Source organism: Enoplosus armatus, chromosome 6 (genome assembly GCF_043641665.1).
Source record: "Enoplosus armatus isolate fEnoArm2 chromosome 6, fEnoArm2.hap1, whole genome shotgun sequence".
Classification (NCBI taxonomy): Eukaryota; Metazoa; Chordata; class Actinopteri; order Centrarchiformes; family Enoplosidae; genus Enoplosus; species Enoplosus armatus.
In genome coordinates, this window is record NC_092185.1 from 17,421,403 (window position 1) to 17,523,173 (window position 101,771).

The following is a 101,771-nucleotide window of genomic DNA, read 5'->3' on the forward strand; positions in this document are numbered from 1 at the left end:
AAATCTCATTACCAAGTACATGAAGGAAGTGGTGCAGTAAGGGCCAACAAATTACCTAGGAGCCATTACACTTAATGACCTCCACTGTTGACTACACATTAGTTACAGTAGGTTTTTCAGAGGCCATTTGTAAAAGTAAGTATTGATGTCTGATCGCTTCATTATTAATAGCTTTAACTTGTTTGTGTTTTGTTAGAGGTCCCAGGGTTCTCACAGGGTCAGACCACGTGAAGGTGTCGGATTATGGAGCCATGTGGTTTTAATATGAAGGAATCTAATCATGGCATCACATTCATCCCATTTCTATGGTTACACAGTGGACACAGAATAAACACAGGCGACTTTTTTCAGTTAATGGTCTCACTCTATCATGGCCCGACCTGTCGTCTTCATTAGATGCGGTGGATGGAAACTAGGCCGCCTGCTTCACAGGTAAGACGGATGCCTGCAGCAGCTTTTTAGCGATGCTGGCGACAACTGTTGCCAGGAGCACAGTGTGCCATGACGAGGTGCAGTGTAGTAACTTAACAGTGCAGGACAGCGTCAAACTGGACGCCAAATATGCTCTCATTTAAGCACTGCACTCTAAAAAGAACACTCCACTTATGAAGACAGCTTGTTTTTATGAACTCTTTTAAGGTTAACGACTCTCTCTGCACAGCCACTGTGTTTATGTATAATTATCTGTCCCTAAAGAGGAGCAGGGCTCTCTCTGTCCTTTTACCTCTGCAGTCTTTATCTTTCATTACACACATGCAGTTAAGGAGGAGGAAACAAAAAGAGGTAAGATAGCTGATGATAATGTCGTGATATTAAGTGACACAAAAAGGCCAAATTAGCCTGAATACAGTGGAAGAAGATATACACATTTGAGTGTGCTTTAGGATATGTGCCTAGACTTACTGGCCCTGTTTATATGAAGCCCGTACCCCTGGATGCTTATAATGCTCATTTTGACATCTCATATATGCCTATAGGTATGTCATGCTAGATTAAGTCAGATACCGTGCCTCAAGAATTATATTTCACATTACTGCAGTTGCCAATCTGATTCCAGACACTTCAAAGCATTCTCAGTGCTTGAAATGCATATTTTATTCAAGTCATCTTGCCAGAAACTTCTAACATAATTTTGAGTCACATGTACCCACTCTTTGTTTTTAAGTCACAGAAGCAGTCACAAATCGTCGCTGCCTGGCTTTGATTTACCTCAATCCATAAGTCACATAAATCAAATACATTCACGCATTACTTTTTGTGAAGCTCTAAATCTGTCCTCCTGCGTCTCCACCCAGTGAAGCTACGCAGCTACGGCTGCCCTGGCTGGAAATGACAAAGACTTGGATTTCACATCCCATTACATGCTGTTAATCCCACAGCAGAAGGTCCATTTGCAGGAGATTGCAACAGCAGGGAACCACATTAAAGTAAAGATTATTATAGCACCCTCAAGGGCATCTATAGATAGGATGCTACAGATACGGCGCACATATCTGAGAATATGCACATGCATGTGTGACCTGGTGAGCTCCGCACCCATATAATATCCGACATGCAGCATGGATTCCATATGTACCTCCAGGAACATCCTGTACAGTCAAGTCAGTCTCTATTGCATGTAGTCATAGTTTGAGTTTAATGTAAGCCGTCTGACAACCTGTAATCAGGAACTTTAAAGTGAAATGTGGTCTTTTTCTCTAAATCAAAACATAGCTTATCCTTACAAGAAAAAAAGTTTTAATAGGAAACAACTTATTTTAATAGGAAACATCTTCATCCAAATTACAGCATATGTGAAATATCCGCAGACCCCAGCTTTCCATTCAGATCCATGCAAAGCCAACTGTAAAACCAGCAAACTTCAGAAAACATTATTACACACATTGATTTGATCTTTAACTGTTTAATCAAGATTTATAAGCTTGAACACAGAGAATTTAGTTAATTTATTAAATATTGTTCAATAAAACATGGGCTCTTCCCTTGAAAATAAATTGGAGACTGATTATGTTTCAACAACGTCACCTTCTCTTTCAATACTGTGAGTGGGATTTGTCTTAGAATAGTCTCACGCCATCATCCAAATGGCTCTCAACATCATAAATCTTGTCTAGCCCATCCAGGTTTATAGGGAGACCGTAGACTCCAGCTGTGAGGTCTAAAACAGGGTCTTATGAGCATAGCTACAAAACTCTGAAAATGAAATTGTCGAAGGGGGAAGAATGACTGGAGCTGGTAGCGGTAGCACGGGAAGCTCCTTGAGTAATTGCTGACTATGCTCCTTCCTTGGAAGACGGAACAACTCTGGGGTAAAAAAAAAATGTCGCTCTTATAATGGAAACCTCAGAAGGACATGGAAGGAGACACAGAGGGAAAGTATGGTATGCAGGAGGAAGGAGGAGAATTTCCATCTGCTGGGTTCCAACAGGGAGTCATGAGGTCTCCGACATGGGACACAGTGTCCTACAGACCTGCCTCTGCTTTTGTTTAGTGGACAATTCCATTTCCTTCCCTTGATCACTAAGTGACCCTTGTCATGTCATTGGTACTAAAGAATAGCCACGCGGGCAATGAACCAGACAACTGTCTCACACTGCAGAGTTTGTTTTGGTGTGCCATGGCAACTAGATTTCTGTTTTGGTTCTTTTTTTCATCCACTTCCTTTCACTGTATGCAGTGGAGCACCAAGGCTGTGCCATTGTGGTGGAAATAATTTGGTCAGAGATATATAGAGGACTTAGGAGAAAGAAAGAAAAAGTTGGGCCGAGTGAGGTCAGTGTGAGAGACCAGAATTGGAACCGCAAAGCTACTTTAAAGTGGAAAACATCCACCCAAAGCTCATTAAGAGAAACCCAACATTTTACAGCACATCACCTCGTTGCTCCAATTCTCCTACTCCTCTCCAACTCTGCTGCGTTGAGAGCAGTTTCTCCTCTCTGAGCTCCCTGTGTTTTGTTATTCGTTTCTATTGGTTATAGCTCTTGAGGAGTCTCCAGACAGGAGCCAGTGATCTCAACATGTTCTCAGTGACATAAGTGGCATTTTGTGTGAGGAACACTTGCCAGGAGGAATTTACGGCTTTATAGGACAGAGCCCCTTAATGAGGCTTCACATGGAAAACAAACATGAGAGAGATCATGCTCATTGTGCAGGATGTCATGATGCAGGGTGTGGACGTGGAGCTCCACCCTCTCGATACTTGATCAGTTGGGTGTATTTATAGTCACATTACTTTTGGATTTAGTTTGTGTGGGAGGGTTTGTTGCTGCGCAGCCATCATAATAACAGGGTGGTATGCTTTTCTGCCATGCCAAATATTAAGCCTGATCATGTAGCATGCCTTAGTGCAATTAAATAGGATATGGTACAGGAAAAAACTAGAATTACTGCCCTGCAGTTGCATGCCAGTCAAGTTGCAGTTTTTATCCATGTCTGTCCAGACTCATCTAATATATGTAGTGAGTACTTGGAAGGACTTCATTGTTGCATGACATTAAACATCTGTGTGAAATTTTGTTATAATTACCACATTAATTCTTGAGTTATGGCCAAAAACGTGTTGGTCAAGGTCATTTTGAGGTCACAGTGACCTTTGACCTTTGAGTCAAAAGTGTCACCAATTCATTGTCCGACCAACTGTGAAATATGGTCATCAATTCTTGAGTTATGGACAAAAACATGTTTTGTAAGGTCACAGTGACCTTGACCTTTGACCTTTGACAATTCATTTTAATCACTTCATCCTTGAGTCCAAGTGGACGTTTGTGCCAGATTTGAAGAAATTCCCCCCAAATTCCTGAGATATCGCATTCACGAGAATGTGATGGACGCATGGACAGACAACCCGAAAACATAATGTAAAAAAATAAATTGTCAAATATTGAGATCATGTGTGCTATATAAAGAATAACATGAAATGTGTATTAGTGAATGGACCTATATTATAACTATGGCATTAAAATCATAAATGATATGAGTATAAGTCATTAGAACTCAAATTTATTTAATTCTGCAATTATTTGCAAAGAAGGTTTTTTTGTAACTGAGCTGGCACATGTAAAAAAAAAAAAATACTTCTTAATATTCTCCATAAGCTCATGTCTTTATAACCATGGTAATGAGAAACTCAAATATACTGATGTCAGTCTAACACATACTGTAAAGTTACGTGTTGGTTTCATGTCCATGGGATCATGTTCAGATAATTAATTCAAACACAGAACGATGATGAAAGCTTGCTATAAAAGTCCATATAAGTGACCTTTTCAGCTGTTGCTGTTTCAGTAGCTGACCCAAAACTATGAAACTAACTTGACCAGCATATGCTAGCAATGTATAAGATCATATACAGTACAATGTGTGCGAAAAGACACATTCACTGTCAGTTTCTGTTGTTGTAGCGTATAGTTGTAGTTGTAGTTCTTTTTCTTCCCTCTTGCTTCCTTTGTCTGGCCCTTTATCATTGCTCAGACTAGAGCACAAACAGCAGACTACATAGAACCGCTCAAGTAGAGTGTTCTTTATGCCAAAGTTCTACAAGAGACATGATATGTGCACAGCAGCCTCTTGTGGCCAAAGTGGGCAAAGCTCCTGACCGCACAGCAAACCACATAGCCATGAATATGTCATGACAGTCTCAGCAAATAGGAGGTTTAAGGCACCCATGACCTCTTGGGTATATTGTGGCAATTTGCTTGTGGTGGAGAAGCAAAGTCTGTGTACAATCTATGTAATGTAACCAACTTCTTTTTTTTTTAGGCTGTTTCCCTCCTTCTGACCCTTGTAGATGTTACAGTAAGTAACACTGACATGTCATAAGATTTCATTATTTCTCAAAAGAGACATTAAGAGGCAGTTGTCAAGACAATTTGCATAGCAGTATGTATGAATTCAGTGTAAATCAAAATCTATATGTTTAAAAAATATTCCGTTCTGATAGATTGAAGAGCACCACATTTAGATGTAACATACAGTGTGTCCCTGTTCTGAAATAGGCGCATATAGAGTGTCCGGATTTGTAATAGAATTTAAATTATAGAAGGAAAGAGGCTCTGCATGTGTGTATGTGTGTATGTGACAGACAGAACAAGTGAGCAATTAATAAAACGCACACTCACTATCAACATTATAGGCTCTGCACTTGTAATTTTTGTTGGCATTGCACGACTTCCTCAAAGATAAAGTTTAAAAAACCCTTTGATCTTCTTCACAGATTCATGGGTCTCATTCCAAACCTTCCAGAGTAAAAGCCATGATGTTGAAAGGCCTGAACTAAATTAGTAGAATGTCAAAGGGAGGATCACATATCTAGGATCAATCCTCAAGTAACATAACCATAAACTTCAAAAAAATTTCTCTTGGATGAAAACATGTTATTCTAAGATACACCACTGAAGACATTAGCCGGAAATAGCACCATGATCTCAACTAACTGATAAATCCTCCTGATAGCTGAGGATGTGTTGCTGTCTCTAATAAATGTACAGAACTGTTACATCATGCATTGCTCATACTGATGTCTAACCCCAGACAACGTAGGCAGCTGAATCATCGACTGTGGTGTTACTGTGCAGACAATCAGTGTTCCTTTTTGCCACTAAGACTTTCTAAGCATGACCATTCCAGTTAAATGTTTGCTGTCTTAATCCTGCAAACTGAATCACAAATGTGAACATTGGTGTAAACTAGGAATTTAAAAGTATATATTTTAAGTGAGTGGGAGTGTTTATGGGAAGAGGTATGTTGTTGTTAATCATCTGTTCTTTATCCTTGCTACCCCTAGAGGGAGTCAGAGCTTACAAATCCATGACATGTCTTTCAACGGAGACAGATGAATATAAAGTAGCCATTGAAGACTTATAAACAGGCCTGATGTGGAAGAAATGATACGTCTTTTTTATGGAACTTCTGCAGATGAATCACAAAACCCTGTACAGACCAAAATGAAAAGAAAAAAAAAAACCCTATACTGCTGCACTTCACTTTCTAGGATTTCACATGAAGTACACCCCATGGTTCCCACTTCCATCTGTTATGGAACGTATTGATTTGCCATTGCAAGCAGCAAAGTGGAATCAAGATGTCCACAGCGAGAATCTCAGTGGGAGAGGAATGTAAGTAGTAGGCACCAGACTGGAACAGGGCACCACAACTAATCACTCTGATCTCATTTTATTATTTATATTCCCACAGCTGGGTGAGGGCTGGCTGTTTGATCAATTCCCCACTCCCTTCTTTTATCAGCAACGAGCCATTGCCACTACCCACTACCTTAAATTATTCAATTGGGCACGCTTTGTTGTTAATAGCAGTGATCATTCTTGCTTAAATGGCATAATGTATGCGCTGACAGCCAACAGTGATACAAACCTGTCCCGTGGGACACGAATCTATCAGTGGAATCTATCATCTGCCACATTAGCGATTCCAGGCACCAGTGAAGCATAGGCAAGTAAAATACACTCAACATCAAGGCCTATGGAAAAGGCTCGTTCCACAAGGCCAGGGCCATAAATGATCAAGCCTCCCCTCCCTATAGCCGACTTCCAGTAAAGTAAAGCCGATATCAAATGGCCAGAGTGTTGAGCCTGCGCTCTGGGAATTTTAATGACAAGCAGGATGTTGTTATTTATGCAGCACAGTTCAGAGAAATGAACAAAGATTAAAAGATAAGAGTAAGGGGATTATTCCTGATTTAGACACGCTGTGCCAAGAACACGAAAAGTTCCACAAAACTAGACAATTCTTTGAAGCAAGTTGCACTATTCTTATATCTAACAAGTCTCAGCTAACTCAAACAGTCTATATTGCATGCTAATTTGGAGTGAGAGACTGAGTGAGTACTGAGTAAGGTCTTTTTTTGTTTTACTTGCAGCGGTTGCCAGGATTTCTTCTCCATGTGGCTCGTTTGTTTACCCTTCCCCCACCAGGGTTCTGTCAACACTACTGGCCTCGTGGGTAGGAAAAGGTCAAAATGCCAAGGGGTCATTCTTGTGTCCGGTATTCTGGCTTCTTCCTTCCGTTAACCCTCCAACACCATTATTACTGCTGCTGAGGAGCTGGAAGAAGGGAGTGCCACTGGGAGGAAGAAATCTCAGGGTCAAAATAACAGAAACTTTTTCAGATGCTGCCAGGTGCACAATGTGTTTTATGTTACAATGGACTTAAAAGTCTAATCGCCTGTTTTAAATGTAACCAAGGTACTACATATGGGTATATCTACTTATTATAAGATATTTCAGTATCAATTGATCTGTAAAAACTGACAATTACCACTGCCTGAGCTGTCAAGCTGCTCTCTGCTGGCATATTGCATTTCTTTTTTCAACGAATGTCCAGCTTACATCTAAGCAGCATTTAAAGCTTTGAAGTGTCAGAACCAAACGAAAGCACAACGAAGAACTACAGTTTCTCATCAACTGGCATGTGCTTACAGTATACAGCATATGGAAAATACATATTAATACAGCACTGCACGGGTTGCTAATGTGGATTTGGACTGTAAATGAAACTGTGAAATTTGGACTTCATTCTCAATACTAGCTTTATGAACCACAGAGCAAAATGCCCCCAAGTCAATTGGCAGTTAACAACGCTGTATGACAGCGGAGCATGGTGCAGAAAGAAGAAAGAAAGTCTTATCTGAATATGCACATCTCCATACATTTGTTCAAAAGAATGAGTTCCCTCCACTCCCTGTGTAAGCTACTGCCATTGTGCTGAAAAGGCTACATGTTCTTCATTAGTTGTTGCTTAAACTGGTTGGAAATCTGGAGAGGGCGGGGAGGAGTTGAGAAAGACGATGCATGTAAACCACGGCACAGCACTCCCTCACACATACAGAAGATTCATTCCAATGTGATATGATGAGAGCAAGCACTTCACGCTGTTCGCCCATTAAATTTGAAGCTGCTAAATGTTTCGCTGAAACATTAGGAGGACATTCAACCACCATCTCTAATCTTAGCTGACCACGTTACCCTCCCGCAAGAGCTGGGGCAAAACCATATGACACGACGCGATTCATCTGAAAAAATGTTTAAAAAATACACCAAGGCTTTGAATGTCATGACTTTCCTAATAATGATCAGATGTTCTTAAGCTCTCCCTTTCGCCAATTTAAAGGCGAACCTCGCCACAAAGCACTGAGCACACTCGAGTCAATAAGCCAGTTAGCAGAGGGGAAAGTAAAAAGAATTCAATTCTTGGCTTATTTAATAGGGGATTTGGCGGGGCAGGTCAGGGGGTGTAATCCCAGAGATTGGACACTGATTCTTTAATCGAGTGGCTCCACAGTACATCTCCTTCCTCCCATCCCGATTTCACTCTTGTAAGAGGGTCTCCGTTGTGTAGCACTGAATTTCAATGGCACCCTCCTCTGCTGGTTCTTCCCTCCCTCCCCCCACCCGCACTTTAATTGCAGCTGCATGGAAACCAGATGGAGATAGGGAGTACAGTACATCAATAAGCCAAGCCTCCTGCTTGTCCTCCATGACTGAGAGAGTAATTCAGCATTCACAAACAATAACTCATTCATTAGCAAAAAGCAACTGACCAGTCAGTACTAAAAAAAACTTTAGCCTGTGTATCAGGAAACTGGCAAAGGCAGGCTAATGAAACTGCAGTGAATGGTGGAAAAAAAAGGCAGCAGTTTGGTGGCTGTGTGCCATGCTCAGGTCCCAGCGGTGCAGCAGATCTCTCAATGTAGCAACAGCTTTGGTTTGATTCTGCATAGGCTGCTTGTTTCTGCTCGCTCTGCCTCTGAGACCCCGGTTTCTGTCTAGATAAAGCCAGGAGGGAGGCTGCTGTTGCTTTTAAAAACTGCATCATCCTAGAAACACTGTGGTTGAGAATTAGACTGTGTAACCTCTCACATTCAACACCAGCAAAAGCAGCAGCTAAAAGAAGCCAAGAAAGTAGTATGCTGCTGACTATAAGGTCCATTTTGTGCAATTTGTGCACTATTCCAAAGTGTTACTTGAGATAAGTGCTGAAATAAGTGCTGACAATCGTGTCTCTGTCACCAGTACTTAAAAGAAATGTCTTATCTGTCTCGAGAGTATTTATTGTAATGGTGCACCACCCTCAACAGAAACTTTACCGCAGCCAAATTCTAGCGTTCTGAGAAGAGAGAAACACATGCTGAGCTTCTTGAACAGATGGCAATATCCCAGTTCATGGTATTGACAGTTCAGCGTGCATACGTACTCACCACTAGAATACTAAATCAAATCACCATACCTCATTCTTATTATCTGCTCCACTCACTTAGAATAAACACACATGAGCACACACATGACCAAACACACGTCCTTGCATCTTCATCGTAAACCAGGAGACGACGAATTCATCCCCATGGATCTGCCCCGCCCTGTTCCTGAATCCCTGAGCATGAGTAATTGTCAGGCCCTGTGAAATAATTGTAGCTTTCAACGTTAATGGAAGCCCTGCACATTAATTATTCAGTCCAGGAAACAGAGTGCTTCAAAGTGTCAAGGGACCTATGAGTTATTGCTCTGCGTGAACTAACCTTAGACTATGAGGGAAGTGACAGAAGCCCACTGCACTTTCTCCGCCTCTGTCCTCATCCCTTTATGTCTCCCTTGCCTCCCTCTGTCCATCTGCACAGGCAGACAGGCACCACACAGAGAACCCGAGATTGTATCACAGCTGTGGCGTGGTCAGGCGATGGGTGTGATGGGTGTGCTGTGTGGCTGCGGACAGAATGACAGACGGCCTGGGCTCTCTTGTGTCACTGCAGCGCTTGACCACGGACAGCCATGACTGGTAGAGAAGGCTTTCCCTGTGTTACGGCCCTCCTGGGACTGCTGCGGGATTTACGAGGAAAGCAGAGGGAGGAATGCAGCGGGGGGGGGGGGGGGGGGGGGGTGCGCCAAGGTTCGCTGACCTGCAGATAACACATGGCAAGAAACAGATAGGTTTGATATGAGAACATGCCCGCACTTGTGCTCGGGGGAAAGGGACACCTCGAGCCGTGCTGCCGCAGACTGAGCCAGTGAATACAGTTACTCCACACTCCTAAAAAGCAACACACATCAGACAGAATTCCAGCAATGCACTTAAGCCTTCTTAATTTCATATGTCTAGACCTTGAAAGTCTTGCTGTTACTTGGCTTTAAAGTGAAAGTGAAGGGAAGCAGCTAGACCAAGGTGAAGCAGGGTTTTTATATCAGGACTTCAGAACAAGCAGAGTGATAACATGCCATACTGATGTAAAGCACACATTAATTCAAACTTCACATACTTGATATCCTTTCTATATCTGTCTATACTTGTGTATAGAAAACCCATTTAGTTTCCATAACTATCTGCATTTCAGGGACACAGACACAGTGTTCAATTTGCAAATGCTAATTAGTTTTCAACTGCTTTTAACACCCAATGTAAAAAACCACACCTCCACAAGGACCCACTCTTTTGTCTACCACATCAGAAAAACATGCTCCGCCATGCACCACTACACAAACCATTTCTTTAGAACGTAGGACTTGTAAGTGCTTCTCTACTCGTGCACAACCTGGGGATTTTTTCGTTTCCTCTGCACCGCCGCCGCTGTCAATCTGCATTGCAGAATCAAACACAGGCTGGGAATTGGACAAATTATTTTGCTGATGGCAAAAAAACAAAACATCCAACTTGACAAAGCAGAAGTGAAGGCAACATGAACAATATGACCACATCAGAGTCATTTCACCGGCCTGTCTATGAGAAGTTGTTTGCTGTCTATTCCTGCATGTTGTTAGATTTTTAAAGATATACTAATGTAGATGGGTTTTGCGTAGTTCAGTATGTTCCTCTTCAAACTATTAAACAACACGAATATCAACATGAAGATAACAGTTTCAGAGTTCCAGGCGTTTAAAGCATGCATTAGTGGACCTCTAGTTGACTGGGTGTAATTGAGTATTCTTGTCTGCAGCTGTCTTTTGACTCAGGCAATTTAGCATGCCAGCATGTTGCTATAAAAATGACCCAATTAATTTGATTAGGAAACCAAGGTTCAAGATATAGAGTGGGAAAACATGAGGCGAATGTTAAAGAGTGTGGGGGGATGCTAATGAGGAATTATTTAATGAGGGAGATTTGTATGAAGGAATTAAATGTAACATGCACGCATGTTTAACAAAACCCTACAACAAAGATGAAACAAGCAGGAGTTGACTTCATTGTGCCCCGGGTGTTTGTAGGAAAATGATCAAATACTTAGAAGCAGAAATTGAAATAACAGTGGTCTTTATACAAAACAGGAGCGTGAACTGTTAGATACTGGAAAGAGGGTATTTATATCAAGTATGTCATAGTGAGCAAACTCCATCGGCTGCAGAAGATGGTTAAAAGCTCTGCAAAAAGCCAGTAAGTGGACTTTGTGTTAGATTTCCTGTCAGAGTTTCGTACTGTATAGGGTAATTTTGAATATAATTGGAGATGTATACAAGAAATAGAGGCAACTCTGAAGCTGCTTTACGGTGCTGTCTATAAGTTTTAGGACAGTCACATATTTTTGTTGTTTTGGCGCCGTACTCTGGCTCATTGGTTCTTAAAAGAAACAATGACAGTCAAATTAAAGTACCAACAATTAAATTTGAAGGCCTTTACTGCAGCTATCTTCATGTCTTGCTTGTCTCAGGAGTGTTTTGCCTTCAGTCTGGATATCAGCACTGAAACACATGATCAGCTGGATAGATGTCAGGTGACTAACTGGGCTAGTCAGAAACATTCCATTATTGGGGCATAAATGGTGGCCTTGTCTGTATGGTTGCCATCCTACTTTTGGATCATTGTCCTAAAATTGGGGGTGTAAAAATGGATAAGAGTCCAGCACTGTTAACCCAATAAGGATGTGAACACCCTCAAACAGCCTCGAAGCTGAAGGTCAGCTTTTTACCCCAGAGTTAAACTTCCATTTTCAAATCCAATGTGCTGGAGCAGAGCCAAAACAATGAAAAATGAAAATGCCTGATACTACTAAGTGCTTTCACATCACAATGACCTCATGGTCATCATACATTAGAAACAGAATCAAAAGGTGGGCGGATGTTTTGCACACATTTGGGCAAACTGGGTTCAGGCAGGCTCACCCTCCACTGCATCCCTGCCTGCCTTTGCCTCATTGACACGGATATCCCGCTTGGGCACGAAATATAATTTCTTTAAAATGGTGACATTATTTCCAAAGTATTTCTGCCCTAGGTATCAATTATAATAATGGCTGCATTTGCCAATACCACACAATCCTCTCTCATCGTACACACACACACACAAAACGCAGCGCGGTGCACTTGCTCCGCTCCTCTCTGAACCCTCCTTCCCACGATCCGCCCACCATCTCGGGACTGGAGTCACGTGTCTCACCGCCTAGTGTCTCTCTGCGAGCCGACACCACCACAAATCAAACACTCCCAGCGCCCGGTGGAGAGAGAGAGGGAGATGAGACACGGAGAGGTGCACACGGACAGAAAGCCCCTGCGACGCCCGTGGGCTATAATGGAGAACGTCCAATAGAGGACATCCGCGGTGGTGATCCGAAATGCTCCCTCTGCTTCCCGCAGAGGAGGGATAATGGCAAGGCATCCAAACAAGACGGGAGATGAGATTCATACTGTTTCGGAGACCCTCTCCTTCCTGTGATCTGACTGAACAGTCCGCCTGTGAGCCGCGGGGCTTGCGGGGTGTAGGCTACGGGACACGGGGCGCACAGCTCACAGCCGCTCCAGCTCAACCGTGGATTGAAGAAAACCGGTTCTTTCTGTGTCCTATTTAAACCAGCTGGAGCTCCGTGGGTCTCCGAAGGCAAGGGTGGTCTTCACCATGAGGGCTTTTTCAGCAAACTTATTCGCTCTTCTTTTCCTCTGCGCTCTCGCAAGTGTTTTCTACGTCTGGAGCGCACTGGAGAACCGTTTGGAGCGACACAAGCGGAGGTTCTCGGTACCGGGCGGAGGGTCTTTCCACCAAGGTCTCCCGGACCTCTCCGCCAAAACTTTCAGGGTACTGCTCGCTGTCCGGCGGCACAACGACCGCACTTGGGGGGCAGACTTGAGTCTCACAACCTCACTGATCAGACTGCCTCTGCAGGAAGCCGAGATTACCATGTGAATGGGGATAACAAGAGGTCAGCGCGGCGGGAGGGCCCGGTCAAGTTAGGCTCCCCGGTGGAGGATGGGATATTTTGGAGTGAATGGCTGGAAGATCTCCTGCCCGTGGGCTTTAAGGAGGAATATGCTCGGGCTTGGCGAGAGAGAGCCAGGACATACCGGATAATGAAGCTTGAGTCCGGATGCGGCAGGATATCTAACCAGCTCGCCACTTTTGCAGATGGGACCAAAGCGTGTGTGCGTTACGGGATAAACGCGGATCAGGTGCAAGGAGAAACTTTGACTTATTACCTTGCCAGTTTGCTAGGCATCACAAACCTGCCGCCTCTGACACTGTCCCAGCTGAGCGGTGACAGTGAACAATGGGCGGCTGTGAGGACTCGGATAGATGGCTTACAGTGGAGTGATCGAGCCGTGGTCTCTCTCACTGAGTGGGTCTCCAACCTGACCGGCGTGGTCACACCTGCGCCGCTCAGACAGGAGAGCGGCGGGCTGCATCCTGTGCTCGGGGGGCTCCGGAACAAGACGACCGCGGAGCTGCTGGAGTTAATGCAGTGGAGCGACCTCATCATGCTCGACTACCTGACTGCAAACTTCGACAGACTCGTCAGCAATCTGTTCAGCCTGCAGTGGGATTCGCGCGTAATGGAGAGGGACACCAACAACCTCCTCAAAACACCCCGTGGTGACCTTGTATTCATAGACAACGAGGCCGGACTCGTGCACGGCTTTCGGGTGTTAAACATGTGGGAGAAATATCACAACACAGTGTTGGACTCCGTGTGTGTGTTCAGAAAAAGGACCACGCAGCGCGTGGCCGAGCTGCACAGGCGCAGAGACTCCAGGAAAAGGCTGCTGGAGCTCTACAGAGACAGCGAGCCTTTGTCTCTGGAATTAGGATTTCTCTCAGATGAGCACGCCGGTGTTCTCCAGGACAGGATAGACAGATTATACAAACACATTTTGCATTGCAAAGGAAAGTACAGCCAGCTGTGATTCATCCAGCACGCACAGGTGATGGATTTGTTGCCTGCAAAGTACAATGAGCTCTGCAAACGCGACTGGCACACCTGTGCTAAACTGATGCGCATTACACAAAACTGTCTTGAATATCCAGCTGAACTACCTCTTGTGAATAGAATGTGTTGCCTACTTTATAAATAAGTACATTTGACACATGTTTATAAGCTCCCTGCTTAGATTTATGCATCACATAGAGGAACGATTAAGGCCAGTTTATCCTGTCTTATACTTCACCCCACTGATGCTCACCAGGATAGGATAACATGTAAAGAGTAGGCTATACTTGTGACTAGGGTATCATAAAGCAGTCCGTAATGTGTGTTTGGATTTTTGCCTTGTGTTCAATTATCCTAATGATACACTCCTAAGCCTTAACATAAGTTGATTCTTGAATACTGTATGTCTCTTGACACCTGGCTCGCTTTTTATAGAAAATTGTTTGCACAGTACATTGTCACAGCAGCACCTGCACTCTTGTAATTGTGTTTGGATTGCATATTCCGCCTTAAAGTCACAGGTGTATCATGTCCATAGTACATGTTGTAAGTAGGCTACGTTGTAAATATTGTCTGCCAACCTGTTCTGGAAATTTGATGCTCCTAATTTAAGTGCATTGTAACATTCCAAAATCTCTTGTCCTTTTTTTGATAAATACACTGTAATTTAATTGAACTGTTGTCAGACTATGTGTTTTGTATGCAGTTTGCACGTAACTGCCCCATTAGAGTGCATCAAATATTTACCTAGTTTGTGTGGAGCGCTGGGACTTTTCAAGCCTCTGTACTTGCCCATTACAGTGCTCTCATTGTGCTGTAGAAATATCTTGCACGGGCACACTGTTCCCCAGGAGCCATTCTGTCAGCCACAGGCACGCTACAACAGGAATCTCTAATCCCCTTTATAATCTCACCCAGAATGATGAACTGAAGGAGACAACTGACATCATTTGACATCCTTTGAAAGGGGCTTTACTGTTCCCTAACTATATCAAAATTTCCTTCTTTTCAGAACCAGAAGACAGATTACAGAATATTCGTCACTCACGCAGTAATATAAACGGTCAACCTGCGGCCAAGGCTGGATGGTTTATTGGTTCAATCTGTTCAGCTCAAAAGTAAGAAAACTCCCTTTGTGCATGAGTGTGTTGCTGAGAGGCCAAAGCCACAATTAATGAACGCTTTGCTCTCAGAGGACACCCTTGTTTACAGTTTCAAAGGTGGAATTTGAAACTGCGAAAGATATTAAATACAAAAAATACAGGTAGAGAATATAAAATGCGTTGAGGTCAGCTGTATTATTTTGCCTTCTACTGTATGCATTCACTTCACATAACCACGTCGGTCTTTAATCGGACTCTTTTGGAAGCATCCTTTCCTCATTAGTTCCACTGTGGGCCCAGCGCTGTCTGATTTCTGGTTCTAGACTTAAAAGGCACATCAGCGGGAAAGTCAGCGATCAAACTTTTGAAGGCCTAATTCTTTCCAGCCCACCATTCCGCACCTCATCTGGTTTCTTTTACAGCTTTTTTTAATATAAGGCCAACTCCAGGCTCTACACCACTACTGTTTGTACATCTCCACAGAGCGGGATGAGTGCATCTTGTTCAAATAGTGGCTCGATTTGTACTCCCACTTAATTTCAGGGCTTACAGCATGTGTGTCGGTATCAGTTTTCAGATTTATGCTTCTCCCTGCTAGGTCACTACATTGTGGCTGATAAGCAGCAAGAGGGTTAAGCAGGTGTAACCAGAGGCTTTTTGCAGACTGCCTGCTGCAGCTCTAATAGGGACTTAGGGATCAATATGTGCACTGGCTGTTGTATAGGGGAAAGCAGGTCATGTTAATGTGCTGGGTGTAGGGTTAGTATGTGAACATGTGTGTTGGGGGGGGGGGGGGGGGGGGAGGGTGCAGCTGGGCAGCTCTAAGCATGTCTGTTAATGGCGAACACTGCAAAGAGATTTACAACAGGCTGCAGACATTAGGGATAAAACACAAAGCTGAACTGAGGTCTGCACATCTAAACCAGACGCATAACCCTTCCTCCTTTCCTGCCTTGCACGATTTCCCCTCCCTCTGTATTTCACCCACATCTCGCCCTTCCTGCCGCGCATCTGTCTTCACTGTTAACATCACTGTCAACTTCATTTGTTAGCTAAATGGAAAATGAAAGTTTCATTTTCCTAATTAGGTTTTTTTTTGGGGGGGGGCATTCCTTCGCACAAGAAAAGCCATTTTTTAACTAGAGACCATGCCAGCTGTAATCACACTAATGGTGGATATCAAAGAGGTTGTTGAATCACCCTTTTAACTGTTCACATATGTTCCTCCCTCACTCCGCCTGGCTTATTTCACATCACCACACAAACTCCTTCAAGCACCCCCCTCTTTTAGCACAGAGGCAACAAAATCTTCATGCATATAACTTTGAGGCATGGTCTAATGAGTGCAACTAGCTCGTGGCACCAGTAGGCAGTAGGTTATCATGCAGTATATGGCAGTTATTGTCTAATAATGCCCTTATACATGCCAGTGGTGTGTGGTTCCTTCCAGATGTGCTTGTTTTCTGACTTGGTAGGGTGAATCACAGGCTCAGACATTCATACAGCCGGGGGCCCACAGCAGGCCCGAGCACAGACCCCAGGTAGTCAAGCTGATCTTCTTCGTCTTTGTGCACATTGCAAACATTCCAGAGGAGCTGAGGGAGGATCATCTCCATGGACACAGGAAAGCACACAGGCACGTCTCAGGCAGGCAAGTAGAAGGAGTCCCAGGTGTTTATATAAACCATTGTCATAGTTGGCTGACATCCTATTTCATATTTCATATTTAACTACTACTAATACAGTCAGGATTATTAGGTCATAGTGAAAGAAAGTCATTCATATTAATGCAACATTTTAAGGAACCAGTGCAACATTTTAGGACATGCTTATTACTGTGACTGTCTTGCTTAGAATTAGATGAGAAGATCAATACCATTCGTCCAATCAATTCAAGGCTACAGCCGGCAGCCATTAGCTTAGTTTAGTTTAAGATTGAAAACAGCTAGCCGGGCTCCGTCCGAAGGTAACATAATCCACCTACCAGCACATCTAAAGCTCACTAATAAGCACATTCTATGTTCTTTGTTCCTGAAGTGACTTCCAAGAAGTCTCTGCTAGTTGCCTGGCTATCTCATGGTGACGACCAGACCTCAGGAAGTCAGTGCTCCCGGCCAAGAAATAGTCTGGCACACAACCCACTGTAAAACTGCTTGTTGTTTTTACACTTGTTTTTTTTTTTAACATAAGTGTAAAAACAAGTAATGACATTGTCATTTGTTATGTTTGGACGGAGTCTGGCTTGCTGTTTCCTGGTTTCCAGTCTTTAAGCTAACCTAAGCTAAGCTAACAGGCTACTTGCTGTAGCTATTTTTGATCAGACAGACACAAGAGTGGTATCAGTCTTCTCAACTCTTGTCAAGAAAGAAAATAAGCATATTTCCTAAAATATCAAACTATTCCTCTAACACTAAAATCCAGATCTAACCAGAATATCATCATCATCATCATCATCATCATCATCATCATCAACAGAAAAAGCCTATAACATTTTAGATACTCTGTAAAAACACAAAACAGTTGTTCAAATTGCACCAAATTAATTTGCACAATTTAGGTGCTTTGGACAAAAAATGAAACTGGGAGTTTTGCCAGACACCAGGTGACTCACTGACTTCGACTGCCCCTTTCTCTGTGGGCCCACCATGTGTGAGTGGACGGACATAACTGGCATTCTTTCATAGCTACACAGTGCAAGCAACTTCCTGCACATGACTGAATGATTTCATTATGAAACACGGCACATACTAGGGGGAGAGTCACTTAGTCACAGCTGAGTGGATATGGGCCATGAAGGGTAAACTGGGGGGTCTGGGCAACGACTGGAGGGGCTTTTGGCAGTGTAAGGGCTGGACAGCCAGGCTGTGGTGTGCCTGGAGAGCTGGCACAGAGCCTGGCTTTGTTCAAACCAGGGGTGAAAGCATAGGGTCAGGACCTTTGGGCATTCTTTCTCAAGACAAAGTAGAAGGTAATGAGTAACAGAGACAGGCGAGAAAAGGGCTGCACATACCTCAGCTAATAAGAGGAGAAAAAAATGTGTTAAATGTAGTGACCTCCTCTGTTTCCATCTCAGCATGTGTGTCCAAATTAGTTTAATTCAAATCTAAAGACGTCTTCTTTGACTTTACCCATCATGTCGATGTTAAAATTGGCTAGTTTGTCCCAGTTGGTGACTATCCACATGTGTGAGTTTTGTATTTGCGGGATGTAGTCACATTTCATCACACGCTGCAAGTTTAACAAGTGTGTGCACCTGGAGACATCACAAGGGACACCCAGCTTTGTTCGTCTCTGCCATATGAATTTACTTTTGAAGTCAGCTGTGATAGCACACAAGTGTTTGAGAAATCAGTGGGGAGAAAAACGTAAAAAGTGAAGGTGAAGCGATGGGTAATGTGTCAGGGCAATGAGTCTCTGTGTGTGCGTGTATGACCATGTAAAACTCAGTGACAAGAGATTTCCCTAAACTCTGATGTCTTCAGCCAGTAAACTTGCATCCTTGAATAGGGAATTGTTTTTTGCAGGGCTCTGTCACAGTAAATCACACACAAGGGAGCAGACAAATATATCTGCTCAGCTGTTGTCCAGTCTCTCAGGGCTGACTGAGATTATGGAAAAGATCACATACTTCCATCGCAAAAGTCTGTAACTTTCATCACGCTGGATTAACTATTTATTGAGTCAGATCTTTGATGTAGTTCATATTGACGGAAATATGTATCAAATAACAGATATATGACATTCTTATATTCCTCATCATCATTTTATGTCATGATTAGATTTGGAGCAATAACATAGCCTACAGTATGTATACAAATAGACATAGATCTGCATATAATCCATTAAACTGTTTTTTGAAACAAGAACTGTTTAACCTCAATTTGCATTCCCTCTATTTTCCCTTAATACGATTTGCTTCATGCCAGTCATAGCATACATAAAAATAAATCCTGATTAATTTCCCCACTTAATTCCATCCTATTGGTTATGCTTCGTCCCTCAAGCTCTGTCTCAAAACTGTCAGACCATATTCTGCAGAATGTCATAAGCCTCATTTGATTTCATGTAGAATATTTGCATTTTAGAGCATAAAGAAAATAGGTCCACGGTCATATTTCAGAATGTAAAAAACTTGGTATATATATATATATATATAAAACAAGGTATATGCTGTGGTGCCATGACTGAAGTAAGCGTGCAATGACGGCTCTCCACACACCAACAGCACATTCAGATGACTTTACCGTAGCTTTAAGTAAAAGTGGCAAATGAAAATTTAGTAAAAGAAATAAATTCAGCATGTGCTTTATTCTGCCATTGTAGCGCGTCTTAAAAATTCAGTTTCGTTTATTAAATCGAGGATTACCCAGGCATGACATTAGCTCCCTTGTAAGGACCTTGTTGTGTTCAAATGTTTTGCCTTGCTTTTCCCCTCCTTACTGTCGGTGAAATGCACACAATTTGATTGACATGCTTGAAGGATTTTGATATTCCTCTGGGTGATGCCTGTTGATGCCTCAGTACAGCCAGGGGACCTGTTTCCAGTACATGTCGTTTCACTCATTTGCATCGGGATTCATCTCTATGTAAATGTAAATTAGTATTCTTACGGAAATGACTATTTTTTTCTGTCCTTTGCTGGAAAGAATAACTGATCGCATTCATGGGAGATAATCTATCATTTTGCTGTTGAATGCGTCTTTCTCATGGCCACCTACACCTAGCTGAGATTGTGGCCGTAATTAAGATATTTATATGCAAATGTTGTGAGGGGAAGTTATGAATCAGCCCCAATGCCAGACAAAGAGTTGATTGGTCCAAATTAGCTGGCTGGACATGTGGCTTTGTCTGCCTAACAAGAAGGGGATGACTTTTCTAATTCTGACAAGGTGTATGCAAATGCTGCAAAACTTAGTAAACATAAACTTTAATATCTGACACATCTTATTATTTACATTCTAAATTAGCATTAATAAAACATTACTTCTACTCGACAGCATGGAAATATCTGTTCATTTTCAGCATACTTGTTTGTCGGTGGAGTTGTTTGTTGGAGTGTGCTGTGACTGTGTCATAAGGGCTTTGTCCTCTCCATGCCTGAAGTGCAAAGAGAATCAATACAAAGAAGGGCAAGAGGACGTGTGATACTTGATGACAAAATACCTACAACCTGCTGAAACAGCACATTCCTTCCTGCTAGCTGACCACTTGTTCTCTGAATGTTAGTGTTGGCTGGAGGCTGTACCCTGTCGGAGTCCTGCGTGTGGTCACAGTAGTCGTTTTGAATTATTGCACCCATTGGCTGCGCTGTCGCTCAGTAATTTGGTCATTTCTATGTAAATTGCGCTTTGTGCCGCCATAGTCGACCGTTGTACCGCACAAATGCTCCGGCTTGCCTCGTTCCATAATGGTACACTGTTACACTGAAATGATTAAAGCTAACTGTGAGAAAATGTCATGACAGTCAATCAGTTAAGTAGATAGGTCGACAGGAGTATACGTAGAAGAGGAGGGCACTCAGGCATGCGGTGATGAAGACAAGCATAAGAGGCAGGCAGTCATTTTGGGTTGCATCCAGGTGCTGGCCTCTCTCTTTAGGGGGGGGGAGAGCTCACTAGAGACAAACATTAGGGGGTTTATGGCTGACTCTGCAGTACTATTGTCATTTGAACAAGATAGGACATCCCTGAGTGAAGGTGAGATAGGACTGCCTGGTATAGGATACAGCAGAATGGGGCAATGTATAAACAATAAGTTAATGAGCCTTATGTGATTTCATGGCTATCCTACTTCAGGATTGTATAAACCAAGGCTTGGATACAAATCTTGGCAGCATTGCAAGCCAGGCAATCTAAGCTCTCACAGACATTACTATCCCTTCTGTCCTTGACAACAATATCACTTGATGACGTTGCTACCTTGAATTATCCTAAGACAACCAGTTTCCCGTGTATTTGGACCAGCTGTTCTCAGAGAAATCTCTCATATTTGAAGTTTTAATCTAAAAAAGAAAGTGCAGTCTTGTCTGTAGTGTTTTTGGCTTTTTTTTGCTATCTTTGAAAATAACTTATTCAGTTCTGTCTGCACAACATTTTGCTTAAAGTAAATTATCTTTTCTACATTAAGTTGTCTCAACAATTTTTGCTGCTCAAATGGGCAAGAGAAGTACCCTGATAAGCCTGCCTCAAAACCTGACCATGACTTTCACCAGGCCTTACCAGAACTTATGCTTAGCATCCCATAGAAAACGTTGAATGTATTTATGAAGGTGTGAGAAACTTTTTAGTGGTTAAAAAGTTAAAAACAGAGGTTCAAAGGCATCTGGATAGCAAAGCACGAAAAGTGTAGTTAAATAGTTAAATGTACCCTGTAGTTTGTTTTTTTACCACGAGTAGCGCTATGACCAATGTCTCCATTTTGTTTGATGAGCATAACAACTTGCATGTGCATGCACGAGCACACAGGCAACGCATTACACATTCCTGGCACTGGTAACACACTATTCCACTGATTGACAGTTTCTTGCGGTAATGTGCAAAAAAAAGTCTAGCAATGCACGACAACAAAGGTAGTGAAGAAGACTGCGAGCTTGAAAAACAAGGAACACTCAAATGTTTTATGAGGAAGGAAATGCACTCAACACGTTTGTCAGGCCTCAAAAATAAATACTTTTTGGTGACAAACACTGAATGTATACAAGACAGCTCCACAATGCACCTTTCAATTCCTCAATTTTAGCCATTGAGTCAAATAAAAATTACAAAGTTCAGGAAGAGCCTTAACATATTATTTTCGTGCCATCCATTTATGTTTGTGGGGAGCCAGCTTAGCCAGAGAAGGACTCGAATGCCTGTCTGCTATGGGGGGCAAATTGAACAAGCTTTTTCAGCCAAGCAAATTTGTTCAAGTATCTCAGGGTATTGTTGATGAGTGAGGGTATAATGGAGCATTAGCTGGACAGGCATCAGCAGTAATGTTCTCAACCGTTGTGGTGAATATGGAAGGCAAAGCTTGCAATTTATCAATTGATCTATGTTCCAACCCTCACCTATGGTCACAAGCTTTGACTGTGACCGAAAGAATGAGATTGCGGATACATCGGGTGGCTGGGCTCACCCTTACGACATACGTTAAGGAGCTCAGACATCCGGAGGGAGCTCGGAGTAGAACTGTTGTTTCTTCGCGACAAAAGGGGTCAGTTGAGCTGGCCCGGGCATCTGATCAGGATGCCTCTTGGACGCCTTCCTTTGGAGCTTTTCCGGACACGTCCAAGAGGTAGGAGACCCCAGGGTAGACCCAGAACCCACTGGAGAGATTATATAACTCATCTGGCATGGGAATGCCTTGGGATCCCCCAGAAGGAGCTGGTAAATGTTGCTGAGGAGAGGGACTCCTGACTACCTTGCTTAGCCTGCTGCCACCGCGACTGGATGGATGGATGGATGGAACTCAGTATCCAGTTCTCTTTATACTTCTATGAACAGTGGAGACGCATTAGTCTTTCAATTACTAGAGACTAAAGACTATAGGAATCTGGAATTAGCAGTGACTAAACTGGGAAGAAAAAATGGACAAAAACAAAAGAGATAATAAAAAGTGCTGAGATGCCGTTTTCTTGTCTTTTATAATAGAATTTTAATGATATGTTATTATGTACTTTTTAAAGTTATTGCCTTTCTTTTCACACCTGTAACCTGACTCATCTCAAATAACAAGTCTGAGACATCCAGGCTTCCCACGCCAGCAGCCACAGCAATTATACTCTGACATGACTGCAGGATGAGGCTTAGTGTCTAGCACTTCATGACTCCTTTACATTACCTGAACCAAAGGGTAAACAATACAGGGTGTAGTGGTTCACTTCCTTCCACGTTGAGTGGCAATTCAAGAAGCAAACCTTTGTGTTTTTAACCTTATACTCTGCATAACACGCATCCTTTGGCAACAGAACTGAAATGTTGAATGTGGGAGGTTTCCATATCCGCTCAATGAAAAAAGAGCACTTACCAGACAAGGTGGGGTTACAGGCCATCTCATTTTGTGACTCAGCAAGGCTGAATTCAACAAAACAAAAAGGCTTTGATATAGTGATGTGGCTGCTGTCCTTGTCTTGGTTTTATAAGGTCTCCTCTCTTCTGTTTTTTTTCTCTCTCTTTTCTCTTTTCCCTTAATTCCCCTCCATTCTTTCTCATTCTTTTTCTTCACATCTATTTGGCCTGTGCAAACATTGCCATTGTGAGATCCTGTGAGCATTGATTGATTGTGGGTGGGGGCTAATCATCTGGGCTAGTTACAAAGACATCTTCCACAAAATCAATGCCACTGAAAGAGAGACTAAATCGTTTTAGGGTTCCGCAATCCTTCGTAATATAGCACTGTCTACCACAAGGGGAATATCTAGTATTTTCTCTCATTTTGTCATTTTTTCCAACCCCTCCATTGTTTGAACCACCTCATTTCTTGTATTCTGTATCATTTATCCTTTTAAAGACAAAAGAGGGGGGTTTATTGGACACTTGGGGTTTGAAATACATCATTGAGATCAGCTACTGTATATGACTCAATTTTAATAGCAAAATTGATGGCCTCCCATCAGGAAATGGAAAGGTATAAAGATTGGCCGTGAGATGCACTGAGACAGAAAACAGATATATCCAGAAAGGGCAAAGAGAGTGCAACAAAGTGATTTATTCATTCTTGTGTTGACTTTTATGTTCCTCCTGCTTTGCCTGTCATGTGTGGAGGCAAAAGGAAGCAATAGTCATGTCATCTTCATGGCTTCATTCCAGACCCTTAAACACACATAAAAAGACACACACTGAAACGTTTAGTTGATCGATTGACTTGTTGATCAACGGAAAATGAATTTACAACAATTTTGATAATGGATGAATCATGAAAGTCTGTTTTAAATCATTGCCAACAGAATATTTTTGGGATATGGGCTGCAACAAGCTATTTGAAAATGTCACCTTGGACTCTGGGAAATTGGCTGATCGCTAAACCCCTCCCCCCGAGCAGCCATTATCATAGCTTAGCAACTGTAACTAGGCACGGCAGGCCTGTCAAGCTTTGGATTTCTCCACATGTTGAAGTGGTGTGCATGAGACTGCAGTAACATAGATACTCAACATTTATGGTTAACGTGAGCTGCAATCATTAGCATTTCTGGTTTACTACCTATAGTAGTGACTAAGCATAAGCCTGGGAGATAAAACAATAGTGATATGTACTGGCGATAGAAACTTAGCAATAAGAAAATGTTTTGATAGAATGTTCGATAGTTTCACTTAAATGCATTAAATGCAAACCACCATGAAAGCATATAACAAATGCGCCCTGGCTCACAAGCAGCCTATCATATCCCTTGATAATGGAGCTGCTATGAGGGACACGCATACAGCCAATCATTTAACAGACAAACCCCAAGCGTGCTGCCTCCCTGGCTCATAAACAGCCTATCCTATCCCTTGATAATGGAGCTGCTATGTGTGACATGTAAACAGCCAATCATTTAACAGGTGTGTTGTTCAGCTGCACCATCGACATGAGAACAGAAACAGCGTAGAGTGAGAAATTGAGTGCAGACAGTGAGGAAATTGTTAATAAGAAAGGACAGGTCAGCTCATGAGTGTGGAAAATTCAAAGTAAGGTGGTTAAATTTAAAATAAAGTGGTTAAATTCAATCTTTTTTCTTCTGGTGTTTATTAAAAATAGGTAATTAAAAATGATCAGTAATTATCGAAATTGACTGCAATGAAACATTTTATCATGATAGCATTTTCAGCTATATCATTTACGTTGTGAGATTACAGGTTACGTTTATAAAAGCCCCATTCACGACTAACACACGTGTGTAGTATTTCCCCACTTTGTGTCCAGGATGCTATCAGAGTTTAGGCTAGAGTTAGCCGCTCTACCCTGCTCTTAAGTAGATTGGGGGAGTTTATATTTCAACTTTACGTCTATTGTAGCATACTGTCAAAACGAGTATGTAAGCTAAGCAGCCAAACAGGGAAAGAAAAGAAAGAATTTAGTGTTTTCAAACAATTCATGGATCTAAGAAAATTCAAGGTTGCCAGCTAGAAAGAAAAAATGTATATTTACAAGACTAAACAATTGATTGATTACCCAAAAATATGAATCAAACAATTAATCAATAATGACAAAAACAGATGCAGGTCGATACTCAACACACTCATACATATATGTGCAAAACATATCGCAATAGCCTGAGAGAGAGCCATACAAAACACCTGGTACACAGATTCAAACAAACATCTGCCCTCACTGACAGACACACAAATGGAGGACGATGTGGTGACTCTGCTGGGACAGGGACGGGCAGATGGGTGACTTTGAGCGTGCAGTCTTAAAGAATGTGAGCTTGCTGAACAACAGTCAGGCCATGACCCCAGCCATGTTCTGTTTTTATAACCCTCAGCCTTTTGAAAAACACCCCTCTCTCTGCCATTCCCAGAATTCTCTGCAATTTCTTTCCATCTGAAGTTGCCGCTGGACTGTGTAACATGCTCGTGTTCCCATCTGGTAAAAACAATAGGTGTGTGTGGATACGTGCATGCATTCAGCAGGCTTGTATTCCATGCGTATTACATGATTCAAAGGCATATTAGCCACACCTAAGATAGTTGACCACCAGAACTAATCCATCAGCCTTGTTGGCTGTCAACATGTTGCCCTTCATAGGTATAAGGATACCTAGACCCCCCTCCCCAGGTGTTCCCATAACTCACCAGGCCGCAAATCCCTCTCAGGCATTCCTGAACTTCAGAGGCACATCGGCAGATGAGAGCCTGGATTTATGGCTTGCTGATGGACAGTAAAAGGGGGAGCGGAGTGGGGAGTGGGAAGGTGATAGGGTCCACTTCAAAGAGGAGGAAGAGTTTGTTGTTGTTCTCTCCTACGCTCACTGGTGCACACATGTGCACTCTCTCCCCTTCTGTGCCTCTGACAGCTGGAGTGCACACTCGCTGGTATACACACAGTCACGCACACATTTATCTTAGCTTTGATTAGATTTTTCCTAACCTACATGACCACATACAGCTGGCAGTTTGTATCTTTGAGGTTTGCCTGTCTTACTCTCACACATCGACAGACACACTATTGCAGACGTGATTTAGCCATAATATCAAAGGTGACCCTTCAAAGATTGCCTCCAAGCCTTTTTATTGCACTTGCATAAAATATTCCTCTTGTTCTTAAATGCCACCTCCTTCCGAGCTATTAGAATTTTTTGTGTGACTTTGCATATAACATCATAGGTCAGGCAAATGTGTGCATGGACATGTACATCTATCTATATTTGTATTTATGTGTGTGTGTGTGTGTGTGTGTGTGTGTATTTGTGCGTGTGAGCGCACCCTCCGTTCCCAACCAGTTAGTGTTATATAGCAGGGGACCGCGGTGTGTGAGGTTGATGGATGTGTGGAGTGGTGTCATTTCTCTGAGCCGGATGTGTAATGAACCCTGCTTTGCTTCTGTAACATTTGGGCTGACTGATTACAAACAAAGGCCATTTAACATGCAGGGGTGCTGCCTCTTAACAATGCAACATAGCTTCACAGATGAGATTACACATATAGCGTGAGAGAAGACACCCTGCTTCTGTCAACAGTGGGCTTCTTGTTAAATTAAAGCTGCACTTTCCTTCGGCCCACGTGAGAGTAATCAAAGCCTCGTGATGACTCATGTACAATTTTCTCATCTTTATATTGTAGTGCTAGAAATGAACCAACCACTTGGAACTGTATTTGTTGCCGCAGCTTTAAATGTCCAAATTGTCTCTCTTTTATTTCCTTTTCTCATTCCCTCCACCCCTTCGTTTTCTATTGCAGCACTCACTAAGATTTTCCTCTTTGAGTTGCCCAGCTCTACTCATTGTTAAGGTGGAAAGCTGATGTAACTTGTGGCTGTTATTCCCAGTATCCGGGGCGATCCAAAAGGCTCCAGTCCTCCCGCTGCTTAATCAGACCACTGTTTGTTCACTCTCTCTTTTCTCATGGTCTGGCCTGCCAACTCAAACCAGCCAGGCATTAATGGAAAGCAAAATCTGCATCTTTATCTTCTCTCACATGCGGGTTTCAGAGGAACTTTGAAATGTAATTTTCAAGACTTCTACAGGCATACAATATTCATTCATATATATATTTATTTATACTGTAAACTGGGAACTATCCCTATCCATTTTGCCCTCACATTGTTTTCCATCTCCACCCCTTGCAGTGAGCCTCTCTAACCTGCCTCATTTTAGTCATTGCAGGAGAGCTGCAAAGGCCTGGTGCTAGATGTGTGTGTGTGTTGTGAGTGTTGTGTTGGCCCTGAAGTGACACAGTGAGGGTATAAATAGAGCAGGCCCACAGATCACTGTGCCAGACAGAATGTGGCATCTGCTGTGCTGGGAGTGCAAAGTGTTTGAGAGCCTCTAAACTCCTCTCCATTCCTCTTCCCTCCCCTTTCAGTCTCTCATCTTTCTTCCTCCTCTGTAGATTCCCTTCCTCTCTCTCTCCCTTTACCTTTATCATCTTTCCTCCTCCTACTATTCCCTTTCCTCTCTCTGTCTCTTTCCTTCAGTCTCTCCCTCCCTCTGTCTCATTTTCCTTTTTTCCCTGCCCCCTCTCACATACTGCCACACATCTGCTGCCATGTGTTGAGTGTTGTGGAGCAGTCCCATTTTCAATTTAGGCTATAAGATCCTATTTCTAAACACACAGACGGAACCAAAGAGGGGGTGAAGAGAGAGATAGAAACCAAGGAAGTGGGAAAAAGGCAGACAGTTGGCCCTGCAGTGGTTAACATCAAAGCCCTGATTTCATATTTACCATGGTTTACAAATTCCTCTACTGCGATGCTACACATGTTCCATGTAAAAACAATTTAATCCCATGGGATTACGGGGTGTACTTGCGAGGCAATCTTGAGCGGGACTCTGTAAGTGCAGGCGATAAAAGCAAAGTCATTGTGATTCTCTGCAGGTTATTTCCCACCCAGAGCCGATTATCAATCCTACTGATTTAGTGATTCATTTCCCTGCTCTCAGCAAAGCCATTACAAAATGACGGTAACCTCGCTGCCCCCTCTATGTCACATGACGCAATGTACTGTAGAATATTATATAGGAGTGCATATGCAAACTACACGACTCATTCATGCCTTACACCCACACCCCCCCATACATACAAACACTGCACGAAAGTTCAATTAAGAATTATTTCATTCTAACATCATTGTACTATATTCATTCATCTACCAGTTTTTTATTTATTTCCCAGAAGCACTTAATCTCATAATCTGCTTTTGCTGTGACTAGTGTTGTATTTCCTCAAAGACAGGGGACAAACAGACGGCACAAGCACGTGTGTGCGCACACACACACACACACACACACACACAGAGTCCCAGTGTCAGCCAAATTAATAAGCTGCTTAACTGTCATTAGATTTCCATTTTTAAAATTATTCATCCATTCTTTCTGCTTCCCTCCCCTTTTTCTTTTCATCTTAGATCCTTCTCTTCAGCTGCCTCCACGCTCTGTGACAGGTAGTCTCCCACGCTTGTTTGCTGACTCGGCGCTATGTCCACCCTCTGGCAGTCCAATAATTGTTTTAAGAGTTGATATTGGACACTGGCAATGGAAGACTTGCAGCAAGAGAGGGAGTTAGAGGGAGGGGCAGCCATCAGGAAGATGGGGAACTGTCCAACCATCAGTCAGAGAACAGCGGCAGGTCATCTTTTCATCCTTTTGTTTGCTCGCAGGCAGTGTTCTCGCCTGTGAAGACGAAATTCAATCTTCATCCTTTCACTCACTGTTTTTCTCTCCTCTCCACATTACCCCACCCTTTTGCAAAAACCATTCTCTGCTTCTATACTCCCTTTAACCCACTCTTCTTCTCTGTCTCTCTGTCTTCTTCTTTCTCACCACTCTTGTCAGTCACATCGGCAACACACACACAAAAGATTCTCCACATTTCGTTGGCCTCAGGCGTAGTTGTTTGAGTGAACATTGTGTGAATCTCTTTTGCCTTTAAATCTGTAATTACCTCAGCGATTGTGTCAAATGCAGTTCTATTTCATTCTTCCTGACCGCCAGAGATGGTATGAAAATACCTGGCTATGAATTGCATGCATGCACAGGAGGTTGAGACATTATACCAACAAAGTCACATGTGTGACCTGGCGACGCAAGCGATCTGATAAAGGGGCCTGGCACCCAGCAGTCGTCTCCTTTTCATCTTCTTGCCTCAACGTGCCATGTTGTTAGCATTAGCTAGTATCAGTGCTTTACCGCCTATGCCAGTGGCCTCGTAACCTATCGATTGAAGCTATGTGCTGTCCTCCAGAGGCTGCATAACCGGTGCTCATCTCCGCCAGGAGTTTTGCTGAAACTTCGACTACAAAGCGTTGGACTTTTCCAGGTATGTAGCCACCTTTATTTCCCTGGTGGGCGTGCCTTGCTATCCGCTTAGCGCCTCCGCTCATTGCAGGTGAATTACTACTGTGTGCTGTATTAGCTTGTGGCTTTTATACTGAACCGACCAGTCTTGCTGAGGTCTGCGTATACGACGGCTGCGTTATGAATGTAACTAAGGTTCTATGAATTCTGGGTTCATTGTCACTCAGAATCTCTATGAAGATTCTGCAGGAGACGACCGCTGGGTGCCAGGCCCCTTTATCAGGTTGCTTGCGTCACACAGGTCATCCCCATTTCCACTCTGTCGGGGAGAGGTATAAGGTTCCTGTTGCTACCTTTTGACTGACAGGTGTGGGGTTACCTTGAGATCAATGCTAGACACAAATGAAATGACTTAAAAGGTCGGCTTCAACATGAAAAGATAATGAGAGGTTTGTGATGTGAAAGGCTTTGCTTTAAAGACCGGTTGTCAGGTTTCTGTGGGAAATGTATTTCCTATTTCTTTTCCAAACAAGAAGTGTGTGGAAACCCTTAAATCATCATCAGCACACTCAGAATTGAAAAAGGCTGATTGGTTTGAAGTACTGTATTTCTTGCCCAGTTGGAACAGGCCAATATTTAACTATTCAAAGGTGTCTCTTTCATTTTCTCACATGCTCTGCCTATCTCACTAAACACACTCACCTTAGAGCTGTCTCTCTTTCAGCGTTTTGTAAGCTGAGCCCCAGAGGACACCATCGCTGGATTTGGAAGGTTCGAAGGCTTTTGGCACGGGTATTCATCCTGAGAATTTTCCAGGGCCACAGCAGTGCCAGGATGCCATACGTCAGGGGGCACAGAGGAGCATTGTGACCCGGCGCCCACGTTTAGGGGCCTGCTGAGAGGGACCACAGAGGAAAACACTGCATGTCATTGTTATATAGCACCAATGATCTGTGTCCTCCGCTATGATGTCATGGCAGACAGCGGTCCAGCTGTGGCCAAGCACGCATGAATGTTGAAAGAGGCAGTTAATCTCAGCATTGTGTGAACGCTTACTTTAGTATTCTTGCATGCAACTTAAATTTGATGTTAATTTCACTTTGCAGCCATATTTTTGTTTACACATTTTCCTCAGTTTCAAAGTTTTGCATGCTGGTGACCTAACCATGTAAGAGTTGTACTCTCTACTCTGTGACTAAGTGGCGGGTACACACTTGTTTGCTATTGATGAAGCACAGATGTAGCAGGAAAGTGAGCATGTCGTGAGTAAAGCCAAGACATAACAACCTCAGACAAACCTCCCATTGTGTTTGACTCACTTCCTCTGAGAAAAGAGTATCAATCTATATCCAACAGATCTCAACCAGATTAGGGCAGGTCCCAACATATTAGACTATCTATTTGAGAACATTCACATGTGACAAGTTTAGTTAGTTCTGATTTAGTTACTAACTAACCAAAGATTGAACATGACAACATGAAGATTTTTAATTTCATGCAGGGGCATTGCTCTAATGTGTAGCTTTGTGCTAACAAAGCAACGTTTCCTGAGGTGGAAAATGTTTTTCCCCTTGCCTCTGCCATGTGACACTTGGTTTGGTATTTTAATGACTCGCCATGCACAGTACAGTAAAAGCAGTGTCACTGGCAATCCAGAAGTGCACCACATCTTTGGTGTCAAGACTCACAATGTTTTGCATAGTCTGCCTGCTTACATTATACGTGCCTGTGCTCTGTACTATTTTGGTGACAGTCGGTGGAGGCCAAATAGTACATTATGATGCACAGAAAACCTGTCCAGCCGTGATAGCCATCAGAATAACACTCCAGAAACATGAATTCACTTAAAAGAGACATCACCTGACTGTGGCAGCTGATTTGACTGCTGTACTGCATATTCACACTTGCGACTCCTTGACAAGAACTCTTTCCTACTACACGCAGCTCTGTTCTCACAGTCCATTACCAAAATCTCTCTTTTGGGCATAAATCCAACAGTAAGTTCAAGAATGGCCACTTTCTAAAAGCTACAGTCTATACACAGATCACCTTTCCAAGCTTGTACACTTTTGCATCATCAGCCAACAGACCTCTCCCACACACTTCCACAATTCATTGTCTTGTAGAGTTGATGGCGGAAGAAATGCATACTCCCTAAAAACCACTATAAGAGGAAAAGATCTGTGTGTGCCCAGCACAGGTGTGCCACCATCTGGAAACTAGGTGTTACGCTTGTATTGCTGGCTGGAAACGACATTGCCTATTACTTTGTGTGAGACAATAGAAACTGAAATTCCTTATTTTGTCCGATTTTAGCATGATCTGAGCAAAGATATAATTAAGAGGATGAGAAAAAACATATTTTTATTCGAAGATTGTGAAATAATGACAAGGCAATTTTAGTTCCTCACCGTAAATCTATACTATTATATATATTATCTTTGCCATAAAGTAGAACTTTTACTTTCTTTTCATCTGGAAACGTGTGGTATGCAGCAATGCTTTACTTGAACAAGACGCTATATACAATTTCAATTGTATAAAACAAAGTTTAAAAAAAATCAAATAAAAGGAGAGGATAATAAGGTGCAGGTGTGTCTTATGTGGTTCTTTCCACTTCCCAACTTTCGCTCAAGCTAAGCTATATGTTCAATACTAAATTTAAAAAGTAATCCGTCTATACTGCCTGAAATTCTCTCCCATGTGTAACCAATGAATGAAAGGACTACTGATGTATGATACATTTCAGTTTGCTTCAGGAATACAAGACTAAGCTTAATTGCTTCCACACACTGAACTGTGCAGTGAGAATTCAAAGTCATCGTATTAGCTACGCAGGATGTTTGATTCTGAACAACGTTATTACCGCCGTCCCCTGACACCCTATTTCTGCAGCTCTGAGCAAAAGTGGACCGTGAACCCTGCAGGAAACTGCTAGTTGCACATCACTGCCCTACGACTAGTGGTGTAAGACAGTTACCGTGGTTACAGAGTGTGTGTAAGAGGCTGATAAGAGCAGTGTTTGGATCAAGCAGGGGTAGGCAAGGATACGGGACGGTGAGGGAGTGTATGCCAAGGCCGTGATGGTGGATTCACTGGTTCATCAGCTTTGTGTGTTCGGCTCCACTTAATGTCTGATTGTCCATCTGATATCATGCTTCAGTGTCTAAGGAAAGCCTTAAAAGTGAGTTTCACTCCATCAAGACTTGGAAAACACTGAAGTGCACAGGGGAGTCGTTGTTTATCATATGAGATATACTGTATATAAGGGCAGAGAAAAAAAGAGAATGAAGTGTTGCCTACTTACATGTCTGCAAAATCATTTTTTCTGAGATTTTAATAAAGCTACAAAAATAAGAGAAAAATGCATATCGTTCCTTATTGGTCATTCTGTAACTACTCATTCTGTCCATTTGCTTTAAGTAATCTAGTCCAAGGTAGAACCTGGGCTTATAAAACAGATGTGAGGCAGTACTCTCTGGGGATTATTGATTAAATGACTTATTGATGGAGGGCTGCAGCCCCAAAGCTGAATATTGATTCTGTGTTTCTAGGGAATGGAAGAGAGGGCCATAAAGAGATTTTGTAACTCATAATAGCCTTACAGACGTTAAGAGAAGATTGTGAATAATGTGGTAACATCATCTGTGACTGCTCATAATGTCAGAATCTTGGTAATGCATGCACAAACACATGCACTCACCTTTTTTATCCTTACGACAGACATTGACTCTATTAACACCCTGACAATGGACCCACAATTCCAACTGCTGTAGCCCCCTTGGAAATGAAAGGAATTCCCTCATTTCATAAAAAAATAACTGTCTTCATCCCTAAGGTGTTAATTTCAACACTAGAAGTGTGAAACCACGAGAGAGAGAGAGAGAGAGAGAGAGAGAGAGAGAGAGAGAGAGAGATTAGCCTAGATATCCCTTTGGCAGTAGACAGTAATGAGTTGGTGCTTTGTGTGATACATATGATAATGCATTCTGGACATGTTTATGATAGAGTCCATTTCAAAAAAACTGTGAAATAGAAGCTGCAGTTGCAATTTAAAAATGGATGACTTTAGTCCTGAGTCAGACCTTACATGTTTAAGTTAGCTGGAGGAGAGTAGAAATAGGAACTTTTGAACTCTGCTAAGGTGCTCAGAAAAAAAATCCAGTGTGCATGTATGCATGTATTCAGATGACCAACTGCACCCATTCACATTTTACACTGAGGTTGTCTGATGTGGTTTTACCATGTCAATATAAGCACATGTGGCTGTCATTGGTGAATGTATGCTGCATAATATAAAAAGTGTCTAATTCATGAAAGCTATGATCCGAACATCGACCAAGAGGACTGGAAAGCATGCTGGGATAGATTCCAGCCCTATTTCCCTGATTAGGAATTAGCAGGAGGTGGACAAGCAGGTACTTTATACAATTTGTATAAATGTAAACTTACATTTCATAACAATATAATAATATAATTTAAACAAGTATAATAATAATAATAATAATAATAATGTAACACAGCTTTCCTTTGCAGATTGGAGCAAGTTGAATGTGCTTTGAGTACATATTTATATTATTTGGAGAATATTATAAGATCTTGATTTTACAATGTCTTGGATGACATTTTTAGAAAATGCTGCTCTGCATCTCTGTCCTTACGTGCTCTCCTTGCACAAATGCTGTGCTTTTTCTTCTTCCCTCACCTGTATCTCACCGCTCACTGCCTCTGATCAGTCTTGACAGCTGTCCTTCCCCTCCCTTTCCCTTCAAACACACACACACACACACACACACACACACACACAAAGAAAGAAAACAAACATCACTGAGGAAGTGCAGCACCAGGGGCCTATCTCACAAAGCAGCATTATTAATTTAACTGCACCTGAGTAACACCCAATACATCTCTCTTTACTTCAGTCTATGTTCCAGATTGAGTTTCAAGGAGTTAAAGGTTTTATTCTGCAAAGTTTAGTTATCCTGCTTCATGGGACAAGCTTCAGGAATCCACAAACAACCTTGCAAAACAGCATTTTGATTCTGTTTTATGTTGCACAGCTATGACAGGTTGAGAGAGTTGTGGAGAAGAGCATCCAGAGAATGAACCAGGGGGCAAATGAGGAGGAGACAGAATGATATATCAACAATATCAACAGATAAAGGTGGAGAGAGAGAGAGAGGGGGAGAGAGAGAGAGAGAGAGAGAGAGAGAGAGAGAGAGAGAGAGATGCTAACTTACTCCAAGAAGTGCTCCTCTGACAGATCAGTGCTGTTGCACTGAAGGACATTTCATCTTGAGACCAACAACTGACTGACCTCGTGCCAATAAAACAATGTTAAAACTGAGGCATTAGGTAAGTGTTTTCTGTCTGCTCTGCTTGTCTGCCAAAGCTTCCCTCCTTCACTCTTGGCCGGCATTTCTGAGAGCTTGATGTTCGTTGAGTTGCCAACTTCCATGCACAGGCTATTCTGAGCCGTAGAAACACAATTTAGGTGTACAAATATAGCTCCTATTAAGTGTTTCACTATAATCTCTGGGTAGAGAAAGAACAAATCAAAGTTCCTATCAGTAGCCACATATTGTATTTATATTGAGTGCTTATTCTAATGAACTGCAAGTCAATGAGCCTTTTAATTGTTGTCAGTTTTATGCATTGTGCAAGATGATGCTGTCTCTTACTGTTCAGCAGAGTTTAATGCAGTGAAGGATTTTAAAATAAGTCAGGCGACCATTTAACTTGTGGTTCAATAGTATAAGATCATTTATGGTTGGAGGTGATCTTGCAAAACAATTTGTGCTCTCAATTCCAACGACAACTCTAATCAGTGTCATACATCTGTTACGATTACATGCCCTCTGGAAACACAGTTTCAGTTTTAATCGTTACATCAGTACGGCTTAAGCAAGTCTCATGCCAAGGCAAATGTGGTTTTCATTGAGTCATCCTCACTGTTCATAGTCTTATAATACATCTTTTCTGGTGGAAATCTTTCTAGAAGAGCAATCCTCTTCACAACAGCTCAAAGGCTTTGGCAAAAAACAGCATCATCATCCACATCGAGTGACAGCTGGAGGCTTACTTGGAACGTGGTTCATGGTTATTTATGGTGTGCCATTCAAATCAGAGGAACAGTCAACAATTATTTGCCAAATACTGCTTGTGTGAAGCCCAGCTCAATAGCCTCTTTAGATCTCTCTAAAGAGAACAGCTTGTTTTTCCTCATCTCTCTCTGTCTCTCTCTCCAGACCTCTAATCCTGCTCCATTGTCTCTCAGTGCTGGTTTATGGAGGGTTAGGACGTGAACAGAAGGGGAAAGCAGACATCATAATTAGAAACTCCCCATTAACACCAGTGTTAAAATTCACAATTTGTTTGCTCTTCCAGCCGAACCTTTTCCTGTATTCAGATAATAAATGCATCTTTGTTTCACCTTGTAGCTGTCACTCACTTTGCTGTAATTTCTTACAAATGAATGCATGACTAATAACATGCTCTTCTTTTAACACAATTTAAACGCTCACTGAGAAAATAGGATTGGATTTTGTGATATCAGCATGTATTGCCTTCGCTCACTTTGCTTAATCCCCCAAGGAAACCACAGGAGTTTCATCTCATCCCCAGATATTGCAATTATCGTTATTACAACTTTTGCATTTATGATTACATTTGAATTGCAGAAATCAATCTCTATTTCTAATTTTGGATTTCTGGGAGTCTCAAATGTCTCTGAACAAATTGCAAGTCAAGTCCAAAGCCTCACGAGCAAATTATCAGTCACAACACAAGTATTTCAGGTCTAGTACTTGTCAGGCTCATAATGTCCTACTGGAACATTCTTTCATAAAATAAGGCAGGTTATGCAAAGGCACTGTATGACTTACCTGTACATCAAGACAGTTATGTAATCATGTTACTTAAACAGGCCCGGTCTTTATCATTTACAATAACCTGCAATCATTATGTTCATTTCTATTTATTTGTAATTATCATTTTCCCATTTACAGTTTGCACTGTTATGTGTGTATATACATATAATTGACAAATAAACAAAAAGAAAGAAAGAAAAAAATGCTTAAAATGCTTCTGCACACTCAACGGAATATTGTGAACAGGGTAAGTTGTTTTGTCTGCTGTGTTGACCTGACAAGGTTTTGAAAGTTTGACATATTTATTTTTGGCTCAGCCATGCTAATGCATCATGTTAGCTAATCATCAATGCACAGGTGACAATCAGGCACAGACCCCGTCCCCATGTGGTTTCTGTAGAGTTTGGTATATTTCTGTTGCAGAGGAAATGTATGTATTTTTAACACATGGCGACATGAAGGAAACTGCGCTTGAACAGCTTTTGTTAGGTTTCATTTGTTGTTGAAATGTAACGTAGCACTCGCTAGCTTTTACAAGAAAGCGCTATGCTAATGTTTGTTGACGTAACCTGACGTTACTGACCTGTAACTTACCTTGAACAGTTAAACAAATAAGTTATAGCGTTACAATTAGCGTTAATTATCACTGAAACTACACAATAAGTAATACTCGCTCATGACATATCTACTTGTATGTATCAACATTACAACAGTGAGAACGTCTTTCCTTCTACCTGCCTCCAGTTTGGAGTTTCACTGTCTTTGTTGAGCTTGTCAAACGGGTTTTCTCTCTCCAGCCTCTGTGTGTCTCTGCCGTTCTCGCACACACACAGACAGAAAGGAGTCTACAAGCAGGAAGTCGAGAAAAAAAAGCAGACGGCAGCTGATGAAAATAAGGAAGTAAACGCTGCCGGATCGGAGCTGGAGCCCCTGTTCTGCTGTAAAGTGAAAGTGGATCAGTCGACAGCTCAGTAATAAAATTCAAGGCACAACGGCTGTGCTAAGGAAGTTAGCCGCCAAGCTAGCTAATTTATCCACTGACTCCACATTATCTCAAAACAAGACCTAGACAGTAAAAAAGAGAAGGGGGGAGGAAAACACAGACGAGTGAGTACATTGCAGTGAGTTGCATACTGGTAAGCCCCATAGGATGAAATGCCTGTGTGTGTTTGCGTGAGGAGGCACTGTGTGAGTCAGAGACAGAAAAATAGCAGAGAGCTGTGGTGTAAAGGGGGACTTTTCTCTGCATTACAGCACTTTTTCTACCGGTTGTTTGTGTCAGCAGTGGAAAAGAGTACACAAACAGAGCACAGGAGAGGAAGGCTCCGAGGAGAAAAAATGTCTCTTTGTGTGTGTGTTTTGTGTGAAAGGCATGCACCATGGTCTCTTTCAGCTTCACTCCTGCAGAGTGAACCGAAAAGTGGGTGAGAGGGTACAAAGACAAAAACGAACAAAACATGAAAAGGTCAGGACCTGATGTCATACACAGGGAGGTGAGAGAAGGAGAGCATGGGTGTTTGGTCACGCTGAGGGTACCGTACACACTCAGCACTTTCTATTTGTGAGTCAGTAAACAAAGTGAGCGTGTTTGCACAAAAGGACAGTTCAGTGACTGCAGATGGGGTCTTCCTGTTTGCTGCCCTGGCAAAATGATGCGTTCTTTTTGTGTAGCTTGTGTGATAGTGTTGCTCTGGATGTTGCTTCCTGTGGACTTTGGCTCCCTCCATACATCATCTGTTGTGGGAATATTATATCAGAGGGGATTAGTCCTGAGGATCTTGGACTTTCCCCTGTGCAAATATGAGATCTGTTCACAGAAGGTCACAGCTATTAATAACATGTCCTGTACTCTGTGTGTCTCCTATAAGACTTATCCCCAGAACTATTATCGGCCACCATGGAGCACAAAGGGGAACCCCAGGAAGGAGCTATGGGGCTGAAACAAGAGGAGCTGCCGCAGATGGACGGGTCATGTGATGCATGCGAGCCTGATGAGGCCCAACCGGCCACACAAGTGTGCCACATCTGCAGCTTTGCCTTCTGCCCTGTCCATGCTGACAAACATGCCAGCAGCACACGACACCCAATAATGCCTTATAACCATAAGGTGACACAAGTTAATGGACTTGGCACCAACAGAGACTCCAGAGTTGGAGGTGGAGCTGGGGATGAGGCTGCTGCAGAGAGGGCAGCTGGAATGGGCGCATTTCAGGGGATGGCATTACATGGAGAGGCAATGGCTAATGGTGATGAGAGTGGTGGCGCTGGGGAGGGAGAAGGAGCCCAGAATGGTCTGCCGCTGGAGGCTGAGCTCGGTGACGGAGCTGAGGGAGCAGAAGCAGGGCAGGAGGCCATGGCTGCCGGAGAGGCTGGGAAGAGGGACACTGTGACAGTAGAGAGGCTGCGCTGCAAGGAGCATGGGCAGGAAGGCTCCCTCTACTGTAAACCAGACGAGAAGATAATCTGTGTGGTGTGTGCTGTGCAGGGTGAGCACCGTGAGCATGAGATCATCACTCTGCATGAGGCCTACGTGTGGCAGAAGGTGAGTCACACACTCACAACATGACAGATTTAAATATGGCAGAGCAGCACTCTGTGATTTACTGCATGACCTCGACTGTACTTAATCACAATGGCATGCTCCTCAACATCTGCAGCTCTGTAATGTATAACATAATGTATTCAGAGCGTTTCCTATCTGGTTTGCATTTCTGATTTAGTATGAAGTAATATGCCAATAGCTGTAGGCCCTAAAGTCAACTCACCAGGGCTCTATAACAGCTCTTTGTAATATCTTCAACAACGTCTCATGAACACCCACATGACACCAATAATACATTGATTCAGTTACACCTTTACGTCAATAATTTCTATGAAAACTGTGAAATGGAAATTAAACATCGTGAATATATCCCAGTGTTCGTCTGGCTTGGCGCCCGTTATGGTGTCACCCTTCCTCCATTTCCTAGATGGTTTTTTGCTTCAGGTTAATTTAATAGGTTCAGGGAGTCACCAGTTGTTCAGTGCAGCAGTGCGGTTGGTCCAGCTGGGCTAACGCTGTGCTGGATTTTGAGAATGACTCCATCATCACTGTGGGCTCAGTTCTGCAGAGCATAGTGTTTGTGATGATCATAGCACTATTTAGAGTTAGATGTTATCAGCACACTGAACACATTCGGACTGTGTTATTGCACAGAGGACCAATTAACAGGGTGTGATAGTATCAGACACCAGGACTTAGTTTTGGATTATTATTTTGAACAGTCAAGGGTTTTGTTTGTGAACACTAAAATAAACAGAATCAGAAAATCTCAGCAAGAGCCTCATTTAAAAATCGTCTCACAAAGCCGGTGCATTTAGCTACAGTGGTAATGACCCTCATGGCATGCAGAGCAAGAGTTTTTGTCCTCTGCCCTGTGGCTGTACATCCAAAAAACCAAAGTAGAGCAGCACACTTCACTGGCTTACTGTTGCATCACAGCCACATATGGATTGATGATGGACAAAGGGGGTCACTCACACTCACACTCACACACACAAAGCCTAAGGCTACATTGTTTACTCTAAACTTGCACTGGCTTTTATCCTGCATCCTGTGTCAGTGTGTTCATGTGAAAGAACCCTTTTATCTCCAGGAGCAGTGATATGATTCCCTGTTGCTGTGCATGGCATGTAGCATGTCAAACTTTATATGTAAAATTGTAGCATGTGATTGACTGGGGAGCTGCCAAGGATGAACCATGTATTTTCTTGTGTTTACACATCTTCTAAAAGCCTCATCCCAATCACATTATCAACACTGAGATGTTCCATCAAAAATCTCGTAAAATGTGTTTTTGTCAATGTGCCCAGTCTTTCTTTGTACAGAGTTAAGTTCATTTGGTGCTCTTCTAAATGATTAACACATTTATTGTTTGAGTCACACAGAAATAATCTCTGTGTATGTTCTGTGTTTTTATGTAGTGCCATACTCTGTTGTGTTCATTGTGTGTTTGTCTGCTCCACCTGTAGAGCAGGCAGGGTTACGACCTGCTGGGCTGTACACAGCAGATGGCTGAGAAGATCAAGACCAAGTGGACCAACCCTGAGGTGAGTGCAAACTCTTACATTCGGAACACTGAGTCAAGTCAAAAAGATGAGTTATATAGGAACTACTCCCAAAGTATTTGCACTCAGCTGTTCTCATTTAGTAATGAGCTCCAACAAACTCTTATCAAATTAAATGAGAATTTCTCTGCAGCAATCAAAGCTGGATTTGACCTCCTTGCAAGGAATGACAGCGTACCGTGAGCATATTTTCATTATGTGATTGTGCCACGTGGTTTGATTGAATTTGCTGATGATTTTCCTACAACGATATCTCTCAATGCAAAGAGGTCAACATTCACTTTTAGCATTTCAGACAAAGCTGATAAAGTATAGCAAACATACAGTGTAGTTGTAATTGCTGCAAATAGCACAAACCATAAATATAGAAGGTTGCTTTTGCTGTGGAAGTTCTTTCATGTTTTTCAAAACAGCCACCCCTATTGTTTTCTATGTACAACCTCACACCAGCAGCGGCTAGGGGCACCAGTGTGTATTTTGCACTTTTGTCTATATTTCAGTTCCCCCAGCCCATAACTATCCGAACTAACAAGCCCAGTTTGGATTGCTCATTGCTGAAGACCATTTGAAGACCATGAATGTGTGAACATTATTTTTGTGACCTCTTTAGCATAATTCAAAAAAGTATGTATATAGCATTATAGCATCCTATTAGATTTGTAAGTTTCTCGTAAGGTTTAAAAAAAAAACCAACAACCTTGGTTTAACCTGGTTTCAAGCCATGTGGAGCCTTAACAGCACAAAAAAAGAGCCATTACTCATTTCTAATTCAGTGGATAGAGCAGTAAGCTCTGCAGCAGTATAGACACTGCAGCGGTGGAGACACAGCAGCCTAGAATGAGATAAAGAGGGATTAGAAATAGATTATGTCATAAAGGCATTGGGTAGTAAACATGAGAGCCAATTATTTCAATCCATATATTTATCATGCCGCCCCATTCACAGATCACAAATCTGGCCTATTGGGTTTCTGCAGATATAATTCTACTTGAAGCGTGTGATGGCATCATTGTGTGATAACTGAGTCATGTCATTTCTAGGCTTCAGTTGATGTTTTTTTTGACCCAGCACTTCTATGCTAAGTCAGAGGTTGTATTTTCAAAGTGACTGTGATTTAGACATTGGCATGTATAAAATAGAGAACAATGCTGAATACAGAATACCCTCTGGCTGTTTTTAAACCCTTGTTGAACTTGTTAAGTTAACAAAAGGAATCCTTGTATTCGATCTAGGATTCAGGGGGTGGATGTAGTGTATTATACACTGTGTTAAGTATTTCATTTTTTACTCCTCCATATAAATAAATGAGGTGGACAAAATATTCAAGACACCTTTCAATATGATGTAGCCCAATATAACACTAATAACCATTACACCCTCATAATTGACCATAGTGATGAATCAACACTAACATTCACAACGTTAGTGTTAATTACAGGACTGTTGTATTTGACTGCATTACATTATTGTTTAATCTTTTCACACACACACGCACACTCACACACCCCTCTATACTAATACCAGCAAGGTTGGCCTCAGTTTTACACTGATAGCAGTTGTGCATCCTTGTGCAAAGCATATTCCACGGTAGTTATTGAGGGATGGGAAAGTGACAAGAATTTGTTTGTGCCACTCAGATTGTCTCAGTCAGTAATATGAAACAAAGGCATGAAATTAAGGGTCACAAGCTGAAATAATGAATATAATTTCAACCTTTTTGTCCAACCTTCGCCAAGTTGCCGTCTGCAACGCAGGGTGCCTAGTGTATTTCGCACACAGTCACCTTCTTGATATCAACCAAAATAAAAACTGCAAACTGAATTTTCATGACAAGTCAACCTTGAAAGTAGTGGCTGTATTTCCATCTCAGATGCGATAGTGGGGGCATGTTCTGCCGCTGAAAATAAAACTGCAGTGAGAGATGTAACAGTGAGTGGCAGGATCAGGGATGTACAACTAGGTCTCAGCTATGGTCTCTGCCATTCACCATTGACAGCAGCTGCACCTGCTCACTTAACCACCCCTGCAAAGCCTGTTCTTCCTTATGCTATGCTTATAATACTGTATCTGAACCCATCGGAGAGCAGTGGCACACAGGAGCGTTGCTCATTACCTGCAGAGATGTGACCCAAGCACAGTGGCATAATGTAGAAGGTTAATTTGACTGGCCTGCGAGAGGTAACACTTTTACTGGCAGCCGGCACCCCACCCGAGTTCATGTCTATTATCATACTGAAATATCAGTGCTGCCCCAAGGACTTCCTGGACATTTAGTCTTGTGCTGTTTCACTGTAGAGGTGCACCGTGCTCGGTAAAAAACACTTACCTGCTCACTCACAGGGCACTGTGTTCGAGACCATTATGTGGATTTGTCGGTGTGTCCTGTCTGTGCTCTCAAATGTCAGCATTTCTTATTATGCATGACAGGCAACCATCAGCGTGACTGCTCCTGGTGAGAAAAGGTGTGTGTGTGTGTGTGTGTGTGTGTGGGAGAGACACAGAGGCAATAAGAGAAAGAGATAGTCAGACAGGAGTTGTAGGAGGTGGCAGTGTAAGGACTTCAGAGAGAGAGAGAGGTGTGAGCAGCTGTCTGTGAGGAAGTGAAGGGTGAATGAAATGATTTAACCCTTTGCAGGTGTTTGCTTATTAAATCATACCCGGCTTAATTATGTACTTTGCCGCAGGTGTGGGGATTTTAATCTCTCAAAGCTCATATCTCCATTCTCCACGGGGGTATGGAATATAATGCGAAAAAACATTGACGAGGCTGCACACATATTAATGGAGGACCAGAGGCGTAACGTAACACGAGGGGCCTTGATGGCTGTCTGTCATACTGTCAGTCAGCTTGCGTTACCTATCGTCAAAGAGCTGGAACTGATATGTGAAGCCATGTTGTGGCTTCAGACCAGGACAGCAGGTAGTCGGCATATTTACCTCACTCTCATGTTTTATTTATTCACTTTCTGCCGCGCAGGGTGTCGTCTAGGGCCCACGCTGCCTGTGGAGCCGCTCTCTATAGCTACAGAGAGAGGAGTCCGATATGTGGAAGCCACACGGCAACATCAGCCCAGTCACAAGTGTGTGTGTGTGTGTGTGTGCACAGTGGCTACATCCATTTTCCCTGCCTCATAAAATCTACAAGAGCAGCAGACACATTAAAGCTGTCTTAGGGAGCCGAGGCTGAGGAACAGACGGGAGAGGCATGAAAAGACTTGGCTGCTGCTGTTAGGTTTATTCATCTTGCTTTTTCTTGTCCTTCTCTGCCTCATCCTTTTCTTCCCCCTCCTCCTCTTCCTCTCTCTTCCCCCTCTCCCATTGCTCTTTAAGGCTGTCATTCCCTTTCTATCTCTACTCACGGCTTTTTAATTGAATTGCTCGGTATCATTCCCCAGAAAGTAGCTTGGCTGACATTGCTTCTCTCAAAACCAATAAAAAGGTGCTGGATATTGAAAGTCTGCCATTATAAAACCAAAGGCCGTCTGTCTAATTTTTCCTCTCCCTCTTTTAACTTCTCTTACTTCCCCACTTTATATTACTTTATATGACTTTTGAAGAGCTGGTCTTCTTCAAATTAACTTTCTATATATTGCTGTGTTGTTTTAGAGGCCAAATTGGAGAATCTAATTTCTGGAAGAAATAAAAGCATGAGCATGAGAGAGAGAGAGAGTAGTGTTCACTTGGAGTGGAGCCACTATTGCCAAGGGCAAGGACAGTTCAAATCAATTTACTCCTAATGTTCTATTAATGCTCTTTAGGTCTGTTTTAAAAAGCATCACACTAAACAGACCTATGAATAAGTAGCAAGACCGGCTCTTATTTGGTAGTGAGACCATTCAAAGAAAGTTCACCATTTGAACTCTAGTGGTCCCTAATGTCAAAAAATATATTCTGCATCTGCATTTTTAATCACTTTCACTGAAGCTGCAGGATGCTTAAATTTAGGATTCTTGACGGCACCATTTTGTCTGCACCTTTGATCAACTGGTAAAGACGTCTTGGGCATCATATTATCATGTAATTTCGAATAACACATTTGGTGTCAGTTGAAACTTTGGGAGTTAACTAGAAATTAAAATGCTTTTCTCCACAAAAAGGCGTTTGTAATGATGGACCCTCTGAAGTGTCTGCACGGTTAAAGAGGTTAAGATTAAAAGCTGAGGCTACTTTGATGCGTATTTGTTGCGAGCTGTTTTAGTGCCCTGATGTCTCTCCAAAGTAATGCGACACACTGGTTTTTTGTTGTTGTTGGGTGTTTTTTTTTTACACTGATACATTTTCATTCCCAAAGGCTTTGGTTCTTTTTCTGCTGTTTTTTCATCAGCACTAATGAGTAGCACAACCTCTTTTGTAGCCAGTCACAAAGTACACTAGTGTGTGAAGTTAATTCTATTTGAGTGTCTTGCTATATTGTAATTGTGTAAAGTGTCTGTGGAATGTCTAAGAAGTTTACTATTTTTAGTGAGCCACAGATCCTAGCTTTCTGTCAGAGGGAGTTTTTATTCGTCTTTTTCCTTGAAATTCAACTATCAGCGCAACTTTCACATCTCCCATGTATTTTTCATAAAGTACTGAAATCAAGTTTAAAGTTGGCATTTTGGTTGGTTAAAAACCAAAAAACTTTGGTAGACAGGCATGACTGCTGATTACATTGCATATATGAGGTCTGAACTGACAACGGCCTTTTTAATCCTTCATTTGCTTGCATTGCCTTCTTTCCTGAATTTCTCAGATAAGGGTTCTGCAGTAATAATACAAAGCATGTTAAACACATGACTGAAAAAGAATTTGTCTTTCCTAATCTCCTTGCCCTAATGTCCTACCTTTGGTTTAAAAAGAAATTAGCTTTCTTAATCTGCTAGCCTGATGTCCTACCCCTGCCTGTCCTCTCTCTCATCCCCTGTCCTTACTCTAACTCTGCCCTTGTAAGCAGTGTGCCGCTGTCTCTCCCGAGGCCTCATTTCGTGGCCTCAGCTTGCAGCAATGCAAATGAAGATTAGCACGCATGAATGCTCCTTCCTTCCTAGCTGGACGAATTCTCAGAGAAACTCCACTCACTGAGTGAAAGGTCCAAGGGCAGAGTGCTCCTGCTCCACAAACACAAAGAGCACTGATCCAGGATCACGACTCCCATCTGCCACGGAGGCCACAGGGACTCCATGAGGGGGCAGAGGGCTCTGTGGAGATTGAGAGATGTGGTGGTGGAATGTGCTATGTTGATGACAGATAAGATACTAAAGACGATAAGTTTTATGTTACAATTCTGTCCGCCCTTTTCGTGTTGTAGCTTTGCTCTTGTGTAGCATTGTTCTCCGTGATTTATTTCTCTCCATTCTCTGAGACCTGTCATGGACTACAAAAGAACAAAATGAACAGATACAGATTAGCTTTTAATTAATACGTATGTACCGAATTACACTTGTATGTGAAATTGTGTCATATAAAGTGAAGTGAAAGCAGAGACTTTCATGAATGCTAATCAGTCATAAATGTTGCACCACAGATTTAAAGTTAGCCTATTTCGCTTTTGCTGAACACTGTGGTCAATAACAGGATTATGGTAAATTCTAAAACACAATAATATAATATATACAGTATATATATATATATATATATATATATATATATATAACATAATAAATATTATAATTATAACAGCAGCACAAGTAGAGAAGAGACATAAAGTCAGCTACACCACAATATATATGTTAACTTTTGTTTGTTACCATTAAAAAACAACACATTAGCTAACATTAGCCACCATAAGCTACTGATCATGAACTCAACTTTTTAGTTGCAAGAGGAAGATTTTATAATTTCATACCTTGAAAGTTATATAGTCTCAATTTAAGTAATTGACAAGCCATTTAAAAGAAATAACTCAAATTTAACTTCATTGGTATTCATGCTGGTAGCTTAACGCTAAAGCTACACCTGACTTAGAATTAACTACTGAAGTAATTACTGCTACTGCTAGCTGTTAATTAATTCATAGCTGTCAATGAAACGTTTGACAAACAGATATATTTAATTTGGTTAACTGATAATAAATACCTAGCACATGTCAGAGCTTTTAGAAAATGAATATTTGAAAGGATTATTGAGATTTGCAGGGGAATTGGACTTGAATATTGAATCTGTCGATCCACATTGGGTGTCCATGACACCTCAATCAGAGCCAACTTAGAGCAAGACGTCTAAGACATCAAAACATGAGCAACAGCTTAAGCATTAGATTCTTGTTCCAGTACAAAATGAAGTAGTAAATGCCCTGTCATTTCTTAATGTGTTTTTTAAGTGCTCACTGCTCACGTTTAAAATGATGAGTCTTCTAGAAGATTTAATCAGCCTATACTGTAATTTTGTAGGATTTATTATATTTGAGCACTTCTTCTATTGCTCTGTGAGTTAAAGTATAAGAACTTCCAGAGGCATAGAGAGATAGATTTGGAAAAGGATGCTTCATTCTCTCCAATCTTCCACATTCACAGATACATTTCACTTGAGTACCTGGACGAGGAATGGAACATGTTGCCAGTCCGAGGCAGTTGTAGTCTATTGTTCCTAATTCATCAGACATGTATTCAGGGCATTGATTTTGGAGAAGTGAAAAGAGAAAAACGACTCTTTGCTTTCCAATTAGATATTAACTAAGTCTCCCTGTCTCATTCAGAATGAACGATGTGCTTTTTTTTTTCTCTGCTCATACAAAGAATGTAAATTAAAAATGTTACTTCTTGCGCTTGGTTTAATGGGCAATTTGGAGAATCTGATTGCTTGTGCAGAAATGGCGAATACACGATAAAACTTTGAACCCCTAGGGGCCGTGGCTCTGCCAACCTCAGTAAAGACTGATGATTCCTTGCTTCACTGGAGAGAGGGAGGCTGAGGGGGGAAACAAGATAAAATAGATGGCAAGGAAGAGAGTGAAGTTCTGCTCAAGGGAAGAGGAGAGACAGAGCAGCTGATGTTCATAGATCGAAGCGATTATAACATATTCAGGAGCAGTCATGACAAGGGACTGTGGGGTGTTTTACCTCATGACAGCATCTGCGTTGGAGGTGGAGCCATCTCAGTGGGAAGGATTGTAGGGAGGCGTCTGTTTATTGAGGTGTTTTAACGTAATGAGTCATAGCTAAAGAGAGCCTCATCAGGGAACAGGGAAATGGATTAAATAGGTATCTCAGTGAGCAGTTCAGTTGCCTTGAAAGCCAAACAGATGGCTTGCTGTGGTAGAAGGAGCCTCTGAGGTCTCTATCTACAGATGGGATGCATGGAGTTTGCCTCCAGGGGATCTGCTTCATGCTATCAATTAGCTACTGCATGACAGAGACCAGTGTGCTTATTAAAATAGTATTCTCATGTCAAAGTAAAAGACAGAAGTCTTGGTCTGGCCCCTATACTGTGGGCATTCCATATGCATGCCCCTTTATATCAAATTCATACCCGTATAATTTTATTATCATCTCATCTCTGTTTTTATGTACTTGTTTTTGAGTTTGATGTCTATCTCTGCCTCTGTTTTTTGAGTTCATCTCAATGATTTATACCTTCACTGAAGTAGTTCATGCAGGTTGATTTGAAATGGCAGATCAGTATCTCTCTCCATCTTCATAGCTTGTGGACTTCCTGTACTTAAATTTTCCCAGTTCATCCCTTCACTCATGCTCTCTCCCTCTCTGTGCCTCATCTACATATCTTAGATGTCTACAGAGGAGCTAGAGGCCTATGTGAACAGCCAGTTCGATGAGCTCCGCAGATTGGTGCGTCTGGAGGAGAAGAGGACCCTTCACCTGGTAGACCTCAAAGAGGCGTTCCTGACCGCATCCGCTGCTGAGAAAATCGCAGAGATCAGCGTCCAAACTGAGCGCCTGCAGGAAGAGATGGCCAACATCACAAACCAGCTGTGCCTGCTGGAACAGGCTGAGGCAGGAGGTCCTGCAGTGGTAGCAGAGGCCCTCGCAGCAGCTCCAGGACCAGCCCACAGAGTGCAGGTGAGAAGAACCTTCCTTCCTTGTTATCCTTGTTCTGCTTCTTAAACTACCTTTGTACAGTCAGCATTGTGTATCTCAGTCACTGCACAGTAAAGTGCAGTTAGGAAGGTTAGCAAGTTGGTAATGTCACAGAAGCCCAGTGTGACTGACATTCAGCATGCTGCAGTTTATTTAGTGTGATGTTTTAAGTTTGGAGGCTTTCTCCTTCATATCTTCTCACTGTTTGCTTTACATAAGTTACAGTCTCGTACAGTAGACTTCACAAGTTTGATGTACTTAAATGTGTTGGCCTTGCTCAAATATGGCCCTTTGAATATAAGTGGTGATTTCTTTGTGGAAGTAATTCATGGGATTTTTCATCCCTGTTACAATCTATGTTTAAGGTAATGTTTAACTTGTGAATTTGTGTGACCAATTGTATTGGATCTGCTATTCTGTAAGTTGATTTAAAACTGGCCCACAAGTAACTTAATTTCCTTAGGTTGTTGAGACTCTAAAGTAGTTGCCAGAATGAATGAATAACTAATGCATTATATCTGGAGCAAATTTGAGCAAAGCTGACACCCAAATTAACAACATCACATCACACAACAAGGTCTGCTGAAAGCACTTTGAAAGAACATAAGCACACAGGGTCAATGATTAATTAATCTAAACTTTAAACACAGAGGTCCGGTGCCAGAGCTGTTAGGGCAGCCTTGTAAAGCTGGGCGCTACTGCTCTTGTCAATAAACAATTACACACAATTTGCCAGCCAGCACAAAGCTGTTATGTTGCCGATCATGTGTAGCCACCTTTACAGTGCATTCTGTACATAGTTGTTATTGATAATTTATAATTTTATGCCTAACTTAAAAATGTTCTTGCTGGTAAGGACTTGGTGCCTTGCTTAGAGACACCTAAGCAGGGTGGATGCTTGCAGCCATGGATCCCAAGCCTTCGTCTTAAAGGATTATCTTTCTAATGACTGTAGCACCTGCTGCATAGTCATAATGGCAAAATGAATATGGTAAACAGGTGCCACCATACCCAGCTTTGATCCAAATGAAAGGAGAGGCTGGCTGTATTTATTCGGGCATACATCATGTTCCTGTAGAGAAATGCAGTTTTCCTTTCATACAGTCAGCTGTGTCAGTATGATACAGGTAGTTAGATGCCAATAAACCCTCAGTTGCTGGCTGATGAAGCACAAGTGTAACTATGTTTGTCCTCTGGCTACTGTATTTGACTGTTATGAACACAGCAGCTGGTTACTTTGTTCCTCCTCTTGCCCCACAGTCAATAAGTAGGGTTCTTATGCCAAAGTACTGCTCACACCTGTGTGCAGTTACAATATGTAATTCATTCATTTACACATACACAACCAGAAGTGCACTTAAGGTTCTGCAGCCATTGGCTCCCTCATCTCTCATTTGAACATCAAACAGGAGGCTTTTATTTCTTATAAGTCCTAAATTAAAATATCCCATTGGTCCATTTGTCACTCTCTATACTTTAGTCACCACAGTCAGGAAGGAGTTCTTGAGTGCTCCCTGGCGATGCTGTGAAGGACCAGGGAGGCTGTGCGGATTGCTTTTGTAGCAGAGAAATGAATCCATGGTGGGCCAAGTTCATTAAGGCCCTAACTGAATGTCGATGGTTACCCTGTCTGTTCTCATGCGTTAGTTATTCTTGGACCAACAAGTGGGCAATGTTATTCGGAAATGTACGGTCACAGGAGACGTGTGTGTAGGTGTAGAGAGGGAGCTTATGCAGCACTTTACTTACATCAAGTCCACCTGAACTCACCAACACCTGCAGCATTTTTTATCTTCCGTACAGCATTTTAGATGTGTTGAGCCTCATGGATCCAGAGAGTAACTGACACAAACATTAAATCTTCTACTTGCTGTTAGTGTGTCGGCCTCGTACTGTCTACAGATGGCTCAATCATTCACTTGCCTCATTACTGCAGTTCTACTGAACTGTGTGGGGTACTCTTTTTCTGTGATATTAGGGATGAAACAATACAATTTTTGATGAATCTACCAATGATTGTTTTGATTAATTAGTTACAGTAATTATTTAAATAAAAAAAGACAATTCTCAAATTGCCAGAGATTATGTTTTGTGATTTGAAATCCATCAGTGAAAGCATGATATTAGCTGACTCGACAATAGAAGAACAATAAATAGAATGTACCGAAACAGAGCAGTTACCTTCAGCTTTTTTCAAATGAGAATACATATTTAAATATGGTGACCCTGTTTGTTGTTTTGGGTTTTGTTTATTTCTTCTCCTGTAAAGCACCATCTAATCCTGTTTGCCAGAGAGCTACAGTCATAGCCTCCAGCACTTTTTGGAAGTAGTGTCTAAATTCCAACTTTATACAAGAAAAGAAAGACTAGCAGCTTCAGAGCCAAGTCAGAAAAGCGATTGCTGTTTTGTAAGAATATCACATACTGCAGCCATGTAAAAACAAGCCTGTGGAATGGAGCAACTATGATGTTGAATATTTCTCATCTGCATAAAACACCCATTCTTTAAACTGCTCCCCAAAGAATAGACCGCATAATTGAGGTGAGTCTTCTTGCTTGAGGTCAAACAAACAAATTACCACTGGTTCTGTTAAAAATCGCTCTTTTAACGCAGGCACAGGAACACATAGGTGTAGACACACATACACATAAAATAAAGGTCTGCAGGGATGAAAAAAAGCGTTCTGAAAATTGACCAATCAGTGGGAGCTAGAGGGAGAATATATTAAGAGAGTTTGTCTCAGTCTGAGCCCATTTATTATCAAAATTCTCAGTCTTTAATTCTCAGTCTTTTCATTAAAAAGTGCCAAGAGGTACTAATTGACCTATAGTAATATACAGTAATTAAAATTGAAACACTGATATGTCACCGATCTTTCTGCCTGACTGGTACAAGCACAGAAAGATGTGTGTGGATATCTAAAACATTCATACAAAGTGAACACAGTGACTGAACACACGCACACACACTAAAAGAGAGAGTGCAGGAATGCTCAGGTATGAACAGAATAGACATGTATAGATAGATACTGTTATATTGTATGTATATTATATTATTTATTTATTTGGATCCCCATTAGCCACTACCAAGGTAGCAACTACTCTTCCTGGGGTCCACACAAGTAAACATTACGTCATAGATTTAAAAATTTAAAAAAAGCAATAACAAGCCAAAACCATCAAGTAAACTACAAAAACAGAGAAATCAACAACCATAACACTACTAATGACAATGACACACATATATGTATATATATATATATATATATATTACACTTGTGCTACAAGAGGTAACATTAATCATTAAACGTCACAGATTATAGAGAAACGTATGAAATCCACTTACATATGAGCCGGTATAGTTCTGTAAGGTTGCTGTAGTCTGTGATTATGTTTAGAAAAGCAGAGGCTCAACATTGTTTAAGCTATAAAGGACTCCTGGCTTGAAAACAAAGCCAAGATGCCTCATTAGCCAGGCATTGGCAGTCTGCACCAGTGACCCAGCCCTGACTCAGCCGTGACCCACAGTGACAGTGAACTCCTCGGAGGCAGATTTGAAACAACGCAGCCTTTTGCCCAATGGCTGTACCATTAAATAAGCTGAAGCTCACTGCTGAGGCTATTTTTTATGCAGTTTATTTTGTAATGCATGGTGAGTAATAGTTTTTAACCATTTGAAAACAATAAAAAAGTGAATTTATCAATAAGTCATCAGGTGGGCTCGTTCGAACACTTCATGAAGTTGATGTTGTTGCAGCTTCAGGTCGCATCTTTTGATGACATACACACTAAGCCCAGATTGTTCTTAGCTTTAAGAGACCAGTTTTTATGTGTGCACATATTGATAGACTGCCCAAGGCCATGTTAATAATATAGGAAATGTTGAATCTGATATTAATACTGTTGCAAAGGTAACTGTGGTAATTACAGTTGGAACAAACCTCTATAGTTGTCAGCCTCTTTCTAACAGCATATTTCTTTCAATTTTGTGGGCAGTGGCATTACAAAACTTTAATTGGACAAGATTAAAACAAAGCACACAACTGGGACTATAGTAACATTCCACTTTTATTGGCGTAATATAATGTAGTCAAAGCAAATATTAAAGAAATGCAGTACACATTACTAACTCTTATTTACATAGAATCATCAAGACAATGGGCTGGTGTGGTATGTAGCTTGATTAATGATGTCCCATGTGCAGTCCACTTGTTGGCTCACTGGCTCAGGGTGGTGGACTAAAATGTATCTACATAAAAAAGATATTTGTGTATTTCGTCTGCCCTTTGGGTGTCTAAAAACCTCACACTGTTAGCTATCAACTAATGATAGGTCAGTTAGCCAACCGAGCAATAGAGAAACACAAAGAAGTTTGCAAATGTGTACTTTTTGTAGAGGCAGCCTTACAGCAACCAGTCAAGAGCTTCTTTGGTGAATGTCAGTGCTGCGCAAATTGACTTTTGAGCCCGTTGAAGTGTTTGACAAGGTAAACCAAGAAAAAAATCTCACTGAGTTCCAATATTTGAAACTGAGTATTTGTCCAGATCTGAAGCTAATTAAATTTAGAGCCAAATCTTAGTCAGCGAGGCAGACAGTCAGTCAGTGCTCCGCAGCCTCCACTCGTCAGCTCTCCTCTCATCTGCTGCGCTGCCGACGAGCCACTGCCTTCAAGACGCTGTTAGTTACACGGTGTCAAAATCCCTTTCTGGCGCAGCCATCTTAGTGCTGGTAGTCAAGGTCTAGTGCTACAGTACAATCAGTGCTGGGGATGAATATTAAAGGCAACAAAAGAGGTTGTCGCGTCCTCAAGGTCCCTTTGGACTGAAAATAAACCAATTGACATCAGGAATGGTATAACAAGTAGTTTGACATCCATTTCAAGTGTTATGCATGTATACTGGAGCTGTGTGTTTGGCATGCAAAATACTGAGCATACTGGTGTAGATTCATAGCAATAATTTAAATGTTACGGGTAAGCCTTGTGAAATAATGCATTTACAGCTTCTGGAAATCTGAAATGTGATTCAATTTTTCATTCAACTCATGAATAAACTTTTTGCTTTGCAATGTTTGTGCAAGTGTCACATACTGGCAGTCCACAAATCACGTCCATCATTTTGACATTGAAAAATCTTTTAAGCCCCAATCAAAATTAAACAGAAAAGCCAGCACATGAATAATGCTTGCGGCTCACCTGGTGCTTTGTTCCAGACTGCTCCTTTAAAAGCTCATGAATATACATGAGCACAACTGGTGGATGAAAGTGAAAATTAATTGGTCAGATTTAGAGGCATGCCAGCTGTGGACCAAGTTGATGTAAATTATGTTGTTTACCTTTTATTTGTTATCCACAACACCCAACACCTGTGCAAAGATTTTAAATATGTTCTCTCTCTCTCTCTCTCTCTCTCTCTCTCTATCATTGTTTTCAGCACGACATTGAGGCCAGGCCAAGGTAAGACTGCCAGTGTGATTCATGTTCACCTTTTCATAACAGGATAGTTTAGCAGCCACTAAGGACACTTCAAAACCTCCTCACTCAGGTCCTTGTACCAGCGGCCAGACTGATGAGTATTCACCCTGCGTTATAACACGCACACAAAAACACCTTTTCCCTCTTAAAACTTCCACCTTTTTAGTGACTCACTCAAACAACTTACAAACTCTCTACAGACACAGGCACATAAACCGTCCTTGCGTCCAAACCTATCTGGCCACATGCGAGTCACGTCGGTGCCCCAGCAAGGCAATTAGTAGCTCTCATCTGTGTGTGCCTGCAGGAATCAGAAGAGGTGACAATCTGCCTGGTCTAATAAGAGGGCCCTGGATAGTGCCTGACAGGCTGTACGCGTGCGTGTGTTTATATGCGTGCATACTGTATATGTGTGCCCTTGTGTTAAGACAAGCTGTTGTGTAATTAGTGGGGTCAAGTCTTGCCCTTTGATACAGCATAGTATTTACATTTCTACTATCCCAACACTGATTATGTGTGCTAGCAGTTTTGTGTAAGGGAGGGTGAGAAACTGGACTGGACAGATGCAGCCATATTATTTTTCATCGCTTTTACAGTTTGTTTGTTTCTTCTTTTTTTTTTGTTGCCAAGACTACATCTTTCAACTTTATCTCTGTCTGTGTCAGACACTTTGAAATGGATAGTCCTTTACCCAGTCTCACACTTATTGATCTGTTGACACGAGAACCTCTCTGCCTCCTTCACCCTGAGCAGGAGCGCTCCTAGCACCACCTGGTGTCTCTGCCTCCCCTCCTGGCTGTCTCTCTGGGCTTTCATCTCAAAGTACTCCTCCCCTCTACAGACGCAGACATACACGCACATACACAGACTCAGACACCTTCAGCAAATGCCAGCGCATCTGTCCTCAGAGAAAAGAACCTTATGGTCTGCAAGACTGTATTTAAAATGATGGCTGAATATGAAAATAGTCCGATGTGCCACAAAATACACTTTTCATGGACAACATGCTTATTTTCTGCAAGCAGAAATTACATTTTTAATTTCACTTTGTACTATTGATATTGCAGCGCTGCCTGTTTCTGGGCAATGTACTGTTATTTCATCTCTGGAGTGTAATGTGCCTTGCCTTTAATGAGCAAAGAAAGTCATGACCATGGCTGGTGCACGGTGCCAACATGTAATATGTTATTGATTGGTCAGCCAGTATTATGACCCCTAAGCGCTGGAGCAGATGGCAGCAAGCTTGGACCCAAGGGTGAGATGGAGCTAATAGTTTGCCCTTGGTCAAGGTTAACCTCTACATCTCTACACAGTCACACACACACACACACACACGGATATAATTACTCCCCCTGTATTGCCCTAAAATGCAGTGGGTGCAGAATCTACTGTGGCTAGTGGGAAACAACACACATTTTGGAGAGAAATACAAGGAGAAAGGGAAGTTTTGGAGAGGTTAGTAGAGAAAAAGAAATGATGAAAGTGAATTCTGGACAGCTTCATGTGCGAGTTTATTATAGTGTTTGAGCGCTAGAGATTGGACATCTTAAGGTTTAAAGATGAAACAAACAAAGGGTGGACAGGTGAAAAGGAGTCGAAGTGAAATTGGAGGGAGAAAGGAGGAGAGAGATTTTGCAGGATCAAGCGAGGAGTGGATGTTTAGGGTTATGTGCAATGGGATCCAGACAGCAAATTGATTATGGAGCAGAAACACTAATCCGCTGTCTGAGCCTCATATCGCTGCTGTAGACAGAGCATCCCCACAGGACCACAATCCTGCACCCACACGCATCTTTCCTGGACTTCCTCATCAATACAATCCCCCCCCTCGCCTCTCCCCAAGCCTCTTAACATAGGTACTCCATGCCTGCCAAGATTTGTCCTCTGAATATAAATCTTGCTTTGCCCAACCTTCTTGCTGCTGCCTCTAATGTGATGCGTTGCAAATATCGCTGGCGTTCCTCGTCTTTAACCCCCTCACCTCCCTTGCAACCCCTGTTCCTTACTCATGCCTTTCATACATGCATTTGTGCAGCATGTGTTTGTCTTGTGTGCATGTGTTTATGTGTATTTGTATTTATGAATGCACCTAATAGGCAAATCAAAACAATATTTATCATCTGGATCTAATCTAGCTGTTGCAATCTCTTTATAAATCATGTGTGTGTGTGTGTGTGTGTGTATGTATGGGTGTGTATACGTGCATGTAATAATGTGCCCAAAGGTATAAACATATAGGTTATGCTAGTATCCCATGGTGTGTTATGACATTTAGTGTTTCTGGTACAAACTTGGCTCAGGCTTGTAACAAAAGGGAGTCCACACACACACACACACACACACACACACAAAAGTTCCAAAAGCCAAATTCCAAATTCATTTATATAATTGATAAGAAAATAAGGTGGAGTGTGGAGATGTGGATGTAGTCAGTAGTGTGAATGAAAGTATGGGTGTGAGTGCTGTAACAGATGCAAACCCAAACCAAAGTAAAAAGGTGTGATGACCATGCGGGTATGTTGAGGCTGCCCAGCAAGAGGGAGCAGAACCTTTGGCCCCTCCCTCCTTTCAGGTCAGGCAGTTGCTCTGATGACCCACCCAGGCACCTGCAAGAAGAAAACAGAGCAGCGCAGGAAGAGACGGGCGGGCGTCACAGTGTCAGTTATGTAAATTTGATTTGAAGAGATATAATTTAATGTAGCAATTCATAACTATATTCTAATTCTCTCTCATAGCCATCAGTTATCTATTTTCTTTCCTGAAGCCCTCACACACACCACTCATTTGCTTTCACACTTGTCCTCAGTGATCATACAGGGCCGTGGCACTTCAGGAGTCTGACTCCTTCACACACAAACACACACACACAAAAGAAGGATGGGGAAAAAGGGCTTATTGCTGCAGTAACGCTTTAATTCCAGGAAGCCACTTTTATGTTGTCTCCAGAGATGCGTGCTTAAGAGAGAAATAGATTCAAAGACAGTGAGACAGTCAATGAGAGAAAAAGATGTACACTGAGGAATTCCACTCGTTAGACTTAAATTTGCTGTTCCGTTGGGACTTTGGAGGATTTATTTTTAGTAGACATGTAGAAGAATTTCTTCTGTCTTTTGGCTTCTAATACTAAAGGTTTTTAGCTTGGGAGTTTTGGATGTCTGGGCACCAAGAGGGAGTCAATGGGACACTCAAACGAGTATTCCAGCATTTTTCATCCTTATCTGTATCGTTTTAACAATAGGAGAAACAATCAGTTACTGTCCAAAGTCAGCTATTGTTTTCTTATTCACCAAGTCAGCCAACACAAATCACCTCAGATTGTCTTTTAAGCAACATATTCATGCAAACATTAAAACTTATAGCAGTTCTTCACTGTCACTTAATCAAGCCACCAACCGAGGTTGGGTGTCGCTATTGTCGTATAATTGTTGCCCACTCATAACTCTGATGCATTTATTTCCACTTATAAAAATTTTCGGTTTGCTGTCTTCAGCCTTTGCCAAAACATCAATCTTTATATGTTGAAAATAAAGGCATCTGAGTCATGAGTGTTCAGCTTTCCAGTCTCTTTTTTTATGTCTGCAAGTCATGTATCTCTAATTCACACAGCACAATTCCTGAGTAGGTATAAGATGTTCATTCGGCATCACCCAGGTCTTGAACTCGCCATCTTAGACATCAAGGGCAAGTCATGATCTTGTTGAGCTCACCAGGGCTGCATGTAAAGGCAGATTGAAAAAAAAAAGTCTGAGAATTTGTGCACTTCATCTAGTCAACATAGAGATGACTTTTGAGATACAATTCTGAAATTTACCATGACATCAAAATTTTGATAAATTTTTGATAATTCAAAAATCTGGCTGGACCGTTTGTGGAAGAGAGTGCATTTCAGTGACATAGCATCTCTGACTATAGCTCTAAATGCTAGTATTCAGTATCGTAGGAGCAGTCAAAACATTCAACCCTGATGTCCCTGATGGCTTTTTCTCTGTCACTAGTGGGGGAATTTAAATAATTTATACAAATGCAGGTAACAGTCAACATTGGTACTGCTTAACATCCACAAATAAAATCAGTGATTCTAAGTATTTTTGGAAGCATTGTCATCTTTAAGCTCTGGTCTGAGACGCAGCTGGCTGTTTTCTTTGCCTCCCACAGTGAGGCTTCCTTTGTGTTTACGTGTACTGTCATTCTGAGCATATAAAGAATAGTAATGGAAATGAGAGGCCTTAAAGAAGAGATGTTTCCTTAGAAAACAGAAAAAAACAATTTCAATGCTAGTTAGCTGTTTCTCTTAGCGCTTCAGTCATGGTATGAATTTTTTCTATTCAGACAGATTTTCAAAGAAATGAACACTCGTCTCCAACAGTAAAACATTACTTGACACAACTTTCTCCATGTGTGCCAAGATTATTTCATTCTTATGGTGGTTAAAAGTTCATCATCATCAGTCAAACTACTAGATAAATGCGTGACAGAGGAATGAAATAATGAATAGAGTGGAGCACATTGTGGATTGTAAGGGGCACGTCTGTGTGTCTTTTGAAAATCTGTATGAGGTTTATTTTATAGAAATGGATGGAAATTATTTAACAGAAGAGGGAAGTAATATGAACTCAGAGTGTGTGAAACCCCAGCCAGGGCTTACTGTATACAAACATGTCGCCCCGAAGGAAGAAAGAGAAAATGATGCAAGGTATCTGGGAGAATGGTTAAAAAAACAAAACAGCAAAATGCATACATAACAAATGAAGGAAATAGAATTGGCAAAAATAACTGTGATGCAAGGAAAGTGGAAGCTTTGGCAGCAACTGTATCTGATCTCCTGAACAAACAAAAAAACACCTTAAAACTCAGTAACTTCAGACGTGATTTGTTTTTGAGCTCAGCTTCACTGAAATCCACTTCATGATCAGTAGATCTATAAGAAGAAAAAACATCTGAATTGCGAAAAGCTTTGCGACGTGTGGCAAGTTTGCCTAGCATGAGCAATGGAGGCCTTCTGAGCATATAAATCACACAGTGTAATCACACTAAGATGGTAAAGCCCGCTGGGGAGCGCAGCACTTCTAATTACAATGCAAGCCCCCCCTCCTTCATTGCTTCAATCACTCACGTCTTTACTCTATCTCAGTAACTCCTGTCTCCTGCTTCACTCACTTTATCATGCATGCATGGCCCAGAACACACCACACACAGCAGTCTTTTATTTTTCTTTTGATTTGCTCTAACATACACACACATATACTGTATACGGCCTACATGAATTTACACCCATACATAAATAGTGTGCTCTACACTTTCCACACTAATCTTATTTTCTTCAGACATAGACCAGTGTGGTCAGGAGAGGCTGGCACCAATCAATGCTGGTTTTATATCTAAACAGAAATGTTTCATGTATGCACCATGTATTATCAATACATTCAATACATAGGGAGCAAATATCTGGCTACCCTGTAACTGACAAGAATCAACGCAATGTACAATCATTCTGACTTTGCATAAATAATCAAGCATCAAGATACTGCAAACATAAATGTACTAAGAGCAAAGAAACTCTTTCTTCTCTGATCAGTCTGAGAGAGCCCAGGGTTCTGCTGCAGGTAGTGCCAAAGGCCTGAATACGTGAACTCCTATATACATACAGTCATGGAAAAAATTATTAGACCACCCTTGTTTTCTTCAATTTCTTGTTCATTTTAATGCCTGGTACCACTAAAGGTACATTTGTTTGGACAAATATAATGATAACAACAAAAATAGCTCATAAGAGTTTAATTTAAGAGCTGATATCTAGCCATTTTCCATGGTTTTCTTGATAATAACCAAAATCACTTAAGTTCTTACATCAATAGCTATGGCATTGTACTGCCAAAAACAGTGCTTTTAGGCATTCCATGTTTTCTTTTCTGTCTGTTTTAGTCACATGATACACACAGGAGTTAGTACTTGATTGCATAACCATTGTTTTTGATGACTGCAGCCATGCGTCTTGGCATGCTCTCCACCAGCTTCTGACATTGTTCTGCTGTCACAGCAGCCCATTCCTGTTGCACAAATTCAAACAAATTTGCTTTGTTTTTGGGCTTGTGGTTCTCCATTTTGAGTTTGATGATTTTCCACAGGTTTTCCATTAGGTTTAGATCTGGTGATTGAGCAGGCCAAGGCATGGTTCGAATGTTCTGGTTCTCCATCCAGGCTTTAACTGACCTTGCCGTGTGGCAAGGGGCATTGTCTTGTTGGAAAATCCAGTCATTCGAGGCAGGAAAGAGTTTTCCAGCTAATGGAAGAAGACTGTTTTCAAGAGTAGCCCTGTACATGACCTGGTTCATTCGCCCTTCACACAATTGCATTTGCCCTGTTCCACCCATACTGAAACAACCCCAGATCATCACTGATCCACCCCCATGTTTTACTGTAGGGGCAAGACAGTCTGGTTTGTAGGCTTCTCCAGGCTTCCTCCTAACCAGTAAGTTGGCTGGAGTAGGCATCAACTCAAAATTGGATTCATCACTGAAGAGAACCTTAGCCCAATCATCAACAGTCCAATCCTTGTGATCCCTAGCAAAGAGTAACCGGGCCTTCCTCTGCCTTTCGTTGATGAAGGGCTTCTTCCGTGCCCTGTGTGACTTCAGACCAGCTTCAAGAAGTCGGTTTCGAACTGTCCTTGCCGAACAAGTCACAATTTTCGACAGTGCCCACTCATTTTTAAGCTCCTTGGAGGTCTGACGACGATTCCTGACACAGGAACGGATGAGTGCACGGTCATCTCGTGGGGTAGAAAGACGTTTCCTGCCTCGACCAGCTAGCAATTTGGTGGTACCATGTTCGGCTTGTTTTTTCTTGGTGTCTTGGAGATCTTCAGTTTTTTGGCTACCTGTCTCTCACTCATGCCAATTTCCAGCAGTGCCAAGATGGCTGCCTTTGTGGCTTCACATAATTCTTTTGTTTTAGGCATTATGTGAGACCTGCTCTTCATAACACAGTTCTTAACTAACATTCAAAATATCTGTTTTTGTCCTAAACCTCAAAACTCTCTGTCTTGAATTTTACTTGTAATCTGCCATCACTGTGTGCTCGCTGACAAGCAGCAATGGGGCATATCGTTCACTATGTCCCACTGAGTGACGTCTGTACACCTCCCTCAATCACGGTGTACGTTCACATGAACACACAAACCAAGGGAAAGGGGGCTGACAGGGAAGCAAAGCGGGCACTTTGGTACACAGCTTATCTGTCTGTCTGAGCCACTCGCCCTTCACTGGGTCAAGTAGATGGGTTGAGTGAAGTAGGGAGGTGTCAGGGGAGCGTGGCCAGAGGACACAGCCCAGAGATGACGGCATGGAGGGAGAGAGCTGCATTTCCTCTAATTAAAAATTTACATCGCCTCCTACAAAAGGAGCCACTACAGGCCCTCTTGCCTTTATACCATTCTGTGTGTGTGTGTGTGTGTGTGTGTGTGTGTGTGTCAACATGCCCTCATTTAATAATTTAAAATGTTTCAGCTAGATGCATCTGTATCCGTTTTCTTGTGTGTGTGTGTGTGTGTGTGTGTGTGTGTGTGTAAGGCCGGCTGCTCGTTATGACTGTACTAAAACCTCTTCATTAATACACTCTACACTTCTACACACACTCTCTCTCTCTCTATCTGTGTGTGCTCTCTGTATGTGTGTGTGTGTGTGTGTGTGTGTGTTGTCTGTATCTGCCTTCTTCTTCTCCTCTCTCTCTCTCTTGGCCATCACCATTCCACAGGGGTGCATCCGAGGTCCCAAATGAATGCAAATCACACACAAACCAAACTGACAAATACAGAGACATGTATTTAGATGACAAGAGAATAAAAGCATGCATAATTCATGCCACATGCGCAATGTTCCTCCAGTTTTTTAAATGTCATTCATTTGTGTTTGTGTGTGAATGTGCATTTGTGTGTGTGTGAGCACCCGGATACTGACGGCACTAGCATGACTCACATCAAACAGTTTTTGGAAATGTAGGGAGAGTGTGTGCAGAGGTGTTAAAGGGAGAAAACTGTGTGTGTGCGTGTGTGCTTCTGTTATCTGTGTCTTTTGTGATGACTAATGGCAGTTATTTGTTTTTCCTGAAACTTTTCCTGAATACAAATTAGGTAATTTACCTACTAGAACACGCCACTGATTTAGAGTTGGGGTTGCTTTAGCACCACTCATCTATTTCACTTGTGCATGTGAGAGCCTCCAGATTCCGTTCCTAGCTTCCAGTGCAATGCAGTGGTTTAAAGTTGGGAAATGGAAGCTGTCTAATTGAATATCCTGGTAAACTGGCAAGTATGAGTCACGACTGTGTACCGCCTGTCAAAATGCAAAAGAGACCAGACAGTTTTTTGTGAAATGGACATGACAGGTATGAATGTATTTTCAAAACAGAAAATGATTCTTTTGATATTGGATTTGACTGCAATGGGGATTGCCACCTGATAAGCTTCAGGATTTTGAATTTCACCAGCAGTACTGGCACTGCTACTGGCTTTGTTAGTCGTTGATGCCCCACTGTATAGGCCTGTGAGGGCCAGGGACACAGTGTATAGAGCTTTGACCAGAGCTTTAAGAGTGCTTCTGGTATTGATCTGCTGTGTAGATAGAAACGAGAGCTCTGACGAGTGCTGTGTATGTTGTCTGTGATCCCAGAGAGCAAAGAGTCGGCGGTAAGCGTCTGTGATGCATCCAAGACGATAGTGCGGCAGAATCGGGTTACTGCTGCGTTTGTGTTGATGCTCTGAGCCCGTAGTGCCTATGAATAATGGATTGTTAATCCATGTGTGTAAAATACACCTCTCTTCCACAAACCTTTCCTTGCCTTTCCAGTGCTGTTTTTGTTGTATGTGTGCAAAGGTGTTTGTACTCGCACTTACACTGTATTCTGTGTGTGTGTGTGTGTGTGTGTTCGTGTGTTTGTTTGCACTGAAGTGCTTTTCTTCAGAGATCAGTGTCGGCATAGTGACTTTATACCTTGAGAAAAGAAATGATTGTCAGTTTTACTCTGCTGACATTGAAAAGCTGGTAAGAGCCTTAACAATTTAACAAGGAGCACCGCAGAACTATTTTAATATTCATATTTGTTGAAATTTGCCTTTGAGTATGAGAAGAGGCTAGATTTAACACAAAGTAAAGGGCTGAGAACCTTTGCAATTTAATATTTTTGATATCAGGCTGATGCTTGTATCCAGAGGGACTTAGAGTTAGAATAGACCAAATTTGTATGTTAACATAATTTTAAGCTGCCCAGTAATAAAGCCATACAAGGAACAAAATGAAGCTATGAAAGAAAGTGATAAAGCAATAGTGTTTGTTGTAGTGAATTTTGGAAATGAAATTGAGCACGGGTATGGTGTAAGCAGGCTGTAGAGATGTATTTCAACTCCACCAAGGAAGATGTGGGGTGACTGCTGAAGAGGAAAGGGGGGGGGAACGGGGGAGGTGAAAATGTGAAAACTATAGTAAGCTCTCTGGGCAGGTTAGTTATACAGAAGGAAAAGACATGGAAAATGAAAGAGAGCGTGGCAAATAATATTTCACAAGGCTCCAGTGTACAAGACGGCAACAATAGGTTAGTCTCTGACAGTAAACTTCACCAAGCTTCCTGGTTATGAGCATTTTATCTCTTCCAGTGGTCCATATTTTGTTATATCTGATTCACCAAATGCCCTTCCTGATAACCTTGTGCTATCTAATATGTAGCCCAGTGCTGAACATCATACTGAGTCACTTAGACTGAGAAACCGCACTTTTTTCACTGTGACAGTAAATTCAGGCAAAACATGTCATGTTTATGTCACATTGTAAAATGTGTTGATGTGTTATTATCTTCTTGGTTATTTATGAATACAGAGCAGCGATTCTATGTGTTGTACTCCTTTCTCCCAGCCTGTCTTGTTAATTCGCTTTCCCTGCACCTGCTCATTAAATTACCCACCCAGATTTCTTTAGCTGTCCCATCTAATAATCATATTGTTATAGAAGCCTTGGCGGTTTGTGCCCTCTTCAGAGGACGGCTGTGAGGAATTACTATCGGAAATAAAAAATAAATCTGAATGTATTAATTACAGCTCACTTTCCCCCCTTTGAAAACACATACTTCTGGTGTGAGTGCGTGTGTGTGTCTGTGTTTATTTATTCACATGTGCTATTATATGAAAAGAAGAAAATGACAAGACAAAAAAGAAGTTAGAGGAAAATGATAGAGGAAGTGTGGTAAGGAAGAGAGTTGGCAGACGGCAGGAGCTGGATTGCTACATCGAAGGTGCAGATGTTGTGATTTTGTCTTTTTTTATCTCCATCACTTGTCAAAGCACATCTGGCAAGATGGAGCTCTGCTGCTGCTGCGGTGATGAAATGACCTTCTAGTTCAGATTCTGTGATTAATAAGCAATATTTTATAGTAAATCACATAAAATGTTTTGCTGTCAGACTGTAAAGCATGATATATCTTGTATAATGGCAGTAACACACAATTGTACAGCCAAGCTAGCAGCTCTGGGAGGCTGTACTGTGTTTTGAGCTAAATGCTAAAATCAGGATGCTACCATACTCACACTGACAATGCTAACATGCTAATGTTTAGCAGGTATAAGGTTTACCACCGTTAGCATGCTAACATTCTCTAATTACCACCAAACACAATGTACAGTTGAGACAGACTTGCCTTTTGCAGGTATTTTGTCATAAAACTAAGTATTGTAAAAATTATAATTTTGACCTGATGATGGCTTTTGAGAAAAGTCATGACAATTCATCAAAAGAGGCTCATGAATGTCTGTACCAAATTCCATTGCAATCCATGAAATAGTTGTTGGAGACATTTCACTCGAAACCACAAATGTCAACCTCATGGTGGCGGTAGAGGAAAAGTCAGGGGATCCCCAAAGTCACTCAGATTCATCGTCTGGAGACCATGAATGTCTGTACATGACAATTCATCCAGTAGTTGGTGTGATATTTCAGTCTGGTGGACAGCTTTACAACCATGCCGCTAACATGGCTAAAGTAGTTGTAGCACTAGCATGATTGGTGATTTCTGTTTTCAGACAGCCATATTCTTATACAGTCACAATCTATACAGTCACTTGCAAGCTTTCATTGGGTAGTTTTGAACAGCTTATCTGATCTGGACGCTGGGCTGTAATGATCAGCTAATGTCAATGTTGTCAACTGAATTCACCACCTCGGGAAGCTGTCAATCAGCCAGTGGCTAATTGGTCTGATGGGCATGTTGCATGCTGTAGGCAATCTGCGGGTGCTTGTGAGTTTTGTTTGCATTTGAGAGTAACATTATTTGGCTTGGGTCAGGCAGATACGACATACTGTACAGGAAGTGAACCAGGCAGTTAGAGCTCCCTCTTCTGCTGTCTTGTATGTTGTCAGGGAATTATACCCATTTACAAGCAAGAAAAATAGGTTCTCTGGAAACTCTTTGCATACCCCCCCCCCCTTCTCTCTCTCTCTCTCTCTATCTCTCTCTCTCTCTCACTCTCACACACAAACACTCTCACACACACACACTTCGGCTCTCAGTGTTCTATCCACAAGGCAGATTGTCATACTGGATCTGTAGAGACTTTGCCTTCCACCCTATCATGCATGCAATGCTTCCGCACACTCGAGTAAAAGCACTCCAAAGATGTCACACTGTGTATAAACATTCATTATTCATTCTAAAACCACGCACAGACACCGCACACACACGCACACACTCGCACAGTTAGGGTAATTAGTGGAAAAATGGAAAGAACAAGAACAACTGTCTCTTCGTGCAGACAGTAAGATGCTTTCACACACAGATGCCTTCCTCACACTGTCTCACCTACTATGTCCCCTTTGACCACACACACATGCACATCACACTGTGTTGGCCTTCGGGCGGAATTACAGGTCTGATTTCAGCTTGGTGAAGATGTAGGAGGATGATAGTGGCAGGCTGAACCAAGGGGCAATGAATCAGTGCCTTATCAAACCTCTGGCCCTAGGTATGAACTGTCAACACACACACAGACACACACACCATTGGCAGACATCTTCCTTCCACAGTTGGACACAGCAACAACGTCACAGCACGTGTCTGACAGCTCAGTGGGGCAGTTGTCAGGGCACTCTTCCCCCTTCCAGTCCACAGTCAGTTATTCTCCCAGTCAGGGGAAGGAGGAGTGAGCTAAGGTTGGCATGTTTAATTCAGCAGCTTCACGACAAGCCCTGTCACCATGTAGATTTATAGTACAGGCTAGAGAGGAATGAGGAGATGGTCGGGATTTAACTACATCAGGACTCTAATGGGAGATTTAGCATGCACTTTACAAAATCACCTTAATCCAGCATTGTTCTGTGAAGGGAGGGATGTGAACGAAAAATTAATTGCTTTTTCTGATGGGGGTCTAGACAGTTGCTCACTGGTTGTTCATTTATTATCATTGCTTTTTGTCAATTTCTATTTTGACAAATAGAAAGTATGCCTTGTATTCACCTGTGACGAAAGATAAAGATCAATTTACAGAGGAAGGGTATGCCTCTATTTTTTTCAAAAAAACATGAAATTGCTTCTAGTTTGCTGATGATGAAATATCCGACGGGGGCATGTCACCCCTAGGAGAAGGCAGGCTTTTATGACTGATGTTTTACAGGATGCATTAGTACACATAAAAGTTTATTAGCCAGGCAGCACTGGGGAGCTGTCAGGCCCCATGACTGTATTTCACTGTGTTGCAATGCTGCATCTAACTATGCTGCTTTTGCAGGATCAAAACAACACATTTCACAGACTAATAAAGCCCAATTTAGTCTCAGTTTGTGCAGCGCCGTCTCTTGCTTATACATTTGCATTATAGCACCAAATTTGCATTTAGAACTTTTCTTTAAAGTTGGTTTTGAGGTAGAAATCATAACTGTTAATCTTTTTGTTTGTTGCACAATTTTGTTGCATCTCTGTGCTGCACCCTGAGGGAAGTCCTTTATTCCACAGTGTGTTTAACATTCTCGAGAGGAAAAAGCGAGGAGGGATGGATGGAGCATATGAGACTTTTATCAGGCGAGATGAGAATTGTGACAGTCTGGAGCCCAGGTTTTCTGGGCTGTCTGTCTGGGTGTCCTTCACACTGAGAGCTTGGATGACGGGGTTTGAATGTAGGGGAGGGGGGAGTTTTCATGTGACAGAAGGCTTTGCCTAATAGCCAGTCTGTTCTCTAACTCTGTCTGTTTTTCTCTGTCTCATAGACACACACTTTTTCTTTTTCTTTTTTTTCTCCTCCTCCATTTCTCTGACCATATGTGCCTCTGACATCCCTCCGTCTCTGATAGAGGAGGAGTCAGTATCATCGATCGCTCCAAGTGTGGTGTAAACAGGCTTTTAATTTTAAAATCTCTCCGGAGCAATCCAGATTCCGGGACGGCGTGCCCGGGCACCTGGGCATTTCACTGATTAAGGTGGCGCCGGCGTTCTGCTGTTAGAGAAGGGGGTTGTTTGAAAGAGGCAACAGGGGGCAGCTCTGCCAGCCTGCCAAGTGTGTGGGCGCTGCTGGGACCAGTCAGTCTTTATAATGGCTGTCTGGCCCTGGGACAGAGCCAGCTCAGTGATCACATGACTGACTGTGCAGATCAGACTAGGAAGGACTCCCTTCAGTAACCCTGGATCAATGGCGCCTATGGAGTAGACAAGGGGCAGAGAGGGGAAGGTGGGCGAATGAAGGGAGAGAAAAAAACAGTTGAAAAGTAGATACGGGACATAATGAAGGACAAAGACTGGACCAAGAAATAAATCACAGCCAAGTTGAAGTCACAAAAGAGGGAATAGAGAAGGAAGAATCTAAGAAGTCTTAAGTAGAAGGGAGAGTGGAGACTGCATAGGTGCTCACTATTCATTACCTATAAGCTGATTCTCTGTGCTTTCCAAAGGACAGATAAAAGTTTATCTCTCCAATGTGTTTTCCCCTCCCTTTCTCACTCTTGTGGGCTTGAGATTCAAACTTCAAAGGAGTATTAGATACTACAGAAATTTCAATTTAAGCCAAAGACGTAGTCTGCATTTAAAGTTTGCATGTTTTTTTAAAAAAACATGCAGGAAAAGGAAGTTTTGCTTTGCTTGGAAAGTATCAGATATCCCCAGACCTGGGACCTGTATAATGATGCAAGATCAACCTAGCTTTGCCTGAGATATATATGGGCTCAGTAGGCCCAACATAAGTGGTCTTGGATAGCTGGTCTGACAAAGGCAAGGCGGCTTTATGTATACAGCACATTTCAAAGGGCACAATTCAAAGAGCTTTACAAAGAAAGTCATTAGAATGACATTCAAATATTTGATTGAAGGAAATGTATTGCGTCCAGCTATTTACTTTCTCTGAGCATTGATAGGGTATCGTCTGCATACCTCTGATAAGCAATGTTATCATGTCTGATTTATCATGTATTAGGGCGCATGTACAGGTTGAGTAATAGCTGCCCAAGAATCGAACCCTGCTGGACTCCACATGTCATGATGAAGCGCTCAGATTTATGGTCACCAATGGCAACAACATAGCCTCTCCCTTCGAGATATGATCTAAACCAACTGGGGATTGTTTCAGATAATCGCACTCACTTCAATCTGCCGAAGAGTATTTTATGGTCAACAGTATTAAAGGCTGCAGTATGATCAAGCAGCACCAAAATTGATGTTTTACCTGAACCAGTATTCACACGTATGTCATTTAACACCTTTATCAGTGCAGTCTCTGTCCTGAGATCTGTCCAGAAGTCCATTTACATTTAAAAAGTTATTGACTTGAATCAAAACAGCTTTCCCAGTAGCAGGTTATCAGCTACATAGCTGATCCAGCTATGGACATTTACACATTTAAGAGGTGGGAATTCTTAATCACATGCATCAGGAATTTAATAGGAGATAAGATGACTTTGCATGGGGAGATGGTCATTACAACAGCAAAAAGGAATGTAAGCACAGCACACACCTAGAATGCAAAATCAGCCATCAGCCATGCTTTTATGTTTCAAGAACAACAAAACTGAGAACAAGAGAACAAGACTTAACGTCTACAGCCAAACTAGCATCTTTGTGAGGCTATTCTGCTCTTTACACACCAGAAAACACATATGTTGCTTGTAGGCAACATGCAGAGACAACTTTGCTATTATTAGACTCTTACCACTACAGAGAGAAAAATGTAATGTTTTGCCTGAGAGTGGCACCAGTGGAAAGGTCATGCTGTTACCTAGGAAAAGGGTTTATCCCCTGGTGAACATGAAAGTGTAAGGCAGTATTTCACATTATTTTTGGCCTGCATCTTGTGCTGGAGGAATAATCATTATTGTAAATCACTCATGAGATATTTTGAGTAGGTGTGGATATCCTACTTTTTTGACATGCTGGCGGCAATAACGATTACAATAACACTTATTTTATACACAATATATTGCTATACTGAAATGTAATAAGTGGTCATACACTGTATTTACTCTGTGTATCTGTGTATTATCATTGTGTAATTAAATACATAATCTCTTTTCATGTACCTTTACTGTGTACTTTATGTCATCACCCTGTAAGAAATTTTCCAGACCTTGACCTGCAGCTGGGCAAGTTAACTATGTAACATAGATCACAGGCTAAATATGCAGTAGTAGCTGCTTTAACAACACTGGTTGGCATGTGGCCAGAGGTGCAATGTGTGATTCATTGTTAAATTATGCTTTAGCTTAGGTACTTTGAGTTCTACGGCAAAAGGATGGCAGGCACTCAAAAATATATATATATATTTTCGTTTTCTTTTTTTAGAAAATGGTTCCTGTTTTTTGTTTCGGTTTATTTCAGTTATTACACCATCAGTTAAGCTTTCAGTAGTGTAGTAGAACCGTGCTGACCCTGTACCCTGCAACCAGTATTTTAAGTACGCTTTTAACACACAGCATCCTTTTACATCTGTAGTAGTCATCATGTCGCTCTCACAGTGGAACACCAAACAGTAACATTTGCTTTGTACCAGCAGAGGAGGCATTGGTAGTCGACCACAGTGAGCCATTTATCCTGTTTCATCAACACCCCTTGGGGTTTCATTATGGGTTTTGAGTTTTACTGTGTTTTATAAATGAATAGCTGCATATTTGTAAGCATGTCAAATGAGGAATACCTGGAAATGACACAGTATAACCTACTGAAGATCAAACCTCTTGTTAGCAGCCTACATCCAACATGTCTGTCGTCTCGCCCCTCTCTCTTTGTTATACAGTGGGGAACCATTGCTCTCCTCTAAGGGATCTTCTTAACGTCATTTGTTGCCATTTAATTTGTGACCAAGAACATAATGGCTCTGGAAAATTGGAAGGCACAGTCCTCTGCCTACACAGAGGTGTGTTATTCAGGATAATTGTTGATTGTCAGATTGCATCTCGGTGAAGAGGTGCTCTAAAGGAAGTGGTGTATTTTCCCCACATGATGGTCCACACACAATCACATACTTAAAGTGAGTGACAACAAGGGATGCTAGTCTTCATGTTCAGGTCAGTTTTGTGGGCTACATGGGTGGGATTGGTGCAGTTCTCCTCAATTAATTCCTCAATTGCCCCTGTAGCCACAGAAATTGTAGAATCACTAAATGAGCCAATGTAAGATTGAGTCTTTACAGTGGTTTAATGCTCTTATCTGAATGGCTCTGCATTAATTTCTCTGTATGATTAACGGGAGGTACCTGTGTCAAAGTGAGCGAGAAATTAGTTCATGGAGGGATAACGGTATTCATCCAACTCCTCACACCTGCTGCAGCACAGACAAACCTGTGTGATTATTCTGATTGGCTGAGCATCGGCACACTATTTTATTCCGCTTCACTGACCTTTCCGCCTCACTGTTCGCGGTCTGTATGCAGGAGAAGGCGTCCTCAGCATAATGCATGCATCATGTAGTGAGTTGACTGCACGCAATCCTAGGCTGGAGTGGTACACACCGCACATCCTGATAAAATAATGGCATGCATGAACATGAGTTTGAATGGGATCTACTTGAGGCAATGCATCTGGTGGATGATGAGATGGATTTATCCTCGCCTCTCCCATTTTTCTCTGATGAATGAGCTGCGGTGCACACAAAGGGTCATATTAAACAGCCCCTAGCTCACTGTCCCCTATACCATGATGCATTGCCTGTTGTTGTGCGTCGTCTCTTCACTTCCTCCGTGAACTGATTAAGTCTTTGGAACAACATGGAAACACCACAGGGTGTTGCATTGTTTTTTCAAGGGGAAGACAATCCCAGTGAACAGTATGAATAGACCAGTGACTCTGAAAGAGGCAGACTGTCGCTGTTTGTAGCAATTATTCAGTCGTCTCTGAGCGTGCATCACATGATGGTGGGCTCTCTCTCTCTTTGGTCTGGCAGTTTGTTTCACTCTCCTCCACTGATCTTCAGTCATTAAGATACAGTCAATAATTCATTTCATGTAAATGCGGGTATAAATTGTACACACACAAGAGTTTCATCCCAAAGTAAAATGTAATTACAAAAAGACTCGTGTGCTTACTTCATAATTAATAAGATAAAAGAGAGCACTTTTCTCGGCTTGATCGGGCTGTTATTTTAGATTTTAAATTATAATAATGTAATGTATTTTGTTTTTTTATGTGGTCAGTCTGGATATCATGAGCGTAGAGAGTTATATTTACGTGGGAAAAGACTCTATTCAGCCCTATAAATCACTATGTAAACAAAGCCAACATTGCTGCGACTGTGGCTAAACAGGTTTGGCTACACGGACGCCGGCTATAAAGACATTTATATTTATCATTAAAATGCCCACGGAGTTTTGACAGCCGTGTAGATTATTCTCCCATCTCATAGAGGAAGAACAGTGTTGTGGTTGTTTTCTTTGTCTCAAGGCATATCACTAACATCATGAACCCCTACGTGTCTGCTTTGCAGAGTGTGTGCATGTGTGTGTTACTGCATCAGAGAACATTAGACATGGCTTCAGTTTTTGCTTAAGGGGCAAAGTTTCTGAACAGCCCTAGTTGATGGTTTTTATTGCTGTGCGTAAAAATCTCAGACTTATCAAGTTGTACATTTAAACATAAATCTGAGCAAACCAAAATTGATGTTGTGTTTAGTATTAAGTTGTATGGTAAACAAAAAGTAAACACAATATCAGTTGTGTTTTTTTTGTCCTCCATCCAACCTCCCATAACATCACCCATTTGATATAATATAATTGAAAGGCATATTTATGCATTCCATTATATTCCTGTGCATCAGTTAATCAAACATGCGTCAAATATAGATCCTGTGTCTCAGTGCTTTAAAAGCAACAGTTTTAAAATCCAATCTGTGAGTCATCCATGCCGTCCACCTCCAACACCTGCAGAGCTGGCAGCACCTGTGCCCACATGGCAGCCTCTCACCGCGGAATCTTAATGGAGTCCCCTCCTCAATAACTGCTGTCACACTCGCTGAGGTTTTCTCTTTCTGCCGTGACGGGACAGACACTCTGTTACCAGAGGAAGATGGCGTATTATACAGAAGATATTTGAAATACAAATAAAACAGGACTGTACAAAAGGAATAGAAATAAGTGAAAGTCATCAAATCATTGTAAACAACAACAGACTAAAAAAACATCTGCGCATAAGATTAATTGTTAAAGACAAAGAAATGGAAGAACAGTCATAACTAACAATTTGCATAATAAACAAGCACAAAAAAATGTGTTGTAGAAGTGACTTGAAACATTTTCCTGACCTCTCTAACCTCTCTCTTCAGGTGTGTTATTCTGAAGTCTCAAAGCCTCGAGTGCAGATCACAGTTACCTTTAGTCTTCAGTCTACTTTGTAAAAATCAGACAGGTCTCATCTAAAGATCAAAGTCTGTGCAACTCACATGTAGTCAAAAGGTCAGAGCTGTAGCATGGGGCAGACAGTCAGGCTTTGAAAGTAATCACCTTTTGAAATAGTCAGTCCTAAAAATAGCAGGTACAGGTAGTGACAGGAGACTCAGGGCAAAGTGCTTTTGTTTCTTTGTAGCACGGAAAACCTGAACATTTGCATTTTGAATGAGTGATGCAAGATGTTTATTTTTACCAGTATAGAGAATAAAGAGCTTAGTCAAGTAGTCGAGACAAGATGCCAGTGTGAATCAGAATCAGCTTTATTTGCCAAGTATGTTAACAAAACTGGCATTATTTATCGGGTACCATACGAAGTGGTCCTAGCACAAACCTCTGGGGTGTTCCAGGAAATATGTTTGTGCATCACTTGAAGTCTTATCTTGTCTTGAAGATTTGATTAAAACTAGTTTAAAGCTCTTCAGGAGATATAGACCCAGCATTTCTGACGGCCAGGAAGGAAAGCATAATCAGCTGTTTAAAACGTGATGATTTCCTTGTATTGGTTGCTAAATTAGTGAATTATTATTTTAGGCAGACTTTCAGCACTGTGCGTAATTATTAAGCCCAACTGAAACATCTCGTTTTGCAAATTGTTTTTATGAAAGTAATCAACTGTAGAAGGCTTCTCTCCCTTGGAATTTAAGATTCAATTATCATTACCCACTGAGTTTCTTTCATTTCCTTCCAAAATCTGCTCCATTCTTTTTTGGCAAATATGTTCACAAAGGAAATTGTTTTGTAATTTGATGTATTTTTTTTAGACAGTTTAATTTACACTGTAGCAGTAGCTGGTGACAGTTACCTCACGGGAAGTAGCTGCACCTAAATTTAGAAATAGTAAGTTCTTAAATTACACTTTGAGCCGCATATCAAAAAGACTGTTGATGATTGTGTCCCTGGAAGTGCTCGCACGTGCATCTTTGTATTAGAGCATGAGGGGAAAAAAGCACCTTATCTGATCATGGCCCGAGTAACCTGTGACAATGGAACTTTAATAGAAACTCCTGAAAAATGTATTAGTTGTTACACTTACACATCACTTCTCCCTTTTCTTGTGTTTAAGCCTCAGCAACAAGCTCTGATCAAGATGCTGTCGCTTCCTGCCAACACTCTGGGTCTCCTCCCTTTGTTCTCTGATCTTCACCTTCCCGAAGCACAGATTAAATTGTCTTTTCCTTCCTTAAGTCTTCCTCCACCTCCCCATGTCACTCCTTTGCCCTCCTCGGTTTTTCCGTCACATTTCTCCTCATTAGGATACATCCATATCTCAAATTCTCACTGGCGGGATCATCGCGGTGCAAAGTGTTCACAGATCACAGGGGGCTGCTTTTAATGAAAGGTGTGTGCAGGGGCTATTTCTAAATTACACACCCCCAGACGGAGCTTGTCAGATGAAATGAAAGAAAATAAATCTGTAGGGAGAAGAGGGGACGTTGGCAGACAAGATGGCACGAGAGAGGGAAGGATGTAAACCTTTGCAGGACAATGGCCAATTAGATCCAGCAGAGCATTAGCGCAGGGAGAGTAAATTACTCATAATAGCCTACAGTGTCTTTTCTTTTTCTTTTTTTTTACGTGAGATTGCCATCTACAAATCAATACCTGATTTTCTAACTTTCACTCTCCCTTCCTTACGTCATTAATGCTCTGCTCTCCTTTCTGTCCCCCCTTTCACTCCTTTATTTGATCTATTTTTCCATATCACAGTCATCTCTTGTCGCGGAGCTGTTTGTAGAGTTAAATCATCCTGCAGAAGCGACAAGATTTACTTCATTAAGTAGTGGCAGAGTGCACTGCTTCGCTGGAGAGTAAGGGTAAGAGTCTGTCCTCGTGGGCTCTATCAATAACCATTAAGGATCCTCTCTCATTAGACCGAACCTCATAGGCCTCCGGGGCTTGAGAAATGGGCCCCCGCCGTCTTATGTGATGGAGTACGCTTAGATGGCATCACCACTGTTTGGAAATGCAAATTGCAATAGTTTTTTCCCCCTGAGGATGATTGCCACCAGCGCTATGTACACAACCTTATTCTCATTCAACCCCTTTGCTTAATCAAGAAGAACCTCACTCCCCTATCAGCAACCTCCAGTCTGCTCTTCAGCTCCTCCCTCTTTCCCTCTCTCTATCTTTTTTACGCACACTCACACACACCTCAAACCCATTCAGCATATCCGAGCCACTGCAGCATGATTATTCATATGGCAATGAGGCTGGAACAAGCTGGCACGGCTGCCGCGGCGTGATGGGAGTGTTTCCGGATGATGACTTAGGAGTCCTGCAGCTTCTCTGCCAAGAGCAGGGAATTCAAACTTAATCAGGACAAGGACCCCTCCCTCCTCTATCTCCCAGAGAGCTCCACGAGGTTGAGGCCAAAACAGGAATAGAATGAGAGAGACAAAAGTCAAAGTCTAGGCAACATCATGCACGCTCTCTCCCTCTGTTTTCCTCGAGGGGAGCCAGAGGTTTTCTCCCATGAGCGATGGGTTCATTTTAGGGCTAGAAACTTTTCTGTTTCACCCAGAGCGGAGACATTAGTAAGATTAGCTTTGCTCTAGTCTATCGGTCCTATCGAACCTTTTATCTCTCTTTCTCGTTCTCTCACACACACACACACACACACACACACACACACATTTCCACACACCAAGGCTGTTGTCCATCCATCACCCAGGAGCACAGCCGGTATGTTTCACTGAAGCCCAGACAGTGATCTCTGTAGCAGGCCTCCCAGCCCTCAGCTCGCCCCTGTCCGCAGGCCATGGTCACACCAAGGGGAGGAGGCAATGATTGGTCCTGATCAATAATACATCGACTGCATTAAAGCTTATGAATAAGTCATGGATGGAAAGAACCCAGTCGTCAGGACACACACCCACACACACACAGCAAAGTGATCTTTTACTTAGGCCAAGGAGGATGAACAGACGGAAAAAGAGAACAAAGCGAGGGCTTTAACTTGTAGGGAATTTATCACCCACCCACTGACATTTTGTTGCATGTTGAAGCTCCTTTCGCTCTACCACCCATTCATTGCCATTCTCTCTCTCTCTCTCTCTCTCTCTCTCTCAAGTAATGGCCTTTTCCTGCGGGTGGAATAAATAAGTTATTACATCCATGTGTCCTAAGGCTTAGCAAGGACTGTTTGAATATAAATAGTTCATTTGCCTCCATAGTGGAAGCCCCCTCTTTGTGCCATATAAATATATCTGTAATTACTTTTACTTTCCTTTTTTTTTTTTACAAAGAGCAGGGTGACTGTTTTGGTTGACTGGAGATGCAAGATGAAATTGCCTTACACAAATAAGTCTGCCAACAGTTTACCCCAAACACCATCTCAGACAGGAGGGAGCTGTGTGAGAGCGTGGGGCTCGGCTCAATGCAAACGTCTGTGTGCTGTGCTGACAACAAAAGAGTGAACATCCTGTGTGACACTTTAGACAATCTGAATAAGAGAAAGTACAAGTGATAACTTTGTCAAAAATTTGAATGTGAACAGCACTTTGGAATAATTAATATCTCAGATGTATACTTAAGAGAGATGGTGTAACGATACAGCAACTAACCCTGTATGTGTGTGTGTATACACTCTGTCCAACATCATCATTTCTCTTGGCAGTAAGTAAGGTGGCGCTTGAAGCCAAAGTGTGTGTGTGTGTGTGTGTCTGCGTGTGTATGTGTGTGTCTGTATGCATATTGTTGCTGCCTTGTTAAAACCTTAACGTGTTGTTTATGACTTGCACACAAAGCATTTTAGAGTTAATCCGTTTAGTTTTGAAAGGCCAGCAGTTCATCAAACTGTTCTACGACTCCGCTTATAGGTGTGCACACATGTGCTAGCATGCACACAGTTGTGGCTGCTCTTTGATGAGATGCCCTGTTGCGAGTGTGTGTTGTGATGATGTGCTCCTGCAGGAGGTGCAGGAAGGGAAAAGGAAAGGAAGCAGCTCTTTGTTTCTGCCAACAGAAGTATGTCAGACAGGAATACTCAGGGAGCAGCGCTCCAAAAGATATCGCTGCCTATTAACCCACGTGTAGATTTTCTCTCAGAGATTGTGCTGCATGCAGCACAGGCAGAAAACGGAGGCAGGAGGAGGTGGAACAGTGCTGAAGCAAGTGAGGGAGAGAAGCACAGATGGATGGAGATAGAGACCACAGAATATTACTAGACACAAAGTTGATAAGATTATATAGAATTTATGAATTGGCCGCTTGTTTAAATATGTTCCCTCTATAAAGGATTCTATACAGAAACGTCTTTATCCTGGACAACATGGCAACAGTTTGTCCGGCCAAAACTGGTGGCGTCAACCTGCTTTCAATCCAAAAAACCTGGTGAAGGAGGTTAAAGTAATGGTAAGATTTAGCCTTAGTGAAGCTAAACAACACTGAAATCTGAAAACTGTTTCATACCTGAATTACTATAATAGTAATTCACATCTTTCACATCTCTGCGGTGACTCTGCACTGTGGCTAACCACATTCAACTAGTATTTGTTTTGAATACACTCAACTTATAACAGCTTGTCAGTGGTTCCATATTGTAGCTTGACAATTAATAATTACCTTGTTATTATTAAGGATTTTTAAATACCAGACTTACTAATTACACTGGGACTGAAGACCTTTGCTTTTACCCCGTTTACATTTGTTTGTAATAGAAAAACCACAAACACTAAATTGGAAAACAGTTTGATGAAATAGTTTGTGTTGCATCCACATCACATTGAATATACTGCACAACTGACGGACTGCCTCATCTTCTTGCTTCTCCTACAGTGAATTCTCTGTGTTTGTATGTGTTTTGTTGATGTTCACTGCGCTTGTCAGGAGAAGGATTAATTCATTTATTTTGCTGTGATGTGTAACCATCTGTGTGAGGGATAATATTGCTTGCTATACAAATTACCTGTTGCTGTAATGGTTGTCATGAACCGCTCTTCCTCCAAATGTAATAACCAGAGAACAAAGTATCTGTGCTGTGCTTACACACTGATGTGCCTGCTTAATTGACCGTGAACAGGTCGGCTGGTTTTCAGTTGGGGGGTTTTTTGCATCCAAATACAGCTTAATTTTGTAACAAGGACATCAGATCTGACCTTGAACTTGAATATCATCAATATCAGAAAAGTGCACATTCAGTCAAGCTGCCATAACAGTTAACTTCACTTCCACTCCAGTTTGCGCCCTATGAAACATGTACATCAGTATGGCATCAGAGATTTGGCTGGAATAATCTCTTCTTCGTTGATTCTTGCTCTGATGGGTGGCAGCAAATTCACAAATATAAATGCAAATTGACCGTCCAAGGTCATAGGAAGTGATTGTTTTAAAAGAAACATTTGAGTGGTGAAATTAGATGGCATAGCTCTAAAGTGCATTGAATCTCATTGAATTAAACAGCACCCCCATACAGTAAGTGTGTGTTTAGAAAAACATGCTGACCTATAGTGTTTTGAAAATGAATGTGGTACTGTAGATGTAGGGGGGAAATGATAATAAGAAGGATGGAGGGTGGAAGGTGGAATATGACAAGTTTCAGAAGAAAGTTGCTGCTCAGGGAGGAGCAGCGCTCTATCACCCTTGTGACATTGTCCAATTAGAGCATATGATTAGTGTAGACTGTTGCCAGTGAAATTGAATCTATCAGCCAGGCTCGAATTGCTACAGGTCCCTGCAATTTAGCTATCACTTTGTCTCTGTCACCGCAGAGCTGCTAATCTAAAACCGACGGAATGGATGATTTCTACTTAAGGCGTAGCTTGATTGAAGCTGATTACATTTCACAAAGGTTTATTATATTTCCATAATATGTGGTGGAGGGTTCGTGTTGGCGGGGTGTGTGTTTGTGTGGCTGCACGCAGGTGTTTGTGAAAGAGAGAAGAAGAGAGGAGTTGGAGGACTTACAGCCATCTAATTTGTCTCTGCCTCTGTTTTTGCTTTTTTTTTTTTCCAGGCTACCAGAGCCGAGGGCGAACCCCATGGACCCCCGGGACTATGAAGACAATGATTCTGGGCCATCCATGTACCACGCCCCCTGATACCAGCAGACCTGACTCTTACTACATCCATCTGTCCTTCAATGTCTGTTTCAGCCAGCCTTCAGCCCTGTCGAGCCCTTTTACCCTGCTCCCCTCCCCTCCTACCCCTCCCCTCTCGGTGCCTGCTGGCAGTGAACTGACCTTGTAGAAGGCTGCTGTGACAAATATGGATGGCCACGTCTTTTCTGCTCTCAAACTTTTTTTAATTCCTCACTAGCTACTAACTTTCTGTAATTGAAGCAAGCAAGTTATGTGCAATCAATTACCATCAGGCTCAATTTCCACCAGCCAGTCAGATCCTTGGCTTACTGGCGAGCCTGGCTGACTCAGAGAGGAGCCGTGCTAGGCAGCCGAGTGGAGCATCTGTTAAGCCCGACCGATGTCAGAAATTGGAAGTTCTGCGACACGGTGCGCTTCACACTTTATTTATTCACAATATCATTTTGATTCTGTCGTTCTCTCAGACATAGAAGGGGAACATTTGTCTGATGCCACAATGCCTTAACGTCATCAAGAGAATATATTACAAAGGTGTTCTGGGTGTTATATTTTGATTGTAAAAAAAGAAAAGAAAAGTTTCTCTAGCTTTTGTTCTACAATGTCTCTTCTACTTTCCATCATCCTGTTGCCTTCGACCCTCCATCCCCTCCATCCTGTGCTCTACCTGCTGATTCTTTATGCTTGTACATTTGTTCGCACTTCCTTGTGTGCTTGTCAGATCTATTATCAGAAGCGGGGGACATTTTGACACCTATTGATTGGCGAATGCTGCTGAGTCTTTGTTAGGTGAAAATCGAACTGTAATTTGACTGTGCAAAATAGCACTCTCACAGTATCAGCTTTCTATGGACTGTAAAGACTCATTACTCCTGGCCAATCTGCAGCGTATGAGGGATCACCCTCCAGGCAAGTGTATGCACTTTCTACCTTGACCCGCTCAGCCATAGCTTTCATTCATGATGTACCGCTGTAAGTCTCTCTGTATCAGCAGTTTGTTTTTAATGTGATTGATTCTGTTGCCTTCAATTCAAAATGGAAAGCGGTGTCACCCGTAATATAAGGGGCATGTTTGACAACAACATGACTTTCACTACTGTAGCACTACACTAAGATGCACTGAGACTTGTATACCCACCCAAGGGAAATGTTGGTGTGTCAGCAGCCGATTGATAACTCCAACAGCTCATTCTTTATTCTAGTCAGGAGTCTGACGTTTCCTCTTGTTTTTATTATTCTATTTTTGTCTTAAATCTATAAATAAATAGCCTGTTTCTTAGATTGGATGTTGGCGATGACATTCATATTTTTTAGTTTGGGCTCAATTCCCGATTATTTGTCTCTCACAAAACACTACAAACGCCTGAAAACCATCAGTCTTCCAAGACACTATTATCAGAAAACCTTACAGGCATATGACGATGGATGGAGACAGGAGAAGGTATGAAGTGCTGTAAAGAGGTAATTCAGAAAGGGGAGGATTTCTAGTTGTCCTTCATCAAAATTCAAAGCAGCAACACATCCAGATAGAACTGGGAATTGGAGGTTTGGGAACAAAGAGGGGTGATGGAGCAGGAGAGCTCTTTAGGGTCCCTTCTTCTCCACGGATGCATTTAAATACAGACTGGTTTCATGCCTACAGGCCCAGACAAGCCAGAACCCACTTTCATCAACTCGCAGCCTCAATCAGGCAGCCTTTGTCTCTGCGCCACTCGTTTTTCTTTCTCACTTCACTCTTCTTGCCTTCTCGGAGTCGCACCATGCGGCTCACATTGGCTTCACACCTGCTTTCTACCAGAGCTGCTTCATCCAGCCAAGAATGCTTTCTCAGCATGTCCGATCTCTCCACATTGAGATATTGACTCGGAGAAACTCATTTACCCGGCGGTCACTGCTATCTGGATAGTATCACATCTGGGTTTGCATTCTCTTGTGAGTTTCCCTTTACAGAAATAATAGGGTTTAATAATTTACCGCATGGGGCATTGATCCTCAGCATTCACTGAGCCACTGCTGGCTGATCAAGCACCAGAGCATTTTTTTTTCTTGTGTGTGGCTGTGGCTAAATTGATTTAAGTTAGCCGGGAGGAGGCGTAGCCAGATGCGGGCTCCCATGCTATCAAAGGGAGGCTGGTGGCGAATAATCATTATTCCGTCATCTGCGTCGCTTCGGTCGAGGAGTCCAACCTGATCAAAGAAATGATAACACACCTGAGGGGGGACAATGTGCATGTTGTCTGCAGAGGAAATGGAGAGGAGAGGGATGTCTGATCTAATTTAGCCAGGGAGACCACAAGGTTCCCTTTTTTCCACACCCAATTACACCTGCTCTTCCAGGTTCACTTCACTGAGCATGTTCACACACAGAAGCAGCAAAGACGCGCAAATAAACAAAAGCACAGCCCTAAGACCTCTGCTTTCCTGATGTGTAAAAAGAGACTATTTGCGTGTTTGTATTGACATGAATTAATTGCTTCATGGGTTGTGAGATTGAATTAGGTACGTGACATGCTTGCTAGTGGTGATGCAGCTCTGATTGCAGCATTTAATAGAGCCTATTTCTCTGTGTCATCATTTAAAAGACAGTTGGAGTCTATGGTTTCACAGGAGCAGCTCCACCACCCACCAACCCCCTATGACTTAATGATTCTGTTTGTTAGCATGCAGGAGCTGGAAAAGAAACAGGAAATTTCTGTTACTTTTTCAAATTAAATAAAGCAGTTGCAATTATGAAATGCTAATGGGCTAGTTACTTTTGTCTTGATAGCAGACAAACGCAGCCCTTTTCCCCCGGATTTTCCAGTTTACGATCTAACGTCACCTGACCTATGACCCGACCTTACGGCGGCGCAATGAATGACATCAGCTTTAGACTGCACACAATGGCCAACAGCTCAGGCAATGTGAACTTGCTGTCCTGGAAATATTGACATTATTTTTCCATCCTCGAGATCGAGGACAAAAATATAGTAGTGAGTTGTAGTCTTGGTGCAGGTGAGAGAACGTTATCCACATCAAAGAGTAGTAATTCTTATCTTGTGAACCACCAACACCCTTCTACAGCTAATCGCAAAAGACCCCAGTGCTAGTCTTAAAAACTGACTTGTGTTGTCTGATTTGAAGGCCTGTCGAGGCTACAATGAATAGGCCTATCAAAACATATCTATTGTGTTTTATTGTTCCACTACTTACTTTTCATCATAGTGATAATGGGTACAATGATAGATAAACACCGTGCCACAGCAACACTAAAATAATATAGCTATGTGTGCATTAATAAGAGTAATGAAGCAGTTATAGTAATAGTAAGTAATTCAAGTAACTTGAAACACACTGCTAATAACAGACCACACATTACCCTAAGGTGTATGTGTGTGCGCGTGTGCTGCACGTGTGTCTATATGTGTGTGCGTTTTAGTATTTGTGAGGATGTGCATTAGCCTGTGAAAAATGACAGTTTATTTGCAGAGGCCCACACCTCTTGTACCATTCAAGAGAATGTATTGCTTGTCTCACAGTAAATGCACTTTCTTATTCATCTTTCCCCTTGGCCTCTTTACACACACACAAACACACAAAAACAAGGAAATAGGCATCAGCCAAGGGATGCTAACCCAGATTTTTACATTTCCCACAGTTTGCTTTGGGTTCATCCACTCGCTGCAACCAGACATGACTATTACAAGACTCAAAGATAGTGTCATCTTTGAGATTAACATTTTCCTCCCTTGTGGTGACTTATGTGGGTTTACTATGCATATTGGATAGAAAATGGGAGGTGGAAAGCAAACAAAATTAGCATATTGGCTTAGAAAAAGACGAACATACACATAAGTGACATTTCTTGAGGCAAGGAAGTGCTCTCTATGTTTTTTTGTTTGTATTTTTAGTCAGAACTCACACCAACATCCCCAGCTTCCATCTTATGTAACGTGTTCAACAAAGAGCTAAAGCACCTATAAGAAACGCTAACAGGGAATAAATCACTCTCTTCCCAGTCGTCGATTTTTGGCTCATTTGAGATCCAGCCAGCAACAAGGTGAAGCAGACTGTGGACCATCCCAGACTGACTGACAGCAGGCATCTGTCAGAGGTGGCAGGTACAGACAGCTCTCTGGCAGCCCCAGCTCATGAACAATGACTGGGTGGAGACACGACGGCCAGGGAATCCATCTCTCCTCTCGACAGCCTCCATCACTCTTACATCCCCGAGTCAGCAAAGACACCTTTGGGGTTCTGTCTCTAACCTCTGCAATTTCTTCCTGTCTGAGCATCCTACTTGGACAAGTAAAGGAATTGAAGGAAGGGAAAGGGGACTCATACCAGGGTTTAGAATGAGGATAAGAGTTTAGCATTAAGGTCACAATGGGGAGACAAACTGGTCACATGCAAGACAATAGAGATGGGGATCATGAAGGCGTGGATGCAGTGGAAAAGAGCCGGGATGCTTGGTTTCCTCCAGCTGATAATGGAACGTGCCTCTGAATAAAATGAACATCCCGCCTAGATAACACCTACTGCTGCTCCTTCTAGGAGCTGTAACACATTATACTCTCTCTGTCACAGCTGTGATGAATCATCCTCACAGCAAGGATGAATGTGGAACGTAGAGAAGTGGGAGGCAAAAATATAGCATCTCCGAAATCTCTGCCCAAAGGTACGTGGAAGTTAAAACAATATATGCCTATATTGTAATATCAAAACGGAATATTAAATTTCTTGGTTGACACGAATATGTCTGCATGTGTAAGACATCTTAAAATGTTAAAATACTCAAGATGTGAGTCCTTGTGTTACCTTTCGCAGGGTTTGACATCCGCCTACACTAACTGCTCACAAAAACCTGGCAACCTGGCTTGATCCACTCATGTTTTCCCCTCCATCTCTTCCTCGCTCCCCATCCTTCCTCATGCCTCTCATCATGCATGCTGTGTACACAGTCTGTCCCTTTCTGGTTGCCCAGGCTCTTCCGGAGCTTGTTAATTGCGTTGGTGACACAGGTCTGTGTGTGAAGCAGCAGTCGTAATTGCTCTGGCCTGGCCTGAGGAGAGGAAGGGTACAACCGTCTGGCCTCCAGGTCTGCCCCAAGGCTACGAGATTAGATACATGCTTCCATGTTTGATGAGACAGATAACATTAGCAGTTTTATCAGGGACAGAGTCTACCATCAAACTTACCGCTGTCCTCTTTGGCTTGCCATACTATGCTGCACATACTGTGTAAATATGGTATATATGTAATTTTTTGCAGGATCGTTCACCAGTAGCTGCAAAACAGTTTGTACAATATTGTGATGACCTTTAGATTAAAGCAGGAGCACTGTGTTAGCCATTCAGTTTATTTGTTTCTCTTCACTCTAGTACAGGGAGCTCAAATGCCATCGCTTTGCATAATTTGCAGACTCACATGCATGAGAGTGACAGACTTAAACACCTGCTGTTGTACAAATAGCTTTCTCTCAGTTAGTAGCATAGTGTCCGTGGCCCCCATTCATCAAGCTGTTCTGGAAAAGACTCTAGAAAGAGATTCTACCATGGAAATTACCCTAAATACATCAAAAGCAGCATTTGGACGGAAAACCAGTGAAATCAGTTGACCATTTATATATAAAAATGATGCAGTTTGGTTCATTAAAAGGAAGGCTTGGCACTGTAAAATATGCAAACCTTGCTGAAATTTACTGAAGCAGAAGTTCTTATCTTTGCTTCAGGGGTTGCTGTCAAGCTGGGTCTTGGGTTCAAACCCCGCAGAACACACACATGTAAGGTATTGGGAATGCACCTAACATTACCCTTGACTAATGCGCTGGCCTGAGACCTTGATTTGGTTCCTTGGGGCTGCAACACAGCCGCCCACAGTTGCTAGATGGGTCAAATACAGAAGACACATTGCCTCACAGCGATTAATGAAGTATAACATAACAGGTGTTGCTTAAGTTTTCATCTTCAAGGTTGCCTGAGTTGCTGCCAAGAGTAGTGTTTTTTGGCAGACCTACAAGTGGGCTTAAAGAATGTCACAGAAGCACATTTTGGAAAACAATTTAGGAAGCTATTGTGTTATCTGGCAGCTTTATTTTAACCATTAAAATTCAACTTCAAGATCTCTGTCTCTAAAATGATCAGTATCGTTCCCCATCCTGACCACTTTCAGGTCAGGAAGAAACAATCTGTATTTCACATCCTTCTGGCTGCCCTCCAGTGTGGAACGGCACATTGAAATGTACATGTACTTGTTCAGCTAATCAGGACGAATCCACCAAACTCCTACCCCACATCTGTACTAAACTACTACAGGCCCACATAATACCTGCCATTTATTAGTACAATTATTGAGAAAGCCACTCAGCAACATTATGGCAATAAATAACTATCATGACATTTTCCAGTCTGGATTTGTCTGCCCTTGTGTCATTAATAGATAGAAGATACTTATCAGACCTCCTGACCCAGTACGAACCTTGCAGACCTCTCAGGTCGGCTGGTTGTGGATTACTGGCTGTTCCCAGAGTGAAAACTAAACATGGGGAAGCTGCCGTTAGCTTCAATGCTGCTCAAAAGTGGAACAAATTGCCAGAAGAGCTAAGAATTAAGACAATGCTGACTACTTTCCAATCCAAGCTAAAGACCTACCTGTTTACCATTGCTTTTAGCTCATTTTGTGTTAATCAAACATATTTGTTAATTTTCTTTGTTGTTTTTATTCTGTGTGCTTTTGATTGTTTGTTTTATTGTTTTTATTCTGTGTGCCTTTTTTGATTTTACTCATGTTTTGATCATTCGTTTCTTGTGCTTTTGCCTGTGTACTCTGTAAAGCACTTTGAGTTGCCTTCGGGTATGAAATGTGCTACATAAATACATTGTCCCCTGTGGCGTGTAGTTCTGCGTAGAGAGCGAACAAAAGGACAAAGGTTACAATAAGGATGCAATAAAAACAAAAGACTGACTTAGCATACAACGGCTATTTACCAGTTTGTACAACCAGTACCAGGTGAGGGCATAATGGGTTTGCCCTGATTAGCCAAACTGGTGCATGCACTGCTCCACAGCAGAGGTTGGTCAGACTTGTAGAGCCCATTTGAGGGTTCTAATGTGCTTGTGGTTTGAGTAGTGGCAGCCTAAAATTCAAGTTGTTATCTTTGCACAAATCAGCTACTATGCTCTTAGAAGTTAGCGTGAAGGATTTCCAAGCAAATGCGATTGTGATTTTAGAGCTATGATAAAGCTTTTGTTGTGAAATGAGAGTATGCTCATTCTAATGCACATTATGCACTCGTAATATTTCTCTCATGTTATAAGCCTGTATAATTTTCTGGACGTTTATTGTTTGAGAAATACATTTTGGTACACCATGTTGTACAGTGTTTTTCGCAAGAGCGTTTGGATTTATTTGTGAGGAGCATTGAGATTCTAAATTAATTCAACCTTTTGAGCGGGAAATAGACACACAGTAAGGAAAATATAGACACAGAAGTTTATCCATTTAGCTCTTTACTGACATGTTATTTTACTGTCTGTCCTTGTAGTTTCCGCCTACACAAAACGTTTCTTCTGTAGACTCCCAGTGGTGACTGCTTAATCAAGATGACAAGCAGCTTAAAAATCTGATCCTAATTGGATGCAGCGACGATAAGACATTCGCTAGACATGCACTCTTTTTATGTATTTTCACAAAATTCTCTCCTTCAGCAAGACTAAAACCTCCTCTCCACTGGAGGTTGTGTCAAACCTACAACATGAATGTTTTTGAGGCTTCATCCTCTCTGTCATAGCCACATACTTTAACACCTCTCTAACACCTCCTTCTCCTGTTTTCTGTTGATGTGTCTGTCACCTCTCTGGTGCTGCTACACTTGCACTCCAAGGTACCTATAGAACCAACACTTGCAGGTACGGCAGATGTGCTAATGACCTCTGTTCAGCAAGGGGGAGACTGAACTCTATCTCTGCAGCATCACAAACACTTCCCCTGCATAGAAATATGACATTGCTCATGATGCTGCTGCGAAGAGACCACAATCAATACACTACAATGTTACATAGTATTTCTGGATGGCTAGTACTGTAGCCCACAAACTCCCAATAGACATCTGTTCACTAAATTTCAAAAAGTATAAGTCCCAAGAGAAGAAATCAAATGAGATGAAAAAAATGGTGTTTTGTTTTTTCACCGAGGGAGTCTCTCAATTTTTGATGGATTTCTCCTAAACTGGAGCGGCAAATTGGCAGAATAGATATTTCAGTGTGTTATGTTTGTGATTTAGCTTCTCCTTTTTAAGGGAGAGAATAAAAGGTGTGGTCTCGAGGGATGATATTTTTCTGCAGAAAAAGACAGAACTACATTACAGGCAGAGCGAAGCATAATAAATAGTGTGTGAACTGAGGTGCAGTTTGAAAAGTAGGAGAAAATAAAAACTGTAAACAAGGCATGAGGCACCTGGATCAGAATTCTATTGCAGATAGAAAGTGTTTTATTTGTGTAGATAGACCTGAAAGCAGAAATACCGGCATTATTGCGTTCAAGGAGCTTTAGAGTCAGTTTTATTCATTACACCTTTCCAGCTAGGCAGCTACGTTTCTGTCGGTAGCCTAGGAGTCTGTATTCAATCATCCTTTAGCATTATTGATGCATCTTTTATTTGTTGTAGAGCAAATGGGACATGGGACTTATAACAAAGGGCAGACAATGTGGAGATGGCGCTGAATGAAAAGTAATTCAATTTTCCAAATCTGATTGCGGTAAACTGACACATCGGGGCAACTGCGAAACAATGGTGGGAAGTGAGCTTTACTTTCAAGTCTAAGAAGAGGATGTTGTTGAATTCAAATCATGTTTAATACACACGGTAGCACAAAGGGATTAAATGTGTGTGTACTTTTCACTCATGTCCACGTACACCACAGGAGCCTGAAATCCTGTCTTTCTTCGATTTCATTGTCTCTCCAAAACAGGCTAACATCCATTAGCGCTGGCAGGCAGGGGATTGAGATGAATGTGTTCCAATTTTAACCACCCCTCTGTGTGCCCTGCAGGGTCTCGCATGTATACAGGAGGACTGTGAAGTGAGCGCTGGAGCTGTCCCAAAGGTAGCTTGGACTGTTTCAGAGTGGCCTCGCGATCTCTACCTGTGGGCGGAATACCAAGCGTGCATCTATGAATGCGCTCGTACGATTTCATATAAATAGTTGCACAGACAACTCTCTCCCTCTTTCTATCTGTTTTGTGCTTCCTGCACACATCCCTTGAGAAGACTCCCCCTCAAAGGTCACTCTCTAAAAATGTATGTAATCACTTCAAATGTGGCCACTCCATCTCCATTAACATGGGCCTGCATGGCAGATAATGGGCAAAAAGACGGCAACAATGTGCATGCAAACACACTCACTGAGAACCCTAGCTGATAATAACCATATTTATTCTGAGAGCCAGTATCTGTTTATTCACACTGCGCTTGAGTCATAGTTGCACCGTACACAAAATCCTTTTCTCATGAAAGCTTTGTGTATGACTGGAGTGGAGTAATGAGTGGATACAATAAAACTTTCTTCTCTCCCTCACATTTAACATCTACTTTGTCTTTCTTTGGTCGCTTTGATATGGTGTTTTTAAGCCTCTCGTTTGCCGTAACCAATCAGAATGCTCATTTAACCCTGTGCCCACCTCACCGCACTGGAGGCCACAACTTGGCGTTTTGACTTTAACCATGATAAATGAGTCGCCATTAAGATAATGATAATAAAATGGCCGTCTGATTAAACGAGTATCCAGTCATGTTAATTGTTCTTATGATGAAAGGTCAGGCTCAGCATGTGTCTGAGCCCAGACGCCACCAGCAGTGGTTTTTAATGAGACTTTCTCAATTAAATTATCCACAGGGAAACAAAGACGGAGGCCAGCGCTTTCTGCTCCCAACTGACATTTATAGGACACGCTCCCTTCTAAAGGCACTTCAGCAATAGAAGGCACTTTGTCGCCCCATCAAATGTTATGGAGGATGGATCGCTCGCCACCTTCTTCAAAAAAACATCACCGTAAACACTTTGAGCACATAAATAATCATTTCGAGAGTGTGTAGTTAAGCTGTTATATCAGCACTGCACAGCGCACAAACATGCACAGACACTCCCCCCTCCTCCCTACATGCTGGATTTGGCCTTCCCCTGCCGACGTGCTGAGGTGGCCCCCCCTCCTTTGAGGATTAGAAACGATCAAAGCTATGCTCATTCCACGCTCACATTTCCTCCCTCCTAACAGCAGGCGGGAAACCCCCATCAGCCCACACACACCTCTGTGTCTGCCAGCAGAGTAAGCTTCAGGCATGCTCTAGAGGGCAGGGAGATACACAAGCAAATACTGCTTAGAAACTTTCTATTATTACTGCACATTCATTCTCATGACATTCCAGCCTGTTTTGTGGCCTTGTCCTGCATGTGTCAAGGGACTCACTTATAGGTGAATCTCGTTGCTTCGCAACATTTCCTCACTGTTTTGAAGTTGAGTGGCTCCCTCCATGTCGTCCAGTCAGAGACATGTTTAGACTCCGAACGATGTTATCTTCACACTTCAAGCAATGCTCTTCATTTCAACTATGTTCCATTTTTCCGCTGCGATTGTTTAGATGCTTCTGACGGCCGTCCTCTCTTTCAGTCTCAGTGTGTCAGTGCTGGCTAACATATAGATGTGTGTGTGTGGCCTTGTATTACTCATGTTGTGGGAACATACACACACAGTCACATTGTGGGGACTCGCCTTCCTTTTGTGGACAAATTGCAAGTCCCCATAATGTAAATCTTATTTACTACTAAATTTTAGGGTGAAGACTTAGTTTAAGGTTAGGGTGAGGGTTAATGTTAGGCAAGTAGTGGTTATGGTTAGGGTAAGTCTCCAGGAAATTAATGTAAGTCAATCTAATGTCCTCTGAAGTTATGGAAACATGACTGTGTGTGTGTGTGTGTGTGTGTGTGTAAGCTGGCATCACCCTATGTCACTGTGTGTCACGGTCCCATAGCTCTTCAGTGGTGACTCTAATGACAGTTGGCCCAAGGCAAGAACAAAGCAATTTATTTTTGTGTGTGTGTCTTTCAATGTGCCGGCTATGTGTGTGTGTATTTCTGTCCATGTGCATGCCAGTAAATGACTCAGAGATGTGTTGCAAGAAAGGGGTTGATATTTGAATATGAACATTTCCCGTGGTGCTTTGGGGTCGGGGCCCAGCAGCAGTGGGCATTCAGCTGGTAATTCTTCACCCTGTGATCAAAGGCTCGGCTCTCAACACGCTCCCCTACCACCCTCTCGCCGTTCCCCTTATTTTCCCCTCCTCCCCTTGCCTCGCTGCCACCGAGCAACCATGTGTGAGTTATAACCCAGTGGCGGTGTTGCTTATTATCCCTGAGTCCAGAAGATCGTACTGGTCCCGCCCGCTGTGTTGACTCTTACCCCTTCAAACCCAACTTCTTCCTCTTATGGTCAATCTCCATGCTCGAGCAGCACCCGGACTTAAACAATCAGTCCTGGCCTTCCTAAAAACCTTTAGGCAGCCACAGTGCTGCTACCTCTTGCCATCCTCCCCTGTGTTTAGTCTCTTGAACAGTTTTGAACTCCACACATGATCTACTCTATCACGCCCTTGACGAAACCTCTCTTAACACCCATAACTTTCAGTTTAGTTAAGATATTTCATGCTCCCTTTCCTCCTAACACCCTTTTCACACATCCATCTATATTCATGCACTTGACTGCTGAATCTTATGTATGAACCAATTCTTGCCTGCTTGCTCCAACTTTCTTTTGTTCTCAATGGCTGTTTGCTGGTGCTTCTATTCTAATTCACACTTCAATAGCTCAAACGTGTCACTCACTCGCTGGCACTATGCATATTTGTTCATTCCGGCATCTCGTAGACATGCAGCGCTGCTGTAATATTCAAGGTTACTCTCAATGTTACCCTCCCGCAATTCTGGGACTTTTTATCTAACACAAATATAGCCTGGAGCACCGAGCAGCCTGATGAAAAATGCAGAATAGGGCCAGGGCATGGCAGGAAGGCAGGGAATGAGTGGCCCACTTTGGCCCGTGAAAAAACACCTGCGACAGTTGGTGGTCCACTAAACGAAGGCAGCCTGTGGGTGTGAGCAGTGGGCCAAGCCGAAATGATTGCTATAAAACAGGCCAAGCCTGCTGGGAGCGCTGGTGCCTCTTTTCATCCTGGCCTCACTCCATCACATGACCTTCTGGCCCTGATGCTCTTGTCTGTCTTTCTGTTTTCATCCTCTCTCTCACTCACCCTTTCTGATTTACACACTGTTTCTATTCTTCAATATTTTATTAGATTTTGTCTTTGCAGACATTTGCACAATAGGGAGTGAAGCAAAATTGAATTGGTTCAGTTCTTTAATTCTGTTTAATCCCAAACTCATTTTAATGTTGCCTTTGATAACAAGAGTTACTGACTTTAATGTGAACATCCTTTTTGATAGATGGCAATAGCAACACCTGGCAGAGGCTAAGAAAGAGATATGGAAGTGAAGTGAAAAAGGATCAATTATATGGACGGAATGAATGGAAAGTCTGAGAAGTCATTTTATAAATATATATATAATATATATTAAATTATGGTGCTTTTGAGAGGGTGTTTGGTCCAGAGATTCTTCAGACATAAACGACAAATTGCCCTCTAAATCGACTTAGATCAGGGGTGTCATTTATAACTGTTGCGTACACACAAAACAGGACCTGAAAGAGGCGTATGCCACTTCCCACGCAAAAGTTGTGATCTATAAAAAGAAACTTGACGGGAGAATGTGCACACCTGTAAGTAAACTCTGTGTACAAACATTTTGGCGACACACATTTAATTTCACTTAATATCAAATGTAGTGCAGCGTTATTTGTACTTGCACTTGTGGTGAGCCACAACTATTTCATAAGCACCTTTCAGTTTGATAAGATATAAGCAAACTTAAATCGAAGTCTATTCAATATTTCATTCTCACCGGAGGGCAGAGGAGCGGTCCGCACTCTATGGTATCACCAAGTTTTTGTGGGTGAAATCGCTGCAGTGAAGACGACTGTGCTGTCAGGCACACAGAGTGCACTGGAGACACCACGGTGGCTGCTACACTCTCTGCCTTCTCCAGTCGCCTCACCCGGCACATCTTCAACACCTGCGCATGGATTGCCATGATTCAACGTAACGTACCATTGATCAGCAGGCTCATTTATATGCATCTATATTCATGTGGTGCTTTGCATTGTATGCCATCTTACCATGCCAGTACGTTGGTTTATGACCTAACACCTGCAAAACTAATAACATTCCCATCAGCCTCAGCTGTACTCTACTGCATTTAGCTCAAAGCACCACTGTGTCTAAATAGAGTCTCACAGAGGACAGACTGACACACCGTCCCTGGTGTATCTGCTCTCTCTAATCAACCATCGTTTAAACTCAATTGACAATAATTTCATCATTTAGAGTGACATCTAAGATTGTACAAGCAACAGTTTAGTTTATGCTTTGCCTAAAGAGAGGGACGAAATCTGAGGGAGGAAACCTTGATGAGTGCTCACAGTTAACCAACGTCTACTAATCATGGATAAGTGACAGAAGATTGCTCATTTCTCAGCCGGACTTGACCTTGTTTGAGGTTGTTATTTAGAAATGCCACTGCCTGTTGTATGGAGACCAGATGAGATAATGGACTACTGCGGCCTTGAAAGTTGGTTCACCACTGAGAGCAAATCCAGCCTCCTCCATTTTTAAATTTGAGCTCATTTGGATCTTTATCCGTCAGGAACAACTGCTGGCTGATTTAAATGCCAGTTAAATGTCTGACCAGTTAAATGCCAGTTAAATGTCTGTGTATGCTTCCCACTGTTTCACTGAAGTGTTAATGTAAATCATTACATTTAATTGCTAAATTACTATTGCTGTCATTGTGGTATAATTAACTTTTGTACCGAGGATCCATTGTTAATTTTACTGGGTGGGTTTTAATGAACATTTACATTTACATACACAGCAGTGTAAGCTACTAGCTATTTGCATTTACTCAAATAGCCAGGGATTAATCTTATTTTTTGATAGTCACATGCCTATATTTGTCCATTACAGTAATGTTATGCCATTTCTATATTTGTCATATTTGTTATCAACCTTGTGTTTTGCATTTTGCTATGTAACTCACTCCAATCTGTACATCATTTTGTCTAGCTTAATTAAGAAAGTAATTGTTGATGCTTCAGGCGTTTCTCACTCAAATTGTTATTGGCCCCTGCCTCTGAAATCCCAAATCAATATCTGTTCCTCATTTGATTCTCAGCCTGGGCCTTATAGATTGACAGTCGCACACACACACACACACGCACACACAAGCACACACACAACCATACAAACTACCCTTTCTATCTCCCTCTGATTCAATTGTTGATGCCTATCTGATGTCCCTGCAGGCGCCACCAGGCCAGACGTCAGCTTTCCTAACTAATGTCAATGGAACAAGGCATTGATCACATAATTGAATGATTATTCAATTAATGCTCTTGGAGGAGCATGAAGGAGACTCTGGGTGAACATGAAAATTCTGCAAGTATGCAAGAATGTATAACTTTGTGTGTTTGTGCATGTGTTTTCATATGATGATGGAGAGGTGTGTTTTGCTCCCAATATTCGCTGCGAAAGTCAACTTCTTAATGGGCCGGCAGAAACATTTGCTGAAATCATTAGCGCATTGTCCCTTGATGTGTCCTCTCTCCTGTTTTGCCTCTCACTGTTGCTTTCTGACTCACACGCTCACTCACAAACTAAGATGTCCTTCACGTCTGCTTATGAAATGTAAGATGAATGTCAAGAGACTCACACTAGAGAGTGAAATTGCCATTGCCGGTCCTTCAGGGGGCCTTGGCATTTCACAGCTACCTCGATGGCAGTTTGACATGACAAGGACATGTCATCCTGAAGCTCTCATAAGTTGTACTATTGCTCTCTCACCCGTTGTTAGATAAAGTGATATATTAGCAAAGCTCTCACCGACAGTGGACTCAGCTACTCTTGTTGGCAAAGTTACAGTATATTTACCTCCAGTAATACGCTGCAGCTTGTATGTAGCACTCTGTAATATACGGTAATACCTTAAGTATTGAGGAAGGTTTTGTACAAATACATGTCTCCTCTCTATCGCTATCTTATTCAGCTCCCCTAATTCTTTATCTCTTCTTTATTCTCACACCTTCTTTTTACCCTTCTTCATCCCTCGCTTTCCCTATCCACCTCCTGATATTCCTTCTTGCCGCCGGCGTCCTTACTCATTCTCCTTTCCTGCTGCGCTGTGAGTGTTGTTTTTTCTCTCCACACCCACACATGCACACGCACACAGACTCCCTTTGTGCTGCTCCCATTATACATTTCCTTACCTCTCGTCTCACTACATCTCTGTCTGAATCTCTCTCTCACTGCCACCACTCACCCACAGGCAAAGTCATCCCAGGTTGCTACCCCCCCCCCCCCCCCCCCCCCCCAACAGTCAGAGCGTCTCACTACCTCAGAGTCATTTTCCAAATTTAGCCACTAATTGGGTTTCTCCTGCGATTAAGTCAATAACAACCTTCATATTAGAGTTTAATGTCCCCTAATGAGTCCATTTGTTGGCCAGCGGCTAATTAGGTCTGAACTGTTTTTAGATAGCCTAAACTAATTGATGGGCATTACTGAAACATTGTGTGTCAATCAGTAATGCAGTTGAGCCCATTTCTGCTTTTAACTTGCAGCCCTCTAGAGCAGAGCCCCCCAAAAACAGATTATACCGTTCTGGTTCATGGATCAGGCTGTATAATTTGTGAAACAGCTCAGCATTAACATTAATGATAACTCCAGGGGAGCAGAATGAAATCCATTTAACATTGACTGACAAATCTTCTTCCTCCTCAACAAGCGTTTAGTTTTATTAGTGTTGATTGTATTCAGGATTTGTGTGGGGGAGACTCGTGTCTGTTTTTGTAAGCTGTGGCGGCCATTAAAATATTCATATATACCAACTGTAGACTTTTCAAGAGTGGTTACGCAGTGCACATGCACAACCATCTAACATGGGGACTCATCATAACAGATTGGAATACTTTAGGCCCTACAGGCAACAATGGGGGGATGTGAGGACAACAGGCCCCTGCAGAAGCTATCGAGCTTGAATCTTTGACAAAGTTTTAACAGATCCAACTGACATGCCAAGACCCTCCCCTGGAGTTTGAGTCTGCACGAGGCTTTGGCTTGATAAGGCAGTATGTGGATGAATATAAAGTGAGCTGGAGGAGCCTGATATTGGGACTCATCCCAATCATATGCCTCCAGGTTAGCTTGCTATCAAAAGGAGGGGTTTGTTTGAAGCAAGGTTGTCTGTCTGCACACAGCTGCAGTTCTATGATAAAGAGGAGAGAGGTTTGATAGGTGAAGCCTCCTGTCTTTCCATCCCTCTCTCTGTCTCACTCTAATTCAATTCAACTTAAATTGGCATGAAAACACCAACATAAAGCATGAACATGCTTCCTTCCTTGCTTTCTGCCTTTCATCTCTGTATGTATGCATTCTGTGCAGGGACGTGCAGAGGATGTTAGAGGGGCGGGGGCCCAAATTCATAAAAGGCCATTTTTGCAAGTTACTACTACAACTACTACTACTACTACTACAACATCTACTACTACTACAACTACCCCGCCTCCAAAGTTAGCCAGCACACAAAATGGTATCATCACTGTTTGGTTACACACACACACGCATACTATAGAACATGAGCTGATGGTGACAAGGACTTAGATCCATTAGCCTATATACCTACCAGAAGACCCCAGTCAACATGTGTGATCTTAATGATTGAGATATTAGAGAACATTTATTGTCTATAATGGGACTGAGAGGGACGCTGCAGCAGGAGGGAGGGAGGGGGGGTAGAGGGCATCGCCCGGGAGCAACAATCTCCCGACCTGATATTTTGATTCAATCAATATATCTGTTCGACAGGGCAGGCCATGCGCAAACAGGAATTTATTCATTAAAAAAGAAAAAAGGGCACTTACTCTGTAGGAGGCCCAATGGCAGATGCTCAAGTCCCCTTTGAGGAATGTCTATGAATGTGCGTGGTTCTGTGTATCAGTGCCTGGACAGTGCTCTATCTGTGTGGAAGTTGCTATAGCTGAGTTTGTATAGGAACACCAGAAATACAATTGGAAAGAGGAAATCTGTTTCTGTGCATCTGTTTCTCACTTTCTGCGCCAACACCAAAAATGCTTTCATGCTTTGATTTTCAACATGTATTTGCCTCTTTTAACTTTCATCAAGGCAAACCATCTGTTAAAAGATTGCTCCGAATAGTTTTCCCCTGTGCCATCTGTTGCCTCCATATCTAGTTTTTTGCAGTTTCAAAATATTTTCATCCCTGTTGAAAACACCTCAGCAAGCGAGCCTGAGATGGCTACATGCTGGTAGTGTGCTGAAAAAGTTCAAAATAAGATAAAACAAAAAATGAGAGGTTCCATTAAAATATGATGATGAAATTACTGATATGAAACAGAAACAAAAATATGTTTTTAGTGATCCTCTACCAGGGTAAATCATTGTCTCTAAAAAGATAAAACTGCCCATGTGACACCTGACATTAAATGTGGGTGTTTGATGCAGGCAGTGCTCTTTTTAGCATTTTAACATCTAAACATTGCACTCCCTGCTCACAGCTTTGCAGGTAGATCTTGCACAGGGTTGTCCTTACATTGTTCTGTTCTTTGTTATAAAAAGGATTTGTCTGAGTGGATTCAATGGGTCAGCCATTGACATGCCTGAACAGCAAGTCTGAGAAGCTACACAGGCGCCCAGTCACACATTAGTACCTCCAACACAAATGGGAAAAACTGCCTGTAAATATTTCCTCAAGCAAGCCATAAAGGAGGAGAACTGTATGATGACGGAGAAATTGAAAGTCAAAATGAGAGTGCTGCTTTGCCGTGAAATGAACCTCCCATACATAGAAACAAAGATGGGAGAGGGCATTTTTAATCCTCTCTACCTGGGTGTAAAGAAAGTGGACAGGATGTCTATCCAATCACCCAATCTCTTTAAAACCAAAAACAGCCAAAGTCAGACTGTGTTTTCTGTGTTGGCTTGAATTTTCGGTGTTTTCCAAAGGTTTCTTTGTCTCCGCTGTATTCATCAAAAGGAGACAGATGCTGATATTATGTAACATTTTACCTTTCTTTATTGTTAGAAGGCATAGTTCTTATAATTGACTGTTATGTCTTAATGTTGTGAGATAAAGTTTGTTTCACAAATACAGCAGACCAGTGTTACACACCTCAGAATGTAAGTATTTATATTTACCTGTAAATAAAACCAGCATGGCTAACTTAGCCTGGCCTACTGTTTATGTTTGTTAACTTCTTCTAACTGGTTTCTATACCAGTGAAGTTTCATGACCAGAAGCTGGTTGGATTTGGAAGGGAAGTAACCGTCAAATGGCTGAAACTGGAAAAACACAGTAAGTACTCCTACTGTAAAAAATACACAGCATCTTTCAATTTCCAATGGTTTTATAATTGATAAAATCATAGCTTAATTGTCCCGGAAACAAAGTCCCGGCGCCTGGTTCTGACTCGTCCTTTATTGGTCCTTTGGCCTGTATTGATGTATCAATTTGTGTCTATCGTCTCCGTACTTCCCCATTGAACACCTCCCTCTTTGCTGGCTCCCACCTCCCCTCTAGTTATGTCAGATATGACATTGTGTGTGCTTGAGACTGCCATGACAGAACGAGAGACACGTCACTTTAATTTAATATTACATTGCTGCAAATGAGGAGCAGTATGTGTAAAATGTAAGACATATACTGTGTCCCATCATCAGATATAGGCCTACTGTACAGTAGCCTATAGGTTTGCATAATATTTCTTAGGGAAGGTGTTTGTATTATATCATATCATACATATAGTGATCTTTTGTGGACCTAGTTGTTATATAATAAAGACTGGTATGGTTTTCATAATAGGCAATCATAATGAGATTATTCATTTCTTATGCATTTAGTTAATGCTGTTGTCTGTTGCCTCTTTAGATCTATCTTTCACTTTGTCTATTAGAGTGTTTTAGTTTTTGAAACAATAATCCCAAGCAAAGTTTGATTAGTTCTGGGAAAATGAATCAGAAAATAGTCCTGGCCCAGGCCTCCCTCATATCTTCTCCATATATCAACGAAAATCATGACAGTAATGGCAGAAAACTCTGACCCTCATCCAGAAGCTGGAGGTACTTGTGTCCTTGCTACCTGTGTCCAATTTCATTTTTGTTTCGCACATGTAGTAGAGCTGTTAGCTTTGCTGTGTGACCCGAGTAACGGTACAATGAAACAACTCCTGGTTTTGCTAATGGGGACAGTTAGCTAGCCCGCAGTTTGGGAACCGCTGTCCCGGACTGGCCGACCTCTGCTCTCCGGCTCTCCGGCTCTCTGCCTCCGACTCCGCCTCTCTCAGCACCAACACACGAGCAACCGAGTCCCCAGCCTGCCTGCCGCCACCCCGAAGCCCCTTCCAGCTCCAGCCTGTGTACCTTCCCACTCCCCAAACCGGACTCCATACTTGTGTGTCGACGCGAACCCACCGCTCTCAAACAAATGTACTGCTAGGTTTGACGGAGGAAAAAAAGTCCAACTTGAAAAGTAACAGGAGTAGCTGTACCGGAGAAGTTTTTCCGTCTTTGCCCCCAGTTTTTGGCCCCGCGGCGGGGCAGGACAGCAAGGACAGGCCGGGGGGGGAGGAGACCGTATGATGTGGATCTGGTACCTTCTCCTTGGTTCGGGGTCAGGCTCAAGAACAGTCGGTAAGTTTTTAAAAGCACACGGAAACTACTGCTGTAGTCGCACTTCATTGTGCTGGTGGGTTAGAGGAAGGGGAGGGGGGCACTGCAAAATCTTTTGAAGTGTTCGCTGTGTGGTGCAGCTATGCTTTTTTTCCCCCCTCGACGAGTTTGCTGAAAGTTATTGGAGCAGCCTCCATGAAAGGAAGCTATCCGACTTTTCATTTCCATCGACTGAACGGGTTTTTTTGTCTGGAAATTGGGAGTTGTAGCAGCCGGGGCAGCGGGTTTACATTTTTTCGTGCATGTCGAATGCATTGCAGAGAGTGCGTGTCCCCTTCACTTCTGAGTGAGAATATTTTTTAGTGCAGACACCCTCCATGCCATATCCATCTACTGTGTGTTTTACTGAGATGGGGTTATAGTCTCCTCCGGGTTAAGTTGTGACCGAGAGGTTGTTGACAGGGCAGTGTTGACAAGTCAATCTGTTCTCCTGCCCCGCCATGGCAGCTGGGGCCCGGCGGAGGACACATGAACAGGAGTTTATACATAGGACAGCCAGTTGGCACTTTACGCCTTTTAACCATGCAGCTGTAGTTTAGAGCTGGTATTCAGTGACATCCATCCACTGGTTATTACTATGTGCCGAAAAACTTTACTGTCCATTACAGTGATGGCCTGCAGTGAATCATTACATTAATGTGAAACGTGTGTGGTAATCAGTGATCCAGAGGTAAACAGCCTCTAAGTATGTATGATCATGATGATAAGGTAAGGGACTGTATATAAGTAATGGAGAAAAGGCATTTGTTCACATTTTACCATTAAAATAACTATCTGCACATGCTGTGTCAAAAAGGGTGAAAAGTAAATTAAGTTTAGCTGAGTGGGAATTCTTTCTGATGATACTCATTTGATATTGATGCTCACTGTACACATGCATGTACAGTAAACTTTAATACATGTAATCCATCTACATGATTATCAGTTAGATACCATACGTTTAAGGTAACATGTTCAAGGTACTTTTATTGTCTTTTATGGAGTGTAATCAAAGCATTTGTCAACATGGTTTGAGCTAAACCTTAGTCACATCTACAGTATATTGAGGGCATCCTAATGTGCAGAACTGTTATTGCGGGTGCATTGATTCGGCGTAGCTAAAAATAACCTCTTAAGATGCTTTTCCTACTATGACAAGTCAAGGTGTCTGCTGTATAAAAGGCTTGTTGCTACAGTTTTAGTTTTATGATAAGCCTCAAAAGGCATTTGTATTCTGTGTGAACAAACACAAGAAAACTTTTAAATTTAACACTTAACACGTTATTGAACACAGGAAACATACCTAGCTAACATGTATTAGGTGTGGAACAGAGATTTAGTGTCCTAGTTTGCTCTGTTGGAGCAAAAAGGAGCATGTACACATGGTTGATGTCAGAAAGTTTCTCCCAGAATATTACTGCAGTTTGTTTTCCTCAGTATTGCTTATGTGTTGTCAGCTTTGAATAAACAAATTGTGCTTCAGCCTTTTATTAGTTCACAGCCTGACCAGGGTAATAATAATGTCAGCTAGACTGTGTTTGTGTTTGTTGTATTGGTGCCCAGACCAATATATAAGTTAGAATAGAGCACAGATATTACCAGCCTGTGTTGTCCTCTGACAGGACATTACTATTGGTTAATATTCAAGCCTACATATGAACTAATAACATAAGGTCTAAATTTACCCCAGACATACGTACAATAAAGGTCTAATACAATTTGGGTCTTGGCTGGGCAATACCTGTTAAAATGATAAACACAATATTGACATTTGAAGATATGGCAACCGAAAATTACATTGGCAGAGTTTCCCACCCACTCTGTGCAGTCTGTGCTAAGATAATAATAAGGCAAACACGTATGTATGAATGGAGTAGAATTTCCATGGTACAGTAGGTGTGCTCTGTGCTCAAGCTTCAGTGTTTTTCCAAATTTACACTGGAGAATCTAAATATTTTGCTAGATAATTGTAGCTATGAATGTTGCAGTTCAGCAAACACGCAGATGATATGTGAGTGCAGTTAATTTCCTGCAACACTTCACCATGCAATAACTCAATTTCAGAATGGTCAACAAATGTTACAAATCCTTGCTCCCTGCAACCTCTCAATTTATTCTTGTTCTTGTTTGTCCGCTTGTGCTTGTGTGCGTCTGTATAAATAAATAGTGACAATGAGACTGTTTCCCCTTGATTTATATGCACCAATAAAACACATGAGTACGTTGGAGCTTGTTTTCATGTGTTTAAGCTTTAAAATGACTTGTACATTTGGATTGACGTCCTCTTGAATAAATAAGCTCACAGACCTCTGAAAGCCAAGAGGTCTTCAGTGAGGAATTTTGGAATAAATCATGATGCTGTACATGTTGCTCTTATGCTTAGAGGTAATTTACCTGCTCACCCAACACAACTGTACAGTACAATCTGCAAAACAACTATGAAGCTAATATCTGAGTTACTTTGTTTTTCCAGTGTCGCGTACGTAAAAAGATCATACCATGCACACTGTTGTCTCTTATCCAACTGACATAGCCACACTTAAGTATCTCCTCAATTAACATAAATGTGCGCTCCATTACCTGCTCTGTGTTACCAGGCCACACACACACACACACAGACCAGGTGGTAGGATATTTTCATTCATAACCAAAGACAGTATTCGGGTCATTTCTCCCACTGAACAGGGAGACAGAATCCCATTGTCTCCTGCCTATTGTGCTTTGTATTTCTGCACCGTGGCTTCCCAGAGACAGGCCAGTTGGCCCTATAAACCGCTGTGTGTCTGTGCTTATCTTTGCGTGTCTTTGGAACAGGAAAGAGAGAGGGAAAGAGATGTTGTGTTTTTTGCGCTGGCTGACACGCTTGATATACTTC

At 42.1% G+C, this 101,771-nt stretch overlaps 2 protein-coding genes and 1 long non-coding RNA gene across 4 annotated transcripts; 2 read left to right on the top strand and 1 right to left on the bottom strand.

The window, feature by feature from the left end:
* The first annotated feature begins 12,828 nt into the window (after positions 1–12,828).
* fjx1 (four-jointed box kinase 1) lies at positions 12,829–14,768 on the top strand. Its single transcript, XM_070908055.1, is given in 2 exon segments — positions 12,829–13,015; positions 13,018–14,768. Coding segments are annotated over 2 exon segments (1,278 nt in total). The 3' UTR covers positions 14,109–14,768.
* A 9,134-nt stretch (positions 14,769–23,902) lies between these two features.
* Positions 23,903–30,432, bottom strand: LOC139286051 (uncharacterized). Its single transcript, XR_011597382.1, has 2 exons — positions 30,350–30,432; positions 23,903–24,026 (listed from the first exon to the last, which is right to left on the bottom strand). It is a non-coding gene; the product is annotated as an uncharacterized lncRNA (long non-coding RNA).
* Positions 30,433–37,488: 7,056 nt separating this feature from the next.
* Positions 37,489–80,311, top strand: trim44 (tripartite motif containing 44). Of its 2 annotated transcripts, none has more exons than XM_070907678.1 (6): positions 37,489–37,652; positions 38,385–39,058; positions 40,528–40,605; positions 48,327–48,617; positions 54,068–54,090; positions 78,951–80,311. In XM_070907678.1, the coding sequence occupies exons 2-6, from the start codon at positions 38,414–38,416 to the stop codon at positions 79,033–79,035; spliced, it is 1,122 nt and encodes a 373-aa protein (XP_070763779.1). In that variant the 5' UTR covers positions 37,489–37,652; positions 38,385–38,413; the 3' UTR covers positions 79,036–80,311. The 2 variants fall into 2 exon arrangements, with proteins under 2 accessions (XP_070763779.1, XP_070763778.1); XM_070907677.1 differs by having other exon boundaries at positions 37,489–37,623.
* Positions 80,312–101,771: the final 21,460 nt, after the last annotated feature.

Coding starts and splice junctions, on each gene's coding strand:
- trim44 (XM_070907678.1), top strand. CDS start 38,414: ATGGAGCACAAAGGGGAACCCCAGGAAGGAGCTATGGGGCTGAAACAA. Junction 39,059..40,527: donor AGGCCTACGTGTGGCAGAAG/GTGAGTCACACA, acceptor CTCCACCTGTAG/AGCAGGCAGGGTTACGACCT. Junction 48,618..54,067: donor GACCAGCCCACAGAGTGCAG/GTGAGAAGAACC, acceptor CATTGTTTTCAG/CACGACATTGAGGCCAGGCC.